Source organism: Canis lupus, chromosome 19, assembly GCF_003254725.2.
Source record: "Canis lupus dingo isolate Sandy chromosome 19, ASM325472v2, whole genome shotgun sequence".
Taxonomy (NCBI): Eukaryota; Metazoa; Chordata; class Mammalia; order Carnivora; family Canidae; genus Canis; species Canis lupus.
This window is the reverse complement of record NC_064261.1, coordinates 54610269-54714171: the sequence shown is the minus strand read 5'-3', so window position 1 is coordinate 54714171 and position 103903 is coordinate 54610269. Positions and strand designations below refer to the sequence as shown.

At 40.7% G+C, this 103903-nt stretch overlaps 2 protein-coding genes across 8 annotated transcripts; one reads left to right on the top strand and one right to left on the bottom strand.

The window, feature by feature from the left end:
- Window positions 1–19518: 19518 nt before the first annotated feature.
- Window positions 19519–41775, bottom strand: ARL6IP6 (ADP ribosylation factor like GTPase 6 interacting protein 6). Its single transcript, XM_025469000.3, has 4 exons — window positions 41364–41775; window positions 40250–40303; window positions 31071–31203; window positions 19519–20932 (listed from the first exon to the last, which is right to left on the bottom strand). The coding sequence occupies exons 1-4, from the start codon at window positions 41758–41760 to the stop codon at window positions 20839–20841; spliced, it is 678 nt and encodes a 225-aa protein (XP_025324785.3). The 5' UTR covers window positions 41761–41775; the 3' UTR covers window positions 19519–20838.
- A 582-nt stretch (window positions 41776–42357) lies between these two features.
- On the top strand, window positions 42358–101778 carry PRPF40A (pre-mRNA processing factor 40 homolog A). 7 transcript variants are annotated; one of them, XM_049097120.1, is made up of 27 exons: window positions 42358–42491; window positions 42659–42928; window positions 43965–44096; window positions 55653–55733; window positions 57092–57122; window positions 59780–59796; window positions 76058–76168; window positions 77781–77901; window positions 78140–78193; window positions 79768–79792; window positions 80452–80826; window positions 86636–86744; window positions 87240–87304; window positions 87661–87825; window positions 89307–89415; window positions 90240–90390; window positions 91322–91455; window positions 93939–94053; window positions 94213–94316; window positions 94426–94542; window positions 94837–94974; window positions 95299–95394; window positions 97438–97524; window positions 97610–97706; window positions 97927–97988; window positions 99150–99281; window positions 100729–101778. In XM_049097120.1, exons 2-27 carry the CDS (start codon window positions 42845–42847, stop codon window positions 100819–100821), a joined length of 2805 nt encoding a protein of 934 aa, XP_048953077.1. In that variant the 5' UTR covers window positions 42358–42491; window positions 42659–42844; the 3' UTR covers window positions 100822–101778. The 7 variants fall into 7 exon arrangements, with proteins under 7 accessions (XP_048953077.1, XP_025324774.2, XP_025324775.2 ...); XM_025468989.3 differs by lacking the exon at window positions 42358–42491 and having other exon boundaries at window positions 42543–42928; XM_025468990.3 differs by lacking the exon at window positions 42358–42491 and having other exon boundaries at window positions 42551–42928; window positions 94225–94316.
- The last annotated feature ends 2125 nt before the right edge of the window (window positions 101779–103903 follow it).

Here is a 103903-nt window from a genome sequence, read left to right as displayed (position 1 = left end):
CAAGCGTCTGGTTCTAAATAAAGAAATCCCAGAAATTTAGAAAGTACAGCCTGGCAACAGAGTCAGTACTGTCGGGACAACTTTGTATGGGGACAGTGACGTCGCTTCTTTGGGGGGAGCTGAATGAGGCACAAATTGTCAAGTCACTAGTTGTAGCCCTGAAACTACTGTCACGTTGTGTGTCAACTGTACTTCAATAAACCCCAAGGAAAAGGGATTTCTGGTAGGACTCCCGGTGGGTCTGTGAAAGGCATTTACACGCTCGTTACACACACGAAGGCACCTCTGCAGAGGGGATCAAGATGCTCACGTGTTTTCATGTTAATTTTTAGAAGATTTACTTGAGAGAGGGTGCAGTGGGGGGGGTGGAGGGAGAGGGGGAACCTGGAGCGGACTCCTCACCCACCAGAGCCCGAGCCCCACCCGAGGCTCCACTCCACAACCTCGAGATCCTGACCTGAGCCAAACTCAAGAGTCGACGTGGAACCGACGGAACCAGCCAGGAGCCCCTCAAACGTTCCTAACTGCAACCCCATGCTGTGAACCCTGGGGGGCAGGGGACATCTGTGACCCCCAGTCTGCCTTGAAGGGTCGGAGGCCTGCAGGGCCCGAGGATGGGAACTGAGGATGTGGGAGGGTGCCTGCATCCCCTTCCCGCCCGGCATGGGGACAGGACCCTCCCCTGGGACCCTCGGCCTTCAGGGTGAAGGGTAAGTGCTGATTGGACCCCGCCTGCCCACAGTGATGCTGCGGGACCCCACTCTGGGCGGAACTGTGGTGCCCCCGGGTTCCACCACTGCCTGGTGCGGGCCGCAGACCGCAAACCACAGACCGTCGGAGGCACTGGTGCTCCGGATCTGGCTCGCAGCGCCCCGACTCTCCTGCTCTCCCCAGTAGCCCAGTACTCGTCTCTCCTCAGTACCCCCACCCTCCCACTCTCCCCAGTACCCCAACCCTCCCACTCTCCCCAGTACCCCCACAATCCCACTCTCCCCAGTACCCCAACTCTCCCGCTCTCCCCAGTACCCCCACCCTCCCACTCTCCCCAGTACCCCAGTGCATAAAGAGGAGGCGCTCACACAGCGACAGGTCACAGGTGAGTGGCAGCTGATCCCTGCTCCCCGTGGGCCACAGTGGGGCCTGTGAGTCCGGGTGGGGGCACAGGCCTCCTGGGCTGGGGTCCACAACACCCTGACCCCCCATGCGATGACCGTGAGCAGCTCCTACAGCCCTTCCACAGCCCCACGGGGTGAGAGCGGCCACCCTGCTGCTCCCGTCCAGGGAAGGAGGCTGCAGTCGGAACTCAGGCAGCTCCCCCGGGACCCCCGCTCCCCTGTAAGCCCTGTGCTGTGCAGGCACCCAAGCCATGACCTTTCCAGCCTGTCCTAGACGCATGGACCCCGACAGGGGTGACTGACAGCCCCCCCCATCCCGCCCTGTGACCGCTGGGTCCCCTGGCCCGTGAGCAGGCTTGCTCTTCACGCACTGGAACGTGGAGTCCCTCGTGCTCCCCCAGGCCCCCCTCAGGTTATTCACACATCGCTGCCCTCAGGGTGGGGAGTTTGGTGGCATTCTTGCTGGCATCAGGTTTTAATTTTGATGAAGTCCAGTCCGTCACTTTCTCCCCTTGGTCGTGTGCTTGTGGAATCTAAGAGAAACCTTCGATCCCCGCCCCCCCCCCCCCAAGCCCGCAGGGACACTTGCTGGTCGGCCCACTCACCACCATCTCTGCGCTGGCCCCGGGCTGGGAGACGTCACCCCCGAGCATCAGGTGGGCAGTTCCCTGGAGCCCCTGGGTCCCCCACCCGTGTGCTCCTGATACCGGGGTGGGAACGCTCTGTGACCCCAGCATGACGGCGTGCCCTGGGACAGTGGCTGGGAAAGGTGGACTGTAGGTGGGCCAGGGACAGACAGGCAGCGAGGGCCCGTGTGTGATGCCTGATGTGTCCTCGGAAGGTTCTCACGCGCCGTCATTCTTAGATGTGTTTGGATTGCAGCACGATGCAGGAGGACCCGGAGACCCTGCTGGCCTTGCAAAGGGCCAATATCGTGGCCCAGTACCATCAGGTGAGGCCCAGAAGGGACCATAGACACTACACACCCACGACAGGGACCATACCTGCAAGAGCAGGTGAGGCTCAAGAGGGGATCAGAGCCAAGGATGAGCCAGGTCAGCCCAGACAAGGACCATAGTCACCAGGAACAAGTGAGACTCTGGGGATGGTCCCGGTGTCAGTAGCAACTAAGGGTCCATCCTGGATCCTAGTCATTGGTAGCTGAGGAGCCCAGTCACCAGGTACAGGTGAGGCCCGGGTAGGGACCAGAGTCACCAGGTCCAGATGAAGACCACAGCTACCAGGTCTAGGTGAGCCCAGGTGGGGACCAGAGTCACCAGGTTCAGGTGAGGCCAAGGTGGGGATCACAGTCGCAGATCCACATGAGGCTCAGGTGGAGACCAGAGTCACCTAGGTGAAGCCCAGTTGGGGACTAGAGTCACCAGGTCTGGGTGAGGCCCAATTGGGGACCAGAGTCACCAGGTCCGGGTGAGGGCCAGGTAGGGATCAGAGTCACCAGGTCAAGTGAGGCCCAGGTGGGGACCACAGTCACCAGGTCAGGTGAGGCCCAGGTAGGAACCAGTCACCAGATCCAGGTGAAGCCCAGTGGGGGACCACAGTCACTGGGTTCAGGTGAGGCCACGGTGGGGATCACAGTCACCAGTTCCAGGTGAGGTCCAGGTGGGGACCAGAGTCACCAGGTTCAGGTGAGGCCAAGGTGGGGACCAGAGTCGCAGATCCACATGAGGCCCAGGTGGGGACCAGAGTCACTAGGCCCAGGTGAGGCCCTGTTGGGGACCAGAGTCACCAGGCCTGGGTGAGGCCCAGTTGGGGACTAGAGTCACCAGGTCTGGGTGAGGCCCAGGTGGGGACCACAGTCACCAGGTCCGGGTGAGGCCCATGTGGGGACCACCGTCACCGGGTCCGGTTGAAGGCCAGGTAGGGATCAGAGTCACCAGGTCAGGTGAGACCCAGGTAGGGATCAAAGACACCAGGTCCAGCTGAGGCCCAGGTGGGGACCACAGTCACTAGGTCCGGGTGAGGCCCAGGTAGGGATCAGAGTCACCAGGTCCGGGTGAAGCCCAGTGGGGGGACCATAGTCACCGGGTCCAGGTGAGGCCCAGGTGGGGATTGTCACTGATAGATAGAAGCAGGTGAGGCTGTCAGGCTGCGCTCACCGGGCAGACAGGCCCTTCCTCTGGTGCCCGGCCAATCTCAGAGGGTCGGCGCTCCCTCAGGATTCAGGGGAGGGAGGAGCCCTTCTGCTCCCTCCTGTCTGTCCCCATTTCCCTGCTCTGATCGGTCCCCACCACAGAGCCCCCTCTGTTGCAGGCGCACCAAGCAGGGTCTCCGCAGGACCTGTCACTGTGCAAGGTCACCGACCACCAAGGCTTTCTGCAGTGAGTCCCCTGGACACCCCTCATCCATCTCAGGGGGGGTGGAATTTGCAGGAACACCTCTCTGGAGGCTGACCCCCCCCAGGTCGGGACCTCGTCCCCTGGAGCCCTCTGAGGGCCATGTCTGTGCTGGGCTGCAGCTGACACACCCCGGAGGATGACCCGGGACGTGGGCAGGAAGGGAGCTGGGCCCGGGGGAGGCCCCTGGACACTCAGAGGAGAGGCCCCCACACCTGCTTCGGGCAGGCCCAGGTGTCTGCCTCCTGCATTGGGGGGGGGTGTCCAGTCCCGTCAGCAGGGGATCCTGCCTGTGAGGGGCTCTGGGGCCGGGGCGTGCTCTCCATAGGGGGACGGCCTGGTCTGGGATGAGTCCGCAGGGGTGCTCTCACCCACACCCCCCAGCTAGGGCCCCCACGGTCCCGAAGACTTCTGTGGGGCTGCAGGTAGATGCCGGGGACCAGGCCAGGGCATGGGGGGGGGGGCGCAGAGGGAGGGCCCGACCAGACAGGAGGAGGGAAGAGGAGGAGGGGTCTGCCCTGGGCGGGAACGAGGGAGGGGACAGCCCAGTGGCCTAGGTCACAGGGGACGAGGCTGATGGGTCAACAGCCCCACGAGAACCTGACGGATGCTGGAGACCCCAGGTGGGGCCCCCTCAGCCCTGCTCACGGCCCAGTGGCTGCTGGGATGGCTCAGGGGTGGTCATGCTCAGGGGATCCGACAGGACAGGAGGTGAAATGGGCCAGGGTGGCAGAGGGGACAGCAGAGAGGGGAGTCAGGGGACAGCAGGGTGATGGCCAGGGGGCAGGGGGAGGCCGGCTGGATGCTGGGAAGTCAGGCCCTGGGGAGGCGGGGGGACCTCAGCGGGACAGTCATGGGGCACCTGGGCCACACTGACAGCTCTCGGGCTGGTCTATCGAGCAGCGGGGCAGGTCACCCCGTGGGTCACCCCCGCCCAGCCCACCACCAGTAAACACCCTTCTCAGACCCCCCCAAGATGCCGCCCCCACCCACCCTCAGGCCGCTGGCAGCCCCTGCCCTCCCTGGAGGAGCCCTGCCCTCCCCAGGCCCCTGGGTGCAGACGGGGGTGGGGTGTGTGGCTGTGGGACCGGGGCCTCAGGGCTCTGCGTCTCTTGCCTTCCAGGGACAAGGAGCTGCCCGGCCCCAGCCCCCGCGAGGCCAAGGTGAGAGCCCGTCCTGGGCCCCGGGCAGGACGTGGGGGGGGGCTGGGGCCAGCTGTCTGCACCCCATCCCCCAGGACATCCACGGGCGTCTCCCCAGTCCCCCGTCCCAGCGCTGCACGGGCTGCTGGGAACGCACCCCAGACCCGGAGCCGCGGTCCACGGGGGGCCCTGTGCCTTCCTGGCTCCTCCGGGTCCTGCGGGGGACTGGACGCGGCCCGAGCGCCCACCTCCCGCGGCTGGAGCCTCACCTGCGGCCCCGCTTGTCCTCTTCCAGAAACTCCACCAGGAGCCCCGACGCGCTGACAAATGGATAAAATGCTAAAGCGATGGGACCTCTACCTCCCCAGCGAGAAGGTGGGGCGCTGGGTGCCCCCGAGGGCTCTCCGTCCTGACGGGGCTGGGGGGCCGCCCTCAGTGTCCTCCTGCCACATCCTCGGGGGAGCCCCCTGCCTGGGGAGAGTCTGCTGGGAGCCCGAGCCTCCCCAGGCCCCGGGACGGCGGTGGGGGAGCGTCAGGTTGGGGCCACGGTCCCTGCTCCTCGTGGGGGACGGGTCCCAGCTCCAGGGAGACCCAGCCTCTCTGCCCTGAAGCCGAAGCCGGAATCTTCTAGATGCCTCGCGCTCCCTGGGCTCCAAGGGGCCGCCCTGGGCCCCTCTCACCAGCACTGCCTTCCTCCCCGCAGCTGCAACACCGGGTCTACAAGGGGGTCCCGCTCCAGGTGCGGAGACAGGTGTGGCTGCGATTGCTGAACGTCGACCAGGTTAAGGCCAGGAATGCTGGGAAATACCAGGTGGGACCCGTCCACTCCCCTTGGACCCTCAGTCCCCTCCCTGCCCAGGGCTGACCCTCCATGTCCCCTCCCCACCCGGGCTGAACTCCCGTGTCCCCTCCCCACCCGGGCTGATCCTCCATGTCCCCTCCCTGTCCAGGGCTGACCCCCTGTCCCCTCCCCTCCAGGCTGAACCCCCATGTCCTCTTCCCACCTGGGCTGAACCCCCGTGTCCCCTCCCCACCCAGGCTGATCCCCCATGTCTCCTCCCCACCCGGGTTGATCCTCCATGTCCCCTCCCTGTCCAGGGCTGACCCTCAGTCCCCTCCCCGCCCACGACAGCTGGGCACAGGCCCTCACGCAGGCCCCGCGGGCACGGTGGGCACTCCCGCCATCCCTGGCCCCCCAGGGGAGGGGTGGAGATTCCTGCAGGACACACTCCCATGGTGGCCCCAGGGCTCCCTGCCCAGGACGGCAGCTGCTGACAGGTCGGGGTCTGTGTCCCTGACGCCGGCTCCTCCTCCGGGGGTCTCCCCGCAGGAAATGAAGGAGGTGGCCCTGGTCTCCTCCCGGGACATCATGCAGATGGACCTGGATGTCAACCTCACGTTCCGCAGTCACACCATGTTCTGGGACCACTACGGGGTCGGGTGAGGCTGCTGGGCCAGCGGGGTTCGGGGGCCCGGGAGAGGCCCGGGGGCTTCTGTGCAGGGGACACGGGATTTCCGAGGCCGGGGGGAGTGACGGCAGCAAACAACACACTGCCACGTGGTAGGGTGCTGGGGATGACCCCTGTGCCCCCACCCCCAGGATCTCGGGGATGGGGAGGCCCCAGGACGGGGTCTCCAGGGGTCACCATCTGAGCTGAACCCCAAGGGGGTGAGGGGTGGCCCCGTGAAGAGCAGGGAGCCAGGGTGTGGGTGTGGGGGGGCAGTAAGGGGACCTGGGGGCCAGGGTGCATGGCCGTGGCTGGACCGGGACACATGGACCCGACGAGGGTCGGACAGGTCAGGGTGACACCCACCCTCGGTGCTTTATGTACTTCTGAATTCTGGGCATTTTATCTTAGACAATTTGCAGTTGGTGAGCACACATAGCATGACGACCCCCAGATGCCGCCCCGGTCCAGGCAGGCCCTGCGCTGAGCACACGGGGCCCCAGGGGCAGGGGCAGGGGTCACAACAAACCCCAGACTGGGGTTGCCTTTATCTGTAGACATCTCCGTGTGCACCTTAGAGAAGGGGGTGCCCTGTGTCCGCAGCCCCTCACCCCATCCCCTCAACCACCGCCCCCACGCCATCCCCCTACATCACCCCCCACACCATCCCGCACACCCCCAGACCCCCCACCCCTACACTATCGGTCCCGCCCCCCCCACAAGGACGCGGTGCAGCTGCCCCCTGTGGGACATGCTCAGCCTCCCCGGCCACCTTGGCGTTCTCTTGACGGCCTGCTCCCGTCAGAAGCCCGGGTGTCCCGTAGAGTCCCCAGGGGCCGCGGGGAGGTGAGGAAGGCAAGGAGCCCCCGACAGGGGGGTGCAGGTGGGCGGAGCAGAGGGTGCAGCTCCCTCTGTGTGCAGTGGGCGGGGTGTGTGGGAGCCCGGGACCCCAGGGGTGACCTGCAGGGGCACCAGTGGCGGGGCTGGAGAGCCACCAGGCAAGGGTGGCTGGGCTTCCCGGGGGGCCGCTTGGACCGTCTCCCCACGAGAACTCGGTGCTCCTCCCTGCAGGGAACCTGCTGCCCCCCGGGGCCCCCGTGGCCCTCAGAGCGCGGCCGGGTCAGGCTGACCTGTGACCCCCGGCCCAGGGGGAGCCGGCCTCCAGCAGCCCGGGCCCGGGGGCCGCAGAGCCTGGGTGCAGACTCAGGCCGCGGTGCGGGGCGCATCGGGCGGCTTCTGGCAGCGCTGAGGGGGCCGCACCCTGTACCCCCCTGTGTTCAGATAGTGATCCCAGGGGTTCGCAGCCTGTATCGGGGTCACACCTGCACGACGTTCCCTGCTCTCCTCACGGCAGCTCAGACCTGGAGCCCTGAGATGCTCTGGGATGGGCGGGCCTGGGGTCCTCCCCACAGAGTCCAGCCCAGGGACACCTGGGAAGGCGTGCGGGTGCGCTCAGGGCCACGGATGCCCCAGCTGCGTGGGCTTGGGGCAGGGGCCACGTGGGGCTGGTGGTGTTCCCAGGACACAGGGCCAGGCCAGGCCAGGGTAGCGGAGGAGAGGCATCAGGGGCTGCGGGGACTGGGGCAGGGGGAGCACTGGCTCCCAGGGGGCGTGAGGGGGGGGCCGCTCCAGGGCTGGAGGGGGCGCTGGCGGTGCTGGGGGAGCCCGGAGCTGCACACCCCACGGTGGGAGCTGCTCGGAGGCGTCAGACACCCCAGGGTGCACTTAACCCCCGGCACACTGCACGTGTGAGGTCGCTGCCTGTCCCCGTGCGCAGACCTGACCCGAGATCGGCCCCAGTGGAGGGGCCCTGCAGGCCGCGGGGCCTGCGGGGCGGGTGTCGGCACCTCGGCGGCCTCGCTGGGCAGGGGCTGACTGAGCAGAGCCCCCCGCTGTCCCCCCTCCTAGGCAGTGAGCCCTGTTCCTCGTGCTGGCGGCCTAATCGGTGTACGACACCGTGAGTGTCCCTGCCCCCGCCTCCTGCCCCGCGGGCGGCCTTGTCCTGAGTGCTGGTGACCAGCGGGACTCACAGTCAGGGCCCCAGCTCCACGGCCCTGAGATACCGGGGAGGGTCTCTCTCCTCCGGGATGGGCAGGGGGTGGGGTGCAGACCTCCCAGGGGAGGCAGGGCCTGCGTGCCCGAGGGCCGGGGCTGCCCGGGGCCCCCGCGTGCACCGCGGCTGTCCTAGAGCTCGGGTCTGGACCCTGACAGACGGTACTACTGACGAGAACCCTGGCGGGGAAGGCTCCCACTCCCCTGAAGTGCACGAGGCTGAGGCGCCCAGGAGGCCGTCCCCTTCCACGGCGCATTCCAGAAGGGTCACCGAGGACCCCAGCTCACACGCTCCCTGGACCCGCGGGGTGTCCTGGCCCAGCTCCCCTCGTGGGACCTGCCAGGGGCCACAGTCAGGCCCCCCGACCTGCCCTCCAGGGGGTCTCCAGACCTGGCGGGTCCCCTGCAGCCTAGCACAGCTCACGGAGGCCCCTCCTGCTGGTCTGAGGACGGGGGCCCTGGCACGGCGGCCACAGGGCTCCATAGCGGGGCCTGGGGTGCTACCGCCTGAGCTGGTCCGGGTGGCCCTCACCTGCCCCCCCCCGCCCTCTGGGAGCCCCCTCCGGTAGCCCGGGCTGTGAGGGAGCCAGGGGAGCCTGACGCCCTTGGGGAGGGCTCAGAGGGGGCCTCGGGGCGCCCGCCCTCCGTGGGGCTCTGGCTCTTGCAGGAGGTGGGCTACTGCCAGGGCATGAGCGAGATCGCGGTCATCCCATCCTCCTCATGTTCCTGCCCGAGGAGGACGCCTTCTGGGCGCTGGCCCAGCTGATGGTGGACGACAGGCACGCCATGCACGGTAGGGTCCCCCCGGGCCGCCGGGCGGGAGGGGAGTCAGGAGGGCCTCCCTGCAGGCTGCTGCACCAGGGGACAGGCGGGGACCCCCCAGCCCGCCCCCCCACGGGCAAGGGCCCCACCTCCCCGGTGGCCTCGGGGTCCCGGAGCCACGGCCACCCGCCCCACCGTCTGCAGGCCGGGCTCGCACTCCCGCTGCTCCCCCAGCCTCCTGCCCGGCTGCCTGCTTGCCCCCCAGGCCCCCCTGCCAATCCACGGCCACACGGGGACCAGGGGGCAGCGTCTCCCCCTCCCGGGGGCCCCCAGCCTCACTCCCAAGCCCCACAGAGGGCCGTGCACGCCCATCACCCTCCCCGTGGCCTGCACCCGCTGCCCCTCAGGGCTGGGGACCTGCCTGTCCCCGCGGCGGCCCCTGCAGGAGAGAGGGTGCTGGGTCAGCCGGGCCTGGTCCTCAGCCCCCAGCCCACGCCCCGCGGGGTCTCTGTGAGGACAAGGGTCCCTGGGCCCCGTGCCCCTGGCCTGGGAGGCAGCCCTGCCCTCTGAGAAGAGCAGGTCCAGTCAGGGCTCCGAGGGCAGTGGGCACACGGGGGTCAGGGCGTGGGGGGAGGCCCCTGCCCCGACACCCCCCACCCCGCCTGGTGCAGGAGGAGGCCCTGACTGTGGGGGCCTGGGGCCTTCTCAGGCTTCTTCGTCCCGGGCTTCCCGAAGCTCCTCAGGTTCCAGGCTCATCACGAGCGCGTCCTCCAAAGAGCTCTCCCCGACCTGAGGAAGCACATGGCGAGTGGGAGCTCCTGAGGCTCCGTCCCTGGGGCCCGGGGCAGGGGGTTGGGGGGCACGGCCCTCCGAGCTGCCCAGAGTTGGGGTCATGTTCCTCCCCCTGGGGCCCGGGGGCGCCCTCGGGGCTGGGCTGGGCTGTAGGGAGCGCATCCACCTGGCTCCAGGGGCCACGGCGTGGGGCCTGAGCACCTCCTGCCCTCCCGCCAGGACGAGGAGCAGATGTCCACCGGCATCTATACCCCAAAGTGGTTCCTGCAGTGCTTCCTCGGCCGGGTGAGGCCCCCCCCCGGGACCCCCGCTCCCGGACCTGCCCCCTGCCCCCGGGGAGGGCCCAGCTCAGCCCCACCCTCCAGACGAGCCAGGCCTGACCCTGGGGCCCTGAGGCTGAGGCTCGCAGCTCAGCCCGTCCTGGAGAAGCCCAGAGGGTCCCTGGAGGAGGTTCCGGGGGGCGGGCCGTCTCTGCCTCAGCTCCCCCGGGGGAGGCTGGGTCAGCCCGGGGTGTGGACGGGCCTTCGGCCCATCGGGCGGCCAGCCTGGGGTCCTCTCGAGGCGTGGTGTCAAGTGGGGGCAGAGTCTGGGCCCCCAGGGGTGCGGGAGGTGCTGGCCGGGGTCAGAACCCGGAGCGGCCGGGAGCCCTGATCTCCCTGGGAGGAGGGTACGCACGGGGGAGCTGTGGGGCCTCGTCGGAGGCAGCCGGGGGGCAGATGGCAGGCCTAGCCTAGCCCCAGTCGAGCCCCCCAGGGGCCCTGCTCAGGCCGCTCCTCCCACCCCGCTGTCCCCTAGACCCCCTTCTCGCTCACCCTGAAGCTGTGGGATGCCTACGTCCTCGATGGGGAGAGGGTGCTCACGGCCACGGCCTACACCATCCTCAAGGTGCACAGGAGTAAGTGAGCCCCTGGGAGCCCAGGTGTGCCGGGGTGGGGGGCAGGGGCGGTGACCCTGTGTTCTGAGCAGCACCCAGACCTGGGGCGGGGGGATGGCGGGGCAGGCGGGTGCAGTGGGGCTCCCTGAGAGGAGCAGTGGGCAGGGGCCTCCCCGGCCAGTGCACTGCCCACGGCGCTCCTGGGCACAGCGGGACCCCAGCCGCTGGCCTGGGGGCACCGGGGGCCCCAGGGCGGGGCCCTCTGGGTCTGACTCTCGCCCACCGCCCAGAGCGCCTCCTGAAGCTGCCCCTGGAAGGGCTCCGGGAGTTCCTCCAGGACTCTCTGGCCCAGCCCTGGGCCCTGAAAGACGAGGCGGTGCTCAGACACCTTTGGGCCTCCATGACCCAGCTCCGGAGGATGCGGTGTGACCTGCCCCCCCCCAGGTGGGCTCAGGGCCCCGGCCCCTCCCGACTCGGCCTGCTGGGGCCGCCCACAGGGGACAGAGCCCCCGGGGCCCCCATCCTCATCTCTGGGGCTCTCCTCTTCTGCTCCAGCCTCGGGGACCGCAGGCCAGGGCTGGGCAGGCGAGCACCCACTGCAGGGCCCGGGCACCAGTGTGGGGAGCTGAGCACAGGGTCAGGCTGGGGGGGCCATGCGGGAGCTGTGAGGACCCCCGGAGCTCCCAGCGGGGTACACACAGCCTGCTGGAGACGCTGACCCTGTCGGCCTCTTTCCAGCGGGACCTGAGGAGTTCCCCACGAGGGCCCTGGGCCTGGAGCGAGTGTCCCCGGCGCCCGGGCCTCTCCTCCCTTCTCTGGCCTCTGAGCCACCGCCTAGGGTGGAGGAGCCGGCCTCCCCGGGCCCAGCCACCCAGCCTGAGCCGCCCGGACCCCCTCCCGGCCAGGCCATCGTCCAACTTCCCCCCAGCGCTGGAGCTCCCTCCCCACCCTCCCAGTGCAACAAGATGGTGCAGGCAGGCGGCCCCCGGACATGGTGGTCTTCAAGACAAAAAACGGGGTCCCCTTCCATTCGGCACCTGCCTGGGCCACCCCAGAGGCCCCGCGACGGACCAGGCCCTGGAGCACCCCTGGGACTCCCATCACGGGGTCCCCCCAGCCCCCTGGGGACGACACTGTCGGGCCCAGGACACCCTTCCTGCCCCGCGGCCACTGCGGCTCGTGCCCCTCGCTGGGCAGTGACGGGCACAGCCAGGGCAGAGCCAGGGCGGCGCTGAGCCTGCTGCCCCGAGGCCCCGCACAGGCCCGGGACCCTCTGCCCTCCGCGTCCACGGGGCAGCTCGATGCTCGCGGGCCTCGGGGGCAGAGCGTGGCGGTGAGGGTGGGGGCCCGGAGGCTCTGGCCCGCCGTCACCATGCCCTGCCTCGTCTCGCTGTCCCTCCCGGAGGGCGGCACCCCCCGCACAGGACACCAGCCCCTGACCCAGAGGGACCTGGGCTGGCCTGGCCCCGGGCTCTGTGGGGGCAGGGGCGACACGAGCCCCCCCCCGAGGCCCAGCACTAATGGGATCCAGCGCCCGGGGGCCCTGGCCAGGCCTGCGTTCTGGCCCCGGGCTGAGCAAGCCCTCTCACAGCCGGATGTGGCCTCCTGGGCCCTGGGCGTGCCCCACAGATCCAGGTCGCTGACCTAGGGCAGCCCTGGGGATCCCGGGACACCCCAGGGCAGGGCAGCAGGGGCAGGCCCGTGGGCCCCACCCGCACCCACACAAGGAGGCAGGCTCCTCCACGTGCTGGGGCTCCAGCAGTCAGTCACCCGGCCCCAGGGGGCCCGAGGCCAAAGGAGACCATCGGCCGCAGGTCCACATCAGCCCTGCTGTCCCCAGAACCGCCTCTCAACGTCCCAACCTGAGGACACGCGCCCCTACCCGGAGTCGAGTCCGCACAGGCTCCCAGGTGGGGGACTCCAGCACCCGTACCCCTGTGGGATTCCCACTTTCCTCTAAGGACAGGAAGGTCTCCCAGGGGAAGGCGCGCACCCTCGGCTCTGAGCCCCTGTTTGCTGTTGCAAGTTCAATAAAGTGTTGTTTGAAAATGCACGGCTGGCTTGTTCCTGCGTCTCCCGGAGCTCTGTGCACAGGGTGCGGAGACACCCCCAGAGGGGAGGAGGGGGCAACACCGAGGCCCCGACCAGTCCCTGCAGGGGCGCCTCCAGGCACACATAGCTGACGTCCCCACGTGCCTTCTAGGGGCGGCCAGATGCCAGGGTCAGGACCCCACAGACTCTACTGCGACTCAGCCTGTGCCCGCGGCCAGGATGGGCCTGGGACAGAGTGACAGCCGGGGAGCCTCAGGTCACCAGGGTCTGTGCTAAGTGCCCTGGGAGGTCTGTGCCCCCTCTGTCCAGGGGGCCTGGGCTGCCCGGGCTCCAGGGCGCTTCCTCCCCTCCCCGCTCCGGGCCTGTGCGCCTGGGGCACAGAGGGCCTGCGGGGCGGTCAGCGTGGCTCTGGAGGGGACGTCAGGACAGCAGCATATCATCCTCAAGAGGGAAACACCAAGAACTTTTCCTCTGCAGGCATGACCAAGACAGGGATGTCCGCCCTCATCACTCTCATTCAACGCAGCTTGGAAGTCCTAGCCACAGCCATCAGACAACAAAAAGAAATAAAAGGCATCCAAATCAGCTAGGAAGATGTCAAGGTTTCACTATTTGATGATGAATGATTTTCTGTATAGAAAACCCAAAAATCTCCATCACAAAACTGCTAAAACTGATAAATACAGTAAAATCACAGGACACAAAATGAACTTGCAGAAATCTGTTGCATTTCTATGCAACAATAATGAGGCGGCAGGAAGAGAAATTGAGGACTCAGTCCCATGTATACTAGCACCAAAAACACTAAGATTGGTAGAATTAAGCCTAACTAAAGAGGTGAGTGCCCTGAAACACTGATGAAAGAAATTGAAGATGACACAAACAGAATAAGCATTTCATGCTCAAGGATTTGAAGAACAAATATTGTTAATAAGGCTATACTACTCAAAGCAATCTACACATTTAATGCGATTCCCATCAACATAGTAATAGCATTTTTCACAGGGCTGGAACAAATGATCCTAAAATTTGTATAGAACCATGAAAGATTGAAAATAGAGTGTTTTTCTGATTTTTATATTAGAAATTGTTATGTCACCTGTTCAGCCCTTTAAGGTTATTGTGTCAGACCTATAAAATAGGATTTCCCCCTCATTTTATTTTCTTTGATAAAGCCATGATACACGAATCCTGTTTTTGCGATTTAGTTTTGACTTAAAGCTATATCATAGACATCTTCATTTATATTTATTTTTTCTTTTTTTTAAATTTTTATTTATTTATGAGTCAGAGAGAGAGAGAGAGAGAGAGAGAGGCAGAGACCAGGCAGAGGGAGAAGCAGGCTCCATGCACCAGGAGCCCGACGTGGGATTCGATCCCAGGTCTCCAGGATCACGCCCTGGGCCAAAGGCAGGTGCCAAACCGCTGCGCCATCCAGGGATCCAGACATCTTCATTTTTATTTTTTTATTTTATTTTATTTTTTTTGACATCTTCATTTTTAATGTCTACATGGCTCTCATCCTTTTTAATGTCGTATTCCATTGTGTAAACAAACTATATTTAATTTTGTGTTGTGGACTGTTTGTTTCCTGCTGTTTTATATTAAGACAATTCTTCAATTAATATTCCTGAAAATGTGTATAGATAGGATTTGATCTATGCAGCATGCAAGAATTTTTGTTACTGTTTCCTGACAATAGAAGAACCCTCATGGTGAGATACGTAAATATCCCTTCTCTTATTATTTCTAAGGCAATACTTAACATGTCCCAGAGATTCTCACATCTAGTATGTTACTTAATCCTCACAAAAATTATACATAGCTAAATACTATTCTTATTTTTAAAATTTTTATGTTTCTAATTATGAAACAGCATACATTTGCTGAAAAATTACACAATGTAGAAATCCATAAAGAAAATGAACACCACCTATAATTTAACTGCTCAGAGAAAACCTGACCGTATTTCAATGAATGTCCTTCACATCTTTCTGTACAGTTATTTTATAGTTGAAACTCAGCTTTATGCACCTGTGTCCCGCTTTTTAAAATTATAGGAACATTTCCTATTACTCTTGACAGCCATCTCTTTTCAATGCTGCGCAATATTCCGTTGTGTTTCTGTGCCATATGTTACTGATCTTTCAGTTGGCTTCCATTATTTCCTACTACAGCTTATTTGCTGTGAAGGATATTTTTAGGGTATAGAGATTTTTCTGTGTTTTATATTACTTACTTAGGGAAAAGCCCTAGAAATGAAACTGGGAGATCAAAGCTCTTGATATATTGCCATACTGAAGGTTTCATTAGTCGCTCATTGAATTGTTCCTACCAAGCCTTCAGACGGCCAACCGGGAAGGAGTAGGTCTTCAACTATGGTTTTAGCACTCCTATATCCTTCTAGATTCATGATGTCAACATCAGTCATTTGGAATATACTTTTTCTGGGACGCCTGAGTGGCTCAGCAGTTGAGCGCCTGCCTTTTTAAAGGCCTGATCCTGGGGTCCCGGGATCCAGTCCCACATCGGGCTCCCTGCAGGGAGCCTGCTTCTCCCTCTGCCTGCGTCTCTGCCTCTCTTTCTGTGTCTCTCATAAATAAATACAATCTTTTTAAAAAGAAAAGAATATATTTTTCTTCTTGTATCATTGGAAAAATATTCCTGAATATAGGAATACATGAATAAATAGAACATATTATAATAAGAGCTTTGATATAATATACTTTAAAAACTTGTCCCTCAGTTTCACTATTCACTTCACATTCCATAGTGGGGGGGAGCCATATTCTTTGTATTACCTATATCCTTAATTAAGATTGATGTGTTGTACACAACTTCTTCAGATAAGTAAAACATATTACCATTCTAAGCATTGATGATTGACGAACCATCTTGTATTGCTGGTGACTTCTCTACTCAGAGCAATGACCTGTAGTTTTGAATTTAGGTCTTTAGCTCAGTGACTTAATATTTAAGACTTTACTATGGAGGCTGGTTCTGATATTTTATGAAAATCTAAATAAATTACATTTTGATCCTTTAATTATACCACTTGTCTGCTAAATCCAGTGGCAATGTAAATGGTCAGATCTAAAAAAAAATAAATCCAAGAATATATTTTAAAAATCACACTTATTATACATTCCTTTTATCCTTTATATATCTTAAAAAACTTCAGTATTATAAAGATATTTGGTACCAGTGTAGGAAATACGTTTTGTAATAAGTTTTCTTAGTGTCTATTTATATAAGAGACACAAGATCTGAGGTCAAATCTTCAAAATTGTTTTCCATTTTTCCTTACACATTGTAATTCTACGCAGATTAAATGTTCAGTAAATGTCATAAACAATTACTGAACACCTGCAAGCTTCAGCCTAAGTATTGTGTCCATTAAAAAGAGACTAAAAGATTCTTTAGGAAGATGAGTCATTACAAAATACATTTTACAAAATAATAAGGCTGTAAGTATAAAGTATATGATAGTTTTTATTTTTTTATTTTTTAAATTTTTTTTTAAATTTTATTTATTTATGATAGTCACATAGAGAGAGAGAGAGAGAGAGGCAGAGACATAGGCAGAGGGAGAAGCAGGCTCCATGCACCGGGAGCCTGACGTGGGATTCGATCCCGGGTCTCCAGGATCGCGCCCTGGGCCAAAGGCAGGCGCCAAACCGCTGCGCCACCCAGGGATCCCTAGTTTTTAAAATTAATAGTAAAAGCAATGAATCCACGTGGCAGAAATTACCATAGAACAAGTTTTTTAAAGTTTTGTGGACAGGTAGTGGTGAAAAGTTGATATATGATGAATTCTTAGTTCTTGATCTTAAACATCACAATCAAATTTTAGCTAGGTAAGAAGAAAGTGATTTTAAGAATCGGCTGTAACTCACAGAATTGAGGGAAAGGCGAAAAACCAAGATCAAAGAATGATGGAAACCAAGGAAAGCTTGGTAGCAGAGATTATGGCTAAAATAAGCTTCAAAACAGCTTGGTTAGAGTTCTGTTACTGGCCCAACCATTGCTGAACACCGCTGGAAACCACTGCCACTGCCGGGGGGGGGGGGGGGGGGGCACCTGCGTGGCTCAGTGGCTGTGCATCTGCCCTGGGTTCAGGTCGTGATCCCGGGGTCCTGGGATCGAGTCCTACACTGGGCTCCACACAGGGAGCCTGCTTCTCCCTCTGCCTAAGTCTCTGTCTGTGTCTCTCATGAATAAATAAAATCTTTAAAAAAAAAACAAAACAAAAAGAAAGAAACCACTGCCACATAGTGGTATAACTATGAATGAATTCTAAGCTTTCTGTTATTGTGTCATTCACTCATTCACTCACAACTCAAATCTTGGGCAGGAGCACACAAGTGGTGGCAGCAACATTACATACTAGCAATCAGTCTGAGAGAAAGAAAATAACTAACCTCTTAGCCTTCTTTAATGTAATGTGGAGCCTTGCCTCCCACAAACAGGTAACAAGGAATTCTCCCAAAATAAAAATGGGTTGTGGGTTTCAGCAGTCAAGAAATGACAAAATACCCACTAGTATCCACTCCTTTGCCTGACCAATATACACATACCCATAATTTCCCATGATTATACTTCATAATTTCATAAAATTATCCCACCTAACATAGTAAAACTACTTCTCAATCAACTGAGAATGCACCCTTCCTCACAGGAAGACAATCAGGTCTCATAGGTTACTATAATCATTTCCATATCCAGGATCTCAGGAATGTCCCTTCCTTCTTAGTTCTATGGTAATCCCATTCACAATATTCTGCAATCTATGCACTACACTGTGGTTAGTCAATGTAAAAAAGTCCTATATATGATGGAAGAAACAGAAAAAAGTAAAGCTAAATTTGGTTAAGATACACATCATGAGATCAAGCCTTGTGTTCAGGTTCTGCACTAGATGTGGAGCCTGCTTAAATTTTTCTCTCCCTCTTCTTCTCCCCTCCCCATTCACACTCTTCTCTAAAACACACACACACAAACTGTTCAGTGTAATTTGCAGAACATCAATGAGAATGTGATAAAACTAAAAAAAAAATGAACATAATCTGACGGCCTTGGCCTTGGATGTAGTAAATGACAGCTGCATTGTTAGGCTTGAGTACATTTGGAAATCTAAGTATAAAAGGAAGAGTATGTGTGTGGAAACTGAACAGCCAAGAGTGACTGCAGTGAACATTTGTCTTTGTCACTACCTGTTCACCCATCTCAAAAGAATTCCAGATGCTATCCTCCATTACAGAAGCCAAGAGTAGGCACCTAACCCAATCTTGGCCAGTTGAGTACTCTTAAGGACTCGGAACCCTTAGCTGATCTTGCAAGGAACAAGAACAAATGACAGGAATGACTCATTATACCATCCTGACCAGGCTGTCCCCACTCTCAAATCTCTTGGCTTCCTCCTTGAGTGCAATTCTCTAGTACTTCCTGGTTCCTGCCCACAGTTCTGAGAGATACTGGACATCCTTTCATTAAATTATCTTTTCCTGGGACGCCTGGGTGGCTCAGTAGAGCATCTGCCTTTGGCTCAGGGCATGATCCTGGGTCCTGGGAAGGAGTCCTGCATCAGGCTCCCCACGGGGAGCCTACTTCTCCCTCTGGCTATGTCTCTGCCTCTGTGTCTCTCATGAATAAATAAAATCTTAAAAAAAAAAATTCTCTTTTTCTTAAGTTAGCCAGATGGTTTCTGTTGCTTGCAATATAGGACCTTTATTCAATTAAAAAAAAAAAAAAAAAAGAGCAGGAATGGAAAAACAAATATAGATCTCTTTTATTTATTTATTTTTAATTTATTTATGAGAGTCATACAGAGAGAGAGAGAGAGAGACATAGGCAGAGGGAGAAGCAGGCTCCATGGACCGGGAGCCTGACGTGGGATTCGATCCTGGGTCTCCAGGATCAAAGGCAGGCGCCAAACCGCTGTGCGACCCAGGGATCCCAATATAGATCTCTTTTAAAATGTTTTACTAGAAATCTATCTTTTCAAAGAACCTACTTTTGATTTTGGATATTTTTATGGACTGCAGGTTTATCCCCTTCCTAAATCCCTTTGTTGAAACTCTTAACTCCCAATAAGATAGTATTAAGGGTTGGGCCTGGGCCTTTGGGAGGCAGTTAGGTCATGAGGGTGGAGACCTCATGATGAGATTAGTATCACTGAAGGAGGAAGATAGCCAGCCCTCTCTCTTCACTAAGTGAGAATACAATGAGAATACATTTCTCTGTAAACCAGTAAGAGGTCTTCACTGAAATCCAACCTTTCTGGCACCCCCACTGCAATCACTGTGGCCAAGAGAGATAAGAAGCTAGGATTGACCCAGCTTTGGTTACATACCCTATCCTTACTCAATCACTCTGCTATGGAGGTAGGATGGTTTATATTTGGACCCCATGATGTACTAGAGAGGAACTTCCCACGAAAGAGGAGTGTTAGACCGGAAGAAACGGGGTTTCAGAAGAAATATTTTGCAGATATATATGTATTTATATTATACATAGATATACATATCTTACAGATACCTGTATACCGAAGGTGTACTGTAATCTTTTTCTTAGTCGTAGGACACAAAAAATCTGGAAGGAGCTATGCAAATTGGGTTGGGGAGGGGAGTTTGGAAGGGTGGAAAGAAGAAAAACTAATTTTGTTACCTGTACATTCCATGGCAATGGAAGAGCTGGGAGGGTGAGAGGAGAAAAGCAGGGAGTGAAAATAAATTCACTCTGACCACTTTGGAAGGGATATTTTAAGCCACAGGATTTGTATATGTATATAAGTGTATATAAACACACGTACACATACCTCCCACCCCTATTAATCTAACCACTTCAGATAATTTAAATTGGAGCCGCATCTGTCATTTCCAATGGGAAGTTTTAGAGAGGAAAAAAAAGTGTTAAGACTTTTAGGAATATCATTAAATCATTTACTCAGTAACAACACTTAGTAGATAAACAGGAACACACTGCACATACTCCTTTCCCATTTGGCCTGAATAAGTAGTTTTGCTACACAATGCCTTCCTAATATAAGTTTTTCTATGGCCAGGGAAAACAGTATTTTAAATAGTTCATCTTTCTAAAATTGTATTTTCCAAACAGGTATTTAGAAAAGAAGTGGGAACAATTAAGCTTTATTACTATAAAACAAAAACAAACAATTGTAGAAGAACATTTAAATATAAATATTATGAAACTATATGTAAAAAGACTATACATATATACATTATCAAAATACCTTTTCTATTTTGGTAACTAAATTTCTGAGATTAAAAACAAAGTAGTTCAAGCATTTCTAAATATAAAACTTTCAGATTTATATTTATTAAAAACAAACTAATACCATTTCTATCGGAGTAATCATGTATACACCAAGACAAATATTTCCAACTGTGGAAACAAATAGTGAACAACTTCAAATTTCTCAATATTTTAATGCCTTAAGTATTTTTTTTTGCGAAAATAGGTTTACTTAATTTTAAAATCAGATTGTCTTTTGTGTTTTTTTGCTTTTTTAAAAAAAACACAGTATTTATTTAAAATGGTAGGTATTAGGCTTTCACCAGCTAAAAAATAACATTTATCTAGATGTAGCAATTTTAAAAACATACAAAATCAATATGTAGTAGGAAAATATATTAAAAAAAACCACATACCAATTATACCTCCTTTAAAAATATAAATGCACCTTCCACTGATTATGACTATTGAAAACTAAATATTCTGATTTCAAAGTAGCTTCTACAAAATGTTGAAATAGTTGGCATTGTTTGCTTTTCTAGTATCATGAATAAATAAGAAGTATTTCTATCTCATTTAAACAGTACTACTAGTATTTCTTAGCAAAAATGTAGTATTATACATAGCATTATCCTATATTCAAGTTTTCATGTTTGAATTCAATTAAAATGTTTTCTATAATTTATAAGGACAACGCACACAAAAGTAAAAAGATGAGGTAAACATCTTACATTTTTAAGAAATTACTTGAAATTTAACACTCAGATATTCTAAATGCCTAAATTCTAGAATGGTGCTAACGAAGGTCCTCCATTAAAAAAAAAAAAAAAAAAAAAAAAAAGGAAGGTCCTCCATAATGACGAGGATATGACATGTATCTGAACCACGTAACAGCAGGTTTCTTGGTCTTCTCAGTAGACAAATGATGTTCTTCCCTGTTATTACAAAGCGATCATGACTAAGTTTTGCCAAAAATAGTGCTTCGGTGTGGGTTTACATGAGGCACCATGCTACAGTAAGAGCAGCAACAATGCCATTCAAAATTGCCATGCTGTAGCCCATGTGGAAAGAATGTCCAGTCAGTTTCCTGTGTGGGGGGAGGGGGGAACAAAAAAAGGAAATGTAATTTGGTATAACAGAAACACCATCAGTTTTTACTGAAAATGCTTACAACCTAAAAATGTTTCCCTAATATTTTATACTTTAGTATATGTTAAAAAAGAGTATTGGATATTTGCAGGATTAGTAAATAGAGTGACCTCAAGTTCTCTATCAAAAACTGTCCTTGTAGTCAAATATGATTTTTCAGTTTCATTTCAGCAAAATGTTCAATTTAATCCCTTGTATTTCTTTACTGCGATTCAGTCACTGAGTGTATCATAACCTAATTCTACAGTATAAATCTTGTTAGAAGCATGTTCTTTCATTAATGAGCACTGTTTCCTTGTTCTCACTCAGAACTAAATATATGAATTATTTCAGGTACAACCTGAAATAATATATCCTGTTTGTACCATTTTTAGATTACATGAAGAAACTACTCTTTAGTAGTTTAGTGCTTACTCTTGTAAGCGCTAAAAATAGCACTTGTCCATTTGTGTATCATAAATCAGATTATGTCTTTTATAGACATTTCAGTTTTCTTTTTTTTTTTTTTTAAAGATTTTATTTATTTATTCATAGAGATGCAGAGAGAGAGAGAGAGGCAGAGACACAGGCAGAGGGAGAAGCAGGCTCCATGCAGAGAGCCCAACGTGGGACTCGATCCAGGGTCTCCAGGATCACGCCCTGGGCTGCAGGCAGCGCTAAACCGCTGCGCCACCGGGGCTGCCCGACATTCCAGTTTTCAACTTAACAGGTTACTTAATTGAACTGGCTTTCAATGAGTTCCTAGGTATCAGCAAAGACACATTTCTTATTTTATGATTACTATGCGCATGCCTACTAGCTTATGTGCACAGATTTCCCCTGACATTTGATTCCTCTATTTTACAGCAATTTTACTACATTTTCTTTAACATTCTTTCCACTAACTAATGCAACAATACTCTTTGCTCATCTTTAGGAACTTTCAGTGTTCAGCAGAACACTCCCCGCGCTTGTCAGGGTGAGGGGCTGAGCCAGACCCTACGTTAAGAACCAACTGGCTACTTGCTTCTGTGTCTGGCGGGCTCAGGGGAGACAGGACGAGCCAGCCCCGTACTCACGCGTCCCCCGTCACACTCCTGAGCCGCCTTTTATTTTTCATTCTATGCCTAGCCAAGAAATCTCTAATTCATAGAGAATTTTAAGCTGTGTGAGCTTTGGTAGGAATAGCTCTCAGTTCTTTATCTGGAATCAAAAGTTCTTAACCAAACCCAAAATCTGAAAGAAAATACTAAACACCACCGCATTTCAATTACTTGCAAAGCATTTCCTCTTACGTTTCTCTCAAAAACATAAAATGATACAACTTTTGTATTCTTTTTATTGAAGATTACTTATTAGAAATTGCTGGAGAGGATAAAGTTGTGTGTATTCCAACTAACTTTATGAGTGCTATTTAGGACAGAAGAGTTAGGATTTTAAAAAGCAAGCTTCCCTCTCTTAGGAAATACTGTCTCTCATTAAGGGAAAGGTCACCCCTTACTTTATACTTGGAAGTCCTTTATAATCTCAATTCCCTACTCTTTCATGCGCCACTGAGCCACCTGGGCTGCCCCGAAAGTACACAGAGTACATTTTTGAGATAGAAAAATGCCCCAAAATTTCTATCTGTGCGGAGTACCATCTTGATTAAGCAAAGTCTTCATTCCATAGGAAGTCAGGGCAAATAGTACACAAGATACAAGAATAATAAAATCCCAAGTCTTTGGATTTTATGAGTCAGTTAAAAAAAATTATTTTGAAAAAAGGAAATAAATGAAACTGTGTTTTGTTGCCAAACTTTTACTTTGCCAAAAACAATGTTTGAAAATTGAACTAATATCCACATTATTTCATTAAAGAAAGAATGTCTACATCAAAAGAATAGAAAGGGAGAAAAAGAACAGAAAGGATAAAATTGCAAAATAAGTAACAATTACTCAAGAAAAGATAATTGACAGCTAGTAGTAGGCCACAGTCAGATGTCCAGCTTAAAAAATCTCAATTAAGGGCAGCCTGGTGGCTCAGCAGTTTAGCACCACCTTCGACCCAGGGCCTGATCCTGGAGACCCGGGATCGAGTCCCGCGTCGGGCTCCCTGCATGGAGCCTGCTTCTCCCTCTGCCTGTGTCTCTGCCTCTGTGTGTGTGTGTGTGTGTCTCATGAATAAATAAATAAGATCTTAAAAAAAAAATCTCAAGAAAATACTGAAGGCAGATGCTTAACCAACTGAGCCACGCACCCAGGCGCCCTGGAAGCCACCTCCTCTGTTTTGTAAGACTTTTTTTTCTTTTTTCTTTTTAAAATTTTATTTATTTATTCATGAGAGACACAGAGAGAGGCAGAGACATAGGAAGAGAGAGGAGAATAAGGCTCCATGCAGAGAGCCCGATGCGGGACTCGATCCCGGGACTCTGGGATCACACCCTGAGCTGAAGGCAGGCTCTCACAACCACTGAGCCACCCAAGCATCCCTATAAGGCCTTTCATATACCAGGCTGCCTTTTATGACTTACAAAGATTGTTGACACATAAAAAGTTCCAAGAACAAAACTGGCAAGTACTATCTCTCAAGTATTTCTTATCATTGTTGTTCTATGCATATGGACCTATGCCTTTTCAGTAGCCCATATATAAAACATTATAAATTTATAAATTAGCATAAGCAAAAGCCATAGCAAACAGGTACAAAGCAAATAGTCACTTGCTACCTTACTTTATGAAAACAAGGAAACCAAATTGGTTAATATGATTTCTTACAGGATTTTGTTACATCTACTTAAATCTCCATTTAGAACAGTAATGGAATATACAACATGCATATATTTTAACCCTTCACCTCAAGAAGCCATATATTAATGCAACACCATTAATATATTCATTTATAGTGACCACACTGCCACTGATGGCTCCAAACAGTACCCAGATAATAAAACTTCATGATGCTCAAATATCAAGGCCAAGTTTTTGATCTATCTCTTGTCAGTAGCTTTTCTTTCCTACTGCAATTAGCCATCTGACATCTGTTTCATTAGTCCAAGGCAACAAAGAATCTGACTGAACAAAGAGGCAGCTTGTCAAAATCTATATAAAAAAGTTGTAGAGTCAACTTATTGTGCTCAATGTTCAGTCTAGTGTGCTTGGAAAAGGACTTCTAATTTAAATACTAAATCACCCACTTACCTATACCTCTAAGACTCATGATACTACCCAAGAATCCATAACTCCATTTCTATTATGATTTTACTATTGTGTTTGCCCATATCTTCTCAACCCCCAAGAATTAAAGCCCCCAAAGTCAAGAACAAAAAGTTAGAGAAAACTCTTTAATAACAGAAAAACAAGCCTCATGATGAATAGAGAAAAAATATAATACATCAATGCCAATCCTAAAACTGGAATTCTCTAGGATTAAATATTTAACTCATTGTATGCTTCCCTTCTACAATGACACATAATCATATACAAATGTTATGAAATTTAAATATTTCAACATCTGATTATACTCCAGACACTATACATAGAAAATAATACAAGTGTGCCTGGGCGGCTCAGTCTGTTAAGCAACTCCTGATCTCAGGGTTGTGAGTTCAAGCTCTGCAACGGGCTCCAGCCTGGGCATGGAGCCTACTTAAAAAAACAAACAAACACATGCAAGAGTATCAGATCATGTGTTAATCTGTAGTCTGTAAAATGGTTACCAAAAACAGTTTACCAAAAAGCAATTCACATAAAAACCAACTGTTCCCTTTTCTTTCTCACTTCTACTTTACTTTTCATATTCCAAATAGCATTGTAAGGCAATACACTTCTATTTAAAAAAAAAAACCAAAGCTTTGTAGAAATAAATTAAATTTAAAATTAAAAGCATGTGTTTTTTGAAACTGAGTATCTTCATATTTACCAAATATCATTTGTGATTGGAAGAAGATATAGAAAGGCAGATAACTCAGAGTGATCCTAACAAAAAAGACCAACACTTTCAGGAAGGCAGCAGATAGCAGCTCCTGTTCTGTATATTAACTATGAAACACTGTAGACTGCCAAATTCTATAGATGATATTTAAAGCAGGTTTAGTGAAAAGACACTACTCTTCATTAGCACATTTGTAGAAATCATGGCATAGTACCAATAATTGTAAAGTTTCCTTACTTTTTGACCATGAACCCTGCATCTAAAAAGTCATAACTACAATCATTCATTCATTCTACCCTCAAAAGGACTCTTCACTTATAAGATTGATGATGACAAATTTCTTAAAACAGAAGTCAACAGAGGATTTATGAAAAATTGAGACATTCTCTAAAATCTACAACACTGTGAATGCATGATATGCTATTTGTAAAATATTTCTCAAAATAAAGGGAGAAATATCATTTAAAATCAATTTCTCAGCAAGAGATGCAGTGATCTAGACTTTGGATTCAGATAGCCATATAACCAGAGATTTTATTTTTATATTACCTTTGACCAGGATTAGGCTAAAATTTGAAATTTTCAGTACTACTCAATTTCTGTAACACAGCTCATCTTTAGTAACTTTGGAAACAAGCATTGATTTCTTTTTTTCTTCTTGAAATAAGTCTCTGTGGGTATTTCTAGCACAAAATAATAACCCTATCCTTACAAAGTTAACTTCTTGGCTTGAAGGCTACAGTCATATGCTGTTAAATTTTAATTTTGATCTAAATGCGTTTTTCATTCCAACAATAAGACTTGTTAACTATTGACTGTAATGAAGGAACACCCTTAATTCAATAATGTTGACCCTTGACTCCAAGTAAAATTACAAGATAGACAAATTTAATTACTTCTTTCACTATTTTTCATTTCACTATTACTAAATATTTTGATTCTTAATTACAAACCAAAGAAGCTTTCTACATTGTGTGGTTTGCCAAACCCACCACTTACATTATCATTTTTCCACTAAATTTATTTCTAAACTATAAGGTAACATTTCTACTGTAGGTGGGACCTATAATAATAACGGAATGGTTTTTATTTTTAGCGTGCTGGATAACTGTAAACCTGCAGCTACATCACTGCTCCACTAGATGGGGCACAGGTAATGTGAAATTCATTGTCAGGAAAAATGCAGCTTCATATCTTAATACCTCCCCAGTCAGGAGGACTTAATTAAATAGTGTAGTATCTTTGCTTGGGTAGGTCACATACCTAGATATAGTAACTGCTGGAAACTATAATTAAAGCAGATCATCACAATGTGAAATACTGATCACATATATTGTTATATTTGCCTGCTTGGAAATCACTGAGAAAACTGAATGAATGAATAGGGAAAACTAATGAGAAGGGAACTGGAGATGTTCATTAAGTAGTCTCAAAGAGCAGTAATGTTATAAAGTAGTGAGAAGTGGGAAAGCCTATAAAGATACTTCAAGTAATCAAAAGTTACTGCCTCGTCTCATTATTTAAGAGGTTACCATTACACGGTTACCTACGTTCAGAAGCAACTAAGAAAATAATTTATAAGTATAATGGATCCAAAAACACAAAGAAAGTGCTTCCTAATAGAGAAGTCTGTGTGTATCACATTACAATATACTTTCAGATCAGCAAAGTTTGCTGTCAGGATAACAATTTTTCTTAATATGCCTTTTGAAGTCCATTAAATTATCTGTCTGAAAACATACCTTGCTAAGTTCTTTATCTTGTTACTCCCTAAAGGTCCTGTGCTTATCTACAAGTGAAAACTTCTAAATTTTATTATGGACTATGTTGTACCCCTCTCCACACTGCCATTCCTATGTTGAAACCTTACCTCCCAATGTGATAGCATTAGCAGACGGGGCCTTTGGGGGTAAAAATCAGGATTAGATGAGATCATGAGAGTGAAACCTGTTCTCAGCCTTGTGAGGATACAATGAGGAGGACATTTGCAAACCCAGAAGATAGTTCTCATTAGAACCTGACCAAGCTGCCACCCTGATACAGGTCTTCCAGTCTCCACAACTGTGAGAGTAACAAATTTCTGTTGTTTATAAGCCACCCTGTGTATGGTACTTTGTTATAGTAGCCTCAATCAAGAAAATATCCAACAAATATAATAGAATTAAATATGAAAAATTATTTTAATACAAGGGTTGATTTCTAATCTCAACTCTCCCAATGAATTATTCGTTCAAACTGATTTCATTAGACCCTTCATATAATATTTACTATCAATAAATGTTTTTTTTTCTTTCCTTAAGGAGTTTGTGTTTTTAGGGATAAACAATTGAGAGCCACAGTAAACATGGTCCTCTCAATTTTTTTCTCCAACTTCTACCAACTAGCTTGTTTGAGGGGTAAAAAAAGGCCTAAATGTTTAAAATCTGCAAAGGAGAGCAAAATAATGATTTTTTAACAAACCAATTAGGCACGATTATTTTACTCTCTTCATGTTTGATATTCATGGAGCTAGAAAGTAAAAATATAAAGAAAAAAAGTCCCTTCATTTTATGATTTTTAACTGACCTGCTTTTCTTTAGTTTCTACTTAATTTATTAAACAGGGATTTGGTTAACTATCTTAGAATCTAGCTATCATTTATATTAGATTTAAAAAAATAAGCTGACATCTATCATGACCAGTCTTTAAAGTTATTTAAAACACTGAAAATTCAAAAGAAATACTGAGTGGAAAAATGTTCCAACATAATGTTAAATAAAAAATGGTTTATAGGGATCCCTGGGTGGCGCAGCGGTTTGGCGCCTGCCTTTGGCCCAGGGCGCGATCCTGGAGACCCGGGATCGAATCCCATGTCGGGCTCCCGGTGCATGGAGCCTGCTTCTCCCTCTGCCTGTGTCTCTGGCTCTCTCTCTCTTTCTCTCTGTATGACTATCATAAATAAATAAAAAATTAAAAAAAAAATGGTTTATAAAACAGTATGTATACTATGATTCCAATTTTAATTTTTAAAATATGCAAAGAATGGAAAGGTATACATTAAAATGTTAGCAGTCACTTTCTGTTCATAAATTTTCCTTTTTTTTGTTTTTGAATTTTCAACAAAGAATTTGCATTTTTCATATAATGATAAAAATCTATATATTAACATCATTAAGTTATAAAAGAATACATAGCCTGTTACAAACATATTTTTATCAATGCATATTACATATTAATGAAATATATCAATCTGATTTCTAAGAAAATAAAGTTTGAAGATTTCAACTTTCACGAAAGGTAGAGAAGTTGTTTCCCTGTGCAAGCTCTCATTCTACTGGTGACATAGAGAATATACTTATTTTGCCATTTCTGAAGTAGTTACTGCATTATTTCCCACAAGCACTAGAAGGTAGAGTTTTTGCTATAAAACTTAGTTTTACCAATTATCACTATCTTATATGCCTTTTTTGTCTGTGATTTCTGTTACTATGCCATCATCCATCACTATATTTATTGTATGCCGTTTTTGGGCTGTGTCTATATCAACACAAGATAATTTTAAATTATAGTTTCACTCACGGCCATGAATATTTAATAATTGATTTATCACATATAAAATTAAGTTATCCAACTTACATACTGAAAGGAATCCAAATTTATATATATGAACATTTTTCAATACTGTGGCTTTAGGGCTGTATTAAAAAATATGCAGTCTAAGTCTCTAATCAGACACTATCTCATATTAAAATTAAATGAGTAAGGGGACCTGGCTAGCTCAGTCAGTGGAGCATGAGACTCTTGATCTTGGGTTGTGAATTTAAGCCCTACATAGGGTGTACAGATTACTTAAAAATAAAATCTTAAAAAAAAAATTGAATGACTAATAACACACTGAAAACAAGTCTATCACTATGGGTTCTAGTTTAATAAAAAATGGAAAGATAATTTTTCTTAAATATTTATGTATTTATTTTTTAGGGGAGGGGGGCACATGTGTGCAAGCAGGAGGATGGGCAGAAGGAGAAAGAGAATCTCTAGCAGACTCCCCACTGAGTGCAGAACCCAATATGGGGGCTTGATCCCATGACCCTGAGATCATGACCTGAGCTGAAACCAAGAGTCAGACGCTCAACTGACTGAGTTACCCAGGCAACCTGAAATGCAGAGATAATTTTTTAAGAAATCAGTTAAATACCCACAGAGTTACAGTTATTTAAAACACCGAAATGCTTTTTCTCTAACTCCAAAAGCTTCTCACATCTATAAGATTTATGAATTCTGGTGAGGGTAGAAAAATATCTGCAAGGGAAAAACATATTCCAGGAACAGAAAACAGTAAGAGTAAAGTCAAGGCATCTCAAAAATCCAGAGTTTATTCAAGGGATGTCAAGGTAATCTGGTATGTGGCTACAGAGTAGGGTGCACTGGACAAACAGCTGAAGATGAAGCTGGAAAAGTGGGGTAGGATCACTTGGGGAAGGACTGTTCTGCTGTACTTGAGAGTCAGACATCATTTTGAAGGCAGTGGGAAAGTTGCTGAAGCTCTTCACAAGGAAGAGCTGTGACTAAGATCTGTTTTAACAGAGGTAACAAAATACGGGATGAATTCGAAGAGCGAAAGCTTGGACTAAGGGAGACCAAGGAGTGAAGTTCAGCGGCCAAGGCCTTAAAAAGGGCAAAAACGCTCAAGGTGCAAAGATAAAGTATTCCAGTAACACTTCAAAAAGCAGGAATGAGTACATTTGGCAAAGGATAAATAAACTGAATAAGGGTTTCAAGCCTTGTTAAGTGGATGGAGACCGAGGTCTTTAAGACCAGCTAGAGTCTTAATAACTTTAAATGCAAGGTGCTTTCTGATATCTAGGCTGCCAGCTCTGCTAACCAGCTAAAATTGTAGGGCTGGAAATCAGGAGAGAAGTGAGTTAAAAAGAAATAAAAGGAAAAAAAAAGGATTATGGTTTTTGGTGGCTTATGAAAGGAGTCTCATTATATTATCGACATTGGATACATACATCTTGTTATCAAATAATTAATGTCATCAGGTAGCAAGAATATAAATTTGAATTAAACACAATATCACATAGCAAAATTAACTTTGCAACTGAATGGTCATACAAACTATGAAATTATTTCACTGTTAGGTATAACTTAGTCAATTTAGATTATTAATTACTCATTAACCACTTTGAACACACATATACAAAATTTATTGGTAAGTATATGATTTGTTTCATATACAGACAGGGATTTATTAAGCTGTTTAAAATACACACACACGTCATCTAAAGTAAAGCTAGAAGTTTTAAAGACAGATTTATAAGGAAAAAAATATGAGTTCACTAATAATAAGAGCTGGTAATAACAATGATTATTAATAAATATAGTTAATATTAAACTTCCTATTTATAGAGTCCCTCAAATAGATTTTATTTGGTCTCTACAAGCTCTCCATGAAGTAAGTTGGAGCTGGTAGTAATAACAGCAACAATAACAACCGTAATACTCTGGTAACATACATATCTTAAATCAGAATTTGTTTTCTACTCTTCACCTTTTCCCCAACCCTTCAGTTTGTAGAATAAACTAGACGTCTTAGAAACTCTTATTTGGAAATTTGAAGTATTTATAATTTGAGTTTTCCTGACATAAATAAACTAGATTAGCACAACCATCTACTGAATTTTTTGAAAGTCTTTTGAAATACAGAAAACACAGACCAAAAAAATATTGTTTCACAGTGAAACGCATCTAGACATATAAACTGGGTGCCATAAATGCTTGCTAATTACACAAAACTGAAATCTAAGGAAAAGTCCAATTCAATTATTAAGTTGATATAAATCTGACCATTTATACATGCATTTAGTAAAACTTTCACATTGCCGATATAAATTTAGCCTTCATAAACTGTTTAAATGAGATTCCATTCCAAAGGAACAAATACCAAAGTTTCTTATGTCTTAGATCACTTGAATTTCTTGAATTTTTTAAAAAATCATTGCATTATCTAGGTAAGGAATTTAAAATATTCTCCATTTATCTAAAGGCTGAGTCAAATTGAAAACCTGAAGTCATTTATATTTTATAGATGTTGGGACCTCAACACGTTATCTTATAAATTAGAAGCTTCTTGCTCCTTTCTGTATTAGCATTTCAACAGAGTTGGAATGGGTTAAAAAATAAAAATAAACAGGAATACTTACTTGAACCTGGCAGGTGAAAGAGGAGTAGGAGGAAACATCCCTGGTTCAAAAGAGTCAAAATAAGTCACTGTCCAAGAAAAGCTACAGCAGGAGAATCCAGCAGATAGAGATATTATAAGTAGAGTCCAGAACCCTTAATGGGAAGAGAGAAGGAAAACTTTTATTATTATTAACACCAAAGCAATTTAAATTAAACCAGTATCTTCATGTTCAGAAGATCATGTATATTTCTAAACTTCTGATTTGCATGTAAGTGATACAAGAGATTTGGGCTTACTACAAGCAAACCCATGCAAAAATGTAAAATATTAAAGCACAATTAGAAGTCATATCATTTGGGATCCCTGGGTGGCGCAGCTGTTTGGCGCCTGCCTTTGGCCCAGGCGCGATCCTGGAGACCCGGGATCGAATCCCACGTCGGGCTCCCGGTGCATGGAGCCTGCTTCTCCCTCTGCCTGTGTCTCTGCCTCTCTCTCTCTCTCTGTGTGACTATCATAAATAAATTAAAAAAAAAAAAAAAAGAAGTCATATCATTTAATATCTTAACATTTTTTAAAAATTTTATTTATTTGTTCATGAGAGACACAGAGAGAGAGAGAGAGAGAGAGAGAGAGGCAGAGACACAGGCAGAGGAGTGGGAGAAACAGGCTCCATGCAGGGAGCCCGACCCAGGACTCAATCCTGGGTCTCCAGAGTTACGCCCTGGGCCGAAGGCAGGCACTAAACCGCTGAGCCACCCGGGCTGCCCATATCTTAACAATTCAATGATAAGCTAATAAAATGATTAAAAATAATTATAAATATTTTAATTATTTAACATGTAAAAAGTACAAATTCAACTTATGAATATAACTTATCGGCAGCTTTATAAAATTCAACTACGGGAAAGTGGTTAAAAAACTTCACTGTTGGGATCCCAACAGTGGGATCCCAACAGAGAGATCCCAACAGTGGGATCCCAACAGAGAGATCCCTCTCTCTCTGTGTGTGACTATCATAAATAAATAAAAATTAAAAAAAAAAAAACTTCAGTTAAAATGTCTTGACATTTTTTATTTCATTTTTGACATGACTTAATTTTACAGTGTCTACTTTTTATTTATTTATTTTATTTTATTTTATTTTTTTTTAAAGATTTTATTTATTTATTCATGATAGTCACAGAGAGAGAGAGAGAGGCAGAGACACAGGCAGAGGGAGAAACAGGCTCCATGCACCGGGAGCCCGACGTGGGATTCGATCCCGGGTCTCCAGGATCGCGCCCTGGGCCAAAGGCAGGCGCCAAACCGCTGCGCCACCCAGGGATCCCAGTGTCTACTTTTTAAACTTTCCTATAAACGTTATAAACCAACCTAATCTGATTCTTCAATTTTCCTGAGTATATGAACAAAGGTTAACTCCCAATTTACAAATGGGTTGGGACCCTAGATTTCAGTGTCAGTCAGAGTAGAAGAATGGAAGATTTTTCTCAAAGAAATCTTTTTTTTGTTTGTTTGTTTACTTATGATAGTCACAGAGAGAGAGAGAGAGAGAGAGAGAGAGGCAGAGACATAGGCAGAGGGAGAAGCAGGCTCCATGCACCGGGAGCCCGATGTGGGACTCGATCCCGGGTCTCCAGGATCGCACCCTGGGCCAAAGGCAGGCGCTAAACCGCTGCGCCACCCAGGGATTCCGCTCAAAGAAATCTTAATTCACAAGCATGGGGCAGCCCCGGTGGCGCAGTTTAGCACCGCCTGCAGCCCGGGGGTGTGATCCTGGAGACTCGAGATCGAGTCCCACGTCGGGGTCCCTGCGTGGAGCCTGCTTCTCCCTCTGCCTGCGTCTCTGCCTCTCTTTCTCTGTGTCGCTCATGATTTAAAAAAAAAAAAAAAATCAAAAGCAATGGTATTATACTGGACTCAAGGAAGGGGGAAAAGGTTGAGAAATGGAAGAATGAGGGAAATCAACAAAGTGACAACAGAAAGAACAAATTAATTTGATGGTTTTCAGATGCATATTCAAACTGTCCCTTAGAGAGTTTACTAAGCCACCACTACTTAGGAGTGTGTCACAGGCCTCCGTAGTACTGGGAGTGAGGAAAAGGTTAAGAAGACTACAGTTGAGAAAGACTAATGAATTGCCAAATTTCCTGGTTACACAAAATGCACAACCAAGATGTCTTTTAGCAAGAGGCATTAAGAAATATGTGCATCGAGCTCTTTGTAAACCATATGAAGCCCAGTAATAGACTGATAAAACAAGCTAAAAGACAAACTCAGAGCAACAAAGTATTACAAAATACTATGGCAATGTATTTTTGAAAGATTAACCTTAATTTTTTCTCACTAGTTTCCCTTTTACCTCCTTTCAAAGAGATAATGGACTGTATGTTCCCTGCCCCAGAAGGATGTGACAAAGAAATAACCAGTGTCTCTGTGGTTTTTATGCTGCAAAATGATTAAGGGATAAGTAAGAGGAAGGTAGACCAATACAAAATATCTTGGATAGACAGCAGAGATAATGGGTTGTTTGGGGTACAGACAAAAATGCTTCTGTAGTACAGGGAGTTAAGAAAGCGAGGGCTTTATGCGCCGGTGAGAAAGATTCTCTTTGTTTGAAGAAAGAGGTGTGTCTGCCCTTGTGTGTATAGGTGGAGAGGGGGCAGTACTGCTGGGGATTTCTGGCAGAGTCCTGGATTAAGGCCATACAACACTACAGAGGGATCATAGCTACATACAGTATCTTGGCAGACAGGCCCAGAGCCAAGACTATAGTTGTCTCTTCCCTAGGTGGGGCATAGAAACAGCAGATGGTGACGTGGTTGTAAAAGAGCTACATCTGAAAGGCCACCCTGACCAGAAAGCAAGATGTTTCAGCAGTAACTCATTTGAACAAATGTTTTGAGGACTACATTGCATCCCATCCTAATGCCCTGGCACAGTGTCAGATTTTAGAACTGTAACCCAGCTTGGAACTAGGTAGACAGAACCTCAGCAGAGACTGAGATATAGCTGTCTTGTCAACACAGTCAGACAGGGGGCCAAAATAAAAATTATCAGCATACTTAGTGTGCAGCTACAACTTAAAGATAGTTATTCTACCAAATATTATTATTTAGATGAGTACTGCTAAAGGAGAGAACAGAATTGACAAATTTACACTGTTTGATATCAGATAATACATAAGGTCTGCAGAACAAAAGATAGGAATTCTGAAAAATCAACTATGTTTGGAGTCTTGTGGAATAACAGAAACTTCTAAACATCTAAAAAATATGAGAAAGACACAAAATAATAGATTAAAAAAGTAACAAAATGTGAGGCTCTCTAAAGCCCATCAAACTTTTTCACTCAGGTGCTTTAACAGGACACCTGTCAAAATTAATACAAGAATATTTTTGAGTTCTCAAAACTGACTGCTGTTCCACAATCTGTTTGCTTCACTTTTGGCTTTTTAATTTCATATTCATTTTGAACTGATCAACATTTACACCACTGATAAAAGTCAATTCATAGTAATAGGGTAAAAAAAAATACACTGTAGTATCATGGTCTAAAAGTGCTCATGCTTCAGAAAGTAATTCAATTTGTTTGTGAAAAAGCAGAAAAGCCACACAAGTTGGCAGCTAGCAACAACTAAAACTGTAACAAGTCCCTTTCTCCAGAATCCAGAAGCTAAAAACTTGACATAACATAACCCCACTTTACCAAGAGCTAACATTTTATAATGTATAAAGGAATATAAAAGTTAAGTCTTTCTACCTCAATTCAACAATTCTACTCCTAAAAGCAATTAGCTAAGTTTGTTGTGCATCTTTTCTAAAAATTATAGTTCTCTAAGTAACATAGGCATATATACAGAGCTAGTTATGTACAACTAAATGTACAACACACACATATATATTCCACTTTCCACAAATTCTCACCAGAAAAACTGTCTCGTACTTTATTTTTCTCACATAACAAGCTAGCTAATTCTGATGCCAGCTAAAGTTTAACTTCATTAGCCTAAGAAACATCCCTTCAGATCACCAAATTCTTGCGATTTAGAGGTCCAAATGTGTGCTTCTGATTACTGCTTCTATGTAATAAGGAGACCTGTAATGATTTTTGTGACTAATAATTTGGCTGAATAATAAATCTTGCTAATAACCCATGCTGTGCCTAAACTCTCTCATGACAAAAATTCTAATATATACTGCTGTGAACTTTGGTTCAAGAGATAATTTATATTGACGAATACAAGACGGCTGGTAATACTAGGTGAAACAAAAAAACCAAAGTTTTGGCATACTGTTAAGTTTCAATAGTATATTAATGGCTGAATGTATTACTTCTATTTTTCTAAACTTAAATTCAGAAATTTAAAGTTTTTCTTATTGAGAGTTACATTCATTATAGAAAAGAGATTAAAATAAATAGAATCTAAAACCCAGATAAATTATCTAAAATTTTAGTTTTATTCTTCCAGTCCTGTTGGGCTTTTATTTTTCTCTTCTTTTTTCCCCTTAGTCATCATTCTTTAACTAATATGAATAAGCAATACACACAATTTACAAACACCACCACAGAATACAATAATGTATTTGTGAATTTTTCCATGAAATAATTGAGTTACCCACCCAGCTGCAAATCGCACTGTATCATACCCTTAATACATAGTGGCCTGAAATTACAAGGTTCATATATTCGCTGGAAAAAGTTTAAGTTCACAGTCTCAGTCATTTTTCACTGTAAGGAAGAAACTGAGTGGACTGTTTTCAATTTTTACCTAAGAGAATGGGTCACTTCCCAACACACCCATTCTCTCAGAAATTTTTACCATGTTTCTAGTGTTCTGTATCATGAACTTATGATGGTAGAGTCTCACTTATCTTTCTGCAGAATAAATAACTGATAAACTCTTCAAATGATTGGCTTCATCTCTGATTGGACTGTGTATATGTCACTCATCTTTGTAAATATTTAGAAGCCTGAAAACATCTTAATCATAAAGCAGAACTAAATGGGCAGCTAAAAACAAGAATAGCCCTTGACACTGCAAAATGCTAGAAATCTGGTCTTAGCCACAAGAGGGACTTATAGTTACCTATTAACTAAGAAATATCAAAGAGTGACAAGTACCAAGAATCAAAAGCTTTCTAGACTGAAGGAACTCCACAAAGGCAATTACGATTCCTGTATGGCATACTTACAGCATGCATACTCAAAGCACTAGTCCCATGTTTACTTTGATGACAACAGTCTCAAAACATTTTCTGGTACAGGCAAACCTTTTATTTTTCTTATACACTTACTTCAGATTTGGCTGAAATAAAAGGTCATTTTATCATACCCTGTAATAAGACTATGAAAAAAAAAGGCAAAAATTGGAAAATAGAACTAAGTGTGTGAAAAGTGATAAAACTTGGATAATGTGACAGATACAAAAGCCAATATGCAAAAATTAAACAACTCATTATGTTGTATATTGGTGCAATCAATTTGGCCTGAGAATAACCTTTAGGGAGAAGGAGTAAAATGTGATTTTTAACTAAGTAAACTTAAGTTTTATTAACCTCCCTGAAAAAAAAGGCTTACATTACGAGATGGTTTATAGGACAATTATTAAAGGAAAGCCTTTCCAATGTCACTGAGGGAAGATTAGGGGAGATGAGTACCAAAACTGGGTGACAGCATCTCTCATACCTCCTTGGCTGGTCTACCTCACCAGTGAAGATGAACACTGATAGCCTAATCCTATTAGCCAGTAAGACCATATGACTCCTCAAATGTACTGATACCATGTTCATCACGAACCTTTTTTTGTTTAAGGTATACACAGTTTCCCATAAAGACTTCTTTCAGGCAAAGATAACAAGAGAATGGAATGGCAGTGTCTCAGGTCCTTTCAAAGTTATGTTTCCTAAGGGGCATTTGTTTGCACTTATACATTGTACCTTATTAGCCTGTCACCAGGCAACTCCCAAGGACTTGAACTGCTCTTAAACACATTTTTTAGGGGCGCCTCGCTGGTACAGTCAGTAGAGCATGAGACTCTTAATCTTGTGGCAGTGTAACTATCAACTAGTAGATGTCAAAAAATGACAAGTACCAAAAATCAAAACCTCATGAAATTGAGCCCCAGGTTGGGTATTAAGATTACCTAAAAATAAAATCTTCAAAAACAAAACAAAACAAACCACACCTGTAAAGAGATTCTTACCCTATAAAAGTATTTCTCAAACTGAGAGGCATCAACATTACCTATAAAAAATGAAGATTTTTGGCTTCTACCCTGAGCTAAAACAAAAGCTAGAGGTACTTCTTATTTTTCACCTATTTATTTGTTAAAGATTTTATTTGAGAGAGAAAGAGAAAGAGAGAAAGAGAGAAAAAGAGAGAGAGAGAGAGAGAAAGAGAACTAGCAGGGGGAGTGGCAGAGGGAGAGAAAAAGAAGCAGGCTCCCACTGAGTGAGAAGCCCAACATGGGGCTCTATCCCAGGGTCCTGGGATCATGACCTGAGCCAAAGGCAGGTGTCTGACTGACTCAGCCACCCAGATGCCCCACAGAGGTACTGTTTTAAAGAAAGTACAGGTGATTCTTATGCATACTAAAATGAGAGCTGCTGCTAAAATCTGCTCTTACTAAACTATGCCAATCTTGGACTAGGCTTAAATTGCAATAAAAAAATCCGCAGTGTGCAGAAGTTTTATTAACCTGTCTAGAAAGAGAGTTCTTTCATAGGAAAGCAGTTACTATACTTAGATTATTTGATTCTAAAAACCAGTTCGTTTTCAAAGAATTAAGGCAATTTGCAATAAAATTTAAATAGGAATCATCGAAATAGGAAGGTAACAAGTATGGACACTAATAATACAGCAAAAAAAGGTTAATACACAAAACAATCAAACATTACAACAAACAAACAAATATTACATTTACCTTTGAGGTACCTAGCAAACAAGGCAAAATAAATGCAATGAAATACAACAAAATAAGATTTAAAAAGGCTGCATTCCACTTTTCCTGTAAATAGTGGACAAATTAAACAGTTTTTATTAAAGATCGTTTCTTCATGTGAAAACTTTTATACCATTTGTAAACGGGTAAGAATATAATTCCACAGGCAGTCCTTCACAGATACTCTGATGCAGCAATCCTTTATATTTGTTCACTCAAAGCTGATTTGAATCCATGTAAAATTTGAAAAAAACAAAAAAACAAATAGCCTATTTTCAACTATGAGCTCTCAATTGGACTTTTAACAGAGGCCAGTAGTCAACTCAAAACATTCTTCTGTAAAGAGGTTATATTGTTTTCTTCTTCCAACAGGAGAGAATTCCAGTTCAGAACAATGCAAGGGTAAGTGCTATCTTAGTAACCACAACTTTATAGAAGCTTAATCATGTTGGCACTGTTTCTCTGAGGTAGGTTAAGAATTCTATTCTCTTGCTAGAAAAGAGCATTTTCTATTGCAGGTTAGAATGAATATTTGTTTTAAAGATAATTACAGGCAGCCGGGTGGCTCAGCGGTTTAGCGCCACCTTCAGCCCAGGGTGTGATCCTGGAGACCCGGGATGGAGTCCCACATCCAGCTCCCTGCAGGGAGCCTGCTTTTCCCTCTGCCTGTGTCTGTGTCTCTGCCTCTCTCTGTATCTCTCATGAATAAATAAATACAATCTTAAAAAAAAATAAAGATAATCATGCCTACTTTAAGGCAATTGACTGAATTAGTCCACTAGATGTTGAGTATATTCTCCATCTGACCACTGTAGCATTGCTTCAACATAAGGATTTTTGTTTTGGCACTACTATTGTTTAGTGCTTTTTTTTTGTTTGTTTTTGTTTCTGGTGGTTTTGTTTTTTTGTTTTTTGTTTTTTTGTTTTGTTTTGTTTTTTGCTGTAAAGATACAACAGTTTCTCTTCACTCCTGATATTGTTCCTGAATCCTGAAAGTTAATTCATGCCACCAGCACAGACTTAATGATCTTCCTATTTGCTGTCACAGCATTAGATATCTATCAGGTACATCTAAAAGTATTACCAAACTAGAAGAGGGAAAAGAAGCAGGGCAATGACAAAGCCTTACTATATTCCTTTTGATACTAAACAAGCTGTTCCTTCAGAAGAAAAGTGCCACCTATACTTTTCATAAATGTGAATGAAATTTGCTAAGTTTTAAACAGCAACATGGAATTTTTCCCTAGTTCTTAAGATTGTTCTATTCTTGTTGCATCAAGTTGACAGTTTAATAACTGCTATGAAATGCCTCATAATCTTGGCTGTTTTTAGAGACAAAATATACAACATACATTGATAGAATGAGCAACTGTAAAGTACATTTTCTCATGCAAGAAGTCGAGACTATAGAAAGGTTTTCATGGGACATCTAACAAACCATAATTTGTTTCAATAATTTGAAGATAAAGGTTTTACCCCTTCTGCAAAATCAGTCAGACTATACTTTGTATCATTGTAAGGCCAATAGCCTTGAAGAGACAAATAGTTTAGCTAAAATTGAGATGGGGGGTGACATGCAGGATAGGATCTCAGCCTTTTTTTTCCCCCCGATTCAGAGTGATCAACCAAATAAATTACAGCAAAAAGTAGTAAAATATCCCAAACAGGTCAGGTTCTGAACACTTCAAAGTTATTTTGGCAAAAAGTAATAAATACAAGATAAATAATCCTTCAATTTTTCACTAGTCGTCTGTACAGCATTCTACATTCTATAGAAACTTGAGGCTGACTTCATCATTAACTTAAGCAAGTATGTCTAATACTTTTTACATTTTAAAAAAAAGGAAGTTGCTTATAAGGAGATAATGAACTTAAATTTCTCCTGAGGTCTGCTTAAGATGTCATCTTTGCTAAGTTTGTGAGGAGATTTTTTTGTTTTTAATTCCTGGGGAAAGGTATAGGAAAACTTTTTGAGGAACTAAGTAGAAAATGTTAGTCTCTGGGTCTTTGTCACACACACAGCGGTGTTCAAATTGCATTCCTACTGTGTGTGGTGTATACACAAACACACCAAATACACAAATTAAAAAAATCCAATAAAATTTACCACACACAAATGCAATTAAAAAATTTAAGACTGCATGAATTGCACAAGGGAATATTAATTCTTTTATCCAAAAATTTGTATAGTTTAAGTTTATGACTTGGAAAAATAAAAATGAACTCCAAAGCAAATCAAATGAGAGTTAAGTTTATACCTAGTAGCCCAGTGTCTGTGTCGTCTTCAGTCTTTAAATTCTCAGCATGTAACTCTGTAAATACAAAAAAAAGGGGGCTTGAGTATAAACGATTTTACAATTTAAATAGAAGCTCAAAACCTGGAAAAATATTGTGGAGCTGTGGAAAGTGCTCTGAAGTCGGAAACAAAAGGGTCCACGCGCGAATCCACTACTAGGTGTGCGGCCTTCCGAGGGAAATCCAGTCCGTCGGGGCGCATCGCCCAGTAAGCGGGCTTCTTGGAGTCGCTGTGAAAATACCCGGGGGCTGTGGGTCTCCTCTCGGCACCCGCCGCGGGGCTACTCAACCTCGAGGTGGCGGCGCTCCTGCGCGGCCAGGTGCCTGCGCGCGCCTTCTGCGATGCTGTCGCGCGGCCTACTAGGGCCCCTTCCTCCGTCCTCAAGGGACCCAAGCCCAGGTCGCAAGGGTCGTGACCCGAGGAAAAGGGGCCGCTCCGCGCTCAGGGACCACCTGCCGCGGGGCTGCGCCGGCAAGGAGCCCGGCGCCCACGTCTGCACCGCGGCTCGCGCCCCGCGTCCTCGCTCAGGGGTTCCCGGGAGCCGCCCGCCGGCCCGCGGGGGCCTGGGAGCGCGGGGCGGACACTGCGCGCGGATCTCCGACCGCCGCGGCCGAGCCTTCCCGCCGGATCGCACACCGCGCGCACGTCCTCTGTTCCACCCGGCGGCTGTCTAACCTCACTCGACGAAACACAACTAACGACCGGGGAGACCAGAGGGGTCTGACCCCGACACCAGCGCACGTCGGCCGAGAGCCACGGACTCCATCCGTAAGAGCAGAGCCCGGGGCTGTGGGGCGGCGGCCCGGCCGTCCGAGCGCGCGCGGCACCGGCGCCGCCCCACAGCCGCCGCCTCAGCGCCGCCGCCTCAGCACCATCGCCTCAGAGCCACCGCCTCCACGGCGCCGCCGGCCAGCCTGTCCCACCGCGGCGTCCGCAGGCCGCCCGAGCACCCACCTGAGGCGGCGCTGGCCCACCTCGGGCCTCCCACCTCGGGCGCGGCCCTGCCCGTTCGGGAAACACACCGCAAGGGACGGGTGGGCGAGGCCGGGCGGGGGGCGGGGGGCGCGCGTCAGTACCTTTCACCACCAGGTAGGCGATGGCGAGGAGGAAGGCGACGAGGACCGCGAACAGCAGCGAGCACAGGATCGACAGCACCCGCACCGGCCGGCGCCGCGCCGCACCCTGGCCGCCCGCCGCCAACACGCCGTTGCGCTTCTCGGGCAGGACCGGCGAGCCGTCCCCGCCCCCGCCCCCGCGGAGCAGCGGGCGCTCCGCGGGCTCCGACGACGCCCCGGCCGAGAACTCCGCCCGCAGATCGCGGGCCACCGGGTCGCACCCGTCCTCCTCGTCCCCCTCCGCGTCCCCCCACCCGCCCCCCGCGGGGAAGGCGAAGGCCGGCCGGGCGGACGCGGCCGGGGTGCCGGGACGTCGGCGCAGCGCAGGCGGGCGCCTCCCGGTCTCCACGAACGACATGGCGGGAAAGGCCGCCGCGCCCGCGGAGGGCGAGACCCCCCCGGCCCCGCCCCCGGCCCCGCCCCGCGCCCGCAGCAGCCAATCAGCGGCCGGCCCCCGCCCCCGCGCCCACCACCGGCGAGGCGGCGCGGGGGTGCACCGGGGTGCGCGTCCGGGCGCGGAAGGCGCTGCGCGGCCTGAGGCGAGGCGGGGCGCCCGCGGGCCCGGGCGCGACCCCAGCTCGGGGGGCAGGACGGCAAGCGGACGAGCGCCCGGAGAGCGCCAAGCAGGGCCCGAAGGGAGCCAGGTCCCCGCCCCCCGCGGGGCGTCGTCCCGGCCGGAGACCCCCGCCCCCGCCCCCGCCGCGTCACCTCCAGGCGCGCGCGCCCCGCCGCCCCGAGGCCGCGTCCTGCCGCGCCCGGTCCTAGCGCCCGCCGGGCTACGGCCCCCTTCCTCCGCCGCACGCCCCGCGCCTCCCGGGCCCCCCTCCCTCCCGGCGGCTCGCCGCCCCTCGCTCCCCGCCCCCCGCTCTCCTTCTCATTGTTCTCCCCGCCCCTATCACAACTTGCCTCCCCGCCGTCCGACACGCCTCCGCCCCGCCCCCTCCGCCCCGGCGCGGGCTCTCCAGCTGGTGCGTACGGAGCTCGAACCCTCGCCTCCTCCCCGCCCCTCCTCCTCCGCGGGCAGCGCGCGCCCCGCCCCGGCCCCGCTACCGCTACGAGCCGGGTACCCCCCCTCCCGGGCAGCCTCAGGTTGGTGGGGCGTACGGAACTCGGGCGGAGGGGGTGAAGGTGGCAGGCGCACTGCCCCGCCCCCTGCGGGGTGAGGCGGTCTGAGCTCCCTCCCCCGGGGAAAGTTGGTGGAGTTTTCCCGGCGGAGGCGCAGAAACTTCCTCCGTCCCCCTCCCCCCTCCATGCAGGCGACGCCGAGCGAGGCTGAGGCTGGGGGCCAATCGCCGCAGAGCTGCGTGTCGGAGGCGCACTCTGATTGGACAGCGGGGAAGCCCGTCAGCCTGTTGGCCCCGCTGGTCCCGCCCCGCAGCGCAGGGCAGCCTTTAACCTTTGGCCCCGGCGGGCGCCAGCCACTCAGATCGCTGCTTGTTGGTATGTGCAGCGGCAGTGGCCGCCGGCGGAGCAGTCTGAGCCCGACGATGAGGCCGGGGACGGGAGCCGAGCGTGGAGGCCTCATGGTGAGTGAGGCGGCGAGCCGCCCTCCGGCGCGGGGTCCCGGGGACGGGGAGCGGGGGCTGTCGGGCCGCAGCGCCCGGGCCCCTCCCGGCGGCCCCCCGAGGAGACGGCCCGCGGCGAGGCGTCGGCGGAGCGGGGCGAAGCGGCACAATGAGACGCGGAGTCAGAGGCCGGCCGCCGGTCCCGAGGGGCAGAGGCCGGGAGCGCGCGGCGGCGCTCGGGGCGGCGGGCTCCGGGGCTGGGGCGGGGCGCGGCGCGGGGGCGCGGAGGCGAACCCGGACGTCCCCGCGGCTGGGCCTCGACCTCGGCCTGGGCGGCGGCGGCGGCGGCGGCGGCGCTGGGCCTCGGGCCTCGGGCCTCGGGCGGGGGAGCCCCGGAGAGCCGGGCCGGCCCCCGCCCGCGCCCGCGCCCCCGCCCGCGGAGGGCTTCCTCAGGGGAGTGAGCGGCCTGCGCCGGGCTCCGGGCCGCCCCGGGGAGGGTCCTCCCTGAGCCGAGGAGCGTGCTCTGCGGTGCGGGTTCTGCGGGACGCACCCGCGCTCGGCGTCGGGCGTCCTTGGGGACCCTGGCCTCGCTCGCCTCTCCCGGAGGCCGCGCTCCTCACGGGGAAGTCGGCGAACCCTCGCGTCAAAGCGTGAAGTCAGCGTGGAGCCGGCCCGGGAACGGCCCCTGTTCGGGCGCTGGCTACCTCGTACCCGTGAGGAACAACAAAGTCGTGGCTCCCCGGACCTGCTCCTGCGCGGCGCCGGCTGTTAACGCGCTGCAGCGGCCTGCTGCGGAAATGAAATCTGTGTTCTCTTTGCCCAGTGATTATTTTAATTTTTTCTCCGATTACTTTGCGATTCGGCCGGTGGCGAGCCCGTGTAAGTTCCGGTGGGAGGTGCATTTTGTTTAAGAAAACAAAGTACGAGGCAACCCGGTGATGGGGTCCCAGTTGGCCTGACGCTGAGCCACTCTGTGCGCGTAGCCGGCTTGTGCGATCAGTTTTTTGAGAAGCGTTCATCGTCCCTTGCTCGCTCTCACGTGTCCCTTGTTTTCCAGATGGGCCACCCTGGCATGCATTATGCCCCGATGGGCATGCACCCCATGGGCCAGAGAGCCAACATGCCTCCTGTACCTCACGGAATGATGCCGCAAATGATGCCCCCTATGGGAGGGCCGCCAATGGGACAAGTAAGGATGCTCCTGTTTCGTTTTGTCTTCGGTTATCGTTGTGTCAAGATTTTCAAAACCTGGGTCAATACTTGCAGTTATTTAAGGATTAGTCTATGCCAAAATAATATTGTCGAATAAGTCAAATGCTAAGTCTAATCAAATTTTGAAAGTAAGGAAAAAGCCTTCTGTTTTAAAGATTTATTTTCTACCACAGCAGAACTAAGAGTTCTCTTTTTAAGTAGCTGTTTATGTAGTCTTTTTAGCGTCATGACTTTATTTTTCCGAGTATGTCAATTGAAGTTAAATGTTTGAAGAGTGATTATTATTTTATAGGTCAACGTATTTTATGTCTATGGACCACGTAGATGCATAGAATCTAAAAATAGCAATTGCTTAGGCCTTTACCTTAGAGTAAAGTTTATTCCTGAAATAATTTCCTCGTGTGTGTGTGTGTGTGTGTGTGTGTGCGCGCGCGTGCGCGCGCACTCGGTGGGGGTAGAGCAGGGAGGTTCTACTCTGATTTGATTCTTCATAGGATAGTGCCATATAGGGGGTTCATTTTCCACTTACACTGTTTGGTTTTTGTTTTGTTTTAAATGCTCATTGCTTCTGCACTCCTGCTTTTGAGCTGTCCCTTTCATCTCCAGCATAAATGTAAATGGACATTTTGTGGGAGTGATTTGGAACAAAAGGTTTCAATGCTGACTCAGTGAATTCAGTAGAACTGAGTTCCTAGAGAAGCATCCAAGAAAGGTAACAGGTTCAGTTACCATGAATAATTTCATGCTCCCTGTCAGGTTCTGTAATACATAGACTCTTTCTTTGGTGGCTGAGTTCTTTCCATTTGAGTATCTCAATAAATCATCAAAAATTTAGGCTAGTAAAATATTTTGGAAAGCCAGTCAATTAGGTATGGTCTTTCTGCTAATTAATACTGTTTGTGTTGATAATCAGTTAAGCCTTGATATTTTAAGTTATTGGTGAAATTGTGGTGGAGAAAGGAGCTTACTTTGTGTCTTTTCTCTTTTAACCTTAGGAGTAGAAGGGCTTAATGTCAAGTGATTTTCTTCTTTTTAATTTGAAATATAGCCCTTAATTTTGATAAAAATCTATATTCAAAGACACCAGGCCCAAAAGATTCTGCCTGTAGGAGTTGAGTGTTTTTTTTTTTTTTTTTTTTAATAATAAAAGAACCATTTATTCTGTTGTTCTGGAATAACACAAGTTTTAAAACTCCCTTAGATGATGGAGAAACAACTCTGATTCCTCTTCTGTTTCTTTCCATCTCTAAGCAGCAAGGAGCTCTTCTGGTTTTCTTAGTAGAGCTGCTCTAACTAGATAATGAGCTTTAAAAAATATTTATTCTTTAAATGCTCTGGTTCTTATTTAAAATTAGTTTCTTTCCACAGAAAGATAAAATAAAACAATTTGCTACTGCCAGATGCTTCTCTCTTTTCTGGGGCCTTCTGTTTCCATTGGGCCAATCAAGGTAAGTTTTGCAAGGGATTGACCTGCTTACCCTTGCTGTAATGGTGCTATTGCACTACCAAACCAAGACACCAGCTAGTCATTTCTAGTACAATGCAGATTTTATTTATTTTTTTTAAGTACTTTTGTGTATTTCATTGGCATAAGCTGGTCACAGTTTGTTTTATGGCCCTTTCTCTTTAGCTGTATTAGTGATCATCTTCCTAGTAAGGTTACTTGATATTTGGTACACATCCATTCAAATACTCTTAATTTTACCTTGAGATTTTCTTCTTTTTTTTCTAGACCAGTGTATGCCATGTACCTTTAAGTATACCTATTTAGATGTTTAAAAGTCTCTCTCTCCCTGTCAGCTCCTGTTAGGAGAATGAATGAACGACTTAAGGGTCCAGCTCTTAGGGTCCCAAGAGAATCCCCACTGTTTTTCCTTAAAATTATATACTTCTTTTGTCTTCTTAATCTCTTAACTTAAATGGGGCCCAAATCTTGGTAAAAGTAATTCTTTATTTGAGCTTTCGTAACAGACTGGGAGGGCATGGATAATTTAAATACTCAAGTAATCTAGAATTCTAATTTAAAGCTCTGTAAATAACTACCTTAAAAATAAAAGTTGACAGCACAGTGGATCTTTTTCACGACTACTCACTCAGAGGTGTTAATGGTCAGAAGTTCATGAGAGACAGCAGGGTGCCTGTGAATGACACAGTTCAGTGCAGGGACACAAAGTTGGTAGGGTTCTGCTGTTCAATTTTAAAAAGTTAAAAAGTCAGTTTACAAATTTTTTAGAGTTTGGTCCTGAGGGTGATGGAACCTTCATGTATGTTGCCTACTTCACATTACTATCTCATTCTGGGACCAGCCGAAAATGAAAATTGGTGCTAGTCTTACTCGCTAAGTGCTTCTGGTGTTTGGAATGTTATATGGGCACAACAGGAAATTTTAAAACTTGTTTGTAAAATAATATGCAGACTGGACAGAATTAACAACCTTTAGGAGCCAGAAGTCATAATTTTTCAAATGAAAAAGTTATTTAGGTTAAAAGAGTACTAGGTTTTCTGAAGGTTTTTTTTTTTTTTGTACTTATTCAGGAGATTGACTACAGTGCCCTTTATAGAATTCAGGTTGAATCTGTTACTACTGAAAAAGAGATTTCATCTCAATTATCTATAACATAGGTTACATTTGCTTCTTACTGTACGTTAACTTCATATGGGAAAGTTGTCCTGGTTTTACAGGATTATACACTCTTATAGTTGGAAGGGACTGTGAAAGTTGCATGGACTTTAATATGGAAATTAAATAATGCTTTATCACTGGTTAAAAAAACCGTTAGTAATATTTTCCCTACTTGGTGGGAATACTCAAAAATTTGCAGTAGAGATTTGCCTTAAGATGTGATTGTATGTGAGGCCATTTTCCACTTATATGGTCAGTAATGTTTTTCTTTTAAAATGTTCTCACCTCTTACAAATTTTTGTTGTACTTTCTACACAAAGGACATGCAAGTCCTACCTTTATCACAGGTGATTTTGCCCTCACTAAAATCCTAAGAAAGTCCTCCTAGTTGGCTCTTTGTTTTTTTCATTTTTAATTTTTCTTTTAATGAGAAAAGTGGAGTAAAAGCCGTAAGGTCTCTTTCAGCTCTAACAACCTATGCTTCAATTCAGGTCATTTGATGAGAAGAGTAGGTGATATGTATGAGATTTTATGGGTTGATATGTACATAAAAACAAAATTCTTTAGTAATGCCTCCCTAATTCTAATTATTCAGTACTCTTTTTGCCTTTGTTCAGTAAGTTTGTAAATGAATGCTTTTCACAAATGAGTTTGATTTTCTTGTTCTTACATTGAGTAAGGCAGGCTTTAACAGATCTTGAGTCTATTCCTGCTGCCATCTGGACCCAAGTAGTATATACTGCCATGCCCAGGATACTCTTGACAAGTTTTGAGCTGGTTTTCTTGCTTCAGGCCTCCCCCCTCAGATTCTTTTAGAGTTCAGCATGTTGTCTCCTTGCCCAAGAGCCTCCAGTGCTTTTCTGTACCTATGGTCTAATGTCTAAATTCCACACTTTATAACTTTCAAGAATCTCCCAGGTCCAACTTAGTGCATGAGTCTGAGCTGCATGCCTTCTCGCTCCCTAATTTGAACCCAGGCTGTTTTCTCTATCTTGAGTGATTGTATCAGTTCATGACTGAACTCATGCTGTTCGTGTCCTCCTGTCCACAGCTCACTGCCACCATGAACTTTCCTTTACTTACCTAAGTTCTACCATTTCAAGTTTTGCCTTCCTCCGGAGATCCTCAGCAATAACTTTGCCCAACATACACTTTCCCTTCAAATTATTAAAATAAAATCCTATGTAATTTGCCTGTAACTCTGTTGCACTTATTTGGGATTTATTTTTGTTTTATGGTGTATTTGCTCTTTCCAGCATGTAATAGACTGTAAGCTCTTAGAGGGCAGGGCCTATGTTTTGTACTTTTTAAGAAGTCCACAGGTGCTGAGCACAGTTCTCAGCACAGCATGGATGCTCAGTAAAATACTTGTTGAATGAATGAAACAAAAACATATTCTTTCCCACATTATAGGCCATGAAGATAGATGTTACATGTGACTATTTTCAGTGGTTACTTGTGACTTTACACTGTTACAACTTAATTCTTATTTTTAGTGTTTGTCTCTCTAGTTTTTTCATTTGATAAAAATGGAAGATAAAATAATATTTTTTGGTGAATAAAGCAAAAGTACGTATTTCCATTTATTTTTAAATAATAGACAACTATGTTTCTATCTGTTTGATTTTAGTGATGGTCTTTTTTAAAGAAGTTTTACCACAAAGTTTTGCATACCCTCAGGGAAAATGATGATTTGGAATATAGGCCTTCCAGAGAAATCCAAAGTGTTGGTATCTTAGATTTATCTGACTGATTTTGACCAGTTAATTTGTTCCTGTTACTTTTAAGTGACCTTTATTTTGGGCATTTACAGAATCCATGCCATTGAATTGGGCATTAGTAAGTGACAAAAAGGCTTTTTTCCCATTAGGTTATTTGTTCATAATCTTGAATCTCAAAAAAAAAAAAAAAAAAAAAAAAAATCTTGAATCTCAGTAACTTTCTGTGTGCATTTATGTTACCCAGGCAAGTATTTTTTAAAAAATAGATCGACCCAGACCTAGGTGCTTGTATAACTTCTCGGCTGTGTATATAGTTAGATGTTGATAGATTTACTAATGATACTATTTTTTTTTTTAGGTAGCATTTCAGTTACATATGAACTCATCTATTTAAAAACTTTAGCTAGAGTAATGTTTCTGAGTATGGAGAGTATTTGGAGAGATGTTAGAAGACAATGTAAGTGTGGAAGAATGGAGTGTACTCCTCTCCTTTGAGATTCACAGGACACAGTGTTTCCTAAAGCTGCTGGGAAGTCTTGCAGAAGCCTTTTAAAACTATTTTTCTCAGTGTTTCTTGATTGTGGGGCTTTTTTTAGCCATCTTCCCCTCCTCCACTTCCCCAGGCTCCCCTTCCCCCCCCCCCCCTCCCCCCCGTTACATGTTTATTTTGCTTTGTCTAGCACATTGCATGGAATTAATGTCGCATGGAATTACCATTTTGTGAGAAATATTGTATTGAAGCTGTTTTTCAATTTAGTCTGGTCTTTAGGAGGAAGAGGCAACATCGAAATTAGTATTAACAGGTATGATGAAGCATTTAAAGAGTGCAGTGAATGTATTCATTAAGTAACAGGATTAAAAAGGAAAGAGAACAAATCTCAACAGCTTAACAGGTTGATTTTTAATTGGGTTTGTTAGAAATGTTGATGATGTGACTTAAAATCCTCATAAAACTGAATCAGTAGCTAGTAAAGGTACCTGAGTATATCCCATAGCTCTCTACTGGGGTATTTGTTTTTTAACTAGAGATGATAAGGCTAAGTTGCAATGATTTTTGGAGTGAGTAGATTACTGTCTTGTCTAGAAGTTGTTGGTCTTTCATTCTTACTTTTTCTATACCTTCATATTACTTTTAGTCGGTAGGCATTTAAGTCTCTTGGCTGTGGTGTTAAGATGAAAAACGGGGATCCCTGGGGTGGCTCAGCGGTTAAGCGCCTGCCTTCAGCCCAGGGCGTGATGCTGGAGTCCCTGGATCAAGTCCCACATCGGGCTCCCTGCAGGGAGCTGCTTTTCCCTTTGCCTGTGTCTCTGCCTCTCTCTCTGTCACTCATGAATAAATAAATAAAATCTTAAAAAAAAGAGAAAAATGTATATATCTTACACTGATACGTACCTTATTCCCTCCTATGCCTGGTATTCCCTCACGTGCCTGGCTGAACTTTACTTTTTTTTATCTTGTAACTGCTGTGATTTGGCTGTCATGATATTTGTAGACATTTGGAAGTTTTATGGAGATGAATCTTTTATATTTCTTTTCTTTCTCTAGAAGTAATTAGACATTCCTCTTATTAAAGAAAAGTTAATTGTAGTACTGGTAGTACTAAAGATAATGGTGTTTTGCATAATGGGCTTTAAGGAAAAACTGCTTCTAATTGCTTCTTTTTTACTTGATACCGTGTACTTAAAGTGGAAATCTGAGTCTTTTCCAGATCTGAGTGATGCTGGTAGCTATATGTTTTGAAGGACTAAACATGTCAGCAAGAGAGGACTGTTCTGAGTTGAAATATAGTTTGCTTTATCTACAGCTTTGATTTTTTTTTTCCCCCCTTAAAACTTGTTTATCTTAGACTTACAAAGTTCTCACTACAATACAAATATAATTTTACTCATTAGGACCTGATCTTCTGTTTGGGTTAAGACTTTATCTTTTGATTAATGAATGAGCATTAAGTTTCTGTCCAAAAACATGGGCTTTGGTATAGTTTCCTTGGCCATGTGCTACAAGACAATGGTTATTCCTCGGAAAGGTGATTTTTCAGTAATTTCAAGGTTATTACATATTTATTAGGATATATTAAATACAATAGAAAATTTTTTCGTCTATGTGGAAACAAGAACTGGTCATAAAATTGTCTCTTCGAAGCATTTGAGTTTCTGCTACGTCCATGTATCTGTCCTGTACCCTGGTAATATGTACATAAATGAGACATGCTCCTTGTTCTAAAGGTTCCTGATAGTGAGAAGAAACTAAAAAGCTGAGTTTCATATAAACAACATATAATGATTTAAATAGATCTAAAACTGAATCTAGCTTAAAGGACTCGGAGTAGGGGATATTGACAGTCTTATGTCCCTCCATACTTGTGTCCTAGAGGGCTTACATTCAAAAGAAGGCTTAGACGACTCTTTAGAGGAAGTTTTAAAGTCTAATTCTGTGTGACTTGAGACATCACTGTTTGTATATATATCCCTAATACGTTGAGTTTTTTCTTTTTTCTTTTTTTTAATTTATTTATGATAGTCACACACAGAGAGAGAGAGAGGCAGAGACACAGGCAGAGGGAGAAGCAGGGTCCATGCACCGGGAGCCCGATGTGGGATTCGATCCCGGGTCTCCAGGATCGCGCCCTGGGCCAAAGGCAGGCGCCAAACCGCTGTGCCACCCAGGGATCCCTACGTTGAGTTTTTTAAAAATTAAAATTAATTTATTAAAATGATAGTTTTTATTTATATTTAAGTTTTTGAGTCTGTTTCTCTTTATATTTTCTTCCTCATTTAAAAAATTGGGGGTTTACTAAGAGGCAATGGGCTAAGTATCATTAATAATTTAAACTATTAACTTGTTCTTTTGCATATAGTTTTTTTTTTTTATGGTTTCAGGAAATATGATTGTAATACTTAATCTGTGTTAGAAGGAATTATTGCTATCACTGTCTTTGTATGTAACTTTGAGAAGTTGATATACCTTAACTGAATTTGATCCTTCTGAGTCTGAAGAGGGTTGGCATTCATTCATAAGGTAAGTTAGTGATGTAAAAGTGGTTTTTAAATACTAGACTTAATAGCTTCTGTGTATTTGTGGAATTTGACTTAAACATATTAAAAGGAACCAAGTTAGGCAAGAATCCGACTTTTTAGATAATTTGCAACTTAAGATTTGCAGAAAGAATGGTTTTTAAAAATCAACCAAATTTAAAAGTTCATATTTAAACACAAGATGCTTAGTTTGTGTGATTTCTTTCCAGCAGGAAAAACTTCAGGAAATAATTATGAAGAAAAGAACTTTTGAAGTGTGAAAGATTTTCACTGTGTGAAGATTTTCACTTTTGTTTTGATACCGTGAAAGAATTAGGCTAATTTAGTTTTATGTTTTTTACAATATAATGTGTTGTAGAATTAACAATTGCTTTTATTACTTTACCTTTAGTTTTAAAAATAATGAAAAGTGAAGCAGGCTTGTCTTATCTAACGTTAGGAACTTTCTAAATTGAGATACTAAGAATGAGCCAACTGTGCAGTGCTTTCTAGTTTCTACTTGTTTTTTATCGATACCTGTATTTCTTCTGAAGGCATCTTGATAATTGAGCTTAATATCATTAAAAGAACAGAAGTACACATTGAAAAATTTTTAGGTAGTACACATATACAAATGGTTGGCCATTTAGGAATGAAATTTACCAAACGGTATAGCTGAATTTTTTTTTTTTTTTTTTGGTTTTAAAAACTGCCAAAGTGTCTGTAAAATTCAAATATATTGTATTTTAGACAGTTTAGCTTTTGTCTTACATGTGTTTTTATCTTTCCCATTTTCTCCTGTTTCCTAAAAATTTGTAACAATATATTTGCCAGAGTAGCTTAAATGGAAATTTCTAAAGCTCTACATGGCTTTGATTTTATAGTGTGCTTCTCATTAAGCTTATATGGATTAACACTTTGTAGCTTTAAGAGTGATGTGGCAATTGGAATTTATAGTGGCATCATTGTAGCAACTATGTTAAGAATTTGTTCCTTTAACTATTTGGAACCAAGGACTCATTTTCATTGAACTTATGATGTCATCAGTGATAAGACACTCCATTATATTGTGTGCCCTTAGTGAGAAGAAAAAAAACCTAATGAGAAGTCTAAAATACTCTGCAGATAAAACTGGGAGACCAAGGGTCTATTCCCTTCAACGTGAAGCAAGAAGTAAACCTACCATGCTGGGAGGGATGACAAAATAACTTTTGAATGCCTCAACTTTGATTATTGGGCAGAGGAAGGGGAAAGTCACTTCTGCGGATTTGAACACAGATCTCGTTAGCTTGCCACCTGGATTAGTTTGTTATTAAAATAATAATGGAAAACTTAGGAACTTTCAATGGTTTCATATTGATGGTGCTGTCAAGTGACTGGCCTAAATCAACACAGCATCCTTGTTGAATTCAGATTGGTTGAAACCTATATCCCCATATTATATTTATCCTAGAATTAATTAAAAAAAGGAAATTATAACATTTCCACAAAGTAGATTCTTCAGGCTTTGAGAAACACGTTTTTTGGTGATGCTCAGACCTCTGGAAGAGCTCTTAATTTGTCGATTCTTACAATAACTTCTCATGAAAATATAGCATTTTCCATATTTATGTTTTTGTTCTTTGGTTTCATACCCCTCAGAATTTATAGAGATATTTAGGGAGAACTTAAATTTTTGTTTAACACGATATCTCATTCACGTATTTCCATAAATGTAAAACTCTATTTTGAAATAGAGAATGCCAACCTCAGAATTTGGGGAGTTAAAGGTGCAAAGACCCCCAGACCCAGGTTTTATATCTGGGGAAGACTTTATGCCACAGTGTTTCATTGTCCTGGTATTTGGACACACTTCAGTCTTGACAAGTGTGGTCCCTTTGGGGTTAGTCCTCAGACTGGATGAAGAGAAGCACTGGTGGGACTCCCTCAAAACTGGAGTTTGGCGAGTGTGTTCCAGAGCATTGTCTCCTCTGCTTCAATTTTTGCTACAAAATCAACATTGACTCTTCATCATCTTTTTATTTGAAACCTATAAAAGTCTATTTGCAAAAAACTTAGGTGTTCTTAGTTAAAAATTAAGTGACTCTGGTAGCAGAAAGTGATAAAACAGCTGTTTTGTTTTTTTTTTAAAAAACAGCAACAACAACAAAAATCCCCGGTGCCCTAAATCTCATTCTATGACCAGTTCCACAATTTTTAGGCTAAAGGCAGATTTTTGAGATGTTTTAAAATTTGAAATGTGGGAAGAACAATTGAGAGAATTCTATCAAACTCTGCTCTTTAATGATTTTTAAAGGTTGTTTGCTTTAAATGTCACTGGCCTGTTCTGGTCAATTCTTACTATGTTGTAAGGGGTTGTGGTTTTGGTTTTGGGTTTTGTCCGTTGTTTTTTAAGTGGGATTTGATCACTGTCTTACGAAGTTTCATGTAATTTCAACTTGAAATTACATTTTATACTGCTATTATGTGGGAATATTGTTGCGTGATGGAGATTTTACCCCCGCTTTTCTTATGTTTTTATTTATTCTGAGAAAATGCTTTTTTCTCAAGTTTTCAAAGTTCAGTTTTCCAATTTAGCTTAGAATTCTAGTTGATGGATATGTTACCAGCTTTGAATTTTATATATAGGCCATTTTAAATACGAGGCTGTTTCTTTCTGTTGCTCACCATGCCTCCCCAGAAGTCAGTTATGTAGTACTTAAAGAATTCATACCTGTGGGGTGCTTGGGTGCTTGGTCGGTTAAATGTCTGCCTTGAGCTCAGGTCAATCCCAGGGTCCTGGGATCGAGCCCCACATTGGGCTGGCTCCCTGATCGGTGGAGAGCCTATTCTCTCTTTCTCTGCTGCTCTCCTTGCTTATCCAAGTGCTTTCTCTCTGATAAATAAAATCTTAAAGAATTCACACCTACTTTGCTGTAAGCCTAAAGTGAAATTAGTTGTGAGGGTGTATCTGTTGGGAGTAGGGAGAAGAGGGGACAAGCCTAGTTCTCATTTGATTGCTGTTTTTCCCCTTACTATATCAATTCTCTAATTCTTTTAGTCAGGGTGGTGGAGACTTGTGTTTCTGTTTTCAAATTCTGTATCTTTTTTTTTCAACTGCTGTTTCACCATATATTCCAATAGTCAAACGTTTCCTGTCAAGTTCTTGTTTCATGATGTTTAAGCAATTTATTAAATATTTTAAGGAACAAAATAAACCTTTGTATTTTAATCTGTTAATAAAGTGCTACTTTATTTTAATGGTGCTTTACCCTGGTTTTGTTTCGTGAGTGGACTTTCCCAAATAGTAAAATTCACTGTGCCAAGTGTTCTCATCTGTGTTTAGTGGGCTTTGTATGTTCCTTTTGACCAGTATGCTTCTCAGTTGTTTCTAGTTCTCCAATTTTCATTTAATTTGAAACTGCTTGAATACCTGGTTACCTTATTCCATTACCTATGATTATTGTATACAAGTTTTATTTCCTTTCATGTTTTTCTTAGATTTGCTCATATTAAAATCAAAAGTATAATGTGGGATTGTACTAATAGGGATGAATATTAGGTCAAAATCCTATATTAATCTTCATGATTTCTATTTATACTTAGTGAAAATTCATTCATAGATTTAGATGGCAGTCATTGGGAGACTAATATTTTCTTCAGATATTCACATATGTGCTTTATTAAGTTTTTCTTTCCACGAGAGGACATAGGTGATGTGTCTGAAGTTTGTTTTTTACATATTTTTTATGGTTGTTGAATTTTAAGCACTTTTGATCAAATTTGAATTTTTTAAAGAGCCAGATTGCTATGAAATTTGTTTAATACAGATATAGTCAGTGGTGAGAACTACAAAAAATTTTTGTCTTGCTCCAAAGAAGGAAGAAAAAAAAACATGAGTGATGTTAAAATTAAAAGATTAATATTGTCAAATTCACATTGGAAATAACATAGTAAGTGTAAACCTAACTTTTAAGTTTGTTAAAATAATTTTAACTCTACACATACATTAAATATTAGCTCATTGATAAAATACTTCATTCATTCAACAAGCACTTACTAAGCATACTATTGATATTACATAGTTTTCACTGGGTTTAAATCGTGAGCTGTACATATTAGCTTTGATAGCCAGATAGATTAATAAAGTTCTATTTGGTTTTATTTAGTAACCTTTTTTTTACTTTCATTCTAGATGCCTGGAATGATGTCTTCAGTAATGCCTGGAATGATGATGTCTCATATGTCTCAGGCTTCCATGCAGCCTGCCTTACCGGTAATCTAGTAAAAATAATTATTTACTGTGATGTTTTGACTACTTTTATTTATGAAATACTATACTATCTATATATTTTCAGGCAATCCTGTTAGCTTTCTAAGTCTGTCTTGAGTACTGTATTACTGTATGTAATGCAAGGTGGAAATTACAGTGGTAATTCAACCCCTGAGCCACCCCGGTGCTCCAATTTAGCACAGTTCTTAATTGCTATATACTGATCTCTACTCCTATTGGAGGGTCTTCTTGTTCCTCTCCCTAATACACTTTATTCATTCCACCTCCATGTCTTAGCTCAAGCCATTTCCACATCCCCCCCCCCCCCCCCCGCTGCCCCCTGACGCCCTTTTAACCCAAACTAGATTTTAGTTATCCTTCAAGGTTCTTGAATGATAGGCATTCACATTTATTCGTATACTTATATACACATTCTTAATTGTTAATTCTATATTAAACAAGAGTAGAATACTAAGAAGTAATAATTTGTCAGCCAGAAGCATTTTATTGGTCTGGTAGTGTTCTAATCTTAAAGAGTAGACATTTGCTCTGCTGAGTGTTAATTAACGGATGTAATATGGTTTAGTACTAGATCCTAGATTTAGAAATCAAAGATTTTATTCTAAATTTACATTTCATGAGACTTGAGTGATGGCACATTGCTTACATAATCCTTCACAGTCTTATCACCCTTACTGGATTATACAGCAATATGTAAAGTATTATGATATTCATAATAGCATAACTTATTTATTACCTGATAACCTAGTGGTTGTAATGAGCATATTCCACTGGGGTGGTAAGTTTGCAATGTCTTACCCAAAACCTTTAGGCCAAATATATATTTCAAAATGTTTTAATGTTATAGAAGAATACTTTGTATATTCTGTATATCCTATAAAGATTTCCTTTGAGGTCTTGTATAGTGCCTTATAATTTCAAGCACAGTATTTCTGTAGCAGAGCTTAAGAATATTCTCTTTGGGATGGGATGAATAAAGAGCTCATGTCATTCATAGCAGATTTTGCCTCTGTAATGAGTGTTTGTATGAAAGTTGAAAAAACTTGGTTTTTAGAGCTTTTTCTGTATCAGAATTGTGGGTAAATGGTTGTGGATCTATATGTAACCGATAATCATATAAATAAAACACTTAAAAGTGCTTCAGTAGCCCCGGGTTATTGATGTTTTTCAATTTAAAATGAACTCAAGGAACTAAAACCACTGAAACTTACTGAGAAACTTTGAGTCAGTGGCTTGAGAATTATACATTAAAAAGGACTATACTTGTGCTTTTTGAGGAAGTTCTATAAAATACAGTTTAAACAAGGTGAATATTACTAATTACATTTTTTTTCTTACAGCCAGGAGTAAATAATATGGATGTAGCAGCAGGTATGTGCATTCATGGTGGTAAATATTAGACTTCATTTGGACAATAACTATTATACTGGTATAACAAGGAATAAAAACATGGTCACTTCTTGGGCTTTATGATTAGCTCCTGATTTTTTTTTTCTCTGTCCTTTTAAGTAATGAGAAATAGGGATAGTATTCATAATTGAATCCATAAAGAATTACCATAATTTTAGATCAGGAGTTCTGGGACCACATTTGGTCTACAGTTATACTTTAGCCCATACAATGTTTTAAATTTAATAATTAGTTGCTGACATTTAAAGTCTTGGGCCATATGTAACAATTAGATTTATTTTTTTACACAAAGATTGAATTTATCTTGAAAAACTGGATTATCTGAATATTTATTGTTTGTAATGGTGCTTATCAGCATAGTAGGTAGAGAATATTTGAATGAATACTTATGGTTGAGGGCAGCTAAGTGTCTCAGTGGTTGGGTGTCTGCCTTTGGCTCAGGTCATGATCCTGGGATTGAGTCCTGCATCAGGCCCCTCACAGGGAGCCTGCCTCTGTCTCTCCCTGTCTTTCATGAATAAGTAAATAAAATCTTTAAAAAAAAGAAGAAGAAAAAAATTCTGATTGAGTCCATTATTTGTACTCAGACATTGTGGAATTGGATATTAACTCCTTATTTTGGATATGGAGCATGTACTCTCATTAGCTTTCTGGACTATTTCATAGTCTATTCTGTTACCTGCTTGTCCTTATAGTCATTGGAATTTGAAAGCCTTGTGATTATTATTTTTTTTTATCAACCAATTATCAGTAACTGTTTTGACTTGTGTACCTTTTATACATATTAGTAATGCCTCAGTTTTCCATGAGTAAAGAATGTTCCAGATAAATTGGTATTGCAGATGCTGAATTTTATTCCATGGTTATGCCAAATTGTTTTTGTTTTGGTTTGTTTTGGTTTTTAGGGCAAGGGAAAGGGGCCAGAGGGATAGGGAGAAAGAGAATCTCAAGCAGGCTCCACGTCCAGGGTGGGGTCTTACAAAGGGCTTAATCTCACATCATGACCTGAGCCAAAATCAAGAGTCATTTAACTGAGCTACCTAGGCATGCCTGAAACTTTTTTTTTTTTGTTTTAAATGTGATTTGAAACATTTAGAATGCACCATGTGCTTTCCTACAGGTTTATATGAGTCATAATGGATCTTTTTAAGATGTTTCACAAATTTCTTTAAGCTGAAATGATGTTCTGAAATGCCTACTATAATATTTTGCGTATTTAGATATCTAGAGCTGATTATTACCCTAAATAATCCTGGAAAATTACCTAAAATTTTTTTTTGATTAAAGTATAATTGACATACAGTATCCCGTTACCTTCGGGTGTACAACATTGTGATTTGATATTTTTATACATTACAAAATGATCCCCACAATAAGTCTAGTTACCTGTCACCATCCAAAGTTATTACAAATTGTTAACTGTATTTGCTATGCCATACACTACATTGCTTTGACTTATTTTATAACTGGAAGTTTGTGTCTCTTAATCCTGTTTACCTATTTTGCCCTCCCCTCTTTGGTAACCAGTGTTTTGTTTCTTGTATCCTGAGTCAGAAACTGACTCATAAAATATCTTAATTACTTTTTAAATGCTTTGGTTCTACCAGTGATGTCCATAGTAGCTTCTTTGACTGTTCTCTGTTTTGTTACTTTATTCCCTCTTTACATATAGTTTTTGTTTTTTTTTTCTTTTTTTTTTTTTAAAGATTTATTTATTTATTTATTCATGATAGACACAGATTGAGAGAGGCAGAGACAGGAGGAGGGAGAAGCGGGCTCCATGCCGGGAGCCTGATGTGGGACTCGATCCCGGGACTCCAGGATCATGCCCTGGGCCAAAGGCAGGCGCCAAACCGCTGAGCCACCCAGGGATCCCCCTTGTTTTCTTTTTTATACAAAGCTTTAATTTACTAGTTTCTAAAGTTAATGCTTCTTCATTTGACCTTGGTGACTAATGAGCATTTCCCCTTATGTCTAAAGGGATATTGATAATAATTTAGGATAGTACTATCTAATAGACCTTTATGCAATGAAGAAAATGTTCTATAATCTATACTGTCCAATATAGTAGTCATTAGCCATATGTGATTACTGAGTACTTAAAATTGGCTAGTGCAAAGGAGGAACTGAAATTTTTAATTTAATCTTAATTAAAAATTTTAAGTTAAACAGCGATATGTGATAGCTAGGGGATATTGTATTGTACACCACAAGTCTGGACTTTATATAGTTGAAGGTGCTGTAAATCTAAAGCATAGAATCTGAGGCCTGTGGCATTATTATATTTCAGTAGTGTAGTAGAGAAAGGAATTAGTCAAGGTAGACACCTTAAAATAGCAAGCGGAGAAACAAAAGGCAAAGATTGTGAATATTTCTCTAACTCCAAGTGAGTTTGTAGGTTGAAAGCTCCAAGTGCCATTTAAGACTGAAAATGCTTTGCATGTAGATGTTTATTTTGTAAAAAAGAGAACATATACGTATTATGGGACAGTCTTAGGGTATTTGGTGTGACATGATAAGGAGGAAGAAATAGTATGAATAAATACTTTAAAAATGTTCACTCAAGGGAGAGCATGATTTATCACATTGTAAATATTGTTCCTTTTTTTATTTTTTAGGTACAGCATCTGGTGCAGTAAGTACCTCTGGAACATAATTTATTTCATTATACTTCTTTAGCCTACAACATTGATTCTTATTTCTGTTTTAAGGATCATCTGCTAACTTGAATCTTTTTCCTTTCTTTTCTATGCCAAAGGTTGAAAAATGGTTTGAATGATCTATCTTAAAATTTAATTTTTTTAAATTTAATTTTGATGGGATTTAATGAAAGAAAAAAGAATCCGATATAGGTCAGATTTTACAAAGATTTGAATTTCCCACTCTTAGTACAATTAGAAGGGAAACAGAACTTATAGGTATACAGTAATTAACCTGATAATTTTCACATAAGGTTTACATTAGAAGGTACTCCTATATAAAAATTTATGTAACTTTTATTACTGTAAACCTAATACAGACTTTCTAATACATAAAATTTAAAATACTTTTGTTTATACCTTCCCTAATGTCAGAAAGACATAGTATTCAAAATTGCTTTTCTTGTTGTTGTTCTTGGTGGTGGTAGTTGGTCCCCTCCCCCCTCAGGAAAGGAGAAATACACTGCTACACTGCATTTCTTTTTTTCCATACTTGAATTTTTAAGATAATAGTTATTTTTGCTAATGTTGCTGTGTAAGATGTTCATAATAGAACATCTAATAGAACATAATAGAACATATGTTTTTATGATGTTTGGGAAAATAAGCCTGATGAAAGCTTCACTTTAAAGATGGCTATTTACTTACTGATAATAGCCATGCCCTTTGGCCTCAGGGTTTTCTGTAATTTTTTAGTTTATTTTTTAATTTTTTAAAGATCAATGGAAAGAAGAGGGTTTTTTGTTTGCCTGCTTGCTTGTTTTGGGGGGAGCAAAGGGACAGAAAGAGAATCATTTTAAAGATTTTACTTATTTATTCATGAGAGACAGAGACAGAGAGAGTCCAAGACATACGCAGAAGGAGACGCAGACTCCCGGCGGGGAGCCCAATGCAGGACTCGATTTCAGGATCACGACCCAAGGCAAAGGCAGCCACTCAACTACTGAGCCACCCAGGTGTCCCACAGAGAGGGAATCTTAAGCAGACTGCACACTTAGCATGCAGCCAGTGCAGAGATTGATCTCACCACCATGAGATAGATCATGACCTGAGCTGAAGTCAGGAGTCAGTCACTAATGGACTGAGCCATCAGGCACCCTGGAAAGAAGAGTTTATATGTATAATCTCATTTAATCAAAATAATCCTGAGAGTTGGCTATTATCCCCATGTTATGGTTGAGGAAATGCCAAAAGCATTTGCATTGCATTGCAATTGCAATTTGCATTGCAAAAAGCAATTCTTTTGCAAAAAGAATTGATTATAAATGTGTTAATATTTTAAATATGAGGGGAAAGACTTTTAATTGTGAACTGTATTTAAATGTTTTAAAGTTTCTTATATCTTTTGCTTTAAAAGTTGAATGGTTTTAGGGACGCCTGGGTGGCTCAGTCTGTTGAGTGTCGGACTTTACTCAGGTCATAATCTCAGGGTAATGAGATCCAGCCCTGGGCTCTGTGCTAGGTGTGGAGTCTACTTGGGATTCTCCTTCTCCTCCTTTACCCCTCTCCTGCTCGCATGTGGGATCTCTGTCTTTCTCTTTAAATAAAATCTTTTTAAACAAAATGTTGAAGAATTATAAAATATCCATGTGGTGTTCTTCCATTACAAGTGCCTATTTATATTTTTCACTAGTGATAGCTCATGGTTTTTTGTTTGTTTATTTAAATAATGCAGGCTCATTTGGGGGATTAAGAAGCAGACATAAGTTAAAACGAAGAAAGTGAATTTCACCCTAAGTTTTTCCACCTCGAAGGGACCACCACCACCATTAGTGTTTTGGTTGTGTCAGTTGTCTATCAAACCTTTTTTCCTAAATTGAAATAATCTTTTTTTTTTTTTTTTTTTAAGATTTTATTTATTTGAGAGAGAGAAGGTGAGCACACACACTTGAGCAGGTGGGGAGATGCACAGAGAGAGAGGGATAAGCAGGCTCCTTGCTAAGTGGGGCTCCATCCCAGGACTCTGGGATCATGGACTGAGCCACCCAGGCACCCTGAAATAGCTTTTTTTTTTTTTTTTTTTTAAAGATTTTATTTATTTATTCATGATAGACACAGAGAGAGAGAGGCAGAGAAACAGGCAGAGGGAGAAGCAGGCTCCATGCACCGGGAGCCTGACGTGGGATTCGATCCTGGGTCTCCAGGATCGTGCCCTGGGCCAAAGGCAGGCGCCAAACCGCTGCGCCACCCAGGGATCCTGAAATAGCTTTTTAATCATACGTCAAATTCACACATATTCTGGCTTCTACTTCTGGATTTTCTTTTACATTTTCCAGAGATGGAAAATGTTTATTTTGTTTATTTTTCCTCCAGTATTGCACATTTTCTGATTAAAACAGCTTTAATAGTAATCTGGGCGGCTCAGTTAGGCAGCTAAATCTTGATTTCTTCTCAGATCATGATCTCAGGGTCCTGGAATCCAGCCCCCAAGTCGGACTCTGTGCTCAGCAAGGAGTCTGCTTGAGGGTTCTTTCTGCCCCTCCCCTGCATTTTCTCTCTCTCTCTCTCTCATATAAATGAATAAATCATTTTAAAAGTTTATTAAGACACTTCTTTGTTGTTTCTTCATTATTGCTTTAGCTATTTTTACATATTAGTGTATGAATTCCTGTATCCCCCTCCAAAAAAATCTGTAAATATATATATACCCACACACACTAACGACAAAATTGTGGTATTCTGGGATTATATTTAATTCGTTTCAATTTTGGAAGAATTCACATTTTCTACTCTTCTATTTTCCCATCTAAAAATACTGTGTATTTGAAAATTTCCTATTTGCTTTAATTCTTTTTAGATTTTGGGTACACAAATTTGAGTTATTTGAACTCTTCAGATCATGGTCATTGTCATTTGATCCTTGGAGGATTCCTCACATATTTTTCCACTTTATTCTTCATCTTCACTCCCCTCCCTATAACACCCTTCCTAACAGGTGCTCATTTGGTTATATGCCCAAAGATTTGCATATATTGGGAAAAGCTTACGGAATTTTTTTGTAGATGTTTTTGTGGTTTTTTTCTTCTCCTTTTTTCTTTTCTCTCTTTTTTTTTAAAGATTTATTTATTTAGGCACATCTTCGTTGTTTCTCTCTTCATTATTGCTTTAGCTATTTTCACATATTAGTGTATGAATTCCTGTATCCCCCTCCAAAAAAATGGCGGGAGCCTGATGCAGAACTTGATCCCGGGGCTCCAGGATCGCGCCCTGGGCCAAAGGCAGGCGCCAAACTGCTGAGCCACCTAGGGATCCCCCTCTTCTCCTTTTTTCTTTACATGTTTCATACTTGTTTCTTTGTTGAGGTATAATTAACATAACATTTTAGATTGTACAAAATTACTTGTTATCTATACACTGTGAAATGATCACAATTTAGTTAACATCTATTCATACATAGTTGCACATCTTTTTTTCGTGTGATAAAGACTTTTAAGATTTACTCCCCAAAACTTTGAAATATACAGCACAGTATTATTGTTATTACTATGCTATGTGTTATATCTCCATGAGTTAACTTATTTTATAACTGGTACTATGTACCTATTTACCCTCTTCACCCATTTCGAACCCTCACCCTCAATCTGTTCTTTGTATCTAAGTTTGGATTTTACATTGTTTTTAAGATTCCATATGTAAGGGAGGTCAAATGGTGCTTACCTTTCTCCATTTGACTTCACTTAACATAGTGCCTTCAAGGTCCATCTGTGTTTTGCAAATGGCAAGATTTTATTCTTTTTTTATAGCTGAATAGTATTCCTGTGTGTGTGTGTGTGTGTGTGTGTGTACACCTTTCCTATCTTGGCTTTTGTAAATAAGGCTGCTGTGAACTTGGGGGTATATGTGTCTGTTTATTTATTTATTTATTTATTTATTTATTTATTTTTATAAATTTATTTTTTATTGGTGTTCAGTTTGCCAACATATAGAGTAACACCCAGTGCTCATCCCGTCAAGTGCCACCTCAGTGCCCATCACCCAGTCACCCCCAACCCCCGCCCACCTCCCCTTCCACCACCCCTAGTTCCGTTTCCCAGAATTAGGAGTCTTTCATGTTGTCTCCCTTTCTGATATTTCCCACTCATTTTTTCTCCTTTCCCCTTTATTCCCTTTCACTGTTTTTTATATTCCCCAAATTACATGTGTCTTTTTAAGTTTTCATTTTCTTTGACTAAATACCCAGAAGTGGAATTGCTGGATTGTATGGTAGTTCTATTTCTAAATTTTTGAGGAGCCTTCATATTATTTTCCATAGTGGCTACACTAGTTACATTGCCATCAACAGTACATGTAGGTTTCCTTTTTCCCCACATTCTAACACCTATCTGTTGGCCATCTATATGTGTTTTCTGGGAAAATGTCTATTCGGATGCTTTGCTCGTTTTTTTATCAGATTATTTGGGGGGGCTTTTGCTGTTGCGTTGTATGAGCTCTTTATATATTTTGGATATTAACTCTATATACATGATTTTTTTTTAAATCTTTTTTTTTTTTAATTATTTATTTATTTATGATAGTCACAGAGAGAGAGAGAGAGGCAGAGACATAGGCAGAGGGAGAAGCAGGCTCCATGCACCGGGAGCCTGACGTGGGATTCGATCCCGGGTCTCCAGGATTGCGCCCTGGGCCAAAGGCAGGCGCTAAACTGCTGCGGCACCCAGGGTTCCCTCTATATACATGATTTGCAGATATTTTTCTTCCATTAAGCAGGTTGCTTTTTCATTTTGTTGATTATTGTTTTGTCAAAAGGTTTTTTTTTAAGACTTTATTTATCTTATTTTTTTAAAGATTTTATTTATTTATTCATGAGAGACACCGAGACAGAGAGGCAGAGACACAGGCAGAGGGAGAAGTAGGCTCCATGCAGGGAGCCTGACGTGGGACTCAATCCTGGGTCCCTAGGATCAGGCCCTTGGCTGTAGGCGGCACTAAACTGCTGAGCCACCGGGGCTGCCCAAGATTTTATTTATTTATTCATGAGAGAGACACACACAGAGAGAGAGAGGCAGAGACACAGGCAGAGGGAGAAGCAGGCTCCATGCAGGGAGCCCAATGTGGGACTTGATCCCGGGTCTCCAGGATCATGCCCTGGGCCGAAGGCAGGCGCTAAACCGCTGAGCCACCCAGGGATCCCGTGTCAAAAGGTTTTGTAGTTTGATGTGGTCCACTTGTTTTGTTTTGTTTTTGTTGCCTTTGCTGTTGGAATCAGATCGTAAAGATCATTGCCAAGACTAATTAATGGTCAAGCAGCTTTTACTGCTTATCTTTATTCCTGGGAGTTTTATGGTTTCAGGTCATGAATTCAAGCCTACATCCATTTTGGGTTAGTTTTTATGCATAATGAAGATAGTCTAGTTTCATTCTTCTGCATTTGGCTTCCTGCCTTTATATTCTTACCTCCTTTGTCATATATGAACCAACCATTTATGCATGAGTTTATTTCTAAGATCTTGATTGTTTTATTGATCTACATATATATATATGTATATATATATGTATTTTAAGATTTTATTTATTCATGAGCAGCAGAGAGAGAGAGAGAGAGGCAGGGACACAGGCAGAGGGAGAAGCAGGCTCCATGCAGGGACCCCGATGTGGGACTCGATCCTGGGTCCCTAGGATCACGTCCTGGGCCGAAGGCAGGCGCTAAACTGCTGAGCCAGCCAGGGAGCCCTGATCTACATATATCTAGGTTTATGCCAGTACTATACTATTTTGATTATAGTACCTTGGTAATATAATTTGAAAGCAAGGAGCATGATCCCTCCAGTTTTGTTCTTTAGATTGCTTTGGCTATTCAGTCTTTTTGCGGTTCCATCCAGATTTTGGGATTGTGTGTTCTGTTCCTTTGAAAAATGCCTTTGGGGCACATGGGTGGCTCAGTTAAGCATCTGCCTTTGGCTCAGGTCAGACATTGGACTCCCCAGAGGGAGCCTGTTCCTCCCTCTGCCTATGTCACTGCCTGTCTCTCTGGGTCTCTCATGAATAAATAACTAAAATCTTAAAAAAAAAAAAAAAAGTGCCTTTGGAATTTTGATAGGGATAACATTGAATGTATAGATTACTTTGGGTAGTATGGACATTTGAACAATATTAATTTTTTCGGTCCATGAATATAGAATGTCTCTCCATTTATTTATGTCTTTCATTTTTTTTTCATTTAGGATCATTTCATTTAGGAAACTATCCTAGTTTCCACTGTATAGTTCTTTTAACATCTTCGGTTACTTTTTTCCCTAGGTATTGTGTTATTTTTGGTACAATTGTAAATGGTATTTTTTTTTTCTTAATCAGTTTCGGGTTGTCCAAAAACATATTTTTGGTATTTTGACTGGAGTTGGATTGAATATGTAGTTTATGAGGGCATATTTATAATACTAAGCCTTATCAGTGAACATGGTAGTCAGTTTTTTCTATTAAAGACAAATTTTGTCTATTAAAGTCTAATTTTTCCTATTAGAGTCTTGTCCATTCCTCATTCTGTTAGTTTATACATACTGTATAAGACTTGGTGCTGTTTTGAATCTTATACTTTATGATCGTTTTTATATATGTTTTCCAGGAGGTTTGCTGAATTGTTGCTTTGGGGGTTCTTTGTATATTATATAATGAATTTTGACTTCTTTTTTCTTCTAATCTATATCTAATCTTTCAACTTTTTGTGTCAGTCAAAAAACCTCTAGTATTATGGTGAGCAGCAGCAGTGATAAGCTGGCATCTTTAACTTGTTTTCTCTCTTACAGAGCATATGAATTAAATTTCTCCATTTAATATATTTACTGTATCTTATTTTTTCTACTGTTGCCTTTTGATAAACCACCTTTATTTTATTTTATTTTTTTAAATTTTTATTTATTTATGATAGTCACAGAGAGAGAGAGAGAGAGAGAGAAAGAGGCAGAGACATAGGCAGAGGGAGAAGCAGGCTCCATGCACCGGGAGCCCGACGTGGGATTCGATCCTGGGTCTCCAGGATCACGCCCTGGGCCAAAGGCAGGCGCTAAACTGCTGCGCCACCCAGGGATCCCGATAAACCACCTTTATTAAATTGACATTTCTATTCCTGGTTTGCTGAGAAGAGGTCATTGTGAACTTTGTTTTATTTATTTATATATTTATTTACTTTTAGAGTGTAAGGGACACATACAACACTTCTGTTCCTAATTTGCTGAGAGAAGTCATTATGAACTTTATTTATTCATTCACTCATTTTTAAATTTATTTTTAGAATGTAATGTATGCATACAAGCCAGAGTGGAGGAGGAGGGTACTTTCAGGGGGCAGAGGGAGAGGAAGAGAGAAAAATCTTAAGCCCCATGCCCTGCATGAAGCCTGACTTGGGGCTCGATCTCAGGACCCTGAGATTGTGACCTCAGCTGAAATCAAGAGTCAGATAGTTTACCAACTGAGGGGCTCCATGAACTTGATTTTTAAAATTCTCCAATGCTTTTTTTCTTATCCAGAGATGGTCATTTGATATTTTTGTTATAGTCTGTTAAAAGTGCAAGAACACAGATACATTTTCTGATATCTCATCTTTGCATTACTAAGGTGAACCCTAGTTATTAAGTGTGTTAAGAGTGTATATGTCTACATATACGTGTATTTAATTCCTTTGTTATTTAAGTGGTTTTTCTGTGATTAGTAAGCTTTCTCTGTCTGGTCCTTAGAACAATTTGCATAGATGATGAATAATATTAGAACACAAACAAAAACTGTCTGAACCTAATAATACTTTTTGAGCATAGAGATTTTAGATAACTATGTCAATTTTGTTTAGTGGTTATTGAACTATTCCAATTTTATTGAACTATTCCCCCATTATTTATGTTTTGTTGAGGTTTAATAATGATTTAGCATAGAGTTAGAAATCCTATCATTGCCATTATTTATTCTGTCTTTTGGAGGGGGTAACCGTTCAGTTTATTTTTGCTATCTTTATTTACTTCTTGATAACTCTTGCCTTTTTTCCAGCTTCTTGAGTACTTAGCTCATGGCTGTTAGACCTTTTTTTTGGTACTGATTTAACTGTATTGCTTAAATTTTGACATAGAGGGTTTTCATTTCACTGAGTTCCCAATATTTTCTATTTTCCCTCATTTGATTTCTTTATTGAAAGGATATTGGGTGGTATGTTTTTCTTGGTTTCTAGATCTGGGATTTTTTTTTTAAGACTTATTTTTTTTGGTAAGATTTTGATTATTTGAGAGAGAGAGAAAGAGCAAGAACACAAGCTAGGAGCAGAGGGAGAAGTAGGATTCCTGCTGAATGAGCAGGGAGCCTGATGTGGGATTCTTATCTTAGAATCCTGGTATGGCCAGAACGAAGGCAGGCATTTAACTGACTGAGCCACCCAGGCGCCCTAAGACTGTTTTTTAGAGCAATTTTAGGGTAGCAGCAAAATTGAACACTGAGTAAGGAGTTTCTTAATATCTTCTCCCCTTATAGCCTCCCATATTAACATCTCCCACCAGGGTGTTGTATTTCTAATCAGTCAATGATCCTATACTGATGCTTTGTTACATCCTGTAGTCCAGTGTACATTAGACTTTATTCTCAGGGTTATGCATTCTATGAGTTTTAACAAATAATGACATGTATAGTCATGAGTGTGTACAAAATAATTTCACTACCCTAAAAATCCTCTTTGTTGCACCTGTTCAGCTCTCTCCCTACCTCCACCCCAAGCCAGCACTAATCTTCTTAGTGTCTGCATTGTTTTACCTTCTCCTGAGTATCACATAGTTAGAATTATACAGTATGTAGTTTCTATAGACTGGCTTTGTTCATTTAGTTGCATTATAGTTTCCTCCATTTTTCTCATGGCATAATAGCTTTTTTTTTTTGGTACTGAATAATACAGTAGTAATAATAATAGCAGACAGTTTCATTGTCTGAACTTGCCATGGTTTATCCGTTCACCTACTGAAAGACGTCTTAATTTTGCTTCCAGGTTTTGACCATGAATAAAACACTATTATAAACATCAGTGAGCAGATCTTTGTGTGGATATAAGTTTTGAACTCATTTGGATAAATAACCACTGAGCATGCTTGCTTGATCATATGGTATAAATGTATGCAGCTTTGTGACAAGTTGCAAGACTGTCTTCCAAAGTGGCTACCCATTTTGAATCCCCCCCCCCCCAGTAATAAAAGGCATTTAATTTTAATTTGCAGTTCTTTGGTGTCAATGTTAAGCATCTTAAGCGTCTTGTCATAGGCTTATTTACCACCTGTATGTCTTTTGGTAAGGTATCTGTTCAGATCTTTTGACCATTTCTTAGTTGGGTTGTTCATATTTTTTTTAGAGTGGGAGAGAAAGAGGTGAGAAGGGGAACAGAGAGATGGAGAGAGAATCTTAAGTAGACTCCACACCCACCACAGAGTCCAGTGCAAGGGTTGATCTCACAACACTGAGATCATGACCTGAGCCAAAATCAAGAGTCACGTAACCAGCTGAGCTGCACAGCTGTCCCTGGGTTGCGTATTCATTTTTTTTTTTCTTAATTTTTTTTAAAAGATTATTTATTTGAGAGAGAGTATGTGCAAGTGTGGGCATGGGGGAGAGGTAGAGACTCCTAAGCAAGCTCCTCACTGAGTGTAGAGCCCTACTTGGGGCTTGATCTCATGACCCATGCAATCATGAACTGAGCCCAAATTACATCTTGGACACAACCCACCGAGCCACTCAGGGGCCCCTGGGTTTTAAGTTTGTTTGTATATTTATTTATTTATTTATTTCAAGATTTACTTATTTATTCATGAGAGAGAGGCAGAGACATAGAGGGAGAAGCAGGCTCCCCTCAGGGAGACCAATGCAGAACTCGATTCTGGATCCTGGGTTCACACCCTGAGCCAAAGGCAGGTGCTAAACCTCTGAGCCACCTAGGCATCCCTGGGTTTTAAGTTCAACAAGGAGGTCTTTGTAATATTCTGGATAGTTTTTTTTTTTTTTTTTTTTTTTTTTATCTGATGTATCCTTTGCAGGTATTTTCTTCCAGTCTGTGGCTTGTCATTTCATTCTCTTTACTTTGCCTTTGGCAGAATAGAAATTTTTAAAGAAGTCCAGTTTGTCAGTTACTTCTTTCATGTATCCTGTCTTTGGATGACTTTTTTTTTTTTTTTTTAAGTATACTTTTTTTTTGCATATTATCAGAAAGCATGGGGGGGAGTGAAGCACAGCCTGTGGAATATTGTTTGCATTTTATTAAAGCTTCACTATGTCTATTTTAAGATCAGTTTTTAGGGATATTCTGTGTGCTTTTAATTTAAAGTTATTTTGTTATCCTATTTTGGCGTATCTTTCATCTCTTTGCTCTACCTAAGAAGAGAGGAGTGTCTTAAAATCCTTAACTTAAAAAGATGTCATCTTTTTCTCCCTGTATTTTTGTTGTTGTTGCTGTGTATTTCAAGGCTGAATTACTAAACACATGTATGTCCAGAATAAGTTTTTGCTCTGTTACTTTTTATCCATAGTAAGTCCCTCATTTTCATTATGGTTTTTGTTTTAAATTCTGTTAGGTAGAAACTGCTATCATAGCTTTTTAAATTTTTTTTATTTTGCCTTCTAAAATCTTGATGTATTGTAAATAGGAATTTTTTTTACATTTTTACTGCAAACTAGTTATTGCCAGTTCAGAAATTATTTTTATATTTAGCTTAGTGCTAGGTATGTTTATCAGTTTCCCTGGGAAATTAGAATACTTTTTTTTTTTTCATTTCAGTTAGATTTTATTAGAATCTTTAGCAGTAAAGATAAGAGAATTTATCTCTTTCCCAAATATTTATATCAGTTATTTCCTATTATTTATTATATGAATAGTTATTTGCTATTAAGTGTTTGTTGAAATACAGTGATTATAGACCCACATTTTGGTCATGATTTTAATAGAAGTGGCTTTAGAATAACTTTTTATTGGTTTTCAGTAAGTTGCCCTTCATCATTTTGATTTTTTTTGTTATTTCTAGGATTTTTGTTCTTATTTTTTTTAATATATCTGACCTGTCATAATTTTGAGGATGTGATTTGATCATACCGAGTCTCTTGGTGTTTTCCTGCGATAGTTTCTTTTCTCAGTTTGTTAATAGAAATAATTTCCTTACTGATTTCCCAATATTAAACCACCCTGACATAGCTATAGTCAATTCTACTTTGCGTATATACACTGCAGGTTTCACAGTTTTTCATCTTTTCCTAAGATCTGAAACAAGGACATTGTAATTTTGTGTTCTTTAAATCATACATGATATTCTGCTATGAAATTATCTAGTTGGGTATCTTTTAGTTCCTTTTGTAGTAATTGGAATATTTTTGTATGATGTGTTTCTTCCAGGGCAAATTATAATAGTTTGTGAGGAAATGATTTGCTCTAGATTTTGGGAGTTGGTTGTAAATCTTCGATTTGCAATTATGTTCTTCCTTAATTCTAATCTTGTATTTTGTCTTTTTCTTATTTTCCTTAGAGTAGTTGAGGGAACTTTTCTACCTATGTAGTGTTTCAGTTTAGTCATGTTTTTTCTCTTGGTTTCATTCAGTTGAGCTTATACTTGACTACAGAAATAGTCATGTATGTAAATGTTTATCTTGTGTACTTAGGTTTATTTTAGTTTAAGCATATTGAATTTATTCACAAGCCAATTGTGAAGTATATTAGCTCTCTTGATAATTATATATATTCACTTTTTCCTTTTATCCAGTCTTTTTTTTCTTTTAAACATTTTCTGTGTATTTTTTGCCGCTATACCACAATGTCTTGTTCTGTATTTATTAACACTGCATCTTAGACATTTTCTGTTATATCAGAACACAGATATCCATAAGATACGTGTACAGTGTGAATGGACCCTAGCTGAACAGTTTTCCTGTGGGTAGATGTTGACCTACCTCCAGCTTCTCCCCATTACAAGTAATCCTGCAGAGAACATTCTTGCCCATCTCTGCAACTGTGCATACAATGGGGCTTTGTGGTGTGAAATACCAGCATCAAGGGATTCTTTGCATTTTTCTTTGTCTTTTGTTTGCATTTTCAATTTTGATGAGAACCAGTAAATTGCCTGTGAACCAATACTAATTCTATTCCCAGCACTGGCGAGACCGTGCACTTTTCCTCACACCCTCCTAACATTGTAGATCAGTAGTCTTTAACTGTCACTTGTCTGATGAATAAAAAGTTTTCATTTAATGTATGCTTCCTTGATTTACTAGTGAAGTTGAACATCTAATTATATTATCTGTATTGAGTCCTGTTAATGGCTGTATTTATTTTTCCATTAGATTGTCTTACTAATTATAGTAGAGTTTTGTATATTAAGGATGATAGTTTTTTAATTCCTTATTTTGCAAATTTATGATTTCGGTTTATCATTTGTAAGAATGTTAACTTTTGGTTGATTCCGCAGAACTATCATTTGTGTTGACAGCTTTTTATTAATAACAGTAACTGTCAGTAATAAAGTAATTTTGGGAAGGCTGTCATCTGTAACAAAAGTGCAGAGTAATACTAGAGCTCCAGTGCAAGGATTGTTCTACAAGTCTTCAAAGCAACTAATCTAATGGTTAAAAGTAATGTTCTGGTTTTGGCCCATTCAGAATACACATCTCTTTGTCACGTATTCTATGATTAGGCAAGGACAATCTAAATATGTGATGGGCAGCATTTGTTTATTGCTCTAGAAAGGTCTTTTTTTTTTTTTTTTTAAAGTAGTGATTTTTAGGAAAATAAGTTTTTTGAGTAGACTGTGCTGTCCTCATTACTTAATATAACTACTTGCCTAAGTCATATATTTTGTCCTATAATACTTTCATAGGACAAATGTCCTAGGACTTTCATAGGACAACTTTATAGTTGTTACTGATATATGCATTAATGTTTTATGCCATTCTTCATCTTATATTTAACATTCAAAGATGCCTTTTTTTAAAAAAATTTTTCTTTTAAAATACTACTTACTAGGTTTGAGCAGAAGCAAGATGCAGTTTTACTTTTAAGTTGCAGATTAGGTGCATTGAAGGAAAAGGAACAAAAGTTTATCAGATAAATCATTTTTCTCCAGAATTGACTTCTATAAGTAGATTTATTAGTTAAGGCATTAGGACAAAATTTATATTCCTATCTGAAATAATTGTTTCTATCTATTGATGCAAAGTGTTGGAGCCTTGCCCTTAATAGGAACTTAGTGGGTGGGCCAGGACAATGTTGTAATGAACTCACTAGCCAACTGTGTTAAACTTGGGCATGTTCCTGTACTTTCTTGTGCTCCATTTTCTCTTTTTATAAAGTGGAGATAATAAATAGTATCTACTTGAGTGGAGTTAAAGAATTGAGAATTGATGCAGAGCAGTGAGTGGCATAGCACAGTGCTTACCACTCGTTAATAGATCAGGAATTCATCTGTCCTTATTGACAATTAGACTGTTCTGAATATAATACCCTTGGCACAGCATTTGTGTGGGTGAAATGTGGTCTTTAGAAGCAAATTTGACTGAATTGTTATAGTTTTATTATTTACTTCCTGAATCACTATGAGCAAGTTATTAACCCTTGTAAGCCTTGGTTTTCTTATTTGAAGAATGGGGATAGTGTTCATACTGGTTTGTATAGTTGTAAGGCTTAAATAAAGTAATGGCTAGTGAATACTAAATTGCTTATTGTTTTACTGGTTTGTATATTTCTCCTCTTTGTCCCTATTATTTGGTAAAGTGTACCTTGTCCCTTTTAATTCCATTTTTTCATAAGTTTGTTTCTGGTGAACTTCCTCTTTTCCTGAATGCCCTTTAGCAGGTGCAACTTTAGGAAATTTAAATATAATTTTGGAACTTAATAGATTCCTCTTTAGTGCAGTCCTGAGATGCTGTTGGGTTCATTTTTTAAAAAATGAAAGAAATACAAACCTCTGTATGCCTTAGCAGAATTTGTGAAGTAAAGCAGTACTCATAGTTGAGGCTTCCATATATTTCTAAATCACATCACCTTTAGGTTAAAAGATGTTAAAGTAACAATAAGCTAAGTATTTCCAGCAGTTACTATAATATTTGCTCCAGAAAGATTATAGTTGTTATATGCTGCTCAAGGTGCTAGAACAAGTTAAGGAATTTAATAACATCTTTTGAACTATCTAACTCTCCTGCTACACCATGCACAATCCATTTGGTATAGTCATGTCAGATGACTTAATGAAGAATCTATATGAAAAGCAGACATTTTGTTATCAAACAGCTCAAATTGTATCAAGTTTCTTCTTTGAATTCTAATGGCTATTTATAATTCCTTCACATTAACTCATTTTCTTCCAAGAAGTTTTAGAAAATAATCATCTTGCCTCATCTACTTGTGTTAAAATCACATTAATTTGTGTCAAGTCATCTTTACTTGTTCTCTATCCCCTCATTTTGCAAATCTTCATTAAATAGCATATTTGCTTTGACCATTGAACATGTCTGAAATGGAGATTCGTTCTGTAATCCATTGTGTCTTATGATATCCAGTCTGCAAGCAGCAGTTATGGCTTAGTTGTGCATAATCTGAACAACAAAAGTGCCAACATCAGAAGAATGAATGTCAGTGGTTTCAGAGAAAGTTCTAGAAATAATGATGACAGAGCACTTTTAGGAATAAATGATTATGGTAAGAGAGTAGAAAAAGCAATAAAATGATGTATGCTGAACCACATTCCCAATGCAGAAATCAGAAGTAGGTGTGTGCTATTTCTCAGTTTTGTTGAGAAGGAAGAAAGAAGATTCGGCTTTAAGTACAGAAGATAGTTAAGAATAAGTGCCGGTGATTTTCAGTTTTAATAAATGCTGCGTTACCAATATTATTGACAAAGGGAATGATCAATACATGTGGAATATAATGGACGTCTACAGCTCTCATTCAAAAAATGGTCTCAGTGTGAAAGTTTAAGGAACAGCTTTACTGTTTTGCCTATTTTTCCTTTTATTTATTAAAAAACTGAATTTTGATTAAAAGTGCCTAAGAATACATCTTTCAGAAGTGCAAAGTAAAATCTGAGTGTTAAAAAGCATGTGATAGTTTGAAGATGATTTTACTTTTTCTTAGAAATATATGTACAGTGTTTTGTCTTAGATTTGAAGAAACGTGATACAGGTCATCTCTAACCCTTTTTCAACCGTACTTTGTTACAATCTAAATAATCTGGTACCTGGAACTGGACTTAATACCTTTGATGTCATTCAGTAATTTATTTATTCATGATTCCTTGTAAAATTACTTTTTTTAAACGTCTTAAGACCTAATTGACATATAAAGCTGTACATACTTAATGTGTATAACCAGATGATTTGGGGAATAAATAAATACCTGAGAAACTATCACCACCAAGACCACAGACACCTATCATTTCTCAAAGTTTCTTACCACCCCTTTTATTATTATTTTATGTGTTTATGTATGGGAACCTTGTAAAACTCTTAACCAGCCTTTATCTGAGGCATCATGTCTATTGATACCTGAAGTTTTACTAGCAGCTTTGAGTAGGTTCTTAGTAGTTCGTCTGGGTCCTAGAGCGGATATACGTTCTACACCAGTGTCACATAATACTATCACCTGTTTTATGTTGAAGCATTTGGATTCACTTTTTATCCCTGTTAAATTTCACCTTGCTTGATAAATTCTGTCATCCAAAATGCATCCTTTCTAGCTTTGACAGCTGCATCTTTATGGCATGTCAGTCTAGAACTTTGTCCAAGTTGAGGTACATAATTCAAGTTGTTGAGCTAAAGAGCACTAGCATCTACTTCATATATTTTAGCTACATATATTTCTTAGATTTGAAGAAACGTGATACAGGTCATCTCTAACCCTTTTTAACCCTTCTACATATATTTTAGCTACAAGGCATAGGTTGTATTGCATGTAGATTGTCTTGTGTGTGTTACAGAATTACCATTCTCAGAAGAAACAGTCATATCCTTATCCTTCAGAGATACTTCCTAGAATACAGAGATTCTAAAACCTCAATAGATCCATGCCACTTTTGAAATACTTCTAAAATGGTCTGTTTTTCAGTTATCTCCCTACTACTTGCATTGATGAATTATTCTAAATGACTTAAAACTGAGAAGTATGACTATTTTGTACTTTTGTTTGCATATTGTTAATAAAACTAATGAAAACTGATGTTCACTGGTATAGCACTGTTAAATAATTTAAATCTTTCTGTAATTTTTGCTCTTTAGAAATCAATGTGGACTGAGCATAAATCACCTGATGGAAGGACTTATTACTATAATACTGAAACAAAACAGTCCACTTGGGAGAAACCGGATGATCTGAAAACACCGGCTGAGGTAAAAGTTTGAGCCTTTAAAATTTATAGGGGGCGGGGATTCCTGGGTGGCTCAGAGATTGAATGTCTGCCTTTGGCCCAGGGCGGGATCCTGGAGTCCCGGGATCGAGTCCCACGTCGGGCTCCCTGCATGGAGCCTGCTTCTCTCTCTGCCTTTCTCTCTCTCTCTCTCTCTCTCTCTCTGTCTCTGTCTCATGAATAAATAAATAGAATCTTTAAAAAATATATATATATAAAATTTTTAGGGATTGTTAAATGGATTCTTTTTTTTTGGATTTCATGGGTATTTGGTAGGAGAACAGACCAATTTTGTTTACTGATTTTTTATTTTTTGCCCCTGCTCAGGAACCCTTATCAAGTGGCATCTTGAGAAAGATGATTTAAAGAATAAATTCGAAGAGCAGAAGGACTCTCACTGCTTGCCCTCCATTTTTTAAATTCACATTTTAAACTGTTTTCCTTTTATAGCAAACCTAGGTGATTCCATGTTTTCCAATGAATTCTTAAGTTTCCACTGAGTTAGGGTAATGAAGATCGAATTAAATTACAAGTACTTCCTTCTGTAAGAGTGGGAAATCGTCTCTGGAAAAAGCCCCTGAAAAGCGTGTTTATTTCTTTTTGTGTTGCAAATTTTATCACTTAAAATATACAGTGTGGAAATTAGATTGAAGGAATAAACTGAGTAAACATTATTGCATACGGTATAATAGGGAACTCTGGAGTCCTAAGGAAGAGTTGATCTGGTATTTCAGGCCATACTTGGGGATTTTTTTCCTAATTGGCAGCGTATCTTTATTTTCTCCCTCTTAATTAAGGAATTAAGATACAAAATTAAGATACAAAATTAAGATACAAAAATATTTTCCAGGCAACCATATTAACGCACAGCAATACTTGGGATGGAAGGTTGGCAGATAGTAAAAATTTTTTTATCCCAGGACTGACATAAGCAAATACTTCTTCCTTAAATATCATCACCAAAATATCATCTAAATAAGAGTTTTCAGTAGCATTCTCATGCCACCCTAGCCAGTGTTATATATATTAGGTTTTAAGTATATCACACTTTTTTTGTTTTCTTACATAAGATAGTTCACATAGGTTTAATAAATTATAGCCATAAACCTTGTCTAAGCATGGATAAAGCAGGGTTTGCTTTTTCCTAGTTTTCATGTTTTTCCTACTTTTATTAGTATTTGAGAAGTCTGTCATAATGTGTTTGTTACAGATTTTACTTATGGTGGAGTATAAATGGCAACAGCAAATAGGATTTGAAATTTATATAGACCTGATTTTTGAATCTTGCGTCTGCCCCTTAATTAGGTGTGTTATCTTAAACAAGTTACTTTCTATAAGCAACAGTATAAATTAGAAGTAATGGTATGGATGTTGCAGTATTATTGTAAAGATTAAATAATATTTCAAATAACATCACCTTCCCTGGTGGTCTAGTGGTTAAGATTTGGCGCTCTCAAATAACATCACCTAAGTATGCTGTGATTGGTAGCTTATCTCAAAAGCATTTGATTTGTAAAGATTCTGATAATATTTAGTGAAGCAGAGATGTGAATAATAAGTGATGGTATTAACTGAAGATTTGTATTTTCCTTTAGCAACTTTTATCTAAATGTCCCTGGAAGGAATACAAATCTGACTCTGGAAAGCCTTACTATTATAATTCTCAAACTAAAGAATCCCGCTGGGCTAAACCTAAAGAACTTGAGGATCTTGAAGGTAACACAGAAAAAAAATAATTTCTAATGCTAATTTTTTACATATCTATGTCATTCACATTGAAACAATCCTTCATAAATAGGATTGTTCAAACACAGGTCTTATTTTTAAAAATTAAATGATTAGAACGTTTTAAATGGTATAACCGTTTTATGGGCTCTTATTTTCTTGTTGCTCTAGATATCAGTTCTATAGATTTTAAATAGATTTTTATTTGATTTGATTCCACTGAAACTAGGATACCAGAATACCATTGTTGCTGGAAGTCTTATTACAAAATCAAACCTGCATGGTGAGCTGCTTTGATAATTCATTTTCTGTCATTATTTAACATTTTTTAGAGTATGTTACTAATGTTCACTAACCATAATTGGGTAAATCTGCAGTGAGAAATCTCTAATTAAAAATTCATTTAAGGGTTATATTATAAATGAGCTTGTAAATTTTAAAATTATACTTTGATTTAAAAAATTAATTTACCATTGGAAAATTGAATAAGGGCATCATGTACAGTATTTATAAATACAGCTGTTGAGACATACATATAATATGTGACTTCACCCATGTAGCAGATAGCAGAGAGCCTTTGAGTTCAGTTTAAAATTTTAATATATTATCAGACTATGCATTTAATGCTGATTTTATTTTAACACAACATTGCAAATTAGCTTTTATGTTTGTTATAGGAGGAGTTTTAAAAATACCATGCTTCACTTACAAAGGGAGTATTTTTCATTATCCTTAACTATTCAAAATACCCCTGAAAATTGGGAAATACTACTTAATATAAAACCCAGTTCTTCAAATAGAGATTAGAGTGAAAATTGAGAATTCAGTTCTTTTACTCTCACTTTTGAAATAGAATCTGGTGTCATTAATTATCAACTTAGCAGTAATTGCTTAAGTAAAATGCTTAGAAGCATTTTAAGAAATGGAGCCAGTAAATTAGTCATCAGTGTGGAATGACATCTGACAGTGAAGAGAATAAAAATTTCCTAAAGGCACTATGGTCTTAAGTCTACTTACCTTTTTCCTGTGTCACGTAATTAGCTTGGATCATCATTGTATCTGAAAAATATGTTAATTTATGTTAGTAATGATGACTCCTATAGTATGTTTTGTCAGACGTCCTAAACCTGCTTTCTGAAATGATTTCCATTAAAGGGGGATAAGTTTTTTAAGTACTTTGATAAAGTTCAGCTTTGTTACCAATTATGTGGACCATCTCATTCCCTAATGATGCTGAATATTTTTGTTACTCATAAAAAAAAATTAATTGGAATGGAAGCTGAAATACTGAATGCAAGTCTTTAAAGCTCTTTAAATTTCTATACTAGCATTGGCTAATAATAATGTAGATAGGTAGATTCCCATTTTATTCATGTAAAAAATATCAAGCTCATTTCTGATATAACCCTACTACAAGATAGTTGGTGTGCATAACTATCTATCTACCTGTCAATGCTAGTATATATGTGCTGGAATTTCATAATATGAATTTGGTCTCATTTTGAATTTGGTACCTTTAAAATGATCAAATAGTTTAACCCCCCAGAGAAAATGCTGTTTTATTCCAGAATTATACAGATATTCTGAGTTCTGCAATAGCCAATAGCCTTTGGGAAAGTAGCAGTGTGCAGAGAAACTTTACTAAAAACTGCTGTCATTTAAATTTGTCTTCATTCTTTAATTGCTGTCCTGGAACTTTGGAGCAAGCATTTGCTCTGAAAAAGTTTGGGTTTTTTGGATGGTAAATTAAAATCTTACTGTATGAGAAACTTCTCCTTATCTCCCTTTAAAGTTTGTTTTCATTGATTGTATTTAAAAACCATGTCATAGGTAACTGTTCTTTTTTCTCTTTAATAGCAATGATCAAAGCCGAAGAAAGCAGGTAAGCCGTTTTGGACATCAGTACAATTTACAAATTTGGGATCTCCAATATGTAACATTCTTGTTTTAAATATTTGCTTTATAGTGTAAATAATATTTACCATGTTCAGTCTGATGGTGTGATATCTTTGGAGGATTTGGGGTAGGGAAAAGAATATTTACCAAGATATATACAAAGGACAGTTTGCTAGATGGTAATTATTGGAATTTGGATTACATCCTTTGAATTAAGAAGCCTGTGTTACAGAAAAGTCCAAAGTTTGGTTTGATTTAATTCCTGTATCCAGGTGTTCTTTGAATATATGAAGTGGATAAAATTTAAAGTTCATATAGAAATTAATGATATAGGACAAATTTTATGGTATGTAATACAATGTGATAGTAGGGCATTTTGTGATTGAAAACGATTGTTGGACTTCCGGAAGTGCAGATTGTTGCATGAGTCCCTATGCTATATTATCCTGGATGTTTGCTCAGTTAAGTTGAAGTAATCCAGTTTCATTGTTTTTAGTCTTCTCAGATAGCTTAATAGTTTGTCACATTGCCTTTCTCTCTTTTATAAATCTTATTCATTTGATTTTATGATAGACTATATTGTATGGCTTTCTGATTATTAACGAGATGACCAGTTTGTTGTTGTTGTTATTTTTTAATATATAGTAAGCAAGAAGAGTGCACCACAACATCAACAGCCCCGGTTCCTACAACAGAAATTCCGACCACCATGAGCACCATGGCTGCTGCAGAAGCCGCTGCCGCTGTTGTTGCTGCAGCCGCAGCTGCTGCTGCTGCTGCGGCTGCAGCCAATGCCAGTGCTTCCACCTCTGCTTCAAATACTGTTGGTGGAACTGGTCCAGTTGTTCCTGAGCCTGAGGTTACTTCAATTGTTGCTACCGTTGTAGATAACGAGAATACAGTGACGATTTCAACTGAAGAACAAGCACAACTTACTAGTACTCCTGCTGTTCAGGATCAGAGTATGGAAGTATCCAGTAATACTGGAGAAGAAGCAGCTAAGCAAGAAACTGTATCCGAGTAAGTTCAGTGACTTGTCTTTTGCAAAATTAAGACTTCATTAATGGAAGAAATTTTGAGTTTACTTGATAGCCATTGAGTGTTTAAAATTTTTTTGAGAATCAAAACATGAACCTTTAGATAATCATTACCAAGGCTGAATTTTGTGGGCTCATGGTCTTAAATTCTTGAAAAACTATTCCTCAGTTTTATAAACCAGACTTCAGAGACACAGGGCGAGGGACAAATTAAAGAGGAGTACCAAGCACCTTAGCAATCAAGATATGTCAGTTGCCGTGCAGCAATTTTAAATTTTAAGTCAAAACTAATGCAGAAAAGCCCATGATTATTAAAATAACAAAATTTTAAATAGAGACAGGATTAGTATTATTAATTATTTTGCAACAGGCTCAAGTATGACTTAGCACAACTCTGCAAGGAAGTGCTATAGTTTGATGTTGAACAAATAGAAGCAAAGATTAGGTAGACAAAAATAAAGATTTACTACGGTGTAAGAAAACTGTTTAGTAGGGTGTAATTAAATTGGTATAACTTTTTAATGACAAAATAGCTGTATCTGTCAATCTGTAGTTTACATGTGCGTGTATTCTGTATCATCTGGTCATATTTCCTATGGCTGTGCTTTATATAGATATAAAAAGTAACCTTGAGCTATGCTTCTTGACTTTAATGTCCACATATATTTTTTAAATAACTGTTAACTGTGATGTCACATTCCATACATGATCACCCATCTTCTTAATATTTAAACATTGATTTCATCTCCCAACTTCTTGTTAAATATTCTTTTTTATTTTATGTACAGCTCCCAAAGTGAAAATAGCTTTAAATTTTTTTCTGATGCTTAGAAGTTGAAAAAGGAATCTACATGGTATATTTGAAAGCACAACAGTAACATTTTTATGTATTTCCTTGTGCCCTTTTTTACGTTTTATTTCATCTTTTAAGGATTTATTTATCTGAGAGAGAGAGAGCATACACACTTGTGTGGGGGAGGAGGGCAGGGGGAGAAGGAAAGCAGACTTACCCTCTTAGCGCAGAGCCCAACATGGGGACTTCATCTCAGGATCCTGAGATCATAAAGCAAGAGTTGGATGCTCAACCAGCTAAACCACTGAGGCACCTGTTTTTGTTTTTTTTTTAATAATGTCTGCAGTCATCCTGGAGCTCCAACTCACAATCCCAATATAAAGAGTCGGTTATTGGTCTGTTTAGGTTTTCTGTCCTTCCTGTTTCAGTTTTGGTAGTTTATAAGTTTCTAGTCCATCCATTTCTTCCAGATTGCCTAATTTTTTGGCATATAGTTGCTCATATGTTCTTAAAATCATTTGTATTTCCTTGGTGTCGCTCATGAACTCTTTCATTCATGATTTTATTAATTTGGGTTTTTTCTCTTTTCCTTTTGATCAGTCTGGCTAGGGCTTTATCTGCCTTATTAATTCTTTCAGAGAACCACCTCCTAGTTTCATTGATCTGTTTTACTGTTCTCTTGGCTTCTATTTTGTTAAATTATGCTCTGATGTTTATTATTTCTCTTCTCTCTTAGGCTTTATTTGCTGTTCTTTCTCCAGATCCTTTAGGTGAAAGGTTAGCTTGTGTTTTTGAGATTTTTCTAGTCTTTTGAAAGAGGCTTGTAATGAAATATGCTTCCTTTTAGGACTGCCTTTGCCATATCCAAGGTTTTAAACAGTTGTATTTTCATTTTTGTTAGTTTGCACGAATCTTTTTAAGTCTTGAATTTCCTGGTTGACCCATTCATTCTTTAGTAGGATGCTTTTTAACCTCCAAGTGTTAGAGTTCCTAACAAATTTCCTCCTGTGATTTGAGTTTTTCAAAGCAGTGTGGTCTGAAAATATGTAGGGAATAATCCCAATCTTTTAGTATTGGTTGAGACCCGATTTGTGACCCACCCAGTATGTGATCTATTCTGGAGAAAGTTCCATGTGCAGTCGAGAAGAATGTGTGTTCTGTTGCAATAGGATGGAATATTCTGTGATTATCTGTGAAGTCCATCTGGTTGAGTGTGTTATTCAAAGCCCTTGTTTCTTTGTTGATCTTCTGCTTTGATCTGTCTATTGCTGTGAGTGGGTTGTGGAAGTGTATTATTATTTATTTGTTTCTTTACTTTGGTTAGTAATTGGTTGGTATTATTGGCTGCTCCCGAATTAGCATAAATATTTATAATCGATAGATCTTGCTGAGTAGGCCCTTTAAGTATGATATAGTGTCCGTCTCCATCTCTTACTACAGTCTTTGGTTTAAAATCTAATTTATCTAGTATGAAGATTGCTATCCCAGCTTTCTTTTGAGGTCTATTTGCATAGTAAATGGTTCTCCATCCCCTCATTTTCAGTCTGAAGGTGTCTTTAGGTCTAAAATGAGTCCCTTGTAGACAGCATATGGATGGGTCTTGGTTGCTTTTTTTTTTTTTTTTTTTTTTATTTATTCATGAGAGACACAGACTTGAGAGAGAAGAGAGGCAGAGACACAAGCAGAGGGAGAAGCAGGCTCCATGCAGGGAGCCTGATGTTGGGACTTGATCCCGGGACTCCAGGATCACACCCTGGACCGAAGGCAGGCGCTAAACCACTGAGCCACCCAGGAATCCCCGGGTCTTGTTTTTTAATCCAATCTGATACCATTTACTAATGGACTAAAAATCATAAGATACCTACGAATAAACCTAACTAAAGAGGTAAAGGATCTGTATTGTAAAAACTACAGAACACTTATGGAAGAAATTAAGGAAGACACAAAGAGATGGAAAAACATTCCATGCTCATGGATTGGAAGAGTAAATATTGTTAAAATGTCTATGCTGCCCGGAGCAATCTACACATTTGATGGAATCTCTATCAAAATACCAATGACATTTTTCACAGAGCTGAAACAAATAATCCCTCAGATTTGTTTGGAACCAGGAAAGACCCCAAAAAGCCAGAGGAATGTTGGAAAAGAATGCCAGAGTTGGGAGCATCTTAATGCCTTACAAAGCTGTGATCAAGACAGCATGGTACTGCATGAAAACAGACACATAGGTCAGTGGAACAGAATAGACAACCCAGAAATGGACTTCGAACTCTATTAGTCAACTAATCTTTTGACCAAGTAGGCAAGAATATTCAATGGAAAAAAATAAACAGTCTCTTTAGTAAACAGTACTGGGAAAGTTGGACAGCCACATGCAGGAAAATGAAACTAGACCAATCTCTTACACCATACACAAAGATAAACTCAAAATGGTTGAAAGACCTAATGTGAGACAGGAATCCATTAAAATTCTAGAGAAGAACACAGGCAGCAACTTTTTTGACCTCGATGACAGCAACTTCTTGCAATACCCATCTCTAAAGGCAAGCGAAGCAAAAGCAAAAATGAACTTTTAGGACTTCATCAAGATATAAAGCTTCTGCACAGCAGAGGAAGCAGTCAACAAAACTAAAAGGCAGGCTGTGAAATGGGAGAAGATATTTGCAAATGACAGTTAAGGGGCTAATATCCAAGATCTATAAAGAACTTTAAAACACCCAAAAAACAAATAATCCCGTCAAGAAATGGGCAGAAGACATGAACAGACATTTCTCCAAAGAAGGCATACTGATGGCCAACAGACACATGAAAAATTGCTCAACATCACTTGGCATCAGGGAAATACAAATCAAAACTTCAATGAGATACCACCTCACACCAGTCAGAATGGCTAAAACTAACAAGTCAGGAAATGACCTTTTGAGGAGGATATGGAGAAGAAGGAATCCTTTTATTACACTGTTGGTGGCAAGCTGGTGTAAAACCACTCTGGAAAACCGTATGGAGGTTCCTCAAAAAGTTAAAAATAGAGCTACCCTATGACCCAGCAATTGCACTATTATCTACCCCAGAGATACAAATGGAGTAAAAGTGCACCCCAATGCTCATAGCAGCAGTGTCTGCAATAGCCATTGTGTAGAAGGAGCTGAGATGTCCTTCAACAGAAGAATGGGTGAAGGAAAGGTGGTGTGTGTGTGTGTGTGTGTGTGTGTGTGTGTGTATTATATATATAATATATATAATAATATACACATTAATGCACAATAATATATATTATATATATATAATATACACAATGGAATATCACTTGACCATCAGAAGGGATGAATACCTACCATTTACATCAACATAGATGGGACTGGAGGGTAATTAAGTAAAATAAGTCAATCACAGAAAGACAATTACATGGTTTCCCTCATATGTAGAATATAAGCAATAGTGGAGAGGGAGGGAGGACTACAAGGGAAGGGAGGGAAAACTGGGGAAAAAAGTCAGGGAGGGAGACAAAGCATGAGAGACTATTAACTCTGGGAAACAAACTGGGGGTTGCTGTAGTGGAGAGGTAGGTGGGGGATGGAGTAACTGGGTCAAGGACATTAAGGAAGGCACGTGATGTGATGAGCACGGAGTGTTATACACAACTGATGAATTACTGACCACTACATCTAAAACTAATGATGTACTATATATTGGCTAATTGAATTTAAATTAAAAAAAGATACATACTCCAGCATGTTGAATGATTATTAATTACATATATGTAAATTTCAGTGTTCTGATAGACATTGAAAGTTTTGGGATGGTATTTTATATATCCTTTTATACTTTTTTTTTTAAAGATTTTATTTATTCATGAGAGACACACAGAGAGGGGCAGAGACATAGGCAGAGAGAGAAGCAGGCTCCCTGTGGATCGACCGGACCCCAGGATCATGTCCTGAGCCAAAGGCAGATGTCCAATCGCTGAGCCACCCAGGCATCCCTATACTTTTATTTTTTTCTACAATAATTTGTTTTTCGTAATTTCAGCAACAATTACTTTCTGCTTATTTTCTTTCTAGTATTTCCTTCTAGTACCTGAATCGTCATAAACTTTTTAATTTCTGCAACATATACCATTTACAGGTGGTAATTTTTGACTGGGCCCTTTATACTATTTCTGATAATTTTGAATAAATTTCCCAAAGTAAGGTTACTTGACTCAGAGGGTATGAATATATTTTGTGTAGTTGTTCCATTTAATATTTGCTCCATTCTCTTCCCCTAAGCATTCTGGTTCATTTTTTTTTTTCCTGCGTTATTTTACCTTTATATAGGAAGAGATGTTAGTAGTATATGATCTTTTCATTTTATAAAGACCCCCAAACTAGTGCAGTTGGTAATTCTTGAATATTTTCATTCTTTTTGTTTGATATCAATGTTTGACATACTTTTTTGTGAATTACAAAAGAATATATATATACTTTCAGTTTTGTGGATCAGTCTTAAAATGATGCCGTCCTGTGGTAGCATATAAGAAGCCATAATATATAAACTTATGAGTAAAACTATATGTATAGAAACAGATAGTGGGCTAGATTTGGTTCTCATGAATTGTAGTTTTTCCCATTCCTGATTTAGGTACTCTCAATATCTTTATATTTATGCACACTTGCCCAAATCCTTAGTTACTAAGGCCACTAAAATGAAAACACTAGGTAAGTTTTATAGACCATTTAAAAGTATTCATTTGTGGACTAGTGGAACTAATGTTTTAGTGTCATTGTTTTTTTAGAGGCCCCTATGCAGGGTCCTAATAACTGAATGTTCCAGGAAAAAAGTGTATTACCTTTATGTCTTTATGTTTAAGTAAGTGTGTAGGGTTCATACGGGAGAATTTATTTCTAAAATTATAAAATTTAACCTCAATATCAAATGCTTAAATGATTAAAACATTGTTTTTATAAGCGAAGCAAATGTTTACTTAAGTTATAAATACCATATTTAAATTTCCCTCTAGTTTTACTCCAAAAAAAGAAGAGGAGGAAAGCCAACCAGCAAAAAAAACCTATACTTGGAATACAAAGGAGGAAGCAAAGCAAGCATTTAAAGAATTATTGAAAGAAAAGGTATTAAAGATTTTTATATGACGTGCAATAATTAATAATAAAGTTACTGTTTAATGCAATCAGCACCTTGATGCCTTTTTTGAAAATGCTAATCTCATAAAATGTTGTAACCAAAAATGAACTAAAGTTTTTTGGAGAATATTTCTGTGAAACTGATTTTAACCAAAAAAAATTTTTGTGAATAGTGTATAATACACAGCACATTCTACCTCTGTATGTAATTATGTTTTTTTATTCATAATCTTTTATCTTTTAACCAGTAGTCATAAGAAAAGTATCCTTGCTCTGTTTAAATTTCAGTTTAAGTTTTCTTTTTAGTCTGTACATATATTACCCAGGTTTGCCTTGGTTCAATAAGAAATTATTAGACCTCTTTCAAATTTGAGCAAAGGGAAGTGCTTGATGTTTGCAGTGAGTATTATACTTTATTTCCTGTTGTATGACTTTTACAGTATTTGTGCAAAATTTTAATTTTTGACATTAAATGGTTTTCAGCGGGTACCTTCTAATGCTTCATGGGAACAAGCTATGAAAATGATCATTAATGACCCAAGATACAGGTAATACTTGAAGGTTTTTTTTTTTTTTTTTTTGAAGTTTTTTATTTACTTTTCCAACTCTAGCAAATTCACAATTGTGTAAAATAGTGTAACTTTTGACTTTGTCTTCTGTTATTTTGGATACCAAGAATAGTTGTTTTATGTCAGATATGAACCAAAAAGCTTCTCATTCAATTTGAGTACAGATGAAATTAGAAGTTTTTGTAAAATAGAAATTATTCTCTGTAATCATTTCTTAATTTTTTATATCTTATTGAAATTTTCTTAATTTGTGAATGAAGTCATTTTTTTCTTCAAAGTATTGACATTTGATCATCCTGCTTTCATTTACTCTTATATGGTATATTTCTCTTTAGTGCTTTAGCAAAGTTGAGTGAAAAAAAGCAGGCTTTTAATGCTTACAAAGTCCAGACAGAGAAAGAAGAAAAAGAAGAGGCAAGATCAAAATACAAAGAGGCCAAGGAATCATTTCAACGTTTTCTTGAAAATCATGAGAAAATGACTTCCACAACCAGATACAAGTAAGATATTTAGTAAAGCATAGTGTGTGTTTATTGCACTGTTTTTTTTTTTTTTTAAAGATTTTATTTATTTATTCATGAGAGACAGAGAGAGAGAGAGAGAGAGAGAGAGAGAGGCAGAGACACAGGCAAGAGGGAGAAGCAGGCTCCATGCATAGAGCCCAACCTGGGACTCGATCCCGGGTCTCCAGGATCATGCCCTGGGCTGAAGGTGGCGCTAAACCACTGAGCCACCCAGGGATCCCCTATTGGCACTGTTTCTATATCAGACTTTGCCAAGTACAGTACCTCCCCCAAAGTAGATAATTATTAAAGCTAAATGGGTAGGAGTGTGGCAGTTTCATAAGGTACAAGATAAATCAGAAGTTAAATGTGGAATTTAACGTACAGACTTCCTGAATTATTAATTAGGGACTAGAACAATAGAGGGGTAGACAGTGTAATAATTAAAGCCTGACTTCTTTAATATAAAAATTGAGGGATGCCCGGGTGGCTCAGATGGTTAAGCATCTGACTCTTGATCTCAGCTCATGTCTTGCTTTCAGGGTAGTGAGTTGAAGCCCCACATTGGGGGTGGGGAGAGCTTCAACTCCATACTGGGCATGGTGTCTACTTTAAAAAAAAAGGAATGTGTGTGTGTATATATATATGTATGTGTGTGTGTGTATATATATGTATATTTATATATATATATAACATTTTTGCAATAAATTATTATGTGCTTCCTTATTTTCCTCAGTCTTCTAGAAAAGCATTAGTTGAAGATTCTTCATTTCTTTAAATAGTCCTATTTTATGTATTAACTAAATTTCTGGCATTTTTTGAAGTCTATGATTTAGTTCCATGGATAGTTCTTTAGTGTCTATAGCTACCCTAAAAAATACAGTCTTGACTAGAAAACATGGCTCAATTAGAATTTATGCACTCCTTGGGGTGCCTGGATGACTCAGTAGATTATACATCCAACTCTTGGATTTGGCTCAGGTCATGATCTCAGGGTCATGAGATGGAGCCCCTCATCAGGCTCCTCGTTAGCAAGATGGCATCTCTTTGGGATTCTCTTTCCTCCCTCTGCCCCTCCCGCCTCTCCTTCACCTTCCCTCATTCTCCCTGTCTCTCTCTCTCTCTCTCTCTCTCTCCCCCTCTCTCTCTCTCTCTCTCACAGATAAATAAATCTTAAAAAAAAAAAAAAAAAATTACCCACTCCATCTCTAGGGAGAAATGGAGGCCTAAGCTATTTTGTTCTTTTCTTAATTATCCAAAAGATTTTCTATATAATATACTCATGAACTTACAGTGTTCATTGGGTGGTTCTAAACTTAATACACAGTTAATGTACTTAATATCCTATACAATATAAAGTGCTCAATATACTTAATATATAATAGCTTAAAAATAATTTTTATTGAGTAATATATAATACAGGGTAACATTTAATTTTTTTTTTTTTTACATTTTTTTACATTTAATTTTTTTAATAGAAAAGCGGAGCAAATGTTTGGAGAGATGGAAGTCTGGAATGCAATATCAGAACGTGATCGTCTTGAAATCTATGAAGATGTTTTATTCTTTCTTTCAAAAAAAGAAAAGGTATTATCCACTCTTAATTATTAGTGTTTATAGATAAAACAAGGTATTTCTTCATTCTGATTAGGAATTGCTTTATAATGCTCATTTTTGTTGTTTGGTTTATTCAATTTATGTGGTGTAGCAGATCTCAATATTAGAAGTGGATAGCTCCTGTAATAGTAGGTATTGATTTGGACACACTAGGTACAGAATTATTCAACTGTTACTTTAGTTGTCATTAATTGGCTGTCTTATGCCAACTTTGAAAGATACTTTTTAAGCTCATTAGGTTTTTAAAATACTCAGTATTTTTGTTTATATTGCATTTCTATGTATTTTCTATACAAGAACAGGAGTAATATATAATTGTTACCACTAAAATGTGCTTGCACAATGAAAGTATTTTAAAACACCTTGTTATCTATTTTATTACTCAATAAGTTGTGTCTCATTCAGTCTTAAAGAGATTTATAGAAATGTAAGTATTAACAAAAATTGAACATAACTGAAAGTGGTTGGAGACTGTGGCATTTACCTATTGTGTGACTTGTCAACAGTAACTTTCATTTTACATTCTGTTGATGCATAGTTCTATAGGAAGAGAGATTTATGGAATTGTTGGGGAGATAGGGTTCCCAGAACCCAGATTCTTAGGAGAAAGGTAAAAGAAAAATTGAGGTAAGCAGTTACCAAGCCAAGCACTTTGACAAGACCACTGGAAAAGTAGTGTTGGTATTAAAAATAAATGGATAACATGAAACTTGAACATCACTTAGAATTTGATTGCAGTTCAAATACCATACTTTCTTTGAATCTCAAAACGTGTATTTATTCTTTTGATTTAGGAGCAAGCAAAGCAGTTACGAAAGAGAAATTGGGAAGCCTTAAAAAATATACTTGACAACATGGCTAATGTAACATACTCTACTACCTGGTCTGAAGCCCAACAGTATCTGATGGATAATCCAACTTTTGCAGAAGATGAGGAATTACAAAGTAAGACTAGTGACTAAATGGGAGAAAGTTTTTTAAAGTCAACAGCAAAGAATTCTCACTTTTATTATGAGATTACTAACTGAATTTTTATACAATTGTTTGTCTATTCCTTTTTTTTTTTTTTTTTTCCTAAGGTGAGGGAGAGCTAGAGGGAAAGGGCGAGAGAGAGAGAATCTTCACAACCTTGAGAACATGACGTGAACTGAAATCAGAAGTCAGATGCTTAACTAACTGAGCTACTACTACCCAGGCAGTCTCTGTCCATTACCAATAGAGTGTTTTGTTGATTTCCTTTCATTATTCAGGAAGAAAATATTAGCTTTATCAGATAATCCTTAAAGTATGTTTGTCATAGATAAACATGAAATTGTTTTTGCCATTTTTGTGTAATTTAGTAAGAATCCGATTAATTACCACAGTTTTACTCATACTGTCTCCTTGAGGTAATGGCTTTAGAGTTTTGCAAACACCAAAAAAAAAAAAAAAAAATGTATTAGTATTATCGTGCCTTAAGCTTCCCCAGGTTCTTTTTCTGACTGACTTAGTTGCTTTTTAAATTATAGCTTTCTGGATTACCCCTCTGAATACTGTGCTTTTATTCAGTAGGTGTGGGGTAGGGCCTAAAATTCTATCCTGTGAAAAGCTCCTTAGGTAGTGCTAATGTTGCTGACAAATTTTACAGTTACAGTTTTATTTCCCTTAATTGCGTCTTGTCACATGGTCTTTCTTTCACCCTCAAATTCAAGATATATTTTAATGAGGTTGGAATTTTTTTAAAAACATATTTTCTAGTTAGATGATTACAAGTTCTATTTGAGTTTAATTATAAGTATTTTGGAAAGCTGATTTTGAAATTTATAGGAAGTTAATAAACTGCTTTCCTTACTGATACTGGACATTTTAATTTTTCTTTAACTGTAAAAATCTCTAGACATGGATAAAGAAGATGCATTAATTTGCTTTGAAGAACACATCCGAGCTTTAGAAAAGGAAGAAGAAGAAGAAAAACAGAAGAGTTTACTGAGAGAAAGGAGACGACAGCGGAAAAATAGAGAATCTTTTCAGGTAAATAAAGTCTCTCTTCTAGCTTAATTTCTTACCATAGTTTGTGAACTTAATAATAGAAACAATTTTGAGACCCCTTCATCCCAGATCATTAGGCTTTGTGAATGATCCATACACATTTAACTCAAGTGCTACAATTAGTTTTGGATGCATCTAAGGAAAAGAGCCATTTTAGGCCAGGGGAACAACATATAAGAGGCTATAGCAGATTTGATATTTAGCACTGATAAGTCAATTAAGGTTTCATCTGGGAAAGAGGAATTGCATGATAGAAGACTGAAAAGAAAGTATGTGTGATGACTGACTGATTCATAGTAGTTGATATTTAGATATTTAGTGTGTAGAGAAGAGTAGAGAATGGTACGGGGTATGTAATTTTGGGATAGGCCATAGTTCTTAAACACCATAGAAGACGAAATTACGTATCTTTTATATAGGCCAGTGGTTCATTTTCACCTCCAGATACCACTTTTATCCTCTCATTAATAGGGAACATCATGGAGTAATGAGTTTTAACATTTCATATTTCACCAGATTGCCCATTTCAGTAATTATATTACTAGCAGCATTAATTGCTTACTGCTATACGTTTTAGATTGATAATCACTTAAATTTTTATTACAGCCTTATGAGAGTTGGGTAATATTTTTGTTATTACGTCCATTTATACAAGGAAATGGACTTAGGTGAAGTGACTTAACCGAATTCAATGACTGATTAGTGGTGCCAGAATTTGAATCTATACAGTCTTAATTACAAAATCTCTTCCATTAAACATTCTATGAAGATTTTTTAAAAGATTTTACTCATTTCTTTGAGAGCGCGAGATCACCAGCAGGGAGGAAAGGCAGAGGGAAAAGCAGACTTCCTGTTGAGTAGAGAACCAGATATGGGGCTCATTCCTAGGACCCCAGTATCATGACCTGGGCTGAAGGCAGATGCTTAAAGGACTGAGCCAGCCAGGTGCCCAACACTGTATTAAGATAAATGCTAAATTACAGTGACTTGAACAGACTTATTTCTCCTTTAATGATAATTATTTGGTGTAGGGTAGTGCCCGTTGCCATTTCCTAAGGTAGTAGTTCTCACAAATTTGTGTGCATCTGAATTACCAAGTAATCCCTGCCCGGTGTGGGGCTTGAACTCACAACCCCAAGATTCAGAGTCACATGCTCTACCAATGGAGAGCCAGGCATCCCACCTAGAGGGCTTTTAAATAAACTCTTTATGTCATGCCGAAGGTCACTTAAATCATCTTAAATGACATAGTCAATAGCATTACTTCAGTCCTTATTCCTAAAACTTTAGTATTTATTAATCTTATGGGTTCCATTATTATAGTGGTTTCCTATAAGGATCATACAAAATATTCTTAGAACTACATGTTTCTTGAGCTTCACCCCTAGAATTTGATTTACTAAGTCTAGGGTGGGTGGGTTCTGAGAATTTATATTTCTAGGAGGTTTCTAGCTGATAGTGATGCTTCTGGCCCATACTTCGAGAATTGTCCTGGGCCTTCTATTTATGTTTAGGAGTTTATTGTCCACGTTATGAGATTTCAGCTTGAAAGAAGCTGAAAGGACAGTTTGTTTTTGTTTTTGTTTTTTAAAACAGTGATTAGAAGTTTTACTCTACTTCATAGTTAGCTGCTGAGAATTTAGTCTCATGGCTGTAAGTAAAAACAAAGGAGGCTAGAAAATGTAGATTTTTAACTGAGCAGCCTTGTGCGTAGGAAGAACATATTTTTAGGTTTTTTAATATTCTGCAACTGTTGAGCTTTAATGGCTCTTAAGGTTTTTCGCAGTGGTTTAAAATAAGACCTATATGTTAAAAATAAGGTAATCTGGGTTACAGAAAATAGATTTGGTAATCTTCAAAATCATTGTGTGTTATATACTGATGACCTTAGTTCAGACGAACCACATTTCATGTACTTTAAGCTACATTTGACCTGTGTCTACTATATTGAACAGTGCAGACATAGAAATTTTAACAGAATTTTGAGCCATAGGTCTTTAGAGATATTTATTCAGTTAAACACCCAAAGGATTTGGGGAAGCAGGATGTGTAAATTGTTGAGTATAAAAGCCCCAGTATGTTGCCCCGAGAGTCCGCAAATACGGAAAAAGGATAAAGAAGAGAAATTAGAATAAGCATATAGATTTAGATTTAGGGTATAAATGAAAACTGAAATGATGTTCCATCTTAAGGAACAATAAACTGAAGTCTGGAAAATAATACAGCTTTTCAAAGATCCTTTTCTCTGAAGCGCAGAAGAGAATTTTGCCTAAAAGCAGATTTTATTTTCATCAAAGAGCAATATTCTTTGTACCTAACACATATTTGGGATACCTTGGTACAAGAGTTTCAAATATTGCTGTTGTTTTTAGTGTGTTTTCATGTTACACTAATATTTCTAATGTCCTTAAAGATGACTTTTCAGTATAACTGGTTTTTGTTATTGTTGGCTTTTCCCTCCCCAGATATTTTTAGATGAACTGCATGAACATGGACAACTGCATTCTATGTCATCTTGGATGGAATTGTACCCAACAATTAGTTCCGACATTAGATTTACTAATATGCTTGGTCAGCCGGGTGAGATTCTTTTCTTCCCAGTTTATAGTTATGATAGTAGTTGGAATGGGCCAGAGAGACAGGTGGCTGTGCTGGGGAATGGAGGGGTGCTTTATTTTGTTTTATAAACAAAAAAGTAATTGCAGCTCTTTGGTTAGAGCTAGCTTTTGACTTCTTTAGTTTTTTCATTAGGATCTACTGCACTTGACCTTTTCAAGTTTTATGTTGAGGATCTTAAAGCACGTTATCATGATGAGAAGAAAATAATAAAAGACATTCTAAAGGTAAACACTACACTTACTATTTACTGTTAATCTCCAGTATATTTTAAGTCGATACTGTGTTCTTTTTTTTTTATGTATTATTGTTGTTAACAAGGTTTTTCTTTCTTAGGATAAAGGATTTGTAGTTGAAGTAAATACTACTTTCGAAGACTTTGTGGCCATAATCAGTTCAACTAAAAGATCCACCACATTAGATGCTGGAAACATTAAGTTGGCTTTCAACAGTGTAAGTTATCAGCTCCTCTATGGAAAACAGCTACTTTAGTACGGTTTTTAATATATTCAGCTAAAAGTACTTAAGCTGTAGGCTCCCGAATTAAAGGAATACAGCTAGAATTTTACTGAAAAGTAAAATAAAATAATGTATTTAGATGATTGGCTAATGATGAAGTTTCCTTTGCTCAAATGAAATTGTGTTATAAGTTAGCTCATAACTTATAAATGATGAGAGAATGCTTGAATTAAGAACGAATTACTTCAATTGTACTATTATAACTGGTTAAATATGATTTTCTAAAAGTTACTAGAAAAGGCAGAAGCCCGTGAACGCGAACGAGAAAAAGAGGAGGCTCGGAAGATGAAACGAAAAGAATCTGCATTTAAGAGTATGTTGAAACAAGCTACTCCTCCAATAGAATTGGATGCTGTCTGGGAAGATGTAGGTATAATTGTAAATTGTTTCTAATGATCTTTTTCCTTTACAATTGAAGATAAAAATATCTTTAATTCCCCTCCCATTTTATAGCCTCAAAAAGAAGCTGAAGTAGAGTATACATTGAATATATTGAGAATATTTAAAAGTTTAAAGTCAGCTCTGACCCTGCATTTAGGAATATTTATTAAAAGATGATTTGGACTTCAGAGGAAAAGAAATCCTTTGAGAGGATGGGGCTGTGACCATTACCACTGGCTTTTGTGATTCTTATTAGTCATATTGGTATACTTTTCTTGTTATTCATGTGTTCATATCTGAATGTTTCAGATCCGGGAGAGATTTGTAAAAGAGCCAGCATTTGAGGACATAACTCTAGAGTCTGAAAGAAAACGAATATTTAAAGATTTTATGCATGTGCTTGAGGTAATTTTAGTATTCTCGTAATTAATTCGACTATTACAAAATACATAAGAATAGAAGAAGCCCAAATTGAATTAAAATTGATCAAAGTTTGTTTCTTAAATTATACTGCTTTTTTTTTTTTTTTTTTTTATACAGCTTCTATACAAATGTCATTTACCTGAGATGGTTAAGGAAATGATTTTTCTATAGAAACTGCCTTTGAGCAAAAGAAACTAAGTTTGCACGTGAATGTAAGATGTGTTTGTGGAGAGAGTTCATACTTATGTTTTTACAGTGTTTTAGAAATTCAACAATTTAGCAGCCTCCTATAATGACTTTGGTAAATCTAAAGAAAACTTAAATAGCTTTTTAAGCACGCATTTCAAATATTACACTATGTTAGATGTGTTCAATGCTCAGGGAGATCTGGAAAATAATGGAATAAGTAGTAAGTCTGTGTTAAAATACGTAATGATAAAATTGCAAGTTACTCCATTAGCTGAATAAGGGTATTTTGATGAAGATTTTAGGTGTAGGTACTTCTTGTATATAGTAAATATGCTAAATTGACCAGTAATTACTCAGTAATAGCATTTGGTGCCTATGTGGGTCCAGACACTGTTCTAACAGTTTTACAAACACACACTACATATATGAACTTAATCCTCACAACAACTCTGTGAAGTTACAGATGAGCAGACCGAGGTAAAGAAAAGTAATTTGAAGGGAAAAGATTCCAGCCCAGGCTGTTTGACTCCAGGGTTAATGCTTTTAACAAATAACACTACCCTGCCAGTTCTGGACATAGTGATACTTTGCAACACATTGAAAGCTGGCATATATTTAACATTAGAGTGTTGGCATGGTGTGGTCATTGGTCACTCACTGCAGGTCACTTAATTAACTGTCCACTGTTTCCTTGGATTTCTTGTTCTTGATGAATTTCATTGTTAACATGCATCCACATGCATCTTTATTTTCTCCTAGCTGCCTCAAGATCCAGCCCTCTTGGCCTCTAGGTCTCTTCAAAGCTGGGAGCTTGTTAGACATTCAGAATCTCAGGCCCCATTGGCAGAAATCCTGTATCAGAATCATCATTTCAATAAGAATCTAAAGCACTCGAATAGAATGTACATTTGTGAGAAGCTCTGCTCTAATTAGTGTCTTAACATTGTCTCCCAGTTCATAATCAACATTAAAATTCTCTGGTGATTTGTATTGGGAAAGTGCTGAGGTCGTAAATGGTCATAAGGAAGAGGCTCTTCCTCTGGAAGAGGAATAAGTTTTGCGATCCTAGTAATCTGAGCTTTTTGAGTTAGAAGAGGAGGAAAAATTCAGCATTCAGTGATGAGTAAAAGGAGCTTTCCTTCTTAGATATTTAATTTCCATTTACTTATAAACTGAAGCAGAATTATTTTAAAGGCCATAGATGTTTGGGGGCAAGGAGCTTTTACTACAGCATTAATAAATGAATTAAAATCCACAGAGACCTTTCCTTTTTTGATTTGATGTGGTGTTAGAGTTAGATTGTCTTTGGAGTTCTTAATGTTTGACTAAGAAGGGAATGCTCCTTGGTAGAGAGAAAAAGGATTAGATTTTGCTTTATTCTGAGAGCGTCATCATTTATCTTGGTCAAGGATAACTCTGAGGTAGTTCATTTTCGTGGTGCTAATAATAATAAGCCTAGCCAGATTGATCATAAAAATCATGTCTGAATGTAATTTCATTTCATTGGTTTTTAAAGCAATGTGCCTGTTCTACAGGTGATACTTTTCTGAAGTATATCAGTTGTCCCTACTAAAGCATACCATTCTCATTCCTATAAGAAGTGATTTCTTTAATATTTGTTCTGTTTAGATGTTGAAATGAGTCAGAATGGAATGGTGAGGAAGGAACAGAACATTTTAACTGACAACTGCAGCTTCATGAAAGTATATCCTAAATGTGCAAAATGAATGAAATTTTCACTCTAATAACTTATTTTTATAGCATTAAAGATTCTTCACAATCTGCTGTCTGAAGTCAATGTTAACTTTTGAAAATCTTTTCCTTTTGCACCTGTAGCATGAATGTCAACATCATCATTCAAAGAACAAGAAACATTCTAAAAAATCTAAAAAACATCACAGGAAACGTTCCCGCTCTAGATCGGTAAGGAAGTTTATCATGGCACTATAAGTGTATTGAAGTATTTGTTAATAACATCATTATGGATGAAATTATGTGTATTTTATAGGGATCAGATTCAGATGATGACGACAGCCATTCAAAGAAAAAAAGACAGCGATCAGAGTCTCGGTCTGCCTCAGAACATTCTTCTAGTGCTGAATCTGGTAAGCATTTCTTTTAACTTGCCATTGGTTAAGTGCCCAATGCTTGGTTTCAGCTCAGGTCTTGATTTCTCCTGGATTGAACCCTTGTCTGCCGAAGACTCTTATCTCCCGCCCTACTCCCTGCCCCCTAGCATTAGCTCTCAGAAATTAAAATAAAAAAAAGGTATTGGCACTTGGATGTCCTCAAAGTCAGACATTTTTTTCTTTTCATGCTGCTTAGAGAGAAGTTACAAGAAGTCAAAAAAGCATAAGAAGAAAAGCAAGAAGAGGAGACATAAATCTGTAAGCAAGCTTTTAATTTTTATACTGCCCCTAGCTTTAGCCCTTAGCTTACTCAGCGGCGATAGAACCCTTTTCTGTCTACTCCTGTGCAGTCTAGCACAGTTCCAGTGGACACCTGAACTCAGGAATTACATCATTTGTCTTCACCATAATCTTCCGTTAAAACCTTCTGGTGAGCTTTTAAAATAAACATACATCAGCGTTAAGATTCCCACTCTGGCTTTTTAAAGCAATCTTAGAGAAAGACCCAAGTGTTTGTGTGTGTCTTGCAGTTGTGGTGAGAATCATAAGTCTAAATGTTCACCTCCTTCTCTACTCTTAGTTCTTAATTTTACGTATGTATCAAGATATCCTAAGGAGGTTTTTTTTGAAACATAAGTGAGTAGGTGTTTATTACCTATTGAGATTTTTTTCCTTCGTGCCACTCACTCGAATTTGTACATATCTAATAAAGGACCAGTTATTTAGGCAGTGACATTGCCATTTCTTTTTAATTTTTTTGATATTGCCCTTTAAATCCTGCTTTTTGGGGCACCTGGGTGGCTCAGTCGGTTAAGCGTCCATCCAGCTCTTGATTTCTGCTCAGGTCATGATCTCCAGGGTTTAAGTTCAGGTTCTGTACTCATCATGGAGTCTGCTGAAGATTCTCTTTCTCCCTTTCCCTTTGTCCCTCCCCTTGCTCTCTCTAAATAAATAAAATCCTTTAAATAAAAAATCCTGCTTTTCAGTTATAGTTTTGAGAGAGGAATTTTATTATATGATGATCAACCTATTAGGTGATTAACCTAATCACAGTATTCTGTACACATAGCTGAACAAAAAAACCAATATTTTATTGGGTTGGTGGAAAGTGTAATGTTTGTCTACTTTTACATTATAGGCATACTCCCATTTTGTATGCTTCCCTACTTTAGTGAAACTCTTTTGCGATGTTACTGTATTAAAATGTCACCCTTCCCAAAGGATAGACAGACTCCCTCCAATGAATCTTGGATATGTTCCAGAATCCTTGAGGTTACTAGTTCAGTTTTCACTGCACTAGGAACACATGCCCTATGATAATATAAATATATAGATGTTCTTAAATATTATCTAAATGGAGATACTAAAAAACAATGGTTTTCTTCATCAAAATGCTAATGTTATTTTTTATTTACATAGGACTCTCCAGAGTCAGATGCTGAGCGAGAGAAGGATAAAAAAGAAAAAGACCGAGAAAGTGAAAAAGATAGAACTAGACAAAGATCAGAATCAAAACACAAATCACCTAAGAAAAAGACTGGAAAGGATTCTGTAAGTATTCAGAATTATTTCATACCTGGGTTTCCAGAATAGAAAAAATAGATACTGTGGTTAGTATGACATTGATGGACTTTTTCTAGGTTAGCTACCATTTGAAGAAAATGAAGAAAATTTAAAGGATATAAGAGACTCAGATCAGGGTTTCTCAGATCATAGGTTCTCCAGATATACACTAAGTTCAGTTTCAAAATGTTAACTTTGTAGGAGTAATCATTGTGAGAGAAGAGGTGAGGGCAGAGGGATAGGAGGGGACTAAAAGCCAAAGTTAACATTTTAATATCAAATTAGTCTTTAATTTCCCACGTGTGTGTGTGTGTGTGTGTGTGTGTGTGTGTATAAACGACAGCACAGTAACACCGATCGTCTTAGCCTTGCCATTCTTCCACAAATACTGTGGACTTAACAGGAATAATGCTACTAAATCAACCTATGACCGTCCCTTTAGTGTTTTAATTAATTCAGTTGATATAAAGGTTCTTTTTAAAAGCTGCCCTGGTGAGTTTCGTGCACATCCTTGGTGAAGATTTTCTGTTTCCTTAATAACAGCGTTTAACAGTTTGTTCTTTGTAATCAGTTAAATGAAATCTCTGAAGGAAGGAGAATAGATGAACTATCTACTTTTTAAAGATTGTTTTTCACAAATACAATATTTTTTAAGTGTTCTTCAGACTATTGCCCTGCTCATAAATTTTAAATGTTTATTCTCATAAATCTTCAATGTTTATCTAAGGATAGTTTGTTTAAAGGATAATACTTGGGGCACCTGGGTGGCTCAGTGGTTGAACTCCTGCCTTTGGCTCAGATCCCGATCCTGGGATCAAAGGATCCAGGGTTCGAGTTCCACATCGGGCTCCCCAGAGGGAGCCTACTTCTCCCTCTGCCTGTGTCTTCCTTGCCGCTGTGTCTCTCATGAATAGATAAAATCTTTTTTTTTTTGGTAAAGATTTTATATATGTATGTATTTATTTATGAGAGATACAGAGAGGCTAAATAAAATCTTAAAGTAAAAACATAATACTTGTTTGTAATATAAAATACTTAGGTGACCTGGAATCTACAAAATTAGCAAGGAATATAGTGCTTTAGGTTATGAACACTGGCTTCATTAAATGGAAACCAAATGTTTCACATACAGAGGTGTTCGAGGAAGGGAAAGAAAAAACACTGTGTATCTTTCTGCCTGATTTACATATTAATGCAACCTGAAAGCACCAAAGTTCACCATGTCCCCTAATAAAGCCAGAGAATGGTTAGCAACTCATTAATAGGCTTTTGGAAGAGAGGTCAGTCCTAAACCCTCTGATGAGCAGCTTGTTTCTGTGGAAGAGAATCCATATACATTTTGATTGCCTTTTCTTTTTTTTTTTTTCCAAAAGTTCAATACTACTAACTTTTTGAGTACTGACATAAGATGTAATCCTATTCAATGTCTTTTCAGGGGAATTGGGATACTTCTGGCAGTGAACTGAGTGAAGGGGAATTGGAAAAGCGCAGAAGGACCCTTTTGGAGCAACTGGATGATGATCAATAAATTATACCAAATATATGTTTACAGTATGATTTAAAGTCTAATTCAGACCAGGGACTCTATTTTAAAGTTCAATTGAAATAAAACACTGGGTTTTAATTATATCACAGGAAAAAAAAAAGTGCATTTAAGTATTGTTATTGTGGACTTTATAAAAGCAAAGGAAACTGAAAATAACTTTTGATTCTGTATCAAGAATCATATTTTCATATGGTCATAACTGTCTTTCTGTGACCCTTTCATAGGGCACTGCAGGATGGATTAAAGGTGGCAATTTACTGATAACTGCAGATGTCTCTACTTTGTTCTGAAGTCTAAGTCATGAGGCGATTTGATTTACTTTATAGAAGTTGGATTTTGAAGATATAATGAAAAATTTTTTGATACTTAGTAGTACAAAAAAAGCACCAGCAACTGATAAAACTGCTTTTTTGTGCACTACCCAACTGGTTCCGATATGATCTTTTATGGTGAACTCAGAAATAGGTGTTCTTAATGGAAACCTGTCAGACCCTTAACTAACTATAGCGGTGCTAAGGAGCACTACTATAATAAAGCCACCATTATTTTTTATGAAACATCTGAATACATTAAAAAAAAAAAAAGGCTGTTGTGAGGGCATTATTTTGAGGTGATGTTTAAAAAGTTAACATCAAATCAAATTGTAAATTAGTTTAAATATATTGCCTTAAGGACCTACTAAAGAATGTGCCACCAGACTTTAAGTGATAGTTGCAATATCCTTGTCTGAAACAAAAATCAATGTTGACTTAAACATTTTCTTTAACAGTTGTCTTTTTTTTTTTTTAATCCGAGCTTTTGCTTTTTTTCCATTGAGGAAGTCTTTTACCTTCCCTACTCACTGAGAAGTATTGACTTCGTGGTACACATTCTAAAGCATTTCTGATTTGAATATTTTTGTACATTTTTATCAATTATTAAACCTTCTCTTCTAGCGTGTACTAGTATTTATTTCTACTTAAACTGCTCAGCTCTAAAAAATTGTATGATCATTTAAAGATACTAAATCCTTGGAATTTTACTTCATCTAACCCACATAGCTAGGTTACTTTTCCTTTTAATATTTAAGAATATTACAAGTCAGTACATTTCAGGCCCCTGTAATTTGTTTTTGATCTACAAATTTCCTATAGAAAACTTTAGAGAGGCAATGTTTTGAAGCTAGAATACTCTTTACATGCTAACTTTTTGAAGGTTGGTAATGTAATTTATACTATTTTCCTTCAGTGCAGGAGATTTTTTTAATAAGTAAATTTTAGCATATAGTCTTTAGCATTAGGTATTTTTTTATTTTGGACACTTCGAGCAATCCTATTTCAAGTTGGGATTTAGAAGAACAAAAAGTTCATTTTATTTGAGAAGTTCAGATGACCAGGACTACTCTTTCCCATCTCTGCCCACTGTTTCAATTAAATCTAGCATCCACTGTTGAAAGACAAAAAGGGGGTGGGCAGGGAGTTATCTTTAAACTTTTCTCTGCCAAATCATTTTTCTGCTGTGAAAAACTGACATGACTGTGGAAAATGAGAATCACTATCCTTAGAAGATGTGAAATAATCAAGTTTCTTGCTTGAGGTTTAGTCTTTTATTGTATATTAGAACCAAAATAACAACTTTGGCAACAGGGAGTTTGTCTAGATTTACTTTTCAGAGGTCTCATAATGATAGTTAATATTGCTAATCATGTCAAACACTTGACATGGAAGTCAGTGGCAAAATCTTCAAAATGCACATATGATATTGGCAGAAATACTAGTGGTGTTTCATAAGAGAATTTAGAATCTGTAAAATTTTGTTTTAATTCCATGAATGATTTTTTTAAGTGCGACCTTAAAGTTTTAATTTTTCTATTTAAATAAAAAGTTATTGATATGTTTTAGTATGTCCTCAAAATAGATTTCTGTATTTCTTAGAGACACTGTCTTACCACCTCAAATCCCTACAATACAAATTCAAGTTTCTCTGTAGTTCATCCATGAAAATATTTGACCTAAAAACAAAACTGATAAATGGCAACTTAAAATACAACATTGTTATTATAAAAGATGTAATTGAAGTGACTATAATCCTGTCTACCTTCAATGATCCCATCAAATGGGATTTAGTTACCAAAAGGTACTGTACTGTGAAGGCACAGGTGATGGGAAGATTTTGTTATAGCAAGAGCTCTATGTGAATATTTTTAACCTCTTAGGTCAGGTTTCTAAATCTTCAGTCTGGTAAAAGCTGAAATGTCTTAGAATACTGATTCTGTTAGAGTTAAACAGAGTTGTTCAAAAAGGAGTCTGAACAAATGTGTTCAAACAGGAAAGTATGTTTATTTTCAGATAAGGGGAATTTACATTTCAGTTAAGCATCAGACTCTTTGGTAAATGTTGAGGGTTTTCTTCCCTCTGTATCATTAAGTTATTGGATCACATTTACTAATACATTTAATATCATAAAAGTCAAAATCAGAATCTCTAATATTTGATGTTTTCGTTTTCTCCCAGTCCAGTAATTCCTGTATGGGAAAACTGAATTTGTGTGAAAAGTTAGTCAAGTATGAATTCTTTGCACTTTCCCAAATTTACTTAAATTACTTAATGCTTTTAAATAAAAGCAACGGTCTTTATTTATTTATTTATTTATTTTTCTTAACACATCAAGGGTATGTCATTATTACTCAAAGCAGCTTTGGCATATATTCCTGTTTTTTAACAATAAAAACTTCATTTTTATGCCTCCCAGTAAATACGAAAATGGTCAAAATGTCACAGCTTGACTTTTGCTCATTGGGCCTCCTTTTATACAGCTATAAGATAAAAATGGCCTAGAAAAAGGCCTTTAATTCATAGGGTAGAGTGAAGAAACTATAAAAACTGAGACATCTCTGTACGTTCTTTTAGAAAGTTCATAATTTTCTTTACCAAAGGGCTTGTATTGTGTTAAGAAACATTTGTCTAGATGATCCTGGCAGCCACTTTTCTCCTCTTTGCATCCAGAAAGGGGTAGACCTAGAAAGTTTTTTTTTTTTTTTTTAAAGCTTAGATGCTATTTGAGAGAGAACGGTTTCTAATCAGTA

What these genes read in the sequence shown, in the direction of transcription:
- ARL6IP6 (XM_025469000.3), bottom strand. Translation starts at nt 41,760, where the DNA reads ATGTCGTTCGTGGAGACCGGGAGGCGCCCGCCTGCGCTGCGCCGACGT. An exon ending in CGCCTACCTGGTGGTGAAAG is followed by an intron (nt 40,304 to 41,363) that starts GTACTGACGCGC and finishes TTGTATTTACAG; the next exon opens with AGTTACATGCTGAGAATTTA. An exon ending in CACAGACACTGGGCTACTAG is followed by an intron (nt 31,204 to 40,249) that starts GTATAAACTTAA and finishes CTTCCCATTAAG; the next exon opens with GGTTCTGGACTCTACTTATA.
- PRPF40A (XM_025468989.3), top strand. Translation starts at nt 42,653, where the DNA reads ATGCAGGCGACGCCGAGCGAGGCTGAGGCTGGGGGCCAATCGCCGCAG. An exon ending in TTAAGTTGGCTTTCAACAGT is followed by an intron (nt 94,543 to 94,836) that starts GTAAGTTATCAG and finishes ATTTTCTAAAAG; the next exon opens with TTACTAGAAAAGGCAGAAGC. An exon ending in ATTTTATGCATGTGCTTGAG is followed by an intron (nt 95,395 to 97,437) that starts GTAATTTTAGTA and finishes TTGCACCTGTAG; the next exon opens with CATGAATGTCAACATCATCA.